Here is a 121,204-nt window from a genome sequence, read left to right as displayed (position 1 = left end):
TTAATTTTAATTCATAAACAATTGTGCATTCTTTATGTTTGTTCATAAACTTTGAAGTTTAATTGAAATTACATGAAACATTAAAAAAAACAAAAAATAAACATATAAGCCTATGTAGGAAAAAATATTAACCAAGATGGCGTCAAAGTAATGTGTAATCTTAGCTAATGCGTGCTGGTGTCAGTTTCTATTTCCTTTGAAAAATCATTTTGGGAGAAAGAAAAAAAAGTCCATTATACTGTTTTTTTTTTGCCATTTATTTTGCTTTATTATAGTCAGCACTCATTTCACAAGAAGAAAATCATTTTATTTTGCATTGCTAAAGAAGAAACAAAATACCCTGAAAATGCCCTGAGAGATAATAGTTATAGAACAGAAAGCTGAATGGTCCCATCATTCACCAATATATGCATAGTATTTAGCAATTTATCTGGAATTGTAGCAGTATAGCATACACACTGAATGGGATCTTTTATCCACTAGTCTTCTGGTTTTCACATGCTATTGGAGTGCATTTGCAGCTCTCTATGTAGACGTAGTCATGATCGATCACACGGTCATCAGAACACTTCAGCTGCACTTTTTTAACGCTGGTTTTCATCTCCCGACAGCAAGAACAGCTGTGCATCATGATGTTGGCTCCCATTGAATACCTATGTGGATTTCCAAGAAAAACACCAGTCAGTTAAGCACAAAAACAATTTCTTATATACAATTCTGTGTTAAAGTTGTAATATAGCCCTGTTTACAGCTGGAATGAACAATCATTCAATATGAGTATATGTAAGTATGAAGTATATTTCACAAGAAATCATGTCGGGGTGCTCTCACATTGATTCTGTGTCACAGTGGCCACTGCAGGAAGTCACTTCTATGGGATGGATGGACTTGCAGTCATTCAAAGTAACATCTGTGGTGTTCTTCACACGTACACAGTTCCTGAGCTCACCTGAGATATTAGAGGTAATAGGAGATAATATAAATATATATATTTTTAAAAATTGTAAATACTGGGACAAGATTATAAAAAGCAGGACCATAAAGAAGTTTTGAACAAGGAAACAATTTCTTACAAGTATTGCAACATTCATCTGCATCAAGTGTCAGTGTTCCCTGTAAAGACAAATAGGGCTTTGTTTAAATATCATATTCATAATTAAAGGGATAGTTCACTCAAAATGTCTGTTGTTCAAAACCTGTGTAATTATGATAAAGCAAAATATTATTCAAATGGTTTTGTCTGTAAAAAGGCAACAGGGTTCAAAACAACATCGAAATATCTTCTTTTGTGTTCCACAGATGAAATATTCATGCAGGTTTGGAACAACACGAGGATGAGTAAATGTTGACAGAACTTACACCACCTTATAAGTGGAATTATTTAGGCACTACAGATGGAAGAAGAAAAAAAAAACCTACATGCATATACCTTTTAGTGTGGGAAGACAGAAACAAACAGAACAAGTGCGTCATGTTTGGAACTTGAGCTAAAGATGTTAAACTCACAGGCACACACTCATCTGGATTGAACTCTGGACAGGTTGCTATGGTCTTCTCTATCATGAATGTGTCATTCATTTGTTGACAGATCACAGTCTCACACTTGTAGTTGTACGTGTCTCCAGTCTACAAAAAAATACAAATAAGTAAAATATATAGCTGAACAGATAATGTGAACTGAATGTGCGAAGAAAAGTTTGAGAACATGCACCTTGAGAATATGTGTGGTGTTGTCTGGCGCCGTATAAAAACAGCTATTTTGCTGGCATGTTTGACAGCATTCTCCTTCTTCTTGGACAGGCACAAATCCCTTGGAGTACAAAAAAAAAAAAAAATTTTATAATTTTGATGTTTAAATACTTTAGATGTTTATAAATTGAGTTGTATGAATGAATTGATGTAATGGTTCACAAGAATAAATAGTAATTATTACATCAGGGCAAGGTTCACAGGCGATAGAAGCGCACGTGACGACATGTAGTTGGGTCTTTGGGTCTTTATCCATTAGACAGTTACATTCGATGCAGGGATCTGTGGGGATTTGAACTCCAGGCTAGAAGCAAAAAGAGATTATCCAATCAGAAAATTGTCAAATACTAACACTATTTAAGAGTTTTATCTTGTGTTCCCTTTTAAATATCAGGATTTGCCCAAATTAACTTTAATAGTATAAACAAATGAACCCAGCAGCTTACCTGGTACTCAGTGTTATTGTACACACATACATCTTTGGGCACTGAAAATCATAAAAATCTGTTTTATGAGCCATAAAGCCAGTTCAATAATAATTTATGCTACTTTAGTCAATTTAAAGAAAAGGTGTAATTTGTGTAATGCAGTTCATTTTTTATGTCTGTCACATATCTTGATAAAATATAAAACTTACAATGTGTAAAGATAGAAATCATATCAGTTAGCCTTTTGAATAATTACACTTGCTATCTTTGCCATGTAAAAAATTAGACAATTTCATATTCCAGATTTTCTTCAGATTTCATTTTTATATAAATACATTAGATTTCAACATGGACTCAATAGGTACTGCCTGATAGGAATAGGACTTACAATATATATATATATATATATATATATATATATATATATATATATATATATATATATATATATATATATATATATATATATATATATATATATATATATATATATTTTTTTTTTTTTTTTTGTAGGACAGCTTATTGTTTATCAATTAAATCTACAGAATAATATGTGAGACTTACCACAGGGTGGACAGCAACTGTCTTCAGATTTATTTGCTGCCAACGTATATCCCACAGGACACTTCTTCTGAAGACACAGCTCGACATCACACACTGAATGGGTTGAGAAATGGGGATTCTTATAAATGATTTTTGAATACATTTACAGTATGTAGGGATAGTTCAATAGTGGCAGTAACTGTGAATCATTTATTTGCTTCAGATTCATTATTTTGCTTGTAATGTTCAAGCAAGTTTAGTTTTGACTCACCGCAGGTTAGGCAGCAGTTTTCAATTATTTTCTTTTGTCCTGGTCCACAGGACTTTTCAGCCGGACACCCGACAGGCACAGTTTTAATACCAAAGGTCTCATTGGAGCATGTGTATTCATGACAGTCCATGGTCCATGTATCCCCAGGCTGCAGGAGGAAAAACAAGTAGATGATGGTTAGGAATTTGTGATGATTGTAAATAGCAGATGCTAATTGAAATATTTTGAATCACACTGAATATCTTTTCTATTTTTTTTGCCTACACATACCTGTCTAGGTAATCCATCAGGGCCAATGCAATCTACATGGAGGGAATGAAAAAGAAATCAGTGGAAATAAGAAGTGCATGTGCATTTAACAGAGAAAATAAGGAAGAATGGTAAGTAAATAAAGCAACATGTCTTACCACAATAAGATGTACAGGCATCTATCGTTGAACTAACTCGATATTTGTCATCAGGACAGTAACAGCCTTCCGTAAATGTTTGATGACAGTTATTGTTTTGACAGTCTTTCTCCACAAACATATCGTTGTACCTAGTTGAGTAAGCACGTCAGATAATGAAGTATTATAGCTGCAACACTTACTAAGGACTGTTGTTTTGTAGATATGAGATGTAAGCTTACCTTGTACTGCAGGTTTTTTCAACTTTAGGACCACATCCCTTATAGACTTTGTGACTGGGGCACTTGTATTCTGTTAAAGAAGTCAATAACAATTACATATCAGGGTCCTATTGAGTACAACATACTGTATTTTAAAAAACACCCCAAAACACTCAAAAGGTAATGTTCATTTTGCTTACCACACTTTTTGGTGAGTTCATTTGATGATCTCCACTCCACACAGATACCCTGTTTGCCACATAGCAGAGCGTATGCCTCCAGACTGGTACAACCAATAGAGCCATTTCCCATATGGCACACATCATATTTGCATGCTTCATAATAACTTTCATAAGGAACGACCCCATGGCATTCCATGAACATACTGTGAAGAAACATATACTCAATTTGACTTTTGATTTCAGGCATCCTAAATAGACAGTACAGCCAAACATTTTACCATGATGTTCTTTCAAACCTGTATGACTTTGTTTATTCTATTTTTGTACCAAATAAAGAAAGTCAAACACATTTGGAACAACTTGAGGGTAAGTAAATGGTGACAGTTTACTTGCATTTACCTTTAGAAGGGAAAAACACTTTGTAATAATCAGTGCTACAAACATAAGTGATTAACATATTTTTATTTTCCTTACTCGCTCTTGATGAGATCACAAATGGTCGGATTGCAGGGAGGTGGAGATGGAGTTGGATGTGTAGGTGGAGATTGAGTTGGAGGTATTTTGCATCCTGGGGGGACCATCCAAAGCTCTGCCATGTTCACACATGATTGATCAATTTGTCCATCGGGACGTCTGCAGTCATTTGTACGGTTGTTGTCACAAACCCCTAAAAAATGTAGTTTAATTATACAGTAGTTCATCTGAATTAAGTGAGCAAGAAATGGACAATTCAAAGTACATTTTATATTAACAATCAGGTAGAGGTAGTTTTTTTTTTCACTGGTAAATGTAAAATGAAACAGTACTCTCACTGATATTCTCCAATATGTACTCACCGCACTGTCCCTCTGTATTACCATGGAAGTATGAGAATGGGAGATTGATCTCAAAGCCTTGATGATTCACAGTAATGTCAACTTTGATTTCAGTGATGTTCACAATTACTGCCATGCCAGAGGTGATGATGAAGAAGTCATTATTCATATAAGTTAGTTGTTTTAATTCATCATTAACGTAGACCTGAGGGAAACAATTTCTTTCTGTGTTATGACAATTGTGCTCTAAAGTACGATGTGTTGTTTTGCAAAGTTGCGTGATTTGAAATGAAATTTGAAGTACTTTTGTATACAATTAATTAGAATTTTGCTTGTTTTTCGGAAATCTATAAATGTTTTTGCTTTAGTCCTATTACTTACCTGGACCTCTTTAGTGTTGCTTGTCAGCTTTATTTTATAGGATTTGTAGTTTACAACCACATACTCAGGGCAAGCAAGATTATTTTTAACATCACAATAATAGTTTTTAACATGGACACTGATATTGTATTTTGGGATGATTTCTTGGAACAAAACGTAAGTGCAGTTTCCTTGGAAAGCATAGTAGGTTCCATCAAAAGTTTGGTAATGTGGGTCACCCCAGCCACTACATTTACCTGCAAAAACAATTTACAAAAAAAGTAAATATAAGGTACTGGCAAGGACAGTTGTTGTCGTTTTAATATTATTGAAACTTACTTAAATATGAATATTTCATATTAATGGAATGTCCATGAACATGAATTACACTCACATTCACACTCATACTTAGAACAGCAGCCATTGTTGTAGGGCACCTTCTTAGCTTTAATTCCATTGCTACATTTAGGTATGACATTATCAGATATGCCACATTGTAGAGGTGTTGATGTGACACTGCCGTTTTTGCATGTGTTGTTTTTGCAGTTTTCAATCCAGGATTCCAAATGCTGTATGGCACAATTGGATTGATAAGCAGAACAATCAAGAAATGAATTAAATTCATTCGTTTCAAATATCTTTTTTTCCCTTAACAATTAATACTCTAGACATCTAGTAGTTATACAATACATAATGAATGTAGTGTTATTTAACAACACATTATATCAAATAACCATTAAAAGCTATTTTTGTATTTTTTATTTTAAAAAATCATGCAGAATATTTTTTAAAACATTACAGCATAAGTGTACAGCTAATTATTAAATTACCTTTCTGTTGAATTCTTTGCAGTCTCTTGGTAATTTGCATGGCTGAGAAACTATATCTATACCACAGGAGGAGTTGCATTTGGCAGTGAAGCACCAACCTGCTTGATCTGTTTTATTGTAGATTATTGACCCTACAATTACAATAAAAGGATGTGCAAAGGAGGTAAACAACAAGAGAGATTTTTATCATGAATGCAACTTGAATGTAATGTAGGGTCAAGGGAATGTATACATGTACAATGATTTAAAAAACTGTAAAGTTGGAAAACTGTAAGGTTTGGGAAATTATTGTTAAAGTGACTCTCACCTGGTGAGTATACTGCTGTTAAATATGGGCATTGACACTGGTGTACTGTGTTATTTCTGGTGGTATTGGGAGTAACTCCTGTAACCACATGTATCCCTGTTGTAGTAGTAAAGATTCTTGTAGATGTCTTTGTTGATGTGGGTGTTGTTGTGCCAGTAGTTGTACTAGTTGTAGATGATGTTTCTGATGATGTAGGTGTCATTGTTACAGTAGATGGTGTGATAGTATTGGTTGTGTATGTTGATGTAGGTGTTGTAACAGTTGTAGGTAACGTCTCTGTTGAAGTAGGTGTCGAAGTTCCAATAGTTGTAGTAGTGGATGTGATTGTGGAGGGTGTTTCTGTTGATGTAGGTGTTGATGTGGGAGTTGTTGTTATAGCAGTAGTTGTACTAATTGTAGATGGTGTTTCTGTTGATGTAGGTGTCAATGTTCCAGTAATTGGTGTAGAAGTGGATGTGATTGTGGATGGTGTTCCTGTTGATGTAGGTGTTATTGTAACAGTTGTAGGGGATGTTTCTGTTGATGTAGGTGTTGATGTTGGAGTTGTTGTTGTAGCAGTAGTTGTACTAATTGTAGATGGTGTTTCTGTTGATGTGGGAGTTGTTGTTGTAGCGGTAGTTGTACTAATTGTAGATGGTGTTTCTGTTGATGTAGGTGTAATTGTAACAGTTGTAGGTGTTGATGTTAGTGTACTTGGAGACGTTGTAGAAGGAGTACAATAGTCTTCTGGTTTACAACATTTTACACGTATTTCATAATTATAACAAAGTGGTGGAATGCTATTTGCATTGTCTTCGTTTGAACATGACAGTCCAAATGATGTATTACAATAAACTGTTTGTCCCAAATCTTGCAGGGACTTTTGGGGATAATTTACTGCCCTGCATTCAATTTCTTCAGGGCTCTGACAGATAATCTTTTTTGACTTCCACAATGCATCTATGGGTTCAGTTTCGAATCCTTCTGCCTCTGTACTGGGTGTGTTGCCGTCAGTCCAATCTGACCATGTGCATTTAGGAGTACAGATGGGAGTTGTTTTTGTTGTAGCAGTAGTTGAGCTAATTGTAGATGGTGTTACTGTTGATATAGTTGATGTTTCTGTTGACGTAGGTGTCGATGTTCCAGTAGTTGGTGTAGTAGTGGATGTTATTGTGGATGGTGTTCCTGTGGATGTAGGTGTTATTGTAACAGTTGTCTCTGATGTTTCTGTTGATGTGGGAGATGTTGTTGTAGCAGTAGTTGTACTAATTGTAGATGGTGTTATTGTTGATGAAGGTGATGTTTCTGTTGACGTAGGTGCAGATGTTCCAATAGTTGGTGTAATAGTGGATGTGATTGTGGATGGTGTTCCTGTTGATGTAGGTGTTGATGTGGGATTTGTAGTTGTAGCAGTAGTTGTACTAATTGTAGATGGTGTTTCTGTTGATGTAGGTGTAATTGTAACAGTTGTAGGTGTTGATGTTACAGTAGTTGTTGAGGTAGTTGATGTTAGTGTACTTGGAGACGTTGTAGAAGGAGTACAATAGTCTTCTGGTTTACAACATTTTACACGTATTTCATAATTATAACAAAGTGGTGGAAGGCTATTTGCATTGTCTTCATTTGAACATGACAGTCCAAATGATGTATTACAATAAACTGTTTGTCCCAAATCTTGCAGGGACTTTTGGGGATAATTTACTGCCCTGCATTCAATTTCTTCAGGGCTCTGACACGTGATCTTTTTTGAATTCCACAATGCATCTATGGGTTCAGTTTCGAATCCTTCTGGCTCTGTACTGGGTGTGTTGCCGTCAGTCCAATCTGACCATGTGCATTTAGGAGTACAGATGGGAGTTGTTGTTGTTGTAGCAGTAGTTGTGCTGATTGTAGATGGTGTTACTGTTGATATAGTTGATGTTTCTGTTGACGAAGGTGTCGATGATCCAGTAGTTGGTGTAGTAGTGGATGTGATTGTGGATGGTGTTCCCGTTGATGTAGGTGTTATTGTAACAGTTGTGGGGGATGTTTCTGTTGATGTAGGTGTTGATGTGGGAGTTGTTGTTGTAGCAGTAGTTGTACTAACTGTAGATGGTGTTTCTGTTGATGTAGGTGTAATTGTAACAGTTGTAGGCGTTGATGTTAGTGTACTTGGAGACGTTGTAGAAGGAGTACAGTAGTCTTCTGGTTTACAACATTTTACACGTATTTCATAATTATAACAAAGTGGTGGAATGCTATTTGCATTGTCTTCATTTGAGCATGACAGTCCAAATGATGTATTACAATAAACTGTTTGTCCCAAATCTTGCAGGGACTTTTGGGGATAATTTACTGCCCTGCATTCAATTTCTTCAGGGCTCTGACAGGCGATCTTTTTTGAATTCCACAGTGCATCTATGGGTTCAGTTTCGAATCCTTCTGGCTCTGTACTGGGTGTGTTGCCGTCAGTCCAATCTGACCATGTGCATTTAGGAGTACAGATGGGAGTTGTTGTTGTTGTAGCAGTAGTTGTGCTAATTGTAGATGGTGTTACTGTTGATATAGTTGATGTTTCTGTTGACGTAGATGTCGATGATCCAGTAGTTGGTGTAGTAGTGGATGTGATTGTGGATGGTGTTCCTGTTGATGTAGGTGTTATTGTAACAGTTGTGGGGGATGTTTCTGTTGATGTAGGTGTTGATGTGGGAGTTGTTGTTGTAGCAGTAGTTGTACTAATTGTAGAGGGTGTTTCTGTTGATGTAGGTGTAATTGTAACAGTTGTCGGGGATGTTTCTGGTGATGTCGGAGTTGTTGTTGTAGCAGTAGTTGTACTAATTGTGGATGGTGTTTCTGTTGATGTAGGTGTAATAGTAACAGTTGTCGGGGATGTTTCTGTTGAAGTATGTGTTGATGTGGGAGTTGTTGTTGTAGCAGTAGTTGTACTAATTGTGGATGGTGTTTCTGTTGATGTAGGTGTAATAGTAACAGTTGTCGGGGATGTTTCTGTTGAAGTATGTGTTGATGTGGGAGTTGTTGTTGTAGCAGTAGTTGTACTAATTGTGGATGGTGTTCCTGTTGATGTAGGTGTTATTGTAACAGTTTTTGGGGATGTTTCTGTTGATGTGGGAGTTGTTGTTGTAGCAGTAGTTGTACTAATTGTGGATGGTGTTTCTGTTGATGTAGGTGTAATTGTAACAGTTGTCGGGGATGTTTCTGTTGATGTAGGTGTTGATGTAGGAGTTGTTGTTGTAACAGTCGTTGTACTAAATGTAGATGGTGTTTCTGTTGATGTAGGTGTAATTGTAACAGTTGTAGGTGTTGAAGTAACAGCAGTTGTTGAGGTAGTTGATGTTATTGTACTTGGAGATGTTGTAGAAGGAGTACAATAGTCTTCTGGTTTACAACATTTTACACGTATTTCATAATTATAACAAAGTGGTGGAATGCTATTTGCATTGTCTTCATTTGAACATGACAGTCCAAATGATGTATTACAATAAACTGTTTGTCCCAAATCTTGCAGGGACTTTTGGGGATAATTTACTGCCCTGCATTCAATTTCTTCAGGACTCTGACAGGCGATCTTTTTTGATTTCCACAATGCATCTATGGGTTCAGTTTCGAATCCTTCTGGCTCTGTACTGGGTGTGTTGCCGTCAGTCCAATCTGACCATGTGCATTTAGGAGTACAGATGGGAGTTGTTGTTGTTGTAGCAGTAGTTGTGCTAATTGTAGATGGTGTTACTGTTGATATAGTTGATGTTTCTGTTGACGTAGGTGTCGATGATCCAGTAGTTGGTGTAGTAGTGGATGTGATTGTGGATGGTGTTCCTGTTGATGTAGGTGTTATTGTAACAGTTGTGGGGGATGTTTCTGTTGATGTAGGTGTTGATGTGGGAGTTGTTGTTGTAGCAGTAGTTGTACTAATTGTAGATGGTGTTTCTGTTGATGTAGGTGTAATTGTAACAGTTGTCGGGGATGTTTCTGGTGATGTCGGAGTTGTTGTTGTAGCAGTAGTTGTACTAATTGTGGATGGTGTTTCTGTTGATGTAGGTGTAGGTGTAATTGTAACAGTTGTCGGGGATGTTTCTGTTGATGTGGGAGTTGTTGTTGTAGAAGTAGTTGTACTAACTGTAGATGGTGTTTCTGTTGATGTAGGTGTAATTGTAACAGTTGTAGGTGTTGATGTTAGTGTACTTGGAGACGTTGTAGAAGGAGTACAGTAGTCTTCTGGTTTACAACATTTTACACGTATTTCATAATTATAACAAAGTGGTGGAATGCTATTTGCATTGTCTTCATTTGAGCATGACAGTCCAAATGATGTATTACAATAAACTGTTTGTCCCAAATCTTGCAGGGACTTTTGGGGATAATTTACTGCCCTGCATTCAATTTCTTCAGGGCTCTGACAGGCGATCTTTTTTGAATTCCACAGTGCATCTATGGGTTCAGTTTCGAATCCTTCTGGCTCTGTACTGGGTGTGTTGCCGTCAGTCCAATCTGACCATGTGCATTTAGGAGTACAGATGGGAGTTGTTGTTGTTGTAGCAGTAGTTGTGCTAATTGTAGATGGTGTTACTGTTGATATAGTTGATGTTTCTGTTGACGTAGATGTCGATGATCCAGTAGTTGGTGTAGTAGTGGATGTGATTGTGGATGGTGTTCCTGTTGATGTAGGTGTTATTGTAACAGTTGTGGGGGATGTTTCTGTTGATGTAGGTGTTGATGTGGGAGTTGTTGTTGTAGCAGTAGTTGTACTAATTGTAGAGGGTGTTTCTGTTGATGTAGGTGTAATTGTAACAGTTGTCGGGGATGTTTCTGGTGATGTCGGAGTTGTTGTTGTAGCAGTAGTTGTACTAATTGTGGATGGTGTTTCTGTTGATGTAGGTGTAATAGTAACAGTTGTCGGGGATGTTTCTGTTGAAGTATGTGTTGATGTGGGAGTTGTTGTTGTAGCAGTAGTTGTACTAATTGTGGATGGTGTTTCTGTTGATGTAGGTGTAATAGTAACAGTTGTCGGGGATGTTTCTGTTGATGTAGGTGTTGATGTAGGAGTTGTTGTTGTACTAATTGTGGATGGTGTTCCTGTTGATGTAGGTGTTATTGTAACAGTTTTTGGAGATGTTTCTGTTGATGTGGGAGTTGTTGTTGTAGCAGTAGTTGTACTAATTGTGGATGGTGTTTCTGTTGATGTAGGTGTAATTGTAACAGTTGTCGGGGATGTTTCTGTTGATGTAGGTGTTGATGTAGGAGTTGTTGTTGTAACAGTCGTTGTACTAATTGTAGATGGTGTTTCTGTTGATGTAGGTGTAATTGTAACAGTTGTAGGTGTTGAAGTAACAGCAGTTGTTGAGGTAGTTGATGTTATTGTACTTGGAGATGTTGTAGAAGGAGTACAATAGTCTTCTGGTTTACAACATTTTACACGTATTTCATAATTATAACAAAGTGGTGGAATGCTATTTGCATTGTCTTCATTTGAACATGACAGTCCAAATGATGTATTACAATAAACTGTTTGTCCCAAATCTTGCAGGGACTTTTGAGGATAATTTACTGCCCTGCATTCAATTTCTTCAGGACTCTGACAGGCGATCTTTTTTGATTTCCACAATGCATCTATGGGTTCAGTTTCGAATCCTTCTGGCTCTGTACTGGGTGTGTTGCCGTCAGTCCAATCTGACCATGTGCATTTAGGAGTACAGATGGGAGTTGTTGTTGTTGTAGCAGTAGTTGTGCTAATTGTAGATGGTGTTACTGTTGATATAGTTGATGTTTCTGTTGACGTAGGTGTCGATGATCCAGTAGTTGGTGTAGTAGTGGATGTGATTGTGGATGGTGTTCCTGTTGATGTAGGTGTTATTGTAACAGTTTTTGGGGATGTTTCTGTTGATGTGGGAGTTGTTGTTGTAGCAGTAGTTGTACTAATTGTGGATGGTGTTTCTGTTGATGTAGGTGTAATTGTAACAGTTGTCGGGGATGTTTCTGTTGATGTAGGTGTTGATGTAGGAGTTGTTGTTGTAACAGTCGTTGTACTAAATGTAGATGGTGTTTCTGTTGATGTAGGTGTAATTGTAACAGTTGTAGGTGTTGAAGTAACAGCAGTTGTTGAGGTAGTTGATGTTATTGTACTTGGAGATGTTGTAGAAGGAGTACAATAGTCTTCTGGTTTACAACATTTTACACGTATTTCATAATTATAACAAAGTGGTGGAATGCTATTTGCATTGTCTTCATTTGAACATGACAGTCCAAATGATGTATTACAATAAACTGTTTGTCCCAAATCTTGCAGGGACTTTTGGGGATAATTTACTGCCCTGCATTCAATTTCTTCAGGACTCTGACAGGCGATCTTTTTTGATTTCCACAATGCATCTATGGGTTCAGTTTCGAATCCTTCTGGCTCTGTACTGGGTGTGTTGCCGTCAGTCCAATCTGACCATGTGCATTTAGGAGTACAGATGGGAGTTGTTGTTGTTGTAGCAGTAGTTGTGCTAATTGTAGATGGTGTTACTGTTGATATAGTTGATGTTTCTGTTGACGTAGGTGTCGATGATCCAGTAGTTGGTGTAGTAGTGGATGTGATTGTGGATGGTGTTCCTGTTGATGTAGGTGTTATTGTAACAGTTGTGGGGGATGTTTCTGTTGATGTAGGTGTTGATGTGGGAGTTGTTGTTGTAGCAGTAGTTGTACTAATTGTAGATGGTGTTTCTGTTGATGTAGGTGTAATTGTAACAGTTGTCGGGGATGTTTCTGGTGATGTCGGAGTTGTTGTTGTAGCAGTAGTTGTACTAATTGTGGATGGTGTTTCTGTTGATGTAGGTGTAGGTGTAATTGTAACAGTTGTCGGGGATGTTTCTGTTGATGTGGGAGTTGTTGTTGTAGAAGTAGTTGTACTAACTGTAGATGGTGTTTCTGTTGATGTAGGTGTAATTGTAACAGTTGTAGGTGTTGATGTTAGTGTACTTGGAGACGTTGTAGAAGGAGTACAGTAGTCTTCTGGTTTACAACATTTTACACGTATTTCATAATTATAACAAAGTGGTGGAATGCTATTTGCATTGTCTTCATTTGAGCATGACAGTCCAAATGATGTATTACAATAAACTGTTTGTCCCAAATCTTGCAGGGACTTTTGGGGATAATTTACTGCCCTGCATTCAATTTCTTCAGGGCTCTGACAGGCGATCTTTTTTGAATTCCACAGTGCATCTATGGGTTCAGTTTCGAATCCTTCTGGCTCTGTACTGGGTGTGTTGCCGTCAGTCCAATCTGACCATGTGCATTTAGGAGTACAGATGGGAGTTGTTGTTGTTGTAGCAGTAGTTGTGCTAATTGTAGATGGTGTTACTGTTGATATAGTTGATGTTTCTGTTGACGTAGATGTCGATGATCCAGTAGTTGGTGTAGTAGTGGATGTGATTGTGGATGGTGTTCCTGTTGATGTAGGTGTTATTGTAACAGTTGTGGGGGATGTTTCTGTTGATGTAGGTGTTGATGTGGGAGTTGTTGTTGTAGCAGTAGTTGTACTAATTGTAGAGGGTGTTTCTGTTAATGTTGGTGTAATTGTAACAGTTGTAGGTGTTGATGTTCCAGTAGTTGGTGTAGTAGTGAATGTGATTGTGGATGGTGTTTCTGTTGATGTAGGTGTAATTGTAACAGTTGTCGGGGATGTTTCTGTTGATGTAGGTGTTGATGTAGGAGTTGTTGTTGTAACAGTCGTTGTACTAATTGTAGATGGTGTTTCTGTTGATGTAGGTGTAATTGTAACAGTTGTAGGTGTTGAAGTAACAGCAGTTGTTGAGGTAGTTGATGTTATTGTACTTGGAGATGTTGTAGAAGGAGTACAATAGTCTTCTGGTTTACAACATTTTACACGTATTTCATAATTATAACAAAGTGGTGGAATGCTATTTGCATTGTCTTCATTTGAACATGACAGTCCAAATGATGTATTACAATAAACTGTTTGTCCCAAATCTTGCAGGGACTTTTGGGGATAATTTACTGCCCTGCATTCAATTTCTTCAGGACTCTGACAGGCGATCTTTTTTGATTTCCACAATGCATCTATGGGTTCAGTTTCGAATCCTTCTGGCTCTGTACTGGGTGTGTTGCCGTCAGTCCAATCTGACCATGTGCATTTAGGAGTACAGATGGGAGTTGTTGTTGTTGTAGCAGTAGTTGTGCTAATTGTAGATGGTGTTACTGTTGATATAGTTGATGTTTCTGTTGACGTAGGTGTCGATGATCCAGTAGTTGGTGTAGTAGTGAATGTGATTGTGGATGGTGTTCCTGTTGATGTAGGTGTTATTGTAACAGTTGTGGGGGATATTTCTGTTGATGTAGGTGTTGATGTGGGAGTTGTTGTTGTAGCAGTAGTTGTACTAATTGTAGATGGTGTTTCTGTTGATGTAGGTGTAATTGTAACAGTTGTTGGGGATGTTTCTGGTGATGTCGGAGTTGTTGTTGTAGCAGTAGTTGTACTAATTGTGGATGGTGTTTCTGTTGATGTAGGTGTAGGTGTAATTGTAACAGTTGTCGGGGATGTTTCTGTTGATGTGGGAGTTGTTGTTGTAGAAATAGTTGTACTAACTGTAGATGGTGTTCCTGTTGATGTAGGTGTAATTGTAACAGTTGTAGGTGTTGATGTTAGTGTACTTGGAGACGTTGTAGAAGGAGTACAGTAGTCTTCTGGTTTACAACATTTTACACGTATTTCATAATTATAACAAAGTGGTGGAATGCTATTTGCATTGTCTTCATTTGAGCATGACAGTCCAAATGATGTATTACAATAAACTGTTTGTCCCAAATCTTGCAGGGACTTTTGGGGATAATTTACTGCCCTGCATTCAATTTCTTCAGGGCTCTGACAGGTGATCTTTTTTGATTTCCACAATGCATCTATGGGTTCAGTTTCGAATCCTTCTGGCTCTGTACTGGGTGTGTTGCCGTCAGTCCAATCTGACCATGTGCATTTAGGAGTACAGATGGGAGTTGTTGTTGTTGTAGCAGTAGTTGTGCTAATTGTAGATGGTGTTACTGTTGATATAGTTGATGTTTCTGTTGATGTAGGTGTCGATGATCCAGTAGTTGGTGTAGTAGTGGATGTGATTGTGGATGGTGTTCCTCTTGATGTAGGTGTTATTGTAACAGTTGTCGGGGATGTTTCTGTTGATGTAGGTGTTGATGTAGGAGTTGTTGTTGTAGCAGTAGTTGTACTAACTGTAGATGGTGTTTCTGTTAATGTTGGTGTAATTGTAACAGTTGTAGGTGTTGATGTTCCAGTAGTTGGTGTAGTAGTGAATGTGATTGTGGATGGTGTTTCTGTTGATGTAGGTGTAATTGTAACAGTTGTCGGGGATGTTTCTGTTGATGTAGGTGTTGATGTAGGAGTTGTTGTTGTAACAGTCGTTGTACTAATTGTAGATGGTGTTTCTGTTGATGTAGGTGTAATTGTAACAGTTGTAGGTGTTGAAGTAACAGCAGTTGTTGAGGTAGTTGATGTTATTGTACTTGGAGATGTTGTAGAAGGAGTACAATAGTCTTCTGGTTTACAACATTTTACACGTATTTCATAATTATAACAAAGTGGTGGAATGCTATTTGCATTGTCTTCATTTGAACATGACAGTCCAAATGATGTATTACAATAAACTGTTTGTCCCAAATCTTGCAGGGACTTTTGGGGATAATTTACTGCCCTGCATTCTATTTCTTCAGGACTCTGACAGGCGATCTTTTTTGATTTCCACAATGCATCTATGGGTTCAGTTTCGAATCCTTCTGGCTCTGTACTGGGTGTGTTGCCGTCAGTCCAATCTGACCATGTGCATTTAGGAGTACAGATGGGAGTTGTTGTTGTTGTAGCAGTAGTTGTGCTAATTGTAGATGGTGTTACTGTTGATATAGTTGATGTTTCTGTTGACGTAGGTGTCGATGATCCAGTAGTTGGTGTAGTAGTGGATGTGATTGTGGATGGTGTTCCTGTTGATGTAGGTGTTATTGTAACAGTTGTGGGGGATGTTTCTGTTGATGTAGGTGTTGATGTGGGAGTTGTTGTTGTAGCAGTAGTTGTACTAATTGTAGATGGTGTTTCTGTTGATGTAGGTGTAATTGTAACAGTTGTCGGGGATGTTTCTGGTGATGTCGGAGTTGTTGTTGTAGCAGTAGTTGTACTAATTGTGGATGGTGTTTCTGTTGATGTAGGTGTAGGTGTAATTGTAACAGTTGTCGGGGATGTTTCTGTTGATGTGGGTGTTGTTGTTGTAGAAGTAGTTGTACTAACTGTAGATGGTGTTTCTGTTGATGTAGATGTAATTGTAACAGTTGTAGGTGTTGATGTTAGTGTACTTGGAGACGTTGTAGAAGGAGTACAGTAGTCTTCTGGTTTACAACATTTTACACGTATTTCATAATTATAACAAAGTGGTGGAATGCTATTTGCATTGTCTTCATTTGAGCATGACAGTCCAAATGATGTATTACAATAAACCGTTTGTCCCAAATCTTGCAGGGACTTTTGGGGATAATTTACTGCCCTGCATTCAATTTCTTCAGGGCTCTGACAGGTGATCTTTTTTGATTTCCACAATGCATCTATGGGTTCAGTTTCGAATCCTTCTGGCTCTGTACTGGGTGTGTTGCCGTCAGTCCAATCTGACCATGTGCATTTAGGAGTACAGATGGGAGTTGTTGTTGTTGTAGCAGTAGTTGTGCTAATTGTAGATGGTGTTACTGTTGATATAGTTGATTTTTCTGTTGACGTAGGTGTCGATGATCCAGTTGTTGGTGTAGTAGTGGATGTGATTGTGGATGGTGTTCCTCTTGATGTAGGTGTTATTGTAACAGTTGTCGGGGATGTTTCTGTTGATGTAGGTGTTGATGTAGGAGTTGTTGTTGTAGCAGTAGTTGTACTAACTGTAGATGGTGTTTCTGTTAATGTTGGTGTAATTGTAACAGTTGTAGGTGTTGATGTTCCAGTAGTTGGTGTAGTAGTGAATGTGATTGTGGATGGTGTTTCTGTTGATGTAGTTGGTATTGTAACAGTTGTAGGTGATGTTTCTATTGACGTAGGTGTCGATGTCCCAGTAGTTGTTGTGGTAGGAGTGAATGTGATTGTGGGTGTTATAGTAGTTTCAGGTGTAGTTGTGAAAGTGAAAGGTGTTGAAGTTGTAGTTCCACAGGATTCAGTAATAATTCTTTTTATTTCCCCATTGTAATCACACAGAGCAATGAAACATACACCATTTCCATCTGTAGTTTTGTAAATTTCTGATCCACGTGGAAATACCTTCCCATTATAGACACAGTCTTTACATTCTTCCTCTGTGACACACTTCATAGTCTCCTCCCTGAGATATGGCCTCTCTGAAGGGCACTGAGGAAAACATCCTAAAAGTATAAATAAAATAGTCAGATTAGACTGAAAACTGATATTGATTTTTTTTTTATTTCTTTTGTTTCTAAAGTATTTAGTAGTGTTATGCTAAAACTCTTTTTTCTTACCCTCAAGGGGAGGAATTTGATCAGAGCAAGTTCCTGATGGGTTTTTGCAGGTTTTCATGCAGGTGGATCCACAGGGTTTATAGTGCCACTCACATTCTTCTGGAGGTTTGTTGTAGTAATCACAGAATAAAGCTGCAAGGACAATCACTTGGTTACATTTCAATGGTTACATTTGACAGTTATTTCAGCTATGGGCACTTTTCTTCTTTTTGTTAAATTAATATTTATTTACTTGTATGTATGTAGTTCTATGTATAAATTTTGTTATTTCCTTGTTCCAGATACAATTCTTTTTTCTAAATCCATCATGAATTAAAAACTATGATATAAATAACTTTAAATAATGTAATAATTATCCATATTTATTGTTTGAAAATGTGGAATCCTATGAGCACATTGGTTCATAATAACCAACAATTTTGACCTTCTTGAAGTACTTGGTTGCCAAGGAGTTAAATTTGTCATCAAAGAACATATCCTATATGAAATACTGTATAAGATATGTTGAAAAAAGTAAATATAACTTACATTTCTATTTTCTCAATAAAAAAAGATCTGTATATTTGTCAAAATTATTAAATTATTACTTATAAATGGACTGCATTTATATAGCGCTTTCAACAGAACACATGGCCATCCAAAGCGCTTTACAATTTGCCTCACATTCACCCATTCACACACACATTCACACACCGACTGCGGTGTCTGCCATTCAAGGCGCCATCCAGCTCATCGGGAGCAGCTGGGGTTAGGTGTCTTGCTCAAGGACACCTCGACACTTGGTCAGGTGGAGCCGGGGATCGAACCACCAACCTTCCGGTTTGTAGACAACCTACATGAACCACTGAGCCACTGCAGCCCTGAATTTAGATACAGTGCCAGCTATGAAATGAGCCTTAGTAAAACCAAAGAGTCTGCCATTTTTTTGAGGGTCAAAGATTCCCAGTTGTGAAAAAACTAAACAAAGAAAAACATTTATAGTTGCAATTTTCTAGGCCAAATAAACAATAGAAATATTTGGACTTACGGCAAAAGTTTGGTCTTCGCCATGTCACACAAGCTCCTCTTTTACGGCATTCAGCAGCATAAGCTGCCACTGCAGTACAGAGACAATCACAGTCACCCCCACTGTCACATGCACAGGTGTCCCTTTCACAGGCATCATAGTATGGGCCAGAATCCACCTAGAGATAAGAAAATCATATTTTTGTTCTGAATTTGTGGGGAAAAAAGCTTGTTAATGTTAATGTTACTTACAAGTGAATGGCAGTCTGCAAAGACAGGGCTTGTGATGATTCTGCATTGTTTGATAGCCCAGGCACGTCGATGTGGATTTGCGTCACAAGGATGCATCACGTTTGTTACATCAGGGCAGCTGAGCTTCACCTTCCAGCTATTCCCAAAATCGTCTGGATCTGTCACAACTTCTCCATTGTGCTTCATAAAGTCATTGTTTGCATTACCATCAAAGTTTCCACACAGTCCACACACCTTGCCCTGCCACAGAGATCATGTAGATGTTTAGATGAGTAGTTGAACAAAAGATACAAAGTCCCTGTTCACGCATGAATCTTTAAGTAATGCATACCTTTAATTCATTATTGAGTTGGATCATCACACTTGTTTTTTTATCCCAGATTAAGTTCAAAAGCCCTTCGACCTCTATGACAACATATATGCCTGCAGAACTGATTTGATATCTGTACTCCGTGCCAATGCTTTCAATTACTTTCACATCTTCCTCCTCAGATAAAATCATCTCGTATTTCTGTGGGATATGAAAGGTTAGTGGCTTATAACATATGTTGTATATTGCACATTTTAGGATGCTTTACTAATGAAGCTGTTCTGACTCTGAGCTATGAAAAAACCTCACCCCAAAGAACAGATTGATGGACTTGGAGCAAATGGAGCTGGTGGTTGCGCAAGGGATGTTCTCTGTAACCAGACGGAAGGAGGGACTGGGGTTCGTGTCACAATAATCCTAAAGGCGTTACACACATCAGAAATATTCCAGATTATAATGCCCCAGATATTTAACCCCTAAATACACTTATATAAATCTGATGTTTTTCATATTATTTTATTTTAAGCCTATTTTATTGAAGGGTTTGGTGCATTTGTAAACATATTAGTGACAGGTATGTGTCAGATATTTGTATATTGACTTTTTTTCTTCTTTTTTCTTCTTTTTTTTCTTTTTCTTTCCCATTGGGACAGTCAAACATACCTGGGCTATGGTGTGTTCACAGTCTCCGTGGAAGGAATACCTTCTGCCATCAAAAGTCTTGAAATGACCTTCACCATAGATGGTACAGGTGCCGTAGCATGCCTTTTTAGTACAAGTCCACATCCCATTTGTGCATGTGCTGAAATATATATCACAAAATAAAACACTACCCTCAAATATTTTACTTGTTTCTGAAGGTTACCACTCCATGGGCCTAAACTGTCATGAAAAACCTTGCTATGTTCAGTATTACCAAATATAACTGAACATTTAACCAGATAAGATTATTGGAAATACACATCTATACTTGTAGACATGTGCCTCAAGTGCGTATACTTTTCTGACTTGTAGTGGAGATGTAAAATGATAGTACAAGGATTGCACTGTGATAACATGGTTTATAACAACTGTGATTAGCTCACCAGGTGTTACAGTCCTGTTGAACTTGCTCTCCAGGTGAATAGAGGACTCCATTATGGGTACATGGACATTCGTCCCTGTTCACACACCCACCTTTACCATCAGCCAGAAGGTCATCTGGACACATACACCCTGATATACACCCCATGCTCACCTATTACCAAGACAAAATCGGTAAGCTATTATTTTCCTGCAAACTTCTACAGTAATACAAGATTTCTAATGCATGTTATCTACACTGTATATTAGGTTTGTGTGCCATTCAGTGCCAGCATGAAAATGCTAAATTTGAAAATGAGTAAGCAAACAGGATTTCATGAAATGCATAAAAATGCTGTAACAGATCTTTTCATTAATTCAGTTATTCAAGTATTCCATTCTTCCAACTCACACAATTGTTTGGGTCTTGCTTCTCACATGTTCTCTGACACTCCGTTCCTTTTTCTCCATGATTTGAGCATTTGAAGAATGTCATTGGAGCCACACAGTCTAAAAACCCAAAAGGCATATGGATGAGGTGGAGAAAATTAACACGCATCATACCAGCGGTGATTCAAGTTTGAATTTAAATGGTAGTATTACAGAAGATCTAATTGCAGATCACCTTCTTGACTGGAGCAGTGCAGTTTTCCAAGGTCACAGGTGCTGTAATTTGAGCAAACAGTGGAAATAATTACTAAATCTACCATTAATCGTTCAATTCATGTCAATATTGTTAAATTCTTTGCCATTTGGCAGTGAAGGGCTATTGAAAACAAGAAAAAGAAAAATGTTAATGGATTCATTATGCATCAACTACCCATTTGTTAAACTGCACTTTATACCATTTAGCACCGTCTTTGTAGAACACTGCTGATGGCGCTATGACCTGGTTACCATAGTAACAAGGACATTGATCAGCATGTACACAGCTTCCGTCTTCATTGAGGTAGGTTCCCTCAGAACAGGTGCAACCATCTACAGGAGTGAAGGACCCTTGGCAGGTGTTGTCTTGTTCACTGAGAGAGCGGCAGGTGCTGCCACAGCTGGTCACGCCGTAGGAGTACTTCATGTTCCCTGAACACTCCGATATCATGTCTGTGTAGCCAGAGATAGACAGAAGAAGATTTGTAACAGAGTGCACATGCAGTATAACTATTTGTTAGTATGTGTACTTTATAAAGTTCTCACCACAGGGTTCAGAATCCATCCAGTCATGGAGAATGATTCCTCTGGCAGCACAGACGTGGGCATAGTTGGACACGGCTGCACACATACACTTCTTAATATCTGCACATTTGCAGGTATCGTAGACACACCACTGCAGAGAAAAACAGATTGAAGTCTTGAGTGAAGTGGCTATTCAAACAAGTTCAAATGTAGGGAAGGACTTGATTTTGTCCATTGCGAACTGATTGGATCATATGAAGTTCTAGTTCTATTGTTGTCATAAAGGGATGGACAATGTTAGCAACAGTACTCAGGTAAGCTGTGGCAATTAAATGATGCTCAGTTGCTACTAAGGGGCCTGAACCATTGATACAAAGCAGGTTGGATCCATGCATTCATGTAGTTTACACCAAATTCTGACCATCCAACTGTTGCAGAAGAATGGTTTTCTGCTGCTGTAGCCCATCTGCTTCAAGTTTTGCTTTAGAGATGCTCTTCTGCAAATCTCGGTTGTAACAAGTGGTTATTTGAGTTACTGTTGTCTTTTGATAAATTCAAATCAGTCTGGCCAATCTTCTATGAGCTCTGAATTTAACAAGGATCCCCCCCCCCCAAAGAACTGCCCCATACCGGATATTTTCCCTTTTCTAACCATTCTCTGTAAACCCTAGAAATGATTGTACATGAAAATCCCAGCAGACCAACAGTCTGAAATACTCAGAATTGCTGGTCTGGCACCTTAACCATGCCACGTTTACTTAAATTAAATTTCTTCCCTATTCTGATGCTTAGTTCGTAAGCTTGTCTTGACCATTTGTACATTCCTAAATGCATTGAGCTACTGTTAACAACCAGTTGAATAGGTGTACCTAATAAAGTGTCTGTTGAATGTAAAGCTGACCACACAATAGACGATTTTCAAATCTTAACAAATTTTTTAAACCATGAGAGACCCCAGACATGAAGATATTTTCAACTGATTTTTAGCCTATAATACTCTGAATGCTCACACTAGACAATTTACCTGACCTAGGCCACACACTTAATGATTGTAGAAATGATTTCACAGCGACTGTTGAGATCAAACATGAGTAGAGATTGAAAACAAATGCAAAAGAATCTGTGTTGTAGGTGACACTTGCTTGCTCTCATTGGCTATCGTGGGTATCAAGTCAGAGCCAGCCTGTTAAAGAGTCGTAAATATCTAACATGTTTTATATTCACGATTTGAGTTTAGGGATGTTCCGTCCCAATTGGGAGCAGTTAAATAATCATTATGACACCACACAATAGAGTATATAAAAAAAAAATAATAATAATAATTTGCGACCAGCCTCAAATCTGGCCCAGGGCCGTTGGCAGAAAATTCTCAATTTGGGGAATTTTGTTTTCATAGGGAGGGCACACTTTCTATGACCTCAAAAACAGACATTCACCAAAACAATAACAACCTGTATTATAACTTAAATTAATCAAGTTCTACATTACAACAGATTTGAAAAGATAGTTCAACAATAAACAATTCAGATAAATAAATAAAAAACAGGTTTCTATTTGCTAAATCATGTTTTTGCAGCATTTAGCAATGTAGCTGAAAATCTGACAACTTTTGTGCTATGTTACATTATTTGAAATGTATGTGTTTGTGTTAGAATCCAGTCAGCATTCAAATTGAGTTTTGATCTACTCGCTCATGAATCCTCCCATTATAACAAAGTGTAGACACAATTTAAATAATAGATTCACTGTGCCGTGTTGAGAGATTTGTCGATTATAACTTTACTTAACTTTGTGAGATCACAAAGATGGGTGACAGCTTTTTAATGATTTCAAAGGGAGCTGTCTTGGCCATATTTAATCCATTCAGAATTTGAATAGTTTTTCATGCTGCTAAGAGAGCCAAATGGCACGTACACACTACAAAGTTTTCAGAAAGACACCCGCAAATGAAAGATTTACTCTAGAAATTGCAATAAGTAGGCCTAATAATCATAGCAATCGATCTGATGAAAAATCACGTGGAAACGACTTAAAAAGAGATGGCTTGTTGTATTGACATGGCATTTTCACTGTCCCACAAGATGAAAATGAATATAATTAATATTATCATAATTTAAAATGCAGTCAATTGTTAATTATGTCTTTGTCCTACATGGAGCTGTTGTTAAAAAATCTTTTTTTTTTTTTCAGATTTCTTTACATTTTTGGGCAAAATCTCAAAATTGTCCTCTGGTGTGACTCTCCTAAGCATGGTTCAATAAATTTCAGATTTTATAAATAAAAGTTTATCAACTACCCAGATAAAAAAACACATTGTTCGGAACTGTAAAGGAGACACTTTTATGTGTACAATCACAATAGAAACAAAACATTGTGATTTTGTAAAATAAAGAAAACATAGGGTGGGCTTTCAGTGCATTTAGTTATGGACTATTTATTTTATTCCTTTTATAGTGACCAAAACATAGGTAACGTTGTAGAGATTGCTGGTGTTTTGAGCTAAATGTCACTGAATACCTGATTTGTACTGCAATATTCATTGACTTGATCAGTAAAATTAATGTTTTTCATTCTCAATATTTGGTTCAATCGCCTGATCATTCAGGTGGTGCAAATCTGGCTTAAAATCAGTTTTAAAATCAGCGTGTGGTCAGTTTAAGTAAATGTGGGTATCATTCTCAGATACTGACAGTGTGAACTCAACCTTTGATTAAAGATTACATGGACACATGAAAAAAAAATTGCACTTATAACTAATTTATAATAAATAATGCAATACAATACAATCTTAAAAATAAAGGTGCTTAAAAAGTTTTCTTCACAGCGATGCCATAAAAGAAATATTATTGGTTCCACAAAGAACCATTTAGTCAAAGGGTCATTAAAGAACAATCTCTTTCTTACCTTTCACGTCAAAATACCTTTTGTGAAACAGAAAGGTTCTTCTGATGTTAACACTTCTTTATGGAATGATTTAGACAAAAATGTTATTTTATGGCATTGTGAAGCCCCTTTATTTTTAAGAGTGCATGTCAAAAAAAGTAAAATAAAAAATAGTAATTGTTCATTCTGTTTCTGCAGAAAGACTTACTTGGTAGTACATCTCAGGACATATTTCTGAGTGACATGCAGCAAAGCTGCCATTTGGGTTTGTGAGACGGGAACACCAGTCTTTTGCAAGTTGCTCTATGAGGAATAACATCAGAGAAGATTTGCTTGCTTACTTTGTTTAGCGCATCAATAATTTTCTTCTGCTATGTCAAGAATGATCAAATTGTGAGCATATTAAGCACCTGTTTCTATATTCAAGCTGCAGGGGTTGTCAAATGTGATTTCAAGATCTTGGCAATTTTGTTTCCAAAAGTTGACAAAGGATGTTGGTGTGCCCTCTATGATGCCCGATGTTGTTTTAAAGTCATCTGATTGGATGTCATTATAGTTCCCACACAGACCTGAGAGAAACAAGGTAAAAAGTGGTTCAGTTGATACCCATAACACCAAAATTGTCTGAATTCATAACAATTAGCTTTGAGGCATCTATATGCTACAAATTAATATATATATATGTATATGTATATGTTCCAAACACTTAAAGTCTGCAGTCTTTCTTTTCCCAAAAGGTTTTATTTTGTTTTATTTTTTTACTCACCACTCATCTTCCCTTTCTCTTCAGTGCTGGCGACAATATACAACTGCATGACTGGAGCTAACTGAATCTCTAGACGAAGACTCTTCATATCAGCAATGATGAAAGAGGACGAGGGCTGGAAAATGCTCACTGGACCTGGGACAATAAAATCATTAAAGAAGGAATTTCAATGTTCTTTTTAGTAATGATAAAAACATTGACAACAAACCTATGGTGAAAGGAAGCATGTGTGGACTGATTTTATTCACTGTCACAGATCCTCCAGAGGAAAAGGTAATCTGTTTAATGAGTAAAACATCAACAATATGACATTACTATTAATATGATTATCATAGTAGTAGTAGCAGTAGTAGCAGCCAGTATATGTATTATTATTAGTAGTAGTAAAAAATTATAAAAGAATACAATTATTCAAACCCAGTGCTTACAGTGGTCCCTGAGATGACAAGGGTGACTGAATTTAGACATGTGTCTTTTCGGGCCGGATCACACTTTGCCAGATTTCCCACAACCGCAATGTCACTGTCATTAGAGTGCTTTAATTTTTTTTTAAAAGAAAGAAAAAGAAAACAATATTATAAGAACCTTTAAAATTCCCACAGTTTTCTGAATGTAATATAAACCATGTGAATAAACATATAAATGAAGGCTTTTATTTCTGACATCATCTTCTGTACTAACAGACCTTAGTGAGGATGTAGTCACAGTTGCCACTGAAGGTGAAGGTCTTTCCATCATAAGTGGTGACGTGAGACCCTCCAACAACGGAGCAGATTCCAGGACATTCCAGGTATGTACAAGTCCAGTGTCCAGCGGCGCACACACTGACACATTACAGAAGCAGTATTAAAATGGGGAAGGCTCATGTAAATGTGATTTTAAAATCTGTAAAAAGTTACCATTTTTTGCAAGCTTGTTTGTAAGACTCTCCTGATTGATATACTGCGCCGTTATGCTCACAAGGGCACTGGTTCACATTAACACAGCCACTCTGACCAATGTTGTCTTCCACGGTGCCTTTACAAAAAGATGATAGCATTTAATTTAGAAAAAATGACTTTAATTGAACACATTTAAATATACAAGCAATTGTCTTTGGATATTGTGTAAAAATTACCAATAGGGCAGAAACAGCCATCCACACAGTGTTCTTTACACAGTAGACTTGCGGTCGGATTTGAGCAGGTGTTCTTGCACGGACTCCCACACTCCATGTATTGCAAGTTCAGAGGACACGTCTTTGCTGCTCCACAGAACAAGACATTGCATGTCACAAATGTATCAATACTGTTGCATTGTATTTTCTTCTCAGTGGTCCTTTTAAAATAGTAAGTGATTGTTGTTTGTATGTTTTCATTTAGTTTATGGGTGAACGTATGGCAATAGCTGCGTAGTGATTCTTAAAAAAAACTGTAGAACTGTACAGCATATTGCAACATCATGGGAGTTAAAAAAGTTGGTTCATTTTTTCTTGCCATCATTACTGATACTCACGACAGAGCTGTTCTGTCCTCCATGTTCCTGGTTTTCCTCCAGCATGAGTGCACTGTCGTGAAATCTCTGTGAGTGTGTTGCAGAGACAGTCGTAATTTCCATAACACTGACACAGATCGTCTTCACAGACTTTTTCAAATGAACTCATGTCCATCACATTGTAACAGTCAGCAAACCCAGGACTGCTGAGATACTGCTGGCAAACGCTTGTCTAGAGTGGGAAAAAAAATTATAAAAAATTGGATAATTTGTTTGAAGGATTGTTTCGTTAAAACCAATGTTTCAGTCAGAGGTTAAACAATTTAATTTGCAATTCAAAAGCGCACCCACAATTAGATTTTGTCCCATACTTTACCTGGTCACACTGATCCCTGGGTGGAAGTGTAACTTCCTCACAGGTTTCAGTCAAAGGTGTGGAAACCTTCCATTTGGCCGGACCTGAGGAGGAGTCAAATAAACACATTAAACATTAAACTGTCTGCGGTAACAAAACTTACTGTATTTAAAACTTAAATCTAATCACTAATGAGTTAAAAACATTATGTTTACCGCTAACAGTGATATCGTCATGCTTGTTGCCATTAAAGTTTCCACAGAGTCCGCAGGTCAGACCTTGGTACTTCTCAGGAAGTTCAATCTGGGGAACATTATATAATAAAATAATGTCAGAGGAGAGATAGTCTCTTTTCAAAAACTCTTTTTTTTTATCTAAGTGACTTTTCACCTTTATTTTTAGATCTATCTATCTATCTATCTATCTATCTATCTGTCTGTCTGTCTGTCTGTTTAACTGACAATACAAACAAAGAATCAAAAAAAGGAAAAGGCTCATTTGCAAAACCTGTTTGTTCACTGTTACTTATTTAGGTATATTAGATGCTTGTTTTTTTAATGTGCAGCACTGATACAGTCAATTATGACCAAGACTGAGATCAAGCTGAGAGATAAAGAATCATACCGTTAGATAGTTGTCTTCTTCCCAGAAGACAGTCACTCCATGTTTGTTCGAGATCTTGAGACTTGTTGAACTTCCCTCGATTTGAATTCCATGCATATTGATTGGAACAGACACCCTGGTGGATAATTATTATATAAATATTTTTTTTTTAAATGACAACATTATTGAAAAAAGAAAATGTTCTTGTTTGTTTTGTTGTACAGTAAATATGTTTTAATACACCTAAAATAAATTTGGTTGAAAACATGAATTAGCTAAGATATTAATAATGAAATGCTAATATTAATAAGATTATTGTTTTTAAGGATTGTGGTTTTGCTGTAGTGTTGTAGTGTAGAAACTCACTTTTCGTTCCCCATGGTGATGTCGCCATTAGTGATTTTGATGATTGTCCCCTCCAGCTCTATTGTGACTGTGTTGAAAGTGATTGAACCATTCACAGTCTCTCTTTGCATTTGGATGTTAAAATCAGAAATGGGGATGTCACACATCACTGTCAGAACATAGTTGCACGTGTCTGCCACTTGAAAGAATTGACCATCAAAGGTCTTGAAGTGGAAATTTCCCCATGTGCTGCAGACCGTGGACTGATGATCAGGATTTGGTTCAACTAAACCAAGAAAGAACGTTTATACATGTGATAAGTGCTAAATACTTTCTTTGAGCAAAAATATGCAACTGAAGGTAAAGAGCATAATTTCTGCACCTCAAACACACATCATCTGGTTGTGCTAATGTTGCTCATAAATACTAATCAATGTTTCGATTCTACCACAAAACCATAGTGCTTATACTTTTTGGGGGTTTTGAATTCTTTTTTATGTTGTCTAAAAAAAAAAAAAAAAAAAACCTTACACCCTTCACCTTTAAGTCTCCTAAAGTGTAATTGTTTTGTTTCAAAATTGGTTTCAGATACTGTAACATTAAAAAAAGAAGAAGAAAAAATGTTATACCTGTAGTTACCGGTACTTTTGTCATGGAGAATGCTGAGAACAGAAAAAGATGATATTTTTGCACATACTTTAAAATGGAGAGAAAGTGCATATTTACAGATAGCTTACAATAATTCTATAATACTCTTTGTAAATCCAATTTAAAAATATTAATTTGTTACATTGTAGTGATTTGGCTGTTTAATGTTAGATCCATTTAAAAGTTCTACTTGACTTCTATTAATAATCTGTTACTTCGTGAGACCTAATCACACTGATTCACAAAGAAACTATAAAGTATATTCCATAAACACAATGACATATTCACCTGTTGTTGTTGGCCACATAACGTCCATAGTAACGTCAATTTCTCCATAATCCTTCATAAAGTCTTTAAACATAGAAAAAGAGATACAGTCAAATTGTGTAGCTGATATTGTGAGCGTTTTTTTATGTTTTTATTTTTTTTTGCAGTAACCTTTTTTTTTTTTTTTTCTAACCTGCTTGCAGTGACTGCAGCCCAACCAGTAGTATGACCCATCTCAGCATCCACATCTGGGACATCCTCACAGTCCCCACGGAGATGACCATCTTCAAGAGCTAATGTGAGCTACCTCTCAAAGCTTGCTCTTTTATACTGTACTAGGTCTTAGTTTGCTTTGGGACCATCTAATCTGTGTTTTGAAGGTGGATCCCAAGCTTATGCATTATTATGGCATGCAATTATTTCATTTATTCTAGATGTGCTTGAAGATTAAACACAGTTTATGCAAATATTGGTGGCCAAAAAAAACATAGTGTTTATCTCTGTTATAATCTCAAGGTAAACAAGGATGTGATGGTTGATTTGATTTTAACTTGAATCCTAAAACCAATTCATAGAAAAACTACATGACACGCTGTAAAATCCACACCCTAAATGTCTACGATGATTTTTTTTCTTTTTTTTTTTGCATTTACATTTAAATAATTTGAGAGATGTTACAAAGTTATCTGCTGGAAAAAAAATTTTTTTACAAGCAACATATTAAATGTTTATAATATGAATGTATATCAAATAAATAAATAAATAAATTTATTAAAAATATATATATGAAGAGTTCAGATGCAAAAGCCTCTAAGTGCCATCTGAAATTTTCATCTAAAATTAGGATTTTATCAAGCTCCTATTCTTAGGTTGAGTCATTTTACATTTTACTTTAATGGCAATGTGCAGGTCATTTTCCAGGCTGCTGATCATAAATATAGGAGTATTGGATATATGAATATATAATTAAAACCAAATGGCTTTAATGTTGTATCAACTTTCGTTTGGGGGGGGTGAAATGCTATTTAATGCATACTGAGTCTTTTACACTGTTAAAGAGTTGGATTCCCATGATAAACATGGACAAAGTTTCAAAAATTAAGTTGTACGTTTGAAGGAGTATTTTTGTTCCAAAAAAACCTCTTCCGGTTTGTCACAGGTTTCGGAAAGTATTTTTCGAGTATGGGTCTGTGTTACGTTAGATGGAGCGGAATTTCCTTATATGGGTCCTAAGGGCACTTCTCCCGGAAGAGCGCGCTCTCCCGTATAGCAGAGCACTGCAAGCAGAGACATTCACTGATCAGAGCGAGAGACCGAAATGTCACAAAAGAAGTGTGTTTTTGGTTGCCAGGGCAAGGCAACCCTACACAGATTACCAAAAAAAAAAAAAAACAGCAGTAAGGGACCAGTGGATGGAGTTTATTTTTACAGAGCATCAACGGAGTTGTGCAAGTGTTTGTGTTTGTTCCCTGCATTTCGAAGATGCTTGTTTTACAAACAAAGCCCAGTTTGACACCAGATTTGCAAATCGTTTATTTCTTAAGGATAATGTAGTCCCAACGAAAAAGGGTCACGATCGTGTGTTGGAACCGCATGCGGTGAGTTAAACTGCTTCAGATATCTCTGTGTTGTTAACTTAGCAATCGGCGCGTAAGCACATCAAGTAAACAACATGCCATGTTGTCATCAAACTGCACTTAAAAAAAGAAAAAAAAAGACGACATAAAGTGGAACTTAGTCATTTTCCAAAACCGCTAAGCAAATATATACAGTTTCAATATATACTAGGGCTGTGCAAAAAATCTAATGCGATTTTCATGCACCTCTCATCAGTAAAGATGCTCCTGTAATTAGAAGTATATCTCCAGCATGTGCGTTCAGATCAGGGTTGCCAGGTTTTCACAACAAATCCTGCCCAGTTGCTTCTCAAAACTAGCCCAATCCCGCTTCCAGAAGGTTCCCCTATAAAACATTGCTTGTATTGTATATATTGTATATATATATATATATATACATACACACATATTATGGCAAGCCGTTCAGGAAATAATTGTACTTATAATATGAAGTCTGAATATATAGAATTAAAGTCTGAATATCTAAAACGAATGTCTGAATATATATTGAATGAAAGTCTGAATATATATAGAATGAAAGTCTGAATATATAAAATTAATTTCTGAATATATATGGAATGAAAGTCTGAATATATAGAATGAAAATCTGAAAGTCTGAATACATATAGAATGAATGTCTGAATATATAGAATGAAAGTCTGAATATATATATATATATATATATATATATATATATATATATATATATATATATAAAATGAAAGTCTGAATATATGGAATGAAAGTCTGAATATATATATATATATATTCAATATTCAATATATATTCGGACTTGCAATGAGCAAGTTCGCACGAAATTTAGTAGTAGCAATTTTAAGTAACAATCATCTAATTAACACCCTGGCGAATGCGTGTACAGGCCAAAATACTGGCAACCGTACTCAGCATCGTTCTACTGATGAAGAAATGTATTCGCTATTTCAGGGGCGAAGATTGTAGTTAGCTGTGGGTGGTCCCTGTGAGGTAGAAGGCATGTTTCTTTCTGTAATATTTGCTTGATAAGCAGGAACTTCCTGGGCTGTGAAGTTCACCGCATTCACTCTTACGCGGTGAAATAGCGAATAAATTTCTTCATCTGTAGAACGATGTTGAGTACGGTTGGCAGTATTTTGGCCCGTACACACATTCTGAAATATATTCAGACTTTCATTCTATATATTCAGACTTTCATTCTATATATTCAGACTTTCATTCCATATATTCAGACATTCATTCCATATATTCAGACTTTCATTCCATATATTCAGACTTTCATTCAATATATTCAGACTTTCATTCCATATTTAGACTTTCATTCTATATATTCAGACTTTCATTCTATATATATTCAAACTTTCATTCCATATATTCAGACTTTCATTCTATATATTCAGACTTTCATTCCATATATTCAGACATTCATTCCATATATTCAGACTTTCATTCCATATATTCAGACTTTCATTCCATATTTAGACTTTCATTCTATATGTTCAGACTTTCATTCTATATATATTCAAACTTTCATTCCATATATTCAGACTTTCATTCCATATATTCAGACTTTCATTCCATATATTCAGACTTTCATTCAATATATTCAGACTTCCATTCTATATATTCAGACTTTCATTCTATATATTCAGACTTTCATTCTATATATTCAGACTTTCATTCCATATATTCAGACTTTCATTCCATATATTCAGACTTTCATTCCATATATTCAGACATTCATTCCATATATTCAGACTTTCATTCCATATATTCAGACATTCATTCCATATATTCAGACTTTCATTCCATATATTCAGACTTTCATTCTATATATTCAGACTTTCATTCTATATATTCAGACTTTCATTCAATATATTCAGACTTTCATTCCATATATTCAGACTTTCATTCCATATATTCAGACTTTCATTCCATATATTCAGACTGTCATTCCATATATTCAGACTTTCATTCTATATATTCAGACTTTCATTCCATATATTCAGACTTTCATTCTACATATTCAGACTTCATATTATAAATATAATTATTTCCTGAACGGCTTGCCATAATATATATATATATATATATATATATATATATATATATATATATATATATATATATAGGTTTAGAAAAGGAGAAGGGTGTGTTAATGAACACCACCTATAATAAGCAGAATGTTGATACTTTGAAGTTAAAAATGTATTTTTACAAACACACTGCTTTTTGATCTACAAGATGTAAATTGATGGACTGGAGTTGTTTGGATTATTGTGGATTATTGTTGTTGTTGTCTTGGATGGTCTAAGCGTGAGAAATCTTCCTGTTTCACATCACCTCACTCGCTCAAAATGTTATTCTTCTTTATAAAATTTGTATAAATGCGTTCTTAGAAGTGTGAACAGGGAAAACATTTTTTCCAGCTTTTCTTGTTGTTGTTATCTTTGATGTTAAAATTTCACGTGGTGCACAAATTGCTGACTTTAATCACTTCAAAATATAAGATATACAAAAACTTTTATAAACTTAAACCCAAACATTTATAGGATCATTATTTGATCCACTAACACAGCAGAGGTGTGTATACTAAAACCTTTGTCTTGGTCTGTTTGACAAACCTAATTCTCTGAAACCCATTAGGATTGACTGAGGATATGATCTCTGTTTGTCATCGCCTCCAGCGGAGACATTTAAATATTTAAACCTTTCCTTTCCACTGCCTTCTTGATTCTCTGTCAGCGTGTTACTTATACTTTAAGATGTAAGGGGGTTAAATATTGACACTCACTGAATGCATATATCTATTTACCTTTGCCTATTTAAAATTACATTTGAAAGACATTGTAGACCCACCTATACTGTATGTTCAAGCAAAAGGTTTTTAAAATTATTATTTAAGCCATGAAGTAGACAAAATTCATGTATGATACAAAACCTGACTGAAATTATGAATGTGTCAATAGTGACTCAATAGTGAAAAAAATGTTTTCTGCACTTCCGAGAAGAACAGTACTTCCTTCAGGAAATGAAAACCTTAAAAATGTGTTATAGAAATTCAATCATTTATTTAAGAAAGATGTTTAAACAATTGTTTGATAATCTTTGTTCGCTGTTGCGTTCTGAAGATCCTGAATTGTAATGAATTTCGTAATGACAAGCAGGTTGAGCTGAACATGTATTTATGTGTGTGCGTGTACATACACACACGTATGTATGCATTGCATATACAGCAGAATGGAAATGCATACATTTTTTTTTCATTAAGTACTACCCATCGGAGGATACAGAAGATAGTTACATGTTTCCCAGAAGACATATATATTTGTTATATTTGTTATATATATATTTGTGTGTGTTAGCTGTTAACACAAAGGAAGATATTTTTAAGAATATATGAGATTTACAGGTTAAGTAAAACAGAAAGGCTACTATATAGATAGATAGATAGATAGATAGATAGATAGATAGATAGATAGATTCCTTTTTATGTAAACATATTTTGTTTGAAATATCTTATTCAGGTCAGTACTAAATAAACAATAACATGCATTTTGTATGATATCTCTTATTTTGGTGAAATTATTAAAATTTAGCAGTTTCGGAAAGGGGGCATAAACTTATTAGACAATTTTCATTGTTTGGGTAAAATGACTCATTGTCCATACCACCAAAGTACACATTTAGAGTGTAAATTCTGGCTTAGTGCGTCACTTCGTAGTGTGTATCTTCTTCGTCACGGTTTTGTCAGAACTCACATCCTTGTTTAGTTATAGATGATATCTGTGATAGGTGTGCGTAACTGAAAGTTTTTTTCCCTTCAGGGTTTCTGTAAATCCTGTTTATTCTCAAACACCCAGAACATTGTGTTGATTAGACTGATAGATAGTAATAGTGTGTAAGCATGGTTTCAACTTCTGATCAGACTACATTGCCTCAAAGACACTATAAAAGAGAAAGTGCTCACAGATCGCTCACAATAGCTCTAGAGGATGGATGGTGTCTGAATGTCCCAGATATGGATACAAGCAGATTAGCTCTACTTTGTTCAAAACATGAATATTTACAAAGAGCTACATTATATTCTCAATTAATACATAGATGTTGAAATCAACCACATTTTATGATTCTCCATTTCTGAATTCTTCACCTCCTCAAGATGGAAAGTGTATGACCTCTGGGACAAACCAAGTCTTCTTCAAGTAGGCTAATAGAAGAAGCCCCCAGAGATGGAAATTTTGAAGTAAGTCTTACATAATGTCAAGAAAGTTCTGTTTTTATGTATTAAATAGTGAACCAAAACATTACAGTTCTGATGTTAGTATATAGCCTAGATTTAAAAAAAATATTACCAGGAAAAAAATCCAGTATTTAATTAAGTAATATACAATTTAAGGATTTTCCGGGGACAGTTCTGGTTTCTGTTGTCCTGTCCCCGACTAGAGTTGTCCTCGGAAATGTCCCCATTTACAGCACATTCAAAACAACCTGCGAATACAATGGAAAAGCCCGAACAATTTAGCTAATGGCTATCATATGAATGTGATTATTTTCACCAGCAGAGGACGCTTCCATCTTATTACTTGGTCGCAAGCCGCTACTGTAGCCATGGAAATCTTGTACAAGAGCAGAGCTCTATTATCATCAGTTATCATATTAAAACAAAGTAATACTGTTTGTGTGCAGTGTATAACAAAACATGTTGATAGCGCGATTGTTTTGCACACAATAGGTCTATTAAACATTCCTGAAACTTTGCCATCACAACTCTGAAGTCTCTGATATGAATGATATAAAAATAATAAACTAATCTATTACACATGCACAATTACATTTGCACAAAGCACATACTTTGTAGTTTATACGAGCCTAAAATGCAAAATATTAACCCTGATTATGGAGAAAAAAGATCATTTGTTGTTTTATTTAGCATATTTGATCATATTTTTATTTTTTATTTTAATGTGTTTTTGTAAAGCCATACATTTGTTATAATATCAGCCTACTGTTTTGAAATGTTTGTTATTTGCAGGGGTGTAAAATACTGGATTAATTTTACTGGATTATTGTAATTAAGTATTATTTTTGGTGTATTTGTACTTCGTTCATGCAAAATGTAAACTGATAACTTTCACTTTTACTTGATTAGATTTCAGAAGAAAAAAACAGTACTTTTTAATCCTTGCAATTTTATTTCAACTTAAGAAGTAATCTTTCATTTTGTATACATTTGTGCATTTGTATTTTATCTCATGCATATTAAATATGGTAAACCGAAACTCAAAGTGCCTATGATGTGCAAGAACTAATGAAGTTTGTTTTCACGCATCAAGCACACACATTTCAGCTTCAGTTATAACTTAACAGGTACATTTTATTTTGTCCATTTTTTTTCATAATTGTTGTTATAGCTGTAGTATAGTGGCTGAATACACAAAATGATTGAGTGCAAATACTATCAGTGACGAGAATTTAAATACACTTCATGTTTTGGTAGGGATGACATCGTTTTTAAATGAAATGCTACAAATTTCCAAAACGTGTTTAAATGAGCCTTGTGTGTTAAATTAATTATAAATCATGTTTGGTGATGTTCTTACCAAGGAGTGGACTTTTTTACACCACAGACATTTTGCAATAGTTACTATTTTTCAGTGTGATTTTTCGTGTAAAAAAAAAAAACTAACAAAAACAAAACAAAATCCCACTGCCAATTATGATATTAATGTATGTAACCCACAACAATAAAATAAAATAAAACAAAACACAAAGACATACTGTCCCTGGTTTTCATTTCAGAAATCAGAATGCTTCAGAAATGCTCAGTTTAAATGGATTTACTTGGAAATCATTTACCTTATTACTGGCTATTGGACATGAAAGTAGCATTACAAACCACACATTTCATAGAATGTCATTATTATTCACAAATATTTAACTGCTTAATCAAAATCAAGTTTTTTGTAATAATCTACACTCAAAATGTGTGGATAATTGAGTCAACAGAACGTGCAAAAATGACCCTTTATTAGGTAGATGACAGTGTTCTCTTATGGTGAGATGTAAGTACTGCAGAGGATGACACTACTGCTGATGAAGATTACAATTTTTAGTACGCAATACTAAAATGATAAAAAGAAGGAAATCTTTAACTTCACCTCAAGTAAAACCAAGCATAGTCAAAATTACTTTTTGCACACAATTTCCCAACATCACAGCAGTAATGATTTTATGAACTACTTTACTTCTAACATCGATACTATTAAAGATAAAATTGTTCATTTCAGCCGTCAGCTACAGTATCACATCAGACAGTGCACTATAGTTCCCCTGAGGAACAGTTCCACTCATTCTCTACTACAGGAGAGGAAGAACTTGTTAAATCATCTAAACCAACAACATTTATGTTAGACCCTATTCCATCTAAGCTCCTAAAAGAGGTGCTTCCAGAAGTCATAGATCCTTCTCTGACTATTATTAATTTATCATTGTCATTAGGATACCTCCCCAAAACCTTCAAACTGATTGTTATTAAGCCTCTCACCAAAAAAACACAAGTTGACCCCAAAGAACTACAAACCTGATTTTTCAAAAAGTTGGGACACCGTACAAACTGTTAGTAAAAAAGGAATGGAATAATTTACAAATGTCATAAACATATATTGTATTCACAATAGAATATAGATAACATATCACATGTTGAACTATCATCCAAAGATTCAGACAATCTGGAACAATCTCTGTGTTTAAGGGTCAAGGCCGGAAAACTGTTCTTTGGTCAGACAAATACAAATTTGAAGTTTTTTTGGAAAACTGGGACACCATTAGCCTGGGAATACTTCGCTTTGCTTCGTAGACAGAGTCTGGAATGGCATAATAGAGAAGTGTTTTCTCTCTCGCTAGGGGGCACTTGTCTGAAGTTTAAAATCATTGGTTACCCGTAGCCAATCAGATAAGTTTAGTTATGACGTATGTTATGCGCCTGTACAGCCGCATCGAAGCACAGACATCATGCATCGAACTCAAATCTATGATTGAACTTCCACTGTAAACCTGTTGTTAACACATGATGATGCGAGCTAAATACCAGAGTGAACATGGCTGTAAACGACTTTTGCAGTTTGAAAAAGAGTTGAATGTTCTCCATAACAGAGCGAATTGCATCCCGTGTCTCGTTTCCCATTTCCGCGGTCGTTTCGGTTTTCGATTTCTCTAACCTACAATGTAAAACTCAGCGCTTAGCATCTACGTCACGGCTCTCAGCCCGCCCTCTGTTCGTTGATTGGCCCGGCTGTTTCCAGACCGGTGGCAAACAGAAAGCTCTGACGCTGTATCAGACTGAGTACAGAAGCGAAATGAAATTGAGCGGAAGTAGGAAGTCTGACGTAGTCAGGCTAGGACACCATGTCCTCTGGACTAAAGAGGACAAGGACAACCCAAGTTGTTATCAGTGCTCCGTTCAGAAGCCTGTATCTCTGATGGTATGGGGTTGCATGAGTGCGTGTGGCATGGGCAGCTTACATCTGGAAAGGTACCATCAATGCTGTATATCCAAGTTCTAGAACAACATGTGCTCCCATCCAGATGTCATCTCTTTCAGGGAAGACTTTGCATTTTCCAACATGACAATGCCAGACCACATACTGCATAAATTACAACATCATGGCTGCGTAGAAGAAGGATCCAGGTACTGAAATGGCCAGCCTGCAGTCCAGATCTTTCCCCCATAGAAACATTTGGCGTATCATAAAGAGGAAGATGCGACAAAGAAGACCTAATACAGTTGAGCAACTAGAAGCCTGTATTAGACAAGAATGGCACAACATTCCTATTCCTAAACTTGAGCAACATGTCTCCTTAGTCCCCAGACGTTTGCAGACTTTTATAAAAAAAAAAAGAGGGAATGTGTTTTTTGAGATGTTGATGCCATAAAATTTAAAATCAACTTATTTTCCCTTAAAATGATTTTTAAAAAAATTCAGTTTAAACATTTGATATGTCATCTATATTGTACTCTGAATAAAATTTTGAAATTTGAAACTTACACATCATTGCATTCTGTTTTTATTCACAATTTGTACAGTGTCCCAACTTGGAATTGGGTTAGTTAATTATAGACCGAGCTTGAATCTCCCTTTTCTGTCCAAGATACTAGAAAAGGTAGTATCCTCACAATAATATTCCTTCTTAGAGTTAAATGGTATCTGTGAGGATTTCCAGTCAGGATTTAGACCATATCATAGGACTGAGACTGCTCTCCTCAGAGTTACAAATGGCCTGCTCTTATCATCTGATCGTGGTTGTATCTCTCTAGAGCCCCAGATACAGATCCCCTATAAAGACCTTGTCTCAACTGAGCCTGGTTTCTCCCAAGGTTTTTTTCTCCACTCTGTCACCGATGGAGTTTTGGTTCCTTGTCGCTTTCGCCTATGGTTTGCTTAGTTGGGGACACTTAATTTACAGCGATAGCGTTTACTTGATTGCAAATGATTGCACAGATACTATTTAAACTAAACTGAAATGATTACATCACTGAATTCAATGATGAACTGTCATTTTGCATTATTGACACACTGTTTTCCTAATTAATGTTGTTCAGTTGCTTTGACACAATATATATATATTTTTTTGTTATAAATAAAGGTGACTAAGTTAATCTTAGCTAATGCATGCTGATGCCAGTTTTCTATTTCCTGGGAAAAATCATTTTGGGAGAAAGAAAAAAAAGTCAATTATGCTGTTTTTTTTGTTGCTTTTTTTTGCTTTATTATAGTCATCACTTATTTCAGAAGGATGAAATGTAAAGAATTTTATTTTTCATTGCTAAAGAAGAAACAAAATGTTCAAAATGCCCTGAAAATGCCCTGAGAGATAATAGTTATAGAGCAGAAAGCTGAATGGTCCCATCTTTCACCAATATATGCATAGTATTTAGCAATTTAGTTGGAATTGTAGCAGTATAGCATACACACTGAATGGGATCTTTTATCCACTAGTCTTCTGGTTTTCACAAGTTATTGGAGTGCATTTGCAGCTCTCTATGTAGACGTAGTCATGATCGATCACACGGTCATCAGAACACTTCAGCTGCACTTTTTTAACGCTGGTTTTCATCTCCCGACAGCAAGAACAGCTGTGCATCATGATGTTGGCTCCCATTGAATACCTATGTGGATTTCCAAGAAAAACACCAGTCAGTTAAGCACAAAAACCATTTCTTATATACAATTCTGTGTTAAAGTTGTAATATAGCCCTGTTTACAGCTGGAATGAACAATCATTCAATATGAGTATATGTTAAGTATGAAGTATATTTCACAAGAAATCATGTCAGGGTGCTCTCACATTGATTCTGTGTCACAGTGGCCACTGCAGGAAGTCACTTCTATGGGATGGATGGACTTGCAGTCATTTAAAGTAACATCTGTGGTGTTCTTCACACGAACACAGTTCCTGAGCTCACCTGAGATATTAGAGGTAATAGGAGATAATATAAATATATATATTTTTTGAAAAAAATTTTGAACAGGAATTATTGAACAAGGAAACAATTTCTTACAAGTATTGCAACATTCATCTGCATCAAGTGTCAGTGTTCCCTGTAAAGACAAATAGGGCTTTGTTTAAACATCAGATTAAAAATTAAAGGGATAGTTCACTCAAAATGTCTGTTGTTCAAAACCTGTGTAATTATGATAAAGCAAAATATTATTCAAATGGTTTTGTCTGTAAAAAGGCAACAGATGAAATATTCATGCAGGTTTGGAACAACACGAGGATGTGTAAATGTTGAAAGAAGTTACACAACTTTTTAAGCTGAATTATTTAAACACTACAGATGGAAAAAGAAAAAAAAAAACCTACATGCATATACATTTTAGTGTGGGAAGACAGAAACAAACAGAACAAGTGCGTCATGTTTGGAACTTGAGCTAAAGATGTTAAACTCACAGGCACACACTCATCTGGATTGAACTCTGGACAGGTTGCTATGGTCTTCTCTATCATGAATGTGTCATTCATTTGTTGACAGATCACAGTCTCACACTTGTAGTTGTACGTGTCTCCAGTCTACAAAAAAATACAAATAAGTAAAAGATATAGCTGAACAGATGTGTGAAGAAAAGTTTGAGAACATGCACCTTGAGAATATGTGAGGTGTTGTCTGGCGCAGTATAAAAACAGCTATTTTGCTGGCATGTTTGACAGCATTCTCCTTTTTCTTGGACAGGCACAAATCCCTTGGAGTACAAAAAAAAAAAAAAAAAATTATAATTTAGATGTTTACATACTTATAGTTCAGAAGTTGAGTTGTATGAATGAGTTGATGTAATGGTTCACAAGAATAAATAGTAATTATTACATCAGGGCAAGGTTCACAGGCGATAGAAGCGCACGTGACGACATGTAGTTGGGTCTTTGGGTCTTTATCCATTAGACAGTTACATTCGATGCAGGGATCTGTGGGGATTTGAACTCCAGGCTAGAAAAAAAAAAGAGATTATCTAATCAGAAAATTGTCAAATACTAACACTATTTAACAGTTTTATCTTGTGTTCCCTTTTAAATATCAGGATTTGCCCAAATTAACTTTATTAGTTTAAACAAATGAACCCAGCAGCTTACCTGGTACTCAGTGTTATTGTACACACATACATCTTTGGGCACTGAAAATCATAAAAATCAGTTTTATGAGCCATAAAGCCAGTTCAATAATAATTTATGCTACTTCAGTCAATTTAAAGAAAAGTAAGTGTAAGTGTAATTTGTGTAATGCAGTTCATTTTTATGTCTGTCACATATCTTGATAAAATATAAAACTTACAATGTGTAAAGATAGAAATCATATCAGTTAGCCTTTTGAAAAATTACACTTGCTATTTTTAATATCATATTCCAGATTTTCTTCAGATTTCATTTTTATATAAATACATTAGATTTCAACATGGACTCAAAATGTACTGCCTGATAGGAATAGGATTTACAATATCTATTTTTTTTTTTGTAGGACAGCTAATTGTTTAGCAATTAAATCTACAGAATAATATGTGAGACTTACCACAGGGTGGACAGCAACTGTCTTCAGATTTATTTGCTGCCAATGTATATCCCACAGCACACTTCTTCTGAAGACACAGCTCGAGATCACACACTGAATGGGTTGAGAAATGGGGATTCTTATAAATGATTTTTGAATGCATTTATGTTGGGATAGTTCAATAGTGGCAGTAACTGTGAATCATTTATTTGCTTCAGATTCATTATTTTGCTTGTAATGTTCAAGCAAGTTTAGTCTTGACTCACCGCAGGTTAGGCAGCAGTTTTCAATTATTTTCTTTTGTTCTGGTCCACAGGACTTTTCAGCCGGACACCCCACAGGCACAGTTTTAATACCAAAGGTCTCATTGGAGCATGTGTACTCATGACAGTCCATGGTCCATGTATCGCCAGGCTGCAGGAGGAAAAACAAGTAGATGATGGTTAGGAATTTGTTATGTGATAGCAGATTATAAATTAAATGTTTTGAATAACACTGATTTTCTTTTTTTTTATCTTGTTTTTCCTATACATACTTGTCTAGGTAATCCATCAGGGCCGATGCAATCTACATGGAGGGAATGAAAAATAAATCAGTGGAAATAAGACGTGAATGTGCATTTAACAGAGAAAATAAGGAACAACAGTAAGTAAATAAAGCAACTTATCTTACCACAATAAGATGTACAGGCATCTATTGTTGAACTAACTCGATATTTGTCATCAGGACAGTAACAGCCTTCCGTAAATGTTTGATGACAGTTATTGTTTTGACAGTCTTTCTCCACAAATCTATCATTGTACCTAGTCGAGTAAGCACATCAGATAATGAAGTATTACAGTTGCAACACTTACTAAGGACTGTTGTTTTGTACAGTACATAGATATGAGATGTGAGCTTACCTTGTACTGCAGGTTTTTTCAACTTTAGGACCACATCCCTTATAGACTTTGTGACTGGGGCACTTGTATTCTGTTATAGAAGTCCATAACAATTACATATCAGGGTCTTCTTGAGTACAACATATTTTAAAAACACCCCAAAAAAGGTAATGTTCATTTTGCTTACCACACTTTTTGGTGAGTTCATTTGATGTTCTCCACTCCACACAGATACCCTCTTTGCCACATAGCAGAGCGTATGCCTCCAGACTGGTACAACCAATAGAGCTGTTTCTCATGTGGCACACATCATATTTGCATGCTTCATAATAACTTTCATAAGGAATGACCCCATGGCATTCCATGAACATACTGTGAAGAAACATATACTCAGTTTGACTTTTGATTTCAGGCATCTTAAAGGGACAGTACAGCCAAAAATGAAAATTCTGATGTATGTATGATGTACTTTCACACCTGTATGCTATTTTTTTACAGAATAAAGAAAGTCAAACACGTGTGGAACACTTAAGGGTAAGTAAATGACAGTTTACTTGCATTTACCTTTAAAAGGATAAAGGTAATAATCAGTATTACTAACAGAAGTGATTAAAACATTTTGTTTTTCCTTACTCGCTCTTGATGAGATCACAAATGGTCGAATTGCAGGGAGGTGGAGATATAGTTGAGTTTGTAGTTGTAGGTGGAGATATAGTTGGAGGTTTTATGCATCCTGGGGGGACCATCCAAAGCTCTGCCATGTTCACACATGATGGGTCGATTTGTCCATCAGGACGTCTGCAGTCATTTGCACGGTTGTTGTCACAAACCCCTAATAAATGTAGTTTTAATTATAGTTATCTGAATTTAGCAGATAATTTTAGAGCAAGTAATGGGACAATTCAAAGTAAGGCCCAATCCCAATTCTACCCCTTAGCCCTTTCCCTGTCTCGATTCTCTTTTGGTTGGAGGGGTATGGGTAAGGGGAAGGGGAAGGGCCAGATAGCCCTTCAAACAAAATATTTTTCGGGACCACACTTCAAACGAAGGGGTATGAATTATCTCGGCAACATGGCTGCTACAGCCAACAAAAAGACACATAAATATAATTTTTTTTTGGCATAAATATTGATTTTAACTAAAAGTAACCATTTGTTCCTCTTCAGGAACTCGAGCTGCGCCAAAAACCCTTTGGGGAACGCGCTTAGCATGAGCGACTCTGAATATCGTGTGTAATCAGTCCAATGGAAGAGCTTGACGTCACAGGCGGGGTGACATAAGCAACCAGGAAGCTATAAAAGCATGTGCCGCGCAGCTGGAATTAGCTTCGCGTCTTCAGCAAGTGCTCTGTGTGTAAATGTAATTTGTTTGTCTTGTGAGTCTTATTTACTGTCTGTCCAGTAGAGCTCCAAGTCATGTCTAAGAGCAAGGCGAAAACTAAGCATGTTAAGGGCGAATCCGCAAGCCGCTTAGAACAATGTAGGCTTTGGTGGGCAAAAGGTATGCGGCAGCAGGTCAGGCTGGTGCGTGTCTGCACACCATGGCGGTGTTACAGGTGTACCAAGCTGACCTGCTTAAAGAGCTAGATGAGGGAGAGGAGACCAAGTCCCATGATATATCTGAGCTGAGAAGGACCACTGATCTCAGTAAACGGTGCCCGTCTCACCTCAGCACCCTATGGGGGCCGATCTGCCAACCCTGCCAGTGTTCCAGGGCACAGCAGTCTCCAGTGAGCATCGTTCCCTGTATCTTCTGCCCGTGCGCATAGCGGTGCTGAGACGCTCGCCACCCCTACGGGGGCCTCTTACAACAGAGATCAGTCTCGAGAGACTGATTCCCTTAGTAGATTATTTAGCAGTGTGGAAAATACTGCCAAATGTATCTCAATGGGCCCTGCACACAGAAGAAAAAGGCTACCGTATTCAGTTCTGCTCTGCACAGGCTATGTTCAATGGGGTTACTCCGACAATAGTCGGCCCCAAGCAGGGTCTGGTTATGGAACAGGAAGTGAAAACCCTATTAGAGAAGAGGCCATCAAGGTGGTCCCTCCTCAAGACAGGGAATTAAGGTTTTACAGCTGGTTTTTTATAGTTCCAAAGAAGGATGGGGGGTTGCGTCCGATCATAGATCTGCGGGTCTTAAATCAGTCAGTTATGAGATTGAAGTTCAAAATGCTCACGATCAAGCATGTTGTAGCTCAGATCAGGTCCGAGGACTGGTTTGTCACAATAGATCTCAAAGAAGCATACTTCCACATATCCATCCTTCCATGACACGGGAAGTTTCTGAGGTTTGCTTTCAGGGGTGAAGCTTACCAATATTGAGTACTTCCCTTCGGCCTTGCACTCTCACCCCGCATGTTCACAAAATGTGTAGATGTGGCTTTGGTCCCCCTGCACATGCAGGGCATCCGCATTCTCAACTACATCGACGATTGGTTGATTTTAGGTCAGTAAGAGCAGGTTGCGGCTTGGCATCGAGATATCGTTTTTCGCACATATGGGGGAGCTGGGTTTGAAGACTCAACGCCAAGAAGAGTGTACTTTCTCCAGTTCAGAGAACCACCTATCTAGGTGTAGTATGGGATTCGACCGCGATGCAGGCACAATTGTCCCCTGCTCGTATCGAGTCGTTCCTCATCTCAATCGAGAGAGTCAAAGAAGGCCAGTCATTCACTGTCAAACAATTTCAGAGATTGTTGGGTCTGATGGCAGCTGCGTCCAACGTGATACCTCTTGGCCTGCTGTACATGAGACCCCTACAGTGGTGGATCAAGACCAAGGGATTTTCCCCAAGGGGCAGTCCACTTCGAACAATCAAGGTCACGCAGCGCTGCCTCCGTTCCTTAGACATGTGGAAGAAACCTTGGTTCTTGAATCAGGCCCAGTGCTGGGAGCTCCTTGTCGCCATGCAGTTTATCATGCACTGAAGCACTTCCTCCCAGACCTAAGGGGTCACCATATGTTGGTGTGCACCGACAACACATCGGTGGTCTCTTACATCAACCACCAGGTAGGTCTGCGCTTGCGGCCCTTGTACAACCTGGCGCACACCAGATCCTTGTGTGGTCCCAGAGCAAGGCTTCGTCTGTACGCCTTTCCCCCTATTGCTCTGCTCCCGGGAGTTCTGGCGAGAGTATGCCGGGACGGGGTCCGTCTGTTATCAGTAGCCCCGTTCTGGGCGGGCTGAGTATGGTTCGTAGACCTGGTCTCACTCCTCAATGGCTCTCCATGTGAGATACCGATCAGGACAGACCTACTCTCACAGGCACAGGGCACGATAATTCACCCTCGCCCAGAGTTGTGGAAGCTGTGGGTGTGGCCCCTAAAGGGGGCACAATTATTAGCATCTGGTCTCTCAACTGAGGTTGTTGAGACCCTCCTCCAATTCAGAGCTCCCTGAATGAGGAAACTGTACGCCCCGAGGTGGAAACTCTTCACCTCATGGTGAAGAAACCGCCAGCTAGACCCAGCAAACTGCCCAGTTGGTAAAGTTCTGGAGTTCCTACAGGCCAGGCTCTCTGCAGGGTTGACCCACTGCACGTTGAAGGTCTACTTGGCGGCCATTGCGGCCTACCATGCCATTCTCGATGGTCAGTCTTTGGGAAGACCCTTGGTTACACGTTTCCTCCATGGTGCGCTGAGGTCCCATATTCCCCCGTGGGACTTGTTTGTGGTGTCAAAACTTCGTTTGAGCCTATCCAAGATATTTCAGACAGACAATTGACACTTAAAACTGCCTTTCTGTTGGCCATTACCTCTGTGAGGAAAGTAGGAGATCTGCAGGCCCTCTCAGTGACCCCTACCTATCTTGATTTTGCACCTGGCATGACCAAAGCGTTCATATACCTTCGAGCAGGTTGTGTTCCCTCTGTCACACCACAACTTGTAGTGCTGCAGGCCTTTTGTCCTCCTCCCTTTCGGGAGCTTGACCAAGCGAAGCTAAATTGTATGTGTCCAGTTTGAGTGCTGGACGCATACGTCCACAGAGCTGCCCTGTGGAGAAAAACAGACCAATTGCTTGTATGCTACAGTCCCCCAAGAGGGGTTCTCCTGCTTCTAAGGAGACTATTAGTCGTTGGATAGTCAAGGCTATCAACACCACCTATGAGTCCTCTGGTCGTCCCCTGCTGTTGGGAGTCAAGGCTCACTCCACATGGGGTATGGCGGCCTCCAAGGCCTTCCTAGCAGGTGTGTCCATGCTGGACATCTGCAGTGCTGCGGGGTGGTCCACGCCTTCTACTTTCCCAAAATTCTATGGCTTAGACATGCCAGTCACCCCAGGCACTTTAGTCCTGTCATCCTAAGCTGTGCTCTTCAGATACACACTAGACAGGGGTTTGGTAGTCTGGCAGCGTTGGTACTCGTTCCCCAAAGCGTTTTCGACGCAGCTTGAGTTCCTGAAGAGGAACGTCTCTAGGTTACGTATGTAACCCTAGTTCCTCGAGGGAACAAGACGCTGTATCTCGGAGCCATACCCCCGGCACCCCTACATACGTAACCTAGAGAAGTTTTATGTTACATTCAATTGTGAGTTTATATTAACGGGCATGTTACTCAAGGAAATGTTTGCAATAAATCACTAATATTTGCTAACGTCATATCATTACAGACTGCATGATAGTGCCACAGCATATGTCTGATCAGGGTGATAACTGCTGTTTACATTGATGGGGGCTAACCCCCCCAATAATTAGAAATCACTAAACCATTTTCTCAAATATAGCCTATCCGTGTCTGTGCGTTTATCTTATTAAAGTGAGTTTCCTTAAAAACAGCAATTGTATCCTCTCGTCGCTGGAAAATATAATGTAGCGATTCAGTATTTAAACTGTATTTAATAAAAGTCATGGGGCAGCGTTGACAAGTTTATTTTCTCCTGCATGTGTGAGCTGCACGATTTCCGATATGTGTGTGTTTGTCAGTAAGCAGCTCATTAATACAGAACGATAATTAAAGTCTCTAATGCACACCAGCACAACAGTATATGTGTGTATTGTAAGAGCTAGATGACGAATGATGACGTGTGACGGCATAGTAGTGATGTCCCAATCCTGAGGGGAATATGTTCTTAGGGGAAGGGGAAGGGGTATAAAATAGTATTGGGATTGGGCCTAAATTTATTATTAACAATCAGGTAGAGTTCAGTTTTTTTTCACTGGTAAATGTAAAATGAAACTGACACATACAGTATTCTCACTGATATTTTTATATCTGTACTCACCGCACTGTCCCTCTGTATTACCATGGAAATATGAGAATGGGAGATTGATCTCAAAGCCTTGATGATTCACAGTAATGTCAACTTTGATTTCAGTGATGTTCACAATTACTGCCATGCCAGAGGTGGTGATGAAAAAGTCATTATTTATGTAAGTTAGTTGTTTCATATCACCATCAACATAGACCTGAGAAAACAATGCCTTTCTGTATTATCATGACAATTATTCTCTGGAGTAAAATATTTTTTATATTAAATCAGAAACCTGTGAACGTTTTACTGTAGTCCTAAGACTTACCTGGACCTCTTTAGTGTTGCTAGTCAGCTTGATTTTATATGATTTGTAGTTAACAACCACATACTCAGGACAGGCCAGATTATTTTTTATATCACAATAATAGTTTTTAACATGGACACTGATATTGTATTTTGGGATGATTTCTTTGAACAAAACATAAGTGCAGTTTCCCTGGAAAGCATAGTATGTTCCATCAAATGTTTTGTAATGTGGGTCACCCCAGCCACTACATTTACCTGCAAAAAAATTTACATCAAATGTAAACACAAGCCACAGGCTACGACAATTTTTTTTTCCAATATTAATGACATTTACTTAATATAAATATTTAATATGAATGAAATGTCCATGGACATTTAAACTCACATTCACACTCGTACTTATAGCAGCAGCCATTGGCATAAGACACCTTTTTAGGTTTAATTCCATTGCTACATGTAGGTATATCAGATTTGTCACACTGTAGAGGTTTTGAGGTGACATTGCCATTTATGCATGTTTTGTTTTTGCAGTCTTCAATCCATGACTCTTTATGCTGGATGACATAATCAGATTGATGAACATAGACTAATCAAAAAACAAATAATAATTTATTACAGTAAATTTCTTTTTAACAATAAGTAGTCCAGTCATCTAGTAGTTATACGATACATAATTAATTAAGTGTTGTATTAATAACAAATAACAATTATGAGCTTTCTTTGTATTGTTCAATTTTTAAATGAAAAAAATCCAAAATTTTTGCAAATAATTTTTGTAAGTAATTATACAATAGTAATTGTAAGTGTTGCAGCTTAAGTGTACTGTTACTGTACTCTTATGAAATTACCTTTCTTTTAAATTGTACACAGTCAGGTGTGGTAGGTTTGGTAGGTGGGGGTAGTGAGCATAGCTTAGACTGTTTCACTATATCACAGGTGGAGTTGCAGTAGGCAGTATAGCACCAGCCTGCTTGATCTGTTTGATTGTAGATTGTTGAATCTGTAATTATATAAAAAAAGGATGTGCAAAGGAGGTAAACAATAAGAGAGAACAAAAAAAAAAAAACTTGAATGTAATGTAGGGTCAAAATAATGTACACATAAATGATTTAAAAAACTGTAAAGTTGAAACATTTTGTCTGAGAGAGAATTGATAAAGCTGCACTTACTTGATGGGTATGTTATATTTAAATATTTACATCCACACTGTGGTGAAGGTGGATTTAAGGTGATGTTGGGAGTTGTCTCTGATTCAACAGTGAACTTTGTTGTAGTAGGCAAGGTCCTTGTAGATGCCCTTGTTGACATGGGTGTTGTGCTAGTATTTGTTCTAGTTGAAGATGACATTTCTGTTGATGTAGGTGTCATTGTTACAGTAGTTGGTGTGACAGTAGTGGTTGTAAATGTATTTGTGGATGTAGGTGTTATTGTAACAGTTGTAGTTGGTGTAGTTTCTGTTGGCATAGATGTTGATGTCCCAGTAGTTGTTGTAATGGGTGTAGTCATGGATGTGATTGTGGATGTCTCTGTTGTTGAAGTTGTTGTTGTGCCAATAGTTGTAGATGGTGTTTCTGTTGATGTAGGTTTTATCGTAACAGTTGTAGGTGTTGCTGTTTCTGTTGATGTAGGTGTTATTGTAACAGTTGTAGGTGTTGTTGTTTCTGTTGACGTAGGTGTTGTCGTTACAGTAATTGGTGTGGTAGTCATGGATGTGATTGTGGATGTCTCTGTTGTTGAAGTTGTCGTTGTGCCAGTAGTTGAAGATGGTGTGTCCGTTGACGTAGGTGTTATTGTAACAGTTGTAGGTGTTGCTGTTTCTGTTGATGTAGGTGTTATTGTTACAGTAGTTGGTGTGATTGTAGATGTCTCAGTTGATGATGATGTAGATGTAACTGTAGTTGGTGTTGCTGTACTTTGGGGCATTGTTGAGGTAATACAAATGTCTTCACAACATTTTACACTTATTTCATAATTATAACAATGTGATGGATTGGGATCTGAATTTTCTTCATTTGAACACGACAGTCCAAATGATGTATTGCAATACACTATTTGTCCCAAATCTTGCAGAGAGATTTGTGGATAATCCACTGCCCTACATTTAATCTCGTCTGGGTTCTGACAGGTTATCTTTCCAGAATTCCACAATGTATTAATGGTCTCAGTTTCGAATCCTTTTGGCTCTGTACTGGGTGTGTTGCTATTCATCCATCTTGACCACTCACAAATAATACAGGTGTAAGGTGTTGTTGTAACTCTAGTAGTACTTGTTGTAGATGGTGTTTCTGTTGATGTAGGTGTTATTGTAGATGGTGTTGTTTCTGTTGATGTAGGTGTTGTCGTTACAGTAATTGGTGTGGTAACTGTAGTAGTACTTGTTGTAGATGGTGTTTCTGTTGATGTAGGTGTTGTTGTAGATGGTGTTGTTTCTGTTGATGTAGGTGTTGTCGTTACAGTAATTGGTGTGGTAGTCATGGATGTGATTGTGGATGTCTCTGTTGTTGAAGTTGTTGTTGTGCCAGTAGTTGTAGATGGTATTTCTGTTGACGTACCTGTTATTGTAACAGTTGTAGGTTTTGTTGTTTCTGTTGATGTAGGTGTTGTCGTTACAGTAATTGGTGTGGTAACTGTAGTAGTACTTGTTGTAGATGGTGTTTCTGTTGATGTAGGTGTTATTGTAGATGGTGTTGTTTCTGTTGATGTAGGTGTTGTCGTTACAGTAATTTGTGTGGTAGTCATGGATGTGATTGTGGATGTCTCTGTTGTTGAAGTTGTTGTTGTGCCAGTAGTTGAAGATGGTGTGTCCGTTGACGTAGGTGTTATTGTAACAGTTGTAGGTGTTGCTGTTTCTGTTGATGTAGGTGTTATTGTTACAGTAGTTGGTGTGATTGTAGATGTCTCAGTTGATGATGATGTAGATGTAACTGTAGTTGGTGTTGCTGTACTTTGGGGCATTGTTGAGGTAATACAAATGTCTTCACAACATTTTACACTTATTTCATAATTATAACAATGTGATGGATTGGGATCTGAATTTTCTTCATTTGAACACGACAGTCCAAATGATGTATTGCAATACACTATTTGTCCCAAATCTTGCAGAGAGATTTGTGGATAATCCACTGCCCTACATTTAATCTCGTCTGGGTTCTGACAGGTTATCTTTCCAGAATTCCACAATGTATTAATGGTCTCAGTTTCGAATCCTTTTGGCTCTGTACTGGGTGTGTTGCTATTCATCCATCTTGACCACTCACAAATAATACAGGTGTAAGGTGTTGTTGTAACTCTAGTAGTACTTGTTGTAGATGGTGTTTCTGTTGATGTAGGTGTTATTGTAGATGGTGTTGTTTCTGTTGATGTAGGTGTTGTCGTTACAGTAATTGGTGTGGTAACTGTAGTAGTACTTGTTGTAGATGGTGTTTCTGTTGATGTAGGTGTTGTTGTAGATGGTGTTGTTTCTGTTGATGTAGGTGTTGTCGTTACAGTAATTGGTGTGGTAGTCATGGATGTGATTGTGGATGTCTCTGTTGTTGAAGTTGTTGTTGTGCCAGTAGTTGTAGATGGTATTTCTGTTGACGTACCTGTTATTGTAACAGTTGTAGGTTTTGTTGTTTCTGTTGATGTAGGTGTTGTCGTTACAGTAATTGGTGTGGTAACTGTAGTAGTACTTGTTGTAGATGGTGTTTCTGTTGATGTAGGTGTTATTGTAGATGGTGTTGTTTCTGTTGATGTAGGTGTTGTCGTTACAGTAATTTGTGTGGTAGTCATGGATGTGATTGTGGATGTCTCTGTTGTTGAAGTTGTTGTTGTGCCAGTAGTTGAAGATGGTGTGTCCGTTGACGTAGGTGTTATTGTAACAGTTGTAGGTGTTGCTGTTTCTGTTGATGTAGGTGTTATTGTTACAGTAGTTGGTGTGATTGTAGATGTCTCAGTTGATGATGATGTAGATGTAACTGTAGTTGGTGTTGCTGTACTTTGGGGCATTGTTGAGGTAATACAAATGTCTTCACAACATTTTACACTTATTTCATAATTATAACAATGTGATGGATTGGGATCTGAATTTTCTTCATTTGAACACGACAGTCCAAATGATGTATTGCAATACACTATTTGTCCCAAATCTTGCAGAGAGATTTGTGGATAATCCACTGCCCTACATTTAATCTCGTCTGGGTTCTGACAGGTTATCTTTCCAGAATTCCACAATGTATTAATGGTCTCAGTTTCGAATCCTTTTGGCTCTGTACTGGGTGTGTTGCTATTCATCCATCTTGACCACTCACAAATAATACAGGTGTAAGGTGTTGTTGTAACTCTAGTAGTACTTGTTGTAGATGGTGTTTCTGTTGATGTAGGTGTTATTGTAGATGGTGTTGTTTCTGTTGATGTAGGTGTTGTCGTTACAGTAATTGGTGTGGTAACTGTAGTAGTACTTGTTGTAGATGGTGTTTCTGTTGATGTAGGTGTTGTTGTAGATGGTGTTGTTTCTGTTGATGTAGGTGTTGTTGTTACAGTAATTGGTGTGGTAGTCATGGATGTGATTGTGGATGTCTCTGTTGTTGAAGTTGTTGTTGTGCCAGTAGTTGTAGATGGTATTTCTGTTGACGTACCTGTTATTGTAACAGTTGTAGGTTTTGTTGTTTCTGTTGATGTAGGTGTTGTCGTTACAGTAATTGGTGTGGTAACTGTAGTAGTACTTGTTGTAGATGGTGTTTCTGTTGATGTAGGTGTTATTGTAGATGGTGTTGTTTCTGTTGATGTAGGTGTTGTCGTTACAGTAATTGGTGTGGTAGTCATGGATGTGATTGTGGATGTCTCTGTTGTTGAAGTTGTTGTTGTGCCAGTAGTTGAAGATGGTGTGTCCGTTGACGTAGGTGTTATTGTAACAGTTGTAGGTGTTGCTGTTTCTGTTGATGTAGGTGTTATTGTTACAGTAGTTGGTGTGATTGTAGATGTCTCAGTTGATGATGATGTAGATGTAACTGTAGTTGGTGTTGCTGTACTTTGGGGCATTGTTGAGGTAATACAAATGTCTTCACAACATTTTACACTTATTTCATAATTATAACAATGTGATGGATTGGGATCTGAATTTTCTTCATTTGAACACGACAGTCCAAATGATGTATTGCAATACACTATTTGTCCCAAATCTTGCAGAGAGATTTGTGGATAATCCACTGCCCTACATTTAATCTCGTCTGGGTTCTGACAGGTTATCTTTCCAGAATTCCACAATGTATTAATGCTCTCAGTTTCGAATCCTTTTGGCTCTGTACTGGGTGTGTTGCTATTCATCCATCTTGACCACTCACAAATAATACAGGTGTAAGGTGTTGTTGTAACTCTAGTAGTACTTGTTGTAGATGGTGTTTCTGTTGATGTAGGTGTTATTGTAGATGGTGTTGTTTCTGTTGATGTTGGTGTTGTCGTTACAGTAATTGGTGTGGTAACTGTAGTAGTACTTGTTGTAGATGGTGTTTCTGTTGATGTAGGTGTTGTTGTAGATGGTGTTGTTTCTGTTGATGTAGGTGTTGTTGTTACAGTAATTGGTGTGGTAGTCATGGATGTGATTGTGGATGTCTCTGTTGTTGAAGTTGTTGTTGTGCCAGTAGTTGTAGATGGTATTTCTGTTGACGTACCTGTTATTGTAACAGTTGTAGGTTTTGTTGTTTCTGTTGATGTAGGTGTTGTCGTTACAGTAATTGGTGTGGTAACTGTAGTAGTACTTGTTGTAGATGGTGTTTCTGTTGATGTAGGTGTTATTGTAGATGGTGTTGTTTCTGTTGATGTAGGTGTTGTCGTTACAGTAATTGGTGTGGTAGTCATGGATGTGATTGTGGATGTCTCTGTTGTTGAAGTTGTTGTTGTGCCAGTAGTTGAAGATGGGGTTTCCGTTGACGTAGGTGTTATTGTAACAGTTGTAGGTGTTGCTGTTTCTGTTGATGTAGGTGTTAATGTTACAGTAGTTGGTGTGATTGTGGATGTCTCAGTTGATGCTGATGTAGATGTTACTGTAGTTGGTGTTGCTGTACTTTGGGGCATTGTTGAGGTAATACAAATGTCTTCACAACATTTTACACTTATTTCATAATTATAACAAAGTGATGGATTGGTATCTGAATTTTCTTCATTTGAACACGACAGTCCAAATGATGTATTGCAATACACTATTTGTCCCAAATCTTGCAGAGAGTTTTGTGGATAATCCACTGCCCTACATTTAATCTCGTCTGGGTTCTGACAGGTTATCTTTCCAGAATTCCACAATGTATTAATGGTCTCAGTTTCGAATCCTTTTGGCTCTGTACTGGGTGTGTTGCTATTCATCCATCTTGACCACTCACAAATAATACAGTTGTAAGGTGTTGTTGTAACTGTAGTAGTACTTGTTGTAGATGGTGTTTCTGTTGATGTAGGTGTTATTGTAGATGGTGTTGTTTCTGTTGATGTAGGTGTTGTCGTTACAGTAATTGGTGTGGTAACTGTAGTAGTACTTGTTGTAGATGGTGTTTCTGTTGATGTAGGTGTTGTTGTAGATGGTGTTGTTTCTGTTGATGTAGGTGTTGTTGTTACAGTAATTGGTGTGGTAGTCATGGATGTGATTGTGGATGTCTCTGTTGTCGAAGTTGTTGTTGTGCCAGTAGTTGTAGATGGTATTTCTGTTGACGTACCTGTTATTGTAACAGTTGTAGGTTTTGTTGTTTCTGTTGATGTAGGTGTTGTCGTTACAGTAATTGGTGTGGTAACTGTAGTAGTACTTGTTGTAGATGGTGTTTCTGTTGATGTAGGTGTTATTGTAGATGGTGTTGTTTCTGTTGATGTAGGTGTTGTCGTTACAGTAATTGGTGTGGTAGTCATGGATGTGATTGTGGATGTCTCTGTTGTTGAAGTTGTTGTTGTGCCAGTAGTTGAAGATGGGGTTTCCGTTGACGTAGGTGTTATTGTAACAGTTGTAGGTGTTGCTGTTTCTGTTGATGTAGGTGTTAATGTTACAGTAGTTGGTGTGATTGTGGATGTCTCAGTTGATGCTGATGTAGATGTTACTGTAGTTGGTGTTGCTGTACTTAGGGACATTGTTGAGGTAATACAAATGTCTTCACAACATTTTACACTTATTTCATAATTATAACAAAGTGATGGAATGGCATCTGCATTTTCTTCATTTGAACACGACAGTCCAAATGATGTATTGCAATACACTATTTGTCCCAAATCTTGCAGAGATTTTTGTGGATAATCCACTGCCCTACATTTAATCTCGTCTGGATTCTGACAGGTTATCTTTCCAGAATTCCACAATGTATTAATGGTTTCAGTTTCGAATCCTTCTGGCTCTTTACTGGGTGTATTGCTATTTATCCAGCTTGACCATTCACAAATAATACAGGTGTAAGGTGTTGTTGTAACTGTAGTAGTACTTGTTGTAGATGGTGTTTCTGTTGATGTAGGTGTTATTGTAGATGGTGTTGTTTCTGTTGATGTAGGTGTTGTCGTTACAGTAATTGGTGTGGTAACTGTAGTAGTACTTGTTGTAGATGGTGTTTCTGTTGATGTAGGTGTTATTGTAGATGGTGTTGTTTCTGTTGATGTGGGTGTTGTCGTTACAGTAATTGGTGTGGTAGTCATGGATGTGATTGTGGATGTCTCTGTTGTTAAAGTTGTTGTTGTGCCAGTAGTTGTCGATGGTGTTTCTGTTGACGTAGGTGTTATTGTAACAGTTGTAGGTGTTGCTGTTTCTGTTGATGTAGGTGTTATTGTTACAGTAGTTGGTGTGATTGTGGATGTCTCGGTTGATGCTGATCTAGATGTAACTGTAGTTGGTGTTGCTGTACTTGGGGACATTGTAGAGGTAATACAAATGTCTTCACAACATTTTACACTTATTTCATAATTATAACAAATTGGTGGTATGTTATCTGCATTTTCTTCATTTGAACATGACAGTCCAGATGATGTATTGCAATATACAAATTGTCCCAAATCATCCAAGGATTTTTGTGGATAATCCACTGCCCTACATTTAATCTCGTCTGGATTCTGACAGGTTATCTTTCCAGAAATCCACAATGTATTAATGGTTTCAGTTTCGAATCCTTCTGGCTCTTTACTGGGTGTATTGCTATTTATCCAGCTTGACCATTCACAAATAATACAGGTGTAAGGTGTTGTTGTAACTGTAGTAGTACTTGTTGTAGATGGTGTTTCTGTTGATGTTGGCGTTATTGTAGATGGTGTTGTTTCTGTTGATGTAGGTGTTGTCGTTACAGTAATTGGTGTGGTAACTGTAGTAGTACTTGTTGTAGATGGTGTTTCTGTTGATGTAGGTGTTATTGTAGATGGTGTTGTTTCTGATGATGAAGGTGTTGTCGTTACAGTAATTGGTGTGGTAGTCATGGATGTGATTGTGGATGTCTCTGTTGTTGAAGTTGTTGTTGTGCCAGTAGTTGTAGATGGTGTTTCTGTTGACGCAGGTGTTATTGTAACAGTTGTAGGTGTTGCTGTTTCTGTTGATGTAGGTGTTATTGTAACAGTTGTAGGTGTTGTTGTTTCTGTTGATGTAGGTGTTATTGTAACAGTTGTAGGTGTTGTTGTTCCTGTTGATGTAGGTGTTGTTCCAGTTGGTGTGCTTGTGAATGTCTCTGTTGATATTGTTGTAACTAGAGTTGTATGTGTTGATGTGACAGCAGTTGTTGAAATGGTGTAAGTTGGTGTTGATGTAGTTGGGGATGTGGTTGTTGTTTTAGGGGTTTCAGGTGTAGTTGAGAAAGTGAAAGGTGTTGTTGTTGTTGTATATATACATGATTCATTAATAATTCTTATTATTTTCCCATATGAATCACACATAGCAGTGAAACATGTACCATCCCCGTCTGTGGTTTCGTAAATGATAATATTTCGTGGAAATAATTTCCCATCATAGAAACAGTCTGTACATCTTTCCTCAGTGACACACTTCATAGTCTCTTCCCTGAAATATGGCCTCTCTGAAGGGCACTGAAGAAAACAACCTAAAATAATAAATAAAGTAGAGAACAGAAAAAATAGTTATTTTTTATATATATAATTTGTAATGTAAAATACTGTAAACATCATCTTATTCAGCATCAAAGTATATGTTCTAACACTGTACCACAGATTTTCAAATGTACTAAATGCCTAATTCTTACCCTCAAGTGGGGGGATTTGATCAGAGCAGGTTCCTGAGGGGTTTTTGCAGGTTTTCATGCAGGTTGATCCACATGGTTTATAGTGCCACTCACAGTCTCCTTGAGCATTGTAGTAGTCACAGAATAAAGCTGCAAGAACAACAACTTGAGTCAGTACAACGGTTATATTTGAGTTATTTCAGCTGAGGGTACATTTATGTCCCAAAGGTTTATTGTTATTAAAGCTAACAGATTAAACATTTGTATTTATTTTTAATATTATTTATTAATATTACTTAAAATGTATATTTTTTATGAAAGTCATGACATTTGCCAAGTATGGTTACCCATAATCAGAATTGGTGCTCTGCATTTAACCCATCCAAGTGCACACACATAGCAGTGAGAAGTGAACACACCGTGAACACACACCTATATATCAATATACCTATATATCAAGCTGCCCACTGCTCGGGTTATATATGTCACTAAATAACATGTCTGATATGAAATACAGTACAAGATGTGTTGAGAAAAATAAAAACCAAGGTAAATATCACTTACATTTCTACTGTTTCTTATTTCCAAATACGTGTCCGTATTTTTCAGACTATAAGTCGTACCTAAGTATAAGTCGCACTGGACTATAAGTCACATTTATTTTAGAACCAAGAACCAAGTTAAAACATTACCGTCTACAGTCACGAGAGGGTGCTCTATGTTTTCAGTGTAGACTACAGGAACACTGAGCAGCATAGAGCCCCCTCTCGCAGCTGTAGACTGTAATGTTTTCTCTTGGTTCATTTCTCTTGGTTCATGTCAAATTAATTTTGATAAATAAGTCACACCTGACTATAAGTCGCAGGATCAGCCAAACCATAATAAAAAGTGCAACTTATTGTCCGCAAAATACGGTACATAACATGTAGGCATACGAGCAGTGAGCACTATATTAAAATGTCTCAATTCAAAATGTACATCAATTCATTGACAGCATCAATTCACGTTTGCTCAAAAATAATAATAAATCTATCAGGTTTTTTGCCTTTAGCAGAATTGCTTCTTCCTTGATTCTGTGCAAGCTAATGTGTCAGTTGATCTCTTCTGTGTCATTGTCATCCTGAGCTCATTCTTCACTCGTTTAAAAAAAAACTTTCGATCCCTGGAACATTTTGAATTGTAGCCAAATGTCTAGCGTCCTTGTCTTTCTTTAACTTTCTTTTTGCAAAACCACTCAATTGACGTCTGTCCATTTTGATTCATTTTCTGTAGCCGTTAAAAAAATGCGTTACTGTACACATTTGCGTGTACTTGTTGTGGACCAACTCAACTCTGCGGAAGGGGGGGACTGATAGTGGTCATGTAATCTTTATTTATTTATAATTTATTATTATTATTGTTGTTAAGTTAGTGTTCATAAACAAGTTATGTATGGTCTTTCAATAATTTCAAGTTAATATAAAACAATTTACAAAAAATATTGTATCATGTGGTGCACCCCTAGTTGTTGTGAATGGTTGGTGCCCCTGGGCACTGGCCCAAGTGCCCTTATGGATAATTCAGCTCTGCGTGTACCAATCCAGTTTTGGCACCTATCACATACGGTCTATTTAAATTTCCATTCTTCAGTGTCTCTTCCATTGCATCACTGCTTGCAATTAGAGGTTGACCGATATATATTTGTCATTTTTTTATATATTGGCATCAGTAGATATCCGTGTTTAATAGCGCTGATTTAAAGTAAGGCATGTCGCAGGCAGCCACGTATTATTGGTGCGGTGGAAAGTGCTTCTGCCGCATGTGAAGGACCCCAGGCCAAAACTTTTGGAAGATTTAACAACAATCCTGGGAGATAATGATAGTCAGAGAATTTCACCCTGTAAAACACTGCAGCGTATTAAGTTGGCAACTATGTTGGTTGCAATGCAATTTCCCATTGACAACCAACAAAGTTCCTAACCGGTTAGCAACTATGGTTTTGGGAAACGCACCCCAGAACGGTGAATGACATTTGTTTGAAAAGCATGGTTTGATGCAGACAATAGCCAGGCTTCAATCCAACTCATTTGCATTTAGGGATGTCAATATTCGATAATTTCCATGATCGATCATCGTTTGAAATAATGATCAATTAATAATCTTAATGCTGCAAAATGCGTTTGCAGCTGTATTATTATATTGTGCAAAAGCCACTTGGAAAAAAGCTTTCTCACCCAAATTAAAGGGGTTTTAGTCTGAATAAAATGCTAGTAGTAGGACTGTAAAATGAATAGACGTGATTATGATCATTTGATTGAATGAAGAGAGAGCGCCATTCGTTTGAGATTATTTTAATTTGTTGACTGTTTCCCGTTGAGGAGACCGCTGAATGCGCCTCTTTAAATGGTTTCGTGGTGCTCGCTGTTGTATTTTAAAATGCAATTGCAATGTTTTCAGATGATACTTAGTATTAAAAATAAAATTATCCCAAACGTAACTGCTGCACAGTCAATGAGCCACTTTTTTCACATCAAACAGTTTATGCAAGTATTATGACCAGTACTTTTTTGTTTGGTCCTGTTTTGCAAAATATAAAATTTTTGCGTTCTGCTTGGCCTATCTGTTTTAATCCTGAATTTACTCGCTTGCATACGAGGACAAGCTAGCACGCAGGTTTGTCTAGATGTGTTTGGAGGTTATTGCTCATATCTCGTTCTGCACATATCCAAATGTTTCCATATTCGCAATGTATCTGAATGTTAACCTATCGTTAATGTGCATCTCGTCAGTAAAGTCGGTTCTCTAATCAGCGGTAAATTCCCTCAGGTGGGTGATTTCACATAGAGCAGCTGTTACTACACAGAGCCGTTGTTAACTGAGAAGATGCGCAAATAAATGCTGAAAATGAACATGGATTTGCGCAGCTTCTGAGTTAACAATGTTCATACTCATATTTGAACCTCTGGTGTTCCTTCATAAGCTCAGTCATGTGGCCAGAACACGATCACATACACACTACGGCTGTCTTTTATCGTATCACACACAGAACAAATATAGCTCTCATCAGATGATAATTATCATCATATCTCCCTAATTTCTTAATGTTAAAGCATTAAGGAAAATAACTGTAGCCTAAGACCCTCTGTAATGAAGCTCTGAAATGAATTGTATTCTGATAAAAAAAAAAAAAAAGTTTTACTGTTCACAATTTCTCACAAAGTGTTGTTAAACAATGAATCAAAGAAGCACTGCTTTATGAACACAGAAAGTGCCTGAATGAGCTATCACACAACATTTACAAATTGGTTGTATTATCAATCTGTAATAATTAATTCAAATGACAAAGGCAAATTTTGGTCAAGTTGTTATTTTCATTGAGTTAGTCACTATCACCGTGTTGTTTCCAAGCTGAAAAGCAGTAAATTGTGCTTCATTTATTACATCAGCTTTCTGCTCTGGTCATAAGATCAGATATGACCGTTCATAACACAGCAAGTGTTCTCCATTCAAATGTGTGTTAATTCTATAATTGGGATTTTAACTTCTACCTCCACTATTACACAGTCTCCACTGTAATGTCAGTGTCTACAAATCACAGAATGCACAGCGATGCCGACATCACATTCCCATTCTGATGACTATGACTATTTGATGTGATTACATAAATACAAAGTAATCGGTTTAACATGTTTACATGGCAGGATTTTAATTCAGTTCGGTTTATAGAAAGGTTATCCCACCCCTCTCAAACTGATTACCATTTCGGTCTGGGCAATTTTATTCTGACTGAGGTGTTTATTTTATTTTAGGTGTTCATTTTAATCCAGATTGGACTGTCATTCTAAGTTTCCGAAGGGTGTATGCTTCCCCTGCTGGATTACCACCCTCCATTGTACAATATAAAGCATTAATGCATATTACATGCTCCTGGTGCCGCAACATGGGGTCGTATGCTTCCCCCTTTACAATCATACATTTTAAAGGGGGGGGGGGGGGGGGGGTAATATTTTGTTTCATGTATTCAGAGTTGTTCATAGTGTTAAAGAGATGGATTTTCATGCTGAACATGGCTAAAGTTTTAAATTTGGACGAATGATGGAGAATTTTTGTCATGAAAATCTTACTACCGGGTTGGTACAAGGTGCGGCTGTTTTTTTTTTTTCCAATTGTGGATCTAATGACGTAGAGGATGGTGGAACTCCTTGTATGAGCATTTCTCTCTGAATAGCACGCCCACGCACACATTGACCAGAGGAGAGTGAGACCGTGCCCATAAATGGGCTTCATTGAGAAATTGACACAAAGCTGCATATGATTTGTTCGAGAATGTCTCCAAATAAGAGTTTTTCAACCTGAGGGAAAGTTTACCATGTTCAGCTTCTCAAAGAATCCATCGTTACATGAACAGTGGATTGAGTTTGTTTTTCCGGGGCAGCAATGGAGTGTAGCAAGTGCGTTTGTGTGTTCTGGTCATTGGAGTGACGAATATTTTATAAACAAGGCCCAGGTTGACGCTGAATTTGCACATTGTTTGCTATTAAAACATGGTAAAACAGCACATACGTGTATATATGTTAATGGAAACAACACGAAACATCAGTATTATAGCTCCGCCCACAGTACGCCTCCAGTAGCTCAGCTTTGTATTTTTCTCAAAAATGACAAACTAAAGACTTTTTGGTGATAAGAATGCAGTAATACTATATAGGTATTCAAGATTTAAATGAGATTAGGTGAAACTGTGTATGTTATGTAGGGTTGGGTATCAATTGGGTTTTATCCGATACCGGTGCCCTTTCAATACTTTTAAAATGGTACCAGTGCATGAATCGATACTTCTATAAAAATAAATAAAATAAAAAAAGTCTAAAAAGGATTACATTAAAGAACATTAAAATGATTTAAAATAAATCCATAGCATTCACATCCTCCTTGGATGCTCTCATTTCCCAAGCTTCCCTCACTCTAAGGCTAATAAATGTATTTCACGATCTGGAACAGTGTTTAACACCACACACAATGTTTCTACTGTATCTCAGTCAATCACTCTGATATTTAGTTAAAATGAGTGCTGTTTGTCACTGTCTTTAATCAGTTCTGTGAATGACTGCATGGTCATTCTTTATAAAGTAGCAACAATGTCTTTTGTAAAGTACAGTCTTAGGCACAATAGTATTTTCACCCGAAAAACAGGGTTTTAAGCCAGCTAATTATATCTTTTTAAATATCAGTTTCCAAACATTCATTTTGCCATTATTTTTAATAATAATTTAGTGAGATTGTTGAATGCATAAGCAGTCTGACAACAGACTGTCTAAGACTAAGACTTTTGCACAGTAGTGTATGTATAAAGTACATATAATTAGATGTTCATATGTGTAGGGTTAGATTTTCGCTGGAGGGAAACAGCTGCAGTGTGATGAGTGGTGAATGGAGCAAAAACTTTACAGTTGATGGGAAACCGATTGCTCACACGTGACCTTTTGTAAACTCTATTTATGACAAAGAACTGTACAGATACAGAAATGTCAGTTTATACAAGAAAAATGTATTATAGAGTTTTTAGGACTTACGGCAAAAGTTTGGTCTTCGCCATGCCACACAAGCTCCTCTTTTACGGCATTCAGCAGCGTAAGCTGCCACTGCAGTACAGAGACAATCACAGTCACCCCCACTGTCACATGCACAGGTGTCCCTTTCACAGGCTTCATAGTATGGGCCAGAATCCACCTAGAGACAGGAAAATCAGACACAGAACTGTAAGGGTTACCATGATAACTGCACTAGATATAATGCATTCAATTTTAAAATACTAAACTGTTCACATTTATTCCTTTTCAGTAATGATTGATCATTTTGTTCTCAATTTGTGGAAAAAAAGTTGCTAAATGATCATGTTACTTACAAGTGAATGGCAGTCTTCAAAGACAGAGCTTGTGATGATTCTGCATTGTTTGATAGCCCAGGCACGTCGATGTGGATTTGCGTCACAAGGATGCATCACGTTTGTTACATCAGGGCAGCTGGGCTTCACCTTCCAGCTATTCCCAAAATCTTCTGGATCTGTCACCACTTCTCCACTGTGCTTCATAAAGTCATTGTTTGCATTACCATCAAAGTTTCCACACAGTCCACACACCTTGCCCTGCCATAGAGATCATGTAGATGTTTAGGTGAGTGATGAATAAAGTTCTTGTCTATTGGTGTACCTTTAATGAATGCAAACCTTTAATTTGTGATGGAGTTGGATCATCACACTTGTTTTTTTATCCCAGATTAAGTTCAAAAGCCCTTCGACTTCTATGACAACATATATGCCTGCAGAACTGATTTGATATCTGTACTCCGTGCCGTTGTTTTCAACAACTTTCACATCTTCCTCCTCAGATAAAATCATCTCGTATTTCTGTGGGGTATAAAAGGTGGCATATCATGTGGTATATTGCACAGTTCAGCTTTACTAATGCACATGTTCTGACTCTGAGCTATGAAATAACCTCACCCCAAAGAACAGATTGATAGACTTGGAGCAAATGGAGCTGGTGGTTGCACAGGGTATGTTCTCTGTAACCAGACGGAATGAAGGACTGGGGTTCGTATCACAATAATCCTAAAGGGGTTACACACATCAGAGATATTCCAGGTTATAATGCCCCAGATAATTAACCCTTAAAACCCCTTATTTGAAATCGGATGTTTTTCATATTGTATGTGTGAGATATCTGTATTGACTTTTCTTTTTCCATTGGCAAGGTCAAACATACATGGGTGATGGTGTGTTCACAGTCTCCGTGGAAAGAATATCTTCTGCCATCAAAAGTCCTGAAATGACCTTCACCATAGATGGTACACGTGCCATAGCATGCCTTTTCAGTACAAGTCCACATCCCATTTGTGCATGTGCTGAAATATTGAGTAAATGCAAAAAATTCAAGACTACCCCCATTTTTTTACTTGTTGCTGAAGCTTTCCACTCCATGGGCCTAAACTGTCATGTAAAACTGTGCTACGATCAGTATGATAAATATAATGATTTCTGTTCTCTGTACATTTTACCGAATAAGATTATTGGAAATGCACATCTTTATGCTATACTTGTAGACCTCAAGTGTGTCTAAATTTCTGACTAGTAGTGGAGATGTTAAATGATAGTACATGATTGGCACTATAATTAGATCATTTATAACAACTGTGATTAGCTCACCAGGTGTTACAGTCCTGTTGAACTTGCTCTCCAGGTGAATAGAAGACTCCATTATGGGAACATGGACATTTTTCTCTCTTCACACACCCACCTTTTCCGTCAGCCAGAAGGTCATCTGGACACATACACCCTGATGTACACCCCATGCTCACCTATTGCCAAGACAAAATTGGTAAGCCATTCTTTCCCTGTATCACAAAATTTCTATTGCATGTAATCTACACTGTATATCAGGTTTATGTGCCATTCATAGCTGGCATGAAAATGCTACATCTGAAATTGAGTAAGCAAACTAGATTTAATGAAATGCATAAAAATGCTGTAACAGATCTTTTCATTAATTCAGTTATTCATGTATTCCATTCTTCTAACTCACACAATTGTTTGGGTCTTGCTTCTCACATGTTCTCTGACACTCCGTTCCTTTTTCTCCATGATTTGAGCATTTGAAGAATGTCATTGGAGCCACACAGTCTAAAAACCCAAAAGGCATATGGATGAGGTGGAGAAAATTTGCACACATACCAGCGGTGATTTAAGTTTGAATTTAAATGGTAGTATTGCAGAAGATCTAATTGCAGATCACCTTCTTGACTGGAGCAGTGCAGTTTGCCAAGGTCACAGGTGCTGTAATTTGAGCAAACAGTGGAAATAATTACTAAATCTACCATTAATAGCTAACGATGCATGTCAACATTGTTAAATAATTTGCCATTTGGCAGTGAAGGGCTATTGAAAACAAAATTTGTTAAAAATTATTCAGAAAAAAGATTATGGATTCATTATGCATCAACTACCCATTTGGAAAACTGCACTTTATACCATTTAGCACCATCTTTGTAGAACACTGCTGATGGCGCTATGACCTGGTTGCCATAGTAACAAGGACACTGATCAGCATTTACACAGCTTCCGTCTTCATTGAGATAGGTTCCCTCAGAACAGGTGCAACCATCTACAGGAGTGAAGGACCCTTGGCAGGTGTTGTCTTGTTCACTTAGAGAGCGGCAGGTGCTGCTACAGCTGGTCACGCCGTAGGAGTACTTCATGTTCCCTGAACACTCCGATATCATGTCTGTGTAGCCAGAGATAGATAGAAGTAGATTTGTAACAGAGTGCACATACAGTATAACTATTTGTTAGTATGTGTACTTTATAAAGTTCTCACCACAGGGTTCAGAATCCATCCAGCCATGGAGAATGATTCCTCTGGCAGCACAGACATGGGCATAGTTGGACACGGCCGCACACATACACTTCTTAATATCTGCACATTTGCAGGTATCGTAGACACACCACTGCAGAGAAAAACAGATGGAAGTCTTGAGTGAAGTGGCTATTCAAACAAGTTCAAATGTAGGGAAGGACTTGATTTTGTCCATCAGGAACTGACTGGATCAGCTGAAGTTCTAGATCTAGTCACTGTCCTCTACCTGTACTGCTCATATCAGTTGTCTATGCACAAATCAAAATTTATATCAAATAGTAGTCGCATATAGAATATAGGCTTTACTTGAGTTGCACATTCATACAGAGACTATTTGAGCTTCTATCATGAAATTGTTTCTATCTGAAATAGAAATTTCGAGACTCACAGCTATACACTCACTGGCCACTTAGAGGTTAGAAACACCTTGATAGTAACAGATTTAAAGCCTTAATTCTTTATAACATTGATTTAACAAGATGCTATTTAAATATATTCTATATTGGTCTATATTGATACAATAAAATCATGCCGTTACTACAATTTTTCAGATACACATCGATAATGCAAATCTACCGTTCCACCAAAGCCCAGAGGTGCTTAATTTGACTGAGATCTGGGGACTCTGGAGGCCATTTGAGTATAGTGAACTAACTGTCGTTATCAAGAAACTAGTTTGAGATGATTTGAGCTCTGTGGTGCATTATCTTTCTGAGGGTAGTCATCATATGGTGAGTAAATTGTGGTCATAAAGGGATGGACAATGTTACCAACAATACTCAGGTAGGCTGTGGCATTGAAGTGATGCTCAGTTGCTACTAAGGGGTCTGAACCATTGATACAAAGCAGGATGGATCCATGCGTTCATGTAGTTTACACAAAATTCTGACCATCCAAATGCTGCAGCAGTAATCGTGATTCATCAGACCAGGCTTCCTTTTTCCAGTCTACTATATATAAATTTTGGTGAACGTGTGCAAATTGTAGATTTTTTGTTTTTAGACGACAGGAGTGGCACCCTTTCCGTGAACCATAGAAATGGTTGTACACGAATATCCCAGCGGAAAAAGGAGTTTCTGAAATACTCAGAATAGCTGGTCTGCCACCAATACAGTATCCGAGAGACAAATGGAAGACTGGGGTACGCCTTCGATAGCTCAGGTATCCACACGGATGAGAGGAAGATCGAAGCCATAAACTCCTTGCCACTCCCATCAACAATAAAAAAAACTCCAACGCTTCTTAAGTTTTGCCAACTTTTATCGTCGTTTCACAAAGAGTTACAGTTTGATCACCACCACTGACCTTCTGAAAAAGAAACCTAAAACTCTGTCTTGGACCCCAGCTGCCACCGAAACCTTTACACCACTCAAACAAACCTTCACCAGAGCCCCTGTTCTTGTTCATCCTGACCCAGAGCTCCCTTTCAAGGTGGAGGTGGACGCCTCGACCACTGGAGTGGGAGCAGTATTTTCCCAGTGACAGGGGAATCCTCCCCGACTCTATCGATGCGCGTTTTTCTCCCAAGAGCTCAGCTCGGCGGAGAAGAACTATGATATTGGAAACCGGGAGCTACTGGTGATCAATTTAGCTTTGGAGGAATGGCGACACTGGCTCAAGGGAGCTGTCCATCCCTTTACAGTGTTTAGTGACCACAAGAACTTACAATACCTCCGAGATGCAAAGCATCTTCACCTCGCCTTGATGGGCCTTATTTTTCACAAGATTTCATTTCACAATCTCCTATAGACCTGGCCATCGCAACACGAAAGCTGATGCCCTTTCCCGAGTTCATGCAGCTGAAGAAGGTACAGACCAACCAGAGACTATAATCCCAACCCAAATCATAGCCAGTCCTATTCAATGGACTTCTCCGCAAGTTGCCTCTGAAATTCCTCCTCCTGCTTCGCCGGGCTGTCCCCCCCAGACTCAGGTATGGCCCTAGGCACAACGTACTCTGCTCATTCATACCTCCCTAGGCACTGGCCACCCAGGGGCTGACGCAACTCTCTCGCTGCTAAAAGATCACTTCTGGTGGCCCAATATGGCTGGAGAAGTAAGAAGATTTGTCCGGGGCCATCTCCAAAATCCCCGACATGTTCCTGCTGGCAAAATCCACCCATTACCCATTCTAAACCATCCCTGGTAACACCTAGGACCCCTTACAGGGTCTTCCCACTGCCCTAGAAACAGCCAAGCTTCTATTCAATTGGGTATTCCATCAATTTGGACTCCCAGAGGACATGGTTTCGGACCATGGACCACAATTCAAATCCCAGGTCTGGAAATCCTTTCACTCCTAGGTGTGACTGTAAGTCTCTCCTCAGGTTATCATCCACAATCCAATGGTCAGACAGAATGGAAGATACAAGAAGTAGGTTGCTTTCTCCGGACCTTTTGCCATGGCCACCAGGACTCCTGGAACCAGGAGAGTTCCATGAGCCAAGTACGCCCAAAACTCACTCCGCCAACCTTCCACAGGTCTTACTCCATTCCAGTGTGTGCTCAGTTACCAGCCCCCTCTCTTGCCTTGGTCAGGAGACCCTTCCAATGTTCCAGTGGTCAACTACTGGTTCCGGGAAAGCGAGAGATTCTGGGACGAGGCTCACCATCACCACAGAAAGACAGAAGGTCTGGCTGTCTACCAGCGACATCCGGCTGTGCCTGCCCTGCAAGAAACTAAGTCCCAGATTCGTCTGCCCCTTTACCATCCAAGAACAAATCAACCCAGTCACTTACAGACTTCAACTTCCACCTCAATACCAGATTCACCCTACCTTCCATGTCTCAAAATTGTCCTATGGTGTGACTGTCCCAAGCATTGTTCAGTAAATCACAGCTTTTATCAACTACCCAGATAAAAAAAAAAACACACACACACACACAAAAAAAACAAAAAACACATTGTTTGAAAATGTAAATGAGTCACTTTTATATGTGTACAATCACAAAAAAAAAAAAAAAAAAAAAAAACTTTATTTTGTAAAATAAAGTTTTTTTATTTGGTTTTGTTTATGTAAATTATTTAAGTTAAACATATTTAGTTTAGGACTATTTATTTTATTCCTTTTATATAGGCCAAAACATAGTTAGCGTTGTAGAGATGGCTGGTGCTTTGAGCAAAATGTCGCTGAATAAGTGATTTGTTCTGCAATATTCATTGACTTAAACAGTACATTTTATGTTTTTCATTCTCAATATTTAGTTTAATCGCCTGAGCAGGCCACACCCCCTGATCATTCGGGGGTGCAAATTTGTTTTAAAATCAGGATTAAAACCCTCTAGTGCATGTCCAGTTTATGTAATTAAGTTTGTCAATCTCAGACACTGACAGTGTGAACTTAACCTTTTATTAAAGATTTCAAGGACACATGAAAAAAATAAAATAAAAAAAGATTTGCACTGATAATTAATTTATAATAAATACTGCAATACAATACAATCTCAAAAATAAAGGTGATTCAAAAGTTTTCTTCACAGCAATGCCATAAAAGAACCATTATTGGTTCCACAAAGAACCATTTAGTCAAAGGGTCATTAAAGAACAATCTCTTTCTTACCTTTCACGAAAAAGTAACTTTTGTGAAACAGAAAGTTTCTTCAGATGTTAACAGTTCTTTATGGAATAATTTAGACAAAAAAGGTGCTTTTATGCCATCGTGAACCATGTTTGTGAAAAAAAAAAGGATTTGTTCATTCTGATTGCAATTGTCAGTTGAGTGTTTTCTGCAGAAAGACTTACTTGGTAGTACATCTCAGGACATATTTCTGAGTGACATGCAGCAAAGCTGCCATTTGGGTTTGTGAGACGGGAACACCAGTCTTTTGCAAGTTGCTCTATGAGGAATAACATCAGAGAAGATTTGCTTGTTTACTTTGTTTAGCGCATCAATAATTTTCTTCTGCTATGTCAAGAATGATCAAATTGTGAGCATATTAAGCACCTGTTTCTATATTCAAGCTGCAGGGGTTGTCAAATGTGATTTCAAGATCTTGGCAATTTTGTTTCCAAAAGTTGACAAAGGATGTTGGTGTGCCCTCTATGATGCCCGATGTTGTTTTAAAGTCATCTGATTGGATGTCATTATAGTTTCCACACAGACCTGAGAGAAGCAATGGAAAAAGTGATTCAATTGATACCCATAACACCAAAATTGTCTGAATTTGAGTCCATAACAATTAGCTTTGAGACATCTATATTCTACAAATAAATATATATATATATATTCCAAACAATTAAAGTCTGCAGTCTTTCTTTTCCAAAATTATTATTATTATTATTATTTTTTACTCACCACTCATCTTTCCTTTCTCTTCAGTGCTGGCTACAATATACAACTGCATGACTGGAGCTAACTGGATCTCCAGACGAAGACTCTTCATATCAGCAATGATGAAAGAGGAAGAGGGCTGGAAGATGCTCACTGGACCTGGGACAATATAATTATTGAAAAAGGAAATTCAATATTTTTTTAGTAATGATAAAAAAAGTAAATTACTTATATTTGACAACAAACCTGTGGTGAAAGGAGGCATGTGTAGACTGATTTTATTCACTATCACAGATCCTCCAGAGGAAAAGGTAATCTGTTTAATGAGTAAAACATCAACAATATGACATTACTATTAATATGATTATCATAGTAGTAGTAGTAGTAGTAGCAGCCAGCATATGTATTATTATTAATAAAATTATAAAAGAATACAATTATTCAAAACCAGTGCTTACCGTGGTCCCTGAGATGACAAGGGTGATTGAATTTAGACATGTGTCTTTTCGGGCCGGATCACACTTTGCCAGATTTCCCACAACCGCAATGTCACTGTCATTAGAGTGCTTTAATTTTTTTTTTTAAAGAAAGATAAAATGATTGTAAGAACATTTATAATACCCACAGTTTTCTGAATGTAATATAAACCATGTGAATAAACATATAAGTGAAGGCTTTCATTTATCTAGCCCTGACAGAAAACATCTGGATCATCTGCTGTACTAACAGACCTTAGTGAGGATGTAGTCACAGTTGCCACTGAAGGTGAAGGTCTTTCCATCATAAGTGGTGACGTGAGACCCTCCAACAACAGAGCAGATTCCAGGACATTCCAGGTATGTACAAGTCCAGTGTCCAGCGGCGCACACACTGACACAGTACAGAAGCAGTATTAGAATGGGGAAGGCTCATGTAAATGTGATTTTAAAATCTGTAAAAAGTTACCATTTTTTGCAAGTTTGTTGGTAAGACTCTCCTGATTGATATACTGCGCCATTATGCTCACAAGGGCACTGGTTCACATTAACACAGCCGCTCTGACCAATGTTGTCTTCCACGGTGCCTTTACAAAAAGAAGCATGATAGCATTTAATTTAGAAAAAAAAATGCTTTAATTAAACAGATTTAAATATGCAAGCACTTTGGCTTTGGATATTTTGTAAAAATTACCAATAGGGCAGAAACAGCCATCCACACAGTGTTCTTTACACAGTAGACTTGCGGTCGGATCTGAGCAGGTGTTCTTGCACGGACTCCCACACTCCATGTATTGCAAGTTCAGAGGACACGTCTTTGCTGCTCCACAGAACAAGACATTGCATGTCATAAATGTACAAATAATGGTACATAGTATTTTCTTCTCAGTGGTCATTTTAAAATAGAAAGTGATTGTTGTTTGTATATTTTCATTTGGTTTATGGGTGAATTTTGTAGTGTTTATTTGTCTTCTTTGGACCTTAACGTATGGCAACAGCTGTGTAGTGATTCTTAAAACTGTAGAACTGTACAGCATATTGCAACATCATGGGAGTTAAAAAAGTTGGTTCATTTTTTCTTGCCATCATTACTGATACTCACGACAGAGCTGTTCTGTCCTCCATGTTCCTGGTTTTCCTCCAGCATGAGTGCACTGTCGTGAAATCTCTGTGAGTGTGTTGCAGAGACAGTCGTAATTTCCATAACACTGACACAGGTCGTCTTCACAGGCTTTTTCAAATGAACGCATGTCCATCCAATTGTAACAGTCAGCAAACCCAGGACTGCTGAGATACTGCTGGCAAACGCTTGTCTAGAGTGGAATTAAAAAAAAAAAAAAAAAATAGATAATTTGTTTGGAGGATTGTTTCATTGGAGCCAATGTTTCAGTCAGAGGTTAAACACTTTAATTTGTATTTCCCAGTGATTTATTTCAAAGTGCACCCACAAATAGATTTTGTCCCATACTTTACCTGGTCACACTGATCCCTGGGTGGAAGTGTAACTTCCTCACAGGTTTCAGTCAAAGGTGTGGAAACCTTCCATTTGGCCGGACCTGAGGAGGAGTCAGATAAACATATTAAACTAAAGTGTTTAAAAAAGTGTTTAAAATCAGATTGTGTCTGCGGTAACAAAACTTACTGTATTTAAAACATAAGTCTAATCACTAATGAGTTAAAAACATTATGTTTACCGCTAACAGTGATATCGTCATGCTTGTTGCCATTAAAGTTTCCACAGAGTCCGCAGGTCAGACCTTGGTACTTCTCAGGAAGTTCAATCTGGGGAACATTATATAATAAAATAATGTCAGAGGAGAGAGTTTTCAAAATCTCTTTTTTATCTAAGTGACTTTTTACTTTTATTTATAGGTCTATCTATCTATCTATCTATCTATCTATCTATCTATCTATCTATCTATCTATCTATCTATCTATCTATCTATCTATCTATCTATCTATCTATCTATCTATCTATCTATCTATCTATCTATCTATCTATCTATCTATCTATTTTTATCTAAGTGACTTTTTACTTTTATTTATAGGTCTATCTATCTATCTATCTATCTATCTATCTATCTATCTATCTATCTATCTATCTATCTATCTATCTATCTTTATCTAAGTGACTTTTTACTTTTATTTATAGGTCTAGATAGATAGATAGTCTAGATATTTTATTTAATCTGTCTATCTGTCTGTCTGTCTGTCTGTCTATTTAACTGACAATACTAACAAAGAATCAAAAAAAAAAAAAAAAGAAAAAGAAAGAAAGAAAGAAAGAAAGAAAGAAAAGACTCATTGGCAAAACCTGTTTGTTCACTGTTACTTATTTAGGTATATTGCATGCTTGTTTTTTAATGTGCAGCACTGATACAGTCAATTATGACCAAGACTGAGATCAAGCTGAGAGATAAAGAATCATACCGTTAGATAGTTGTCTTCTTCCCAGAAGACAGTCACTCCATGTTTGTTCGAGATCTTGAGACTTGTTGAACTTCCCTCGATTTGAATTCCATGCATATTGATTGGAACAGACACCCTGGTGGATAATTATTATTAGATATATATATATTTTTTTTTTTTTAATTATTATTATTTAATGTCAACTTGTCAACAAAAATATAATTTACTTGTTTGTCTTGTTTTCCAGTAAAAAAAAAATGTTTTAATAAACCTTAAATAAATTTGGTTGAAAACATTTATTAGTTAAGATATATATAAGATAATATATATAAGATATAAATGTTTTAGAGAGAATATATATATTAAATTTCTAAAAAAAAATTAGATTAGTTTAGAAAAATTAGAAAGTTAGATTTGTGTTAAAATTACACACATTTTGAAAAAAAAAATGTTTTTTTGCTTTTAAAGTTAATCTTTTAAAGATTCAATCTCACACACACACACACACACACACACACATACACACACGCGAGTGTGGGAATGTAACATATCAGGACACAACTGTGTATAATGACATGGGTATGACACAGGTATTACAAAGAGAGGGTGACTCTCTATGAGGACATAACCCATGTCCCGATTTTTCAAAATGCTTATAAATCATACAGAATTAGTTTTTTTGAGGAAGTAAAAATGCACAAAGTTTCCTGTGAGGGTTAGGTTTAGGGGTAGGATTGGTGAAGGGCGATAGAAAATACAGTTTCTACAGTATAAAAACCATTAGGCCTAAGGGATGTCCCCACTTTTCACAAAAACAAACGCACACACACACATTTTATTCAAATAAATAATTGTACATTTTTAAACCTGAGAAAATTCTAATATTAAGAAGATTATTGTTTTTAAGGATTGTGGTTTTGCTGTAATGTTGTAGTGTAGTAACTCACTTTTCATTCCCCATGGTGATGTCACCATTAGTGATTTTGATGATTGTCCCCTCCAGCTCTATTGTGACTGTGTTGAAAGTGATTGAACCATTCACAGTCTCTCTTTGCATTTGGATGTTAAAATCAGAAATGGGGATGTCACACATCACTGTCAGAACATAGTTGCACGTGTCTGCCACTTGAAAGAATTGACCATCAAAGGTCTTGAAGTGGAAATTTCCCCATGTGCTGCAGACCATGGATTGATGATTAGGATTCGGTTCAACTAAACCAAGAAAGAACGTTTATACATGTGATAAGTGCTAAATACTTTCTTTGAGCAAAAATATGCAATTGAATGTATGGTGTGAAATTTTTGTTCCAAAATTGGTTTCAGATATTGTAACATTAAAGAAAAAGAACAAGAAAAAACTTCATACCTGTAGTTACCGGTACTTTTGTCACGGAGAATGCTGAGAACAGAAAAAGTGGGACTTAATGATATTTTTTGCCACATATTTTAAAATGCAGAGAAAGTGCATGTTTACAGATAACTTACAATAATTCTACAATACTCTTTGTAAATCCAATAAAAAAATTAAATAAAAATAAAAAAATAAAATAAATAATATACATATACATATCACACTGATTCACAAAGAAACTATAAAGTATATTCCATAAACACAATGACATATTCACCTGTTGTTGTTGGCCACATAACATCCATAGTAACATCCATTTCTCCATAATCCTTCATAAAGTCTTTAAACATAGAAAAAGAGATACAGTCATATTGTGTAGCTGATGTTGTGAGGGAATTTTTTATTTTATTTTTTTTTTGTGCAGTAATATTTTTTTTTTCTAACCTGCTTGCAGTGACTGCAGCCCCACAAGTAGGACGACCCATCTCAGCATCCACATCTGGGATATCCTCACAGTCCCCACGGAGATAACCATCGTCAAGAGGTAATGTGAGCTACCTCTCAAAGCTTGCTCTTTTATACTAGGTCTTAGTTTGCTTTGGGACCATCTAATCTGTGTTTTGAAGGTGGATCCCAAATTAATGCGTTATTATGGCATGCAATTATTTCATTTATTCTAGATGTGCTTGAAGATTAAACACAATTTATGCAAATATTAGTGGCAAAACATTTTTTAATAGTGTTTATCTCTGTTATAATCTCAAGGTAAACAAGGATGTGATGGTTGATTTAATCCTAACTTGGAAATACTTCATGACACGCTGTAAAATCCACACCCTAAATGTCTATGTTGATTTATATATATTTTTTTGCATTTAAAGAATTTGAGAGATGTTATAAAATTATCTGCTGGAAAAAAGTTTTTTGAATTTTGAATATTAATATTAAAAGATAATTCAGTAGAAAACATTCACATTTATTGCACCAACAAGCAACATATCATATATTTTTAATCTAATATACTTTTAAATCTAATATATATATACACACATATGTTTAGAATTGATGGATGGACATCTATGCTCAGTTAAAAGAAGAGAAGACAAGAGAAAAGAAATAAAAAAAAAACAGACATGAAGTTGGCTTGACGTTGGACGTTCAATATTTACAAATTCAGGGACCATCTCTAAAGTGACATGCTATATGGGTATACACTTTTCTAACGTCAATAGCATTTGATAAAAATGACTTACAGTCATAAAACAACTGTTATTGTTCATCTATGTTTCAACTGTAATGCACACCTTTTACATTTTTGATATTTATTAAAATAAACTGTAAATAATATGTAAATTATGCTTCTTTTTCACAACTGAATGGGCACAAATGCAAACTTAGTCATAAAAACTTTTTCATTTAGGTGTCAGCTACAATGCATACCTTAGGGGCCTTTCACATATCGCGTCTTTTGCACGCTCAAGTTCGTTATTTCCAATGTAGGCGCATGGTATGCACGCTCATAATGGAAGCGAAGCGGTTGCGACGCGCACGTGGTGCGACTAGCCCGTTTTTTCCAGGTGCGTCCGCAACGCATCGAGTTAAAAACATTTCAACTTTTCAGAATGCCGCAAGCGCACCGCGGGTCATGTGACAAGAACTAACCAATCAGCTTCATCCTGTCCCGTAACAACGTTGAAATTTCAGCCAAGATGAAGTAACACCTGATCATAGTTGTATATGGATTGTCATTTTGAAATAAATTTAGTAGCAGAGCTACTGCAAGCGATTTTAAGAGTTGCAAATCCATTTATCCTTTGCTGATATTTCCGCATCTTCATGGAGAGAGCGTATCATTGTTGCTTAGCAAAGGCAGACCCCTCAGGGGCGCTTCTGCCCGAGCGCTTTGGAAAGAAGGAGAAAGCGGCGCGCCTAGCGTTTTCCGCGCGTTTTTAGGCATGATATGTGGCCCCTTATACATGTTTTATATTTATTAAAATAAATTGTAAATCCTTTAGGTAAAATGAGGCCCGTTTCCGCCACATTCCTGTGATTTTTATTTATTTATTTATTTTGGCTGTTGATGTTAATAACGAGTTTTAATGCTTTGTTGATGTTGTTGTGAAACTAAAAACTTAAAATGCTTTATATAAAAACAATGAGGCAATAATGATTGGTTAATTACACTGTTAAAAAACATAATGTAGGCTAATACTAAATAAACAATTTATGTACATACTACAAATGCCTGCAAATGGAGCCAAAGGATAATTGCGGCTGTTACACTTACAGGACAGTTGTCCTTGTTTAGGCTATTGGCCAAACAATTAATTCAAATATTCACTTAATCTTTCATTTTTGGCCACTTTTTTTGTCAAAATGACACAACCCCTATCATTTATTCAACAAAAAAACATGTGGACATCACAACCCTTACACATAAACCATGGTTTTATCAAAACTACTTCATTTTCTTTTGGATGATTTTTGAATGCTTGCGATTAAAGAATAAATTAGAGTCATAGTAAAGTCATAGCCATAGGTAAATGTCGAGAGCTACAAATTAAATTTGTAAATAATACAATTTATTCATTTATTTACTTTTTTTTTATTTATCGATTTTATTAAAGTTCTATTTTCCCCCCTATAGTGGGTCATCATATTTGAGGAAAGGGGGCACAACAATACAATCCTGTTTAGAGCACCCATTTGGCCAGCAGCTGCCCTGAACAGAATGTTGATACTTTGTGGGACGTTAAAAATGTTTTTTTTTTTTTTTACAAACATGCTGCTTTTCGATACACAGGATGTTAATTTATGGGCTGGAGTTGTTTGGATTATTGAGTTGTTTTATCAGCTGTTTGAACTCTCATTTTGATGGCACCCATTCACTGCAAAGGATCCATTGGTGAGCAAGTGATGTATAGTAATTGTAATTTTTTTCTGTTTTATATAAAGAAACAAACACATCTACATCTCGGATGGTCTGATGGTGAGTAAATCTTCAAAATATAAGCTATACAAAAACTTGCGGAAACTTTTAAACACCCAAACATTTATAGGACCATTATTTGATCCACTAGCACATCATTGTCTCGGTCTGTTTGACATGTCTGAAACCTAATTCTTTGAAACCCATTAGGATTGAGGATATGATCTTTGTTTGTCATTGCCTCCGGCTGAGACATTAAAATAATTAAAACTTTTCTTTCCATTACCTTCTTGATTATCTGTCAGTGTGCTACATATATTTAAAGTGATGTAAGGGGATTAAATATTGATACTCAATGAATGCAAATAACCATTTACAATTGCCTATTTTAAATTACATTTAAAGTACTTTGCAGAGTTTTTTATTTTTATTTAATAAGCTACAAAATAGACAAAAGTACAATGCATGTATGACACAAAAGCCCACAAACATTATGAAAGTGTGACTAGTAACTCCTAGAAAAATGTTTTCTGCCTTCTGAGAAGGCACAGTACTTCCATCAAGAAATTAAAATCTTAAAAAAAGTGTTATCGAAATCCAATCAGTTATAAATAAAGATGTTTAAACACTCAATTGTTTGATAATCTTTGTTTGCTGTTGCATCCTGAAGATCCTAAATCGTGCGCACACACACACACACAGACAGACGCTTGTATGCATTAAGAGCAAACTTTTGAACAGAATGCAGATACGTACATATTTCCATTTAGTACTGCCCTTCAGAGGATACAGAAGATAGTTATATGTTTCCCAGAAGACAACCTCAGTTGTCCTCAGTGTGAAAACATGGATCTCAAAATCATACACTCATTGTTTAAAAGGCTTCAAATACACAAAAATGCTGGAAAACCAAAGCATTTGTAGGACCTGAAGGATTTTTCTGAGGAACAGTGCTCAGTTTAACTGTTCAGTACAAACAAGGGACTCATGAACAACTATCACGAAACAAAAATCACAGCTGTGGATCATTCAGGTAACAACACAGTATTAAGAACCAAGGGGAGGTAAACTTTTGACCAGGGTCATTTTTATAAACTATTTTCTCTTCTGGACTATACATCTTTTATGTGAAATATCTCATTCAGGTCAGTACTAAATAAACAATAACATGCATTTTGTATGATATCTCTTATTTTGGTGAAATAATTAACATTTTGCAGTTTCGGAAGGGGGGCATAAACTTATTAGACAATTTTCATTGTTTGGGTAAAATGACTCATCGTCCATACCACCAAAGTACACATTTAGAGTGTAAATTCTGGCTTAGTGCGTCACTTCTTCGTCACGGTTTTGTCAGAACTCACATCCTTGTTTAGTTATAGATGATATCTGTGATAGGTGTGCGTAACTGAAAGTTTTTTTCCCTTCAGGGTTTCTGTAAATCCTGTTTATTCTCAAACACCCAGAACATTGTGTTGATTAGACTGATAGATAGTAATAGTGTGTAAGCATGGTTTCAACTTCTGATCAGACTACATTGCCTCAAAGACACTATAAAAGAGAAAGTGCTCACAGATCGCTCACAATAGCTCTAGAGGATGGATGGTGTCTGAATGTCCCAGATGTGGATACAAGCAGATTAGCTCTACTTTGTTCAAAACATGAATATTTACAACAAGCTACAGTATATTCTCAATTAATACATAGATGTTGAAATCAACCACATTTTATGATTCTCCATTTCTGAATTCTTCACCTCCTCAAGATGGAAAGTGTATGACCTCTGGGACAAACCAAGTCTTCTTCAAGTAGGCTAATAGAAGAAGCCCCCAGAGATGGAAATTTTGAAGTAAGTCTTATATAATGTCAAGAAAGTTCAGTTTTTATTTATTCAATAGTGAACCAAAAAAATACAGTTCTAATGTTAGTATATAGTTTAAAAAAATATTACCAGTAAAAAAATGTATTTAATTAAGTAATATACAATTTAAGGATTTTCCGGGGATAGTCCCGGTTTTTGTTGTCCTGTCCCCGACTGGAGTTGTCCCCGGAAATATCCCCGTTTTACAGCACGTTCAAAACAAATTGCGAATACAATGGAAAAGCCCGAACAATTTAGCTAGCTGGCTATCATATGAATGTGATTATTTTCACCAGCAAAGGGCGCTTCCAGGTTATTACTTGGTCGCAAGCCGCTACTGTAGCCATGGAAATCTTGTACAAGAGCAGAGCTCTATTATCATCAGTTATCATATTAAAACAAAGTAATACTGTTTGTGTGCAGTGTATAACAAAACATGTTGATAGCGCGATTGTTTTGCACACAATAGGTCTATTAAACATTCCTGAAACTTTGCCATCACATAAATATATTTTATTTCTTTATTAATGTAGAATGTAAACTTATTACTTGCTATTTTACTTGATTAGATTTCTGAATTAAAAAACTGTACTTTTTACTCCTTAAATTTTAACTGAAGAAGTACTCATTAATTTTGCGTTAATATTTGTGTTTGTATTTTATCTCATGCATATTAAATATGATAAACCGAAACTCAAAAGTGCTTATGATGTGCAAGAACTAATGAGGTTTGTTTTCACACATTAAGCACACACATTTCAGCTACAGTTTTAACTTTAACTAGGTAAATTTCTGGCATCAAAAGTTAGCTTAGGAAGCATTTTGAGGTAACAAAGTTGTTGTTGTTGTTTTTTTCTCTAAAATGATTTTTATATATGTATATATATAATTATATATATATATATATATATATATATATATATATATATATATATATATATATATATATATATATATATATATATATATATATAATATTTGTTAGCTGTTACATAGTGGCTGAATACACAAAATGGCTGAGTGCAAATACTATTTAGATACTATCTATTATTCATAAATATTTAACTGCTTAATCACAATCAAGTTTTCTGTAATAATCTAAACTCAAAACGTGTGGATAATTGAGTCAACAGAACGTGCAAAAATGACTGAGGAGAACTGTACCCTTTATTAGGTAGATGACAGTGTCCTCTTATAGTGAGATGTAAGTACTGCAGAGGATGACGCTACTGCTGATGAAGATTACAGTTTTCGGTATGCAATACCAAAATGATAAATAAAAAGGAAATATTTAACTTCACCTCAAGGGAAACCAAGCATAGTCAAAATTACTTTTTGCACACAATTTGTACACCAGGGCTTTGCACTCAATGTATGCAGGTTGGCAAAAAAAAAAAAAAAAAAAAAAAATGGATACTGTAATTGATGCTTTTTATTATGCTTTATTGTGATTTTAATTAATTCTATTGGAAGAAAAAATACATAATTATATCATGCATTACTAAAGAGACTAAGTATTATTATTTTTTAATAACTAAACCGATTATGCCAACTGTAACCTTAGATCAAATCACAAAAAATAAAATAAAAATAATAATATTAATGCAATATTTGCCAAAAAAGAAAAAAAAAGAAAATAAAATCCATTAATGAACTACAACAATCAGCTTCAATCAACATCACTTTCGGTTGTATATTTTAACATTTTTGATTTCTTAGATCAACAGATCTTAATACACAGATGTTCTATGGTGTATTTTTGAAGTAAAAAAATACAAAAATTACATGTTAAAACCTGGTAATTGGTTAATGGCATGTTCCCTTACTACAGTATATATGAAAAAAAAAACTGTACTGGATCTAACAAGACATCTATAATTAACAGTGAGAAACCATAAACTGACATTCCCGCAGCTCCCTATGTGATACTTGAAATTTGATATATACTGTATAAATTGTCTAAATAATAATGTTTCTTGTCAGTTTGTTATTAATTTGGGTTTTTTATTGGTTTTTAACAGTATTTTGATCATTTCAGTGCCGTCCCTTATAACCTTTTTTCTGTAAATAGTAGTCGTCACGATCTCGTCTATGGTATCTTTCACCTAAACGTGCCCTAATTTCTTCCAACTCCTGTTCCTTAAATTGTTCAGGGGTCTTTTTTTCAGTATATTCTTCACACTTGGTTGGAGTGCATTTGCAGCTCTCAATGTAAATGTAGTCATGAGGGATCTTGCTGCTATTGGCACACTGCAGTATCACCTGCTGAAGGCTGAATTTATCCTCCTGGCAGCAAGAACAGTTGTGCATCATGGTGTTCTTTTCCATAGAATACCTGCACAGATTTCCAAGAAAACACAGATGAGTGTTACAGCTGGATGTGAGATTTGTATTTTTTAATACTGGTGCACAACAAAGGTTTAAATGCTAAGGCAAGGCACGTTTATTTCTATAGCACATTTCGTACACAATGGTAATTCAAAGAGTTTAACATGAAAGAAAGTAAAATAGTCATGAAGAAAAATAATAAAAATAAAACAAGCAATTTTAAAACTTTGGAAAAGATTTTAAAATGGACTTATTTAAAATAAATTCAAAACAGTTAAAAATAGAAAATGATTTTACATAAAATACAGTGAATACGTAAAGTACAGTGCAATCGGTTCGGACATTGCACAGTGCTCATTCAATAAATGCACAGCTAAACAGATGGGTTTTGAGTCTAGATTTAAATGTGACTAGTGTTTTAGCACATCTGATCTCTTCTGGAAGCTGATTCCAACTGCGGGCGGCATAGTAACTAAATGAGGTTTTGTGTGAACCCTTAGTATTTCTAACTGACTCGATCCTAATTATCTGAGTGCTATGTTAGTTTTATATTCAGTGAACATATCTGCAATATATTTCGGTCCTAGGTCATTGAGTGAATAATAAACTAGTAAAAGTACATTAAAATCAATCCTAAATGTAACTGGAAGCCAGTGTAAGGACCTGAGGACTGGTGTGATATGCTCAGATGTTCAGCAGCGTTCTGGATGAGCTGCAGCTGTCTAATTGTGTTTTTGGGAAGGACGGTAAGGAGCCCATTACAATTGTCCACCTTGCTGGTGATAAAGGCATGAACAAGTTTCTCCAAGTCTTGGCTGGAAACAAAACATCTAATTCTTGCAATGTTTTTTAGATGATAGTATGCTGATTTAGTTACTGCTTTGACATGGCTACTGAAACTAAGGTCTGTCTCCAGAATCACACCAAGATTCCTGACTTGATTTTTAGTTGTTTGACCCCTAGAGTCAAGGTATGCATTCACCTTGAAAACTTCATCTTTGTTTCCGAATGCATAAGTATTCTAAGGCATACTTATGATAAAAATGTAGCTGACTTTACTTTTCTACTTTTCGTTTGAAGTTGATTTGTTTTTGTGGATTTTTTAGTTGCTGTTTTAGGAGCTATGTGTCATTACTCTGTACTTCATGGTTCTTCTGAGAATTAAAAAATAAATAATAATTGTGTCATGAATAGGTGTGCAATGCTCTAACCTTGAACCGTCATCACAGTGGCCAGTGCAGGATGCAACTTCTACATCTTCGATGGAAATGCAGTCCTTGACATGCAGACGGGTGACGTTCTTCACGCGAACACAGTTGCTGGTTTCACCTGAGAGATAACAAAGGCATGTAAGCCTGTGACTTTCATGAACAATACATGCTCAACATTTTATGTAGTGCCTAACATGTTTTTTAATTTACTTAACATTATTTAAATGATCTGCATACATATAATAGTGTGGAAAAAACAATAACTTACAGATCTGGCAGCATCCATCTTTGTCAAATTGCACTGTTCCCTGTAAGAACACAAATAATAGAAAGAAGAGCATTGCTTTGAATTTTTGGTATTTTCAAATCTCTCAAAACTACGGAAGCCCATTTCCACCACAGAATAAAAAACAAAAATTTATTTTAACTTTATTTAATCTTTTTCTTTCTTTCTTTCTTTCTTTCTTTCTTTCTTTCTTTCTTTCTTTCTTTCTTTCTTTCAATTCTGTGTAAAAATGTCAGAAATGTGATATTCAAACTATTTTTTTATTTATTTTAAATTTAACATTTGCAATATTGTGTTTACATCTTGTAATTCAGATTTTTGTTTTGTCTGGCTTTTTCCCCTGAGAGTTTCTTTCTCAAGAAACTCAAAATTTCTATATAAAACTATGAATTGTGAGATAAAAATTAAGAAGTACCTTTATTTATTTTTCCTATACCGGAAACAGGCTTCGATACAAAAAAATGAACACAGCCATTTGAACAAAATGACTTTTCCTAACATATTGTACATTTTCATAAATTTACTACAATTTAAATGGTTAATTTTCTTGAAACACTACATGAAATTATATTTTCCAAGGTTAAAATGGTTAAAGTGCCTTTTTTAAGCAAGTTTTTAATGAATATGAAAGAAGCGGCATTTTGTCCCATACACAAAGAAAATGTTTTATCCTTTGAGCCCTCATCCTCTTTCATTGCTTGGAAAAGGGGTGTAAGTGCACTACTCGAGTTATAGATATTCTACTTACAGGCACACAGTCATCTGGATTAAATGGCGGGCATTGTTTATAGCTCTCCATCGTCATAAACATGCCATTTCTTTTCAGACATGTAGCATTCATGCATTTGAAATTGTACTGGTTTCCATCCTACACAAAAATAAGAAGGAAACCTGAAGACTGAAGAACAGACCAGATGATGAACTGAAATAATGAAGAATATTTGGAAATGTACCTTGAGAACATGTCTGGTTTTGTCTTGTGCATCATAAATACAGGCCACTTGTCTACATGTTCCACAGCACTCTCCCTCTTTTTTCATATATTCAAACCCCTTGAAGTGCAAAAACAAACAAGTTTATATGGTAGTTTTAATTCTAATGCACACAATGCTGCATTGAGGCTGTACAAACATCTTCAATAGTTGGACATTTTTTGAATTAAGCAACAACCAAAAACATCCAGAAGAAGTGTTCAATGCAGAGTTGAAGCTGCAGATTCTACTTACAGGCCCACAATCAAATGAACTCAAGTAAGGACATTCTGTTTTGGTCTTCTCAGTCACAAACATGCCATTCAATTTATGACAGGTAACAGTTTCACATTTGTAATTGTCAACTGCTCCATCCTAACAAAAGATAGACAAACTCCATTAGGACTGAAGAATAAAGCAAGATTTTTTTTTTTGTCTGGTGAACAAAGTCTGAATAAAAGTAAAAAAATGTACCTTGAGAATATGTCTGGTTTTGTCTGGTGTATCATAAATACAGGCAACTTGTGTACATGTTCCACAACACTCTCCAACTTTTTCCTCATATTGAAACCCCTTGGATTGAAAAATAATTGTATTCAGTGGTTTTAATAATCCAGTGGCACCATTTACTGCATTTTCAAACATTTAAGTAATATAGATGTAAAAAAAAATGTTTTAAAATATTTTAGTATGTTCATCAGAAGTAAACAATAAGAGAAGTAGTAAACAATTCCAGCAGATATTGTTTAACTCTTAAACTGTACAGTAATGATATCTGCTATCTCCTACCCATGTTTATTTTTCATTTATCAGCACTGAATTTTGTATTTCCACAACGGTCTAAATTATTTCAGAATAAAGTGAAAAAGGGACATAGCCCTTTCTCTCATACTTTTCTTGTAAATATTGTTCTTAATCTTATCCTAAACATGCTTTAGGGATGTGCACATTTTTAGAATAGATAGAAAAAATAGCAAAAATGTAAAATAAACAACAATCACCATACATCCAGGACTAGTGTTTTGTATGTGCAGTTCAGGCTAGAGATTCTACTCACAGGCCCACAGTCCTTTGAACTCAGGTAAGGACATTCTGTGATGTTCTTCTCAATTACAAACGATTTATTCATTTGACGGCAGGCGACAGTTTCACATTTGTACTTGTACTGCTCTCCATTCTACAAAAAGACATCCAGACCACATGAAGCTTGAGGAACAGAGAAGATTATTTGCCTGATGAACTGAAAAGATGTTTTCAAATGTACCTTGAGAACATGTCTGGTGTTGTCTGGTGCATCATAAATGCAGGACCCTCTTGTACATGATCCACTTGGGCACATGTCAGTAGAACAATCTACAACAGTAAGATGGGACTTAAAAACAGCACTGCAATCTTGAAGAAAAACCTATTAGAAAAAAAAAGAAACAAGCTAATCTTACGGCAAACTTGTTTGCTGCAGCATGGCTCTGAGGGATCGGTGACATTGACCAGCACAAAGCCGGGCTCAGTGCAGATCTCAGGCTTTACATCAGGACACTTCTTGGGCTTACAGAACACTGATTGGCTTGCCCTATCACAGACACAGTCCTCACATTTGTACCTAAAATGCTCATCATACTGCAACAGAAACAAAAAATAAACAGGCATGAGATTTTTTTTCAACAAGAGGTTATAAAATGAACAGTTTAAACCTTGATTTACCTCACGCAGTGTGCCAGAAGGATCCAAGCATCCTAAAAGAAAAGACCAAAATCAGAAACTTTCTAAAAAATGGTTATCACATGAATGTTGTGTTTGATGCACAGTATTAAGACCAAGGCTTCACCTCTAATAGACACACACACACACACACACACACACACACGTTGGTATATGTGGTTTATGGGGACTCTCCATAGGCGTAATGGGTTTTATTCTGTACAAACTGTATTTTCTATTGCCCTACCCCAACCCTACACCTAAACCTAACCCTCACAGGAAACTTTGTGCATTTTTGGATTTTCAAAATAACTAATTCTGTATGATTTATAAGCATTTTGAATTATGGGGACACTAAAAATGTCCTCATAAACCACCTCCTCATTGTAATACCTGTGTCATACCTATGTCATTATACAAATTTGTGTCCTCGTTAACCACATAAACAAGCTCTCTCTCTCACACACACACACACACACACACGTTTGTTTTTGTGAAAAGTGAGGACTTCCCATAGGCGTAATGGTTTTTATACTGTACAAACTGTATATTCTATTGACCTACACCAACCCTACACCTAACCCTAACCCTCACAGGAAACTTTGTGCGTTTTTATTTTTTCAAAATAAAAAAATAAAATATTCTGTATGGTTTATAAGTGTTTTGAAAAATGGGGACATGCGTTATGTCCTCATAAGTCACCCTCTCCTTGTAATACCTGTGTCATACCCATGTCATTATACAGAGTTGTGTCCTGATATGTCACAAAAACAAGAGCACACACACACACACACACACACACATACAAACACAAACTGTAATGGCCTCTCACCACATTTTGGCACACATAATCCTGACTCCTTGCTGAAGAGTATTGTGTTCTCATGGCAGAAGCAGCCTTCTGTGGGCACTGTTATGCTTTGCATAGGCCTGAAACAGCTTATTATACACAACACATTTATATCACATTAAAATGGCATCCTAGGCTATTTTAACACTGCAATCCAAAGAGGGTGTCAGTTTTAAGCCCTCATCCAAACCTTTGACTCAACTGCATGTGCAATGTGCAAAATATTTTAGTATGTTCATCAGAAGTAAACAATAAGAGAAGTAGTAAACAATTCCAGCAGATATTGTTTAACTCTTAAACTGTACAGTAATGATATCTGCTATCTTCTACCCAGGTTTATTTTTCATTTATCAGCACTGAATTTAGTATTTCCATAACGGTCTAAATTATTTCAGATTAAAGTGAAAAAGGGACATAGCCTACCCATCTCTACATGTTGGTGGTTCAGATTTAGCACAAGGCAAAAAGATTTTATCTTCTGGACATTTAATGTCTGAGGAAGAAATGTTTAAACAATTTCTTAATTCAAATCTCTACAGCACCTATACAATATTCCACTTGAAAGGAAAATTTGTCTTTAATCATAATATATTTGATCAAATTAAATACATTTATACAGATTAAATTAAATCAGTTTAATATATCGATTAACTTACTGCAATGCTTAGTGTAGTTCCTCCAGTGTATGCAGACTCCAACCTGTGAGCAAGCACTTGCATAGCTCTGAAGACTGGCACACACTATGGTGGGGTTTTTCTGATTACAGATGTCCGATTGACAAGCTAAAAAGAAGTTTTTAGGAGGCACGTGGGAATGGCATGCTTCGAACAGCCTGGGGAGGTTTAGAATGAAGAATAGATTACTGAAAGGACAAATATTACTTTGGAAGCAATCATGCAGCGTTTGTTGCACATTTTTTAATTACACCTCATAGAATGTACTCACTTGCTCTCAAGAAGGTTGCATTCAGATTGTGCCAGGCATGGTACCTGTGGCGTGGGTGGGGATATATTCAGTACTGGGGGTTTTGGAGTTGGTTGGCACATTTTCCCATTGACACCATTGGCTGGCCAGTAATCCGCCATCACTTCACAGTCATTGACCAAGATGCCTCCAGGGATCATGCAGTCATCAGCTTGGTTGTTGTTGCATGTTCCTTAGTGAGAATTATTTGGAATAATTTAGATTCATAATGCATAAAAACAAATTTCTTTATACAACAACGGCTTTCCTTTTTTATTTTACATCGCCATGCACATATTGTATTATTAAACAAATGTTACAGCTTTCACAGTTAGTGAAATATTTACAAAACATACTTTTTTATCTGTTCTTTGCTACAACTTATGATTTTATTGTTAAGTTACTTTAACCTGATATGACCTGCTTAACCTTTTAAAGTTTTTATTTTTATTTTTATATTTTGATGTGCTGACTTACCACAGTGTCCTTGTGTGTTGTTTCCAAAATGCTGAACTGGCAGATTGATGCTAAAGCCAAGTGCTCTGAATGTAATACCAACATTCAGCTCTGGAATACTCAGAAACAAGTCTAGTCCTGAGCTTATTACTCTCACACCATTGTGAGCATATGGCAGCATTAGCTTAACATTGTCCTTCAGTGCCTTATAGAAAAACAGGCAACCACAAAGAAAACCAACACATTTACAATACAGTGTAGACCAAACACAAAGTCTTTTTGCAATCCTACTGTAGGTCTTACCTCTAGATCCACACCTCCAATGTCATTCCTAAGTGTGATGACTTGATCATTGTAAGACACAGTAATGGATCTGGGACAAGATGCAAGCTCACCATTACCACAATAGTTATTGTCAATGTAGATCTTCAAGTGGTATTGAGGCCTAATTTCCTCCATTAATATGTAAGTGCAGTTTCCTTTATAACTGTAGAAGAGTCCATCAAATGTGATGTAATGTGAACCACCCCAGCCTTGACAAAAGCCTATGATTAGGAGAGGGTGAAAAATAGGAAAATGTTACGAAACATTTATTTAGTTATTAGAAAGTTATTTAGTTATTTTGGTATTCCTCAAACCCATCTGGGGTTTCACATCAAACCTTCTAGCACTAGAATTATCATACAATTTTATTGCTTAGGCTATAATGTTTATAATTTTTTGTGTGTTGTGGTCAATGCCGGATCAGGATCTTTAATTTGGTTGGATTTTGTTGCAATTTTGGTTGTAAAAGTGTATTTACGGTTCCACATCTCATCAGCAGAGTTATTTAGAGTAGGAACTAAATTAGGAATGGTAAACCACAGGACTGAGCAGACCCTTTCGAGGAGTGGTGGATACTGTATGCTTTGTGGTATAAATGGCATCCACTTCACCTTATTCAATGTGTACTTAACCTGTTGGCCATTAAGGGACTCACAGCTGAAAGTGCCCTACCTAACTTAAAATTGTAACACTTACTAATATATATATATATATATATATATATATATATATATATATATATATATATATATATATATATATATATATATATATATATATATAAAAATATTACAATAAAGATAGATTTTATATATAAGGAAATGTTATGAGATACTTAATCTGGTTTCCTGTGGGGGATCTTAATTAAATGCATTTTGCTTAAGTAAAATTATATGCCAGTGTGGTAATAAAAATATTCTTAATGCACATTGAAAACAAGATTATTCGGAGTGTCCATTACGAAGTGCAAATCTACTGTAGCTCCGCCCTCCATCGACACATAAGGTTAAATACGACATGTGAATAACGGCTTCAGTGGTGTAGGCAGTAATGTTTTGGGCACCGAAAACTAGCTTGTAACACGATTGATTGGGTTAGAGTCCGGCTTTTGCCGAGCTTGTTTTTCTCACTTTTCCCATCACATGTTACATTAGAATTTATTTTGAATAAAAATGAACAAAATGTTCTAAAAGTGGAAGTAAAGTGCCTAACGAGTGTTTAATAATGATACAACTATTTATAATTTTAATAAATAATAATTTACAAAAAAATAATTTACAATATGTTATTATTGCATCCTGTTAATGTATAACAATACTGAGGTGCACATGGGCCTAGTATGTATCTGCCCGTATAAAGTATAACTAGCATCTAATTATTATTTACACTTAGCCTGTTACAAAGAACTGCTACTTTTACATAGTAAATAGAATATATCACGATTTCACTGTACAATTTTTTTTCTGTAAATAACATCTAGAGCTTCTTGCACTTAGCCTACTGTAAATAGGATCTATTGCTAAGAAAGTATGTTATTTCTATTTAGTGTAAATAGCCACTGCCATATTTTTCTTACTCTATTGGCAGATCATTTGTAAAATATGAAAAATGCACTTAAAATTGTATGATTAATATTGTTATTTTATATATATTTTTTGCCCATGAGATACCATAAAATGATTAGCTATTAGTTAATTAATCTAACGTTCTGCCAGTTTTGACCTGTCATATTATAACACTGAGAATAATTACATTTGTATTGATTCCGAAGTATGCAGACAGCTTTTTGGCGGGAGCTGTTGCCATGGTAAATAGTAATATCGGCACTCCATTGCTAATGGCTTTTAATAGTTGTGGTGCACGCGCTTAACTCAGAGTCAGTCAATTTAGAGTTGATTAAACCAACTAATTTCAGCTTTTCTGTAACCGAAAACTCAGACTTTCCCATCTCAGGGTAAGTCAACTGAGAGTTCAAGTTTAAACTCAGAGTTGGTTGAACCTCCTTAGTGAAACGGGTCCCAGGACGCCCATGTTGGGGTGCAGGTTAAGAGGTTAAACAATGTAAAATGCTACATACACAGTGAGCAAGGAAAGATGACTATTTCAGTAACTGATGGCAACCACAAAGTTAGAATTACATTAGGAACAATTTACTTACAATCACAGGCATACTGCTGGCAGCATTGGTGCTTATCATAGATCAGAACTGCCGGCTGATGATTTTCACAGGTGATTTTCTGGAGCAGAGGACATTGCAATGGGACAATCTCAATGATCTCTCCCTTTATGCACTTTGCCATGGTGCATTTAGATATGCTAAAAATCTCGTTAGTCTGGAAATATTAAAGAAAATAGAATTAGAGACTATGAAGAAAGGCAGATTGAATGGTATTAATTTGTTGCTATTTCAAAATAGGCATGGAGAACATTCATAATGAAATATATTCTTGCAAAAACATTGCATTTTATATCTTTTACATTGAAAACAAAAATGTAAGGGTTAGATCAGACAGGAATAGTTGTTTACTGTAATACATCACAGGTTACCACTTTTTACAGTGTACTATGAAATCACACCATGATTGTGCAATCAAAAACAGTATATATATATATATATATATGTATTGTGACGAGTCAGCTGCCTCCTCCCTGATTGTCACCGGCACCCCGTCCTAAATCGCCGCCCTTCACCAGGCTCCCGACTGGAGTGGGTGTGTGAGAGGAGGGGCGCTGGACGAGTCAGGGCTGGCGGCGTGTGATGGGGCACACCTGAAGGAAGTGGAGCCTCATTACCGCCGCTGTTTAAAAGCCCAACGCGCCTCTCCTCAGGAGACCGGTCTCTTCCCTGTGCATGCACACTGGTGTCCTCGTGGGTCCAGGAAGGGTGCGTTGAGGGACTCCCGCGCCACCAAGACGTGAGCTGCCGGACCCGCGATCCGGAAGGGAACCGCACCCGTATACACGGCCGACGGGCCAGGATGCCGGGCCGTCCATCCCCTACCAGCGCCGCGGCCGACGAGAGAGATGTGGCCGCTAGATGAAGCCGCCGCCCCTCGCGCCCCGGACCAAGGAGGGGAGCGCGTGCGGCCGCCGGACTCCGCCCCTTACCTGGACCCTTCCTCGATGAACACTGCCCGACCTACACAAATCCCGCAGCACGACGAGGACACCAGATTCCCTGTTATTTTGGACACTTTCCCCCTTTGGCCACTTTTATTCCCTTTGTTTTATGATTTCTGTTAATAAAAGCCTCTCCGAGGCCTGACGCCACGCCCACTGTGTCTGTCTTGTGCTCCTCCCGTGACACTGGTGGAGAATGCGGGCAGGCGGAGCCTAGACAGCGCAGTTGGGAAACGTCTGGTGACGTCACTCCCTCTCGCTTGCAAACGTTCGTGAGAACCCAGACTGGGACGGAGGAAAACTGGGGACAGCCTCCCAGCCACACAAGGGGTAAGTGACTTTTCCATTGTCATTTTGCCCGGTGGTTGGTTGAGGCTGTCACTAAAACCCGGTTTCTCTGTCCCTGTTCTGGTGCGCTGCGAGAGGGAGGACCGCCCGGAGAGGAAGCCCCGCCCACTCCGACCGTTTGGAGCCTGGTTGAGGATGGTAGCACTCCCGTGTGGGTGGCGCCCTGGGGACGGGGATGTCGCTTGGGAGGGGGAATGTGACGAGTCAGCTGCCTCCTCCCTGATTGTCACCGGCACCCCGTCCTAAATCGCCGCCCTTCACCAGGCTCCCGACTGGAGTGGGTGTGTGAGAGGAGGGGCGCTGGACGAGTCAGGGCTGGCGGCGTGTGATGGGGCACACCTGAAGGAAGTGGAGCCTCATTACCGCCGCTGTTTAAAAGCCCAACGCGCCTCTCCTCAGGAGACCGGTCTCTTCCCTGTGCATGCACACTGGTGTCCTCGTGGGTCCAGGAAGGGTGCGTTGAGGGACTCCCGCGCCACCAAGACGTGAGCTGCCGGACCCGCGATCCGGAAGGGAACCGCACCCGTATACACGGCCGACGGGCCAGGATGCCGGGCCGTCCATCCCCTACCAGCGCCGCGGCCGACGAGAGAGATGTGGCCGCTAGATGAAGCCGCCGCCCCTCGCGCCCCGGACCAAGGAGGGGAGCGCGTGCGGCCGCCGGACTCCGCCCCTTACCTGGACCCTTCCTCGATGAACACTGCCCGACCTACACAAATCCCGCAGCACGACGAGGACACCAGATTCCCTGTTATTTTGGACACTTTCCCCCTTTGGCCACTTTTATTCCCTTTGTTTTATGATTTCTGTTAATAAAAGCCTCTCCGAGGCCTGACGCCACGCCCACTGTGTCTGTCTTGTGCTCCTCCCGTGACAGTATGTATGTATGTATGTAAGTTAAATGCATATGTATATTTTACAGTTTTGCTCCATCTAGGACAGTCATATTGTGGAGCTGGTGTAGGTGATATAGGTGAAGGACATAGCTCAGTGCTGTTCTGAATTGCACAGGTTATGGAGCAGATCATGGTGAGACAAATCCCTGAGCCAATGTGCTTCTGTTCCAATATTGACTCTCCTAAAAAAAAAGTGAAAGTTATCAAAATAGCTTTACAACACTGTTGGAACATTTAATAGAATTGAAAAAAATTTATGGTTCAATAATTAAATTTACTATTTACAGTTACTAACCAGGCCTATATTTTCTTCCTTGTAGTTCACAAAAACAGAGTGTAGTGCTCTGACTTACAGATGTAGGTGAAAACGGTGTAGAGACAGATGTTTTAACAATTTGTGGATAAATCAAAGGGGGGGTTGTGGAATGTCCATGGACAATATTTATTGGTGTGTTAGTAGAGTAGGTAGTAGTAGATGTAAATATTAAAGTAGGTGTTGTGGAACGAGTTGTACTAGTTTTAGATGGTATTTCGGTTGAGGTAGGTGGTGTATGAGTAGATGTTATAGGTGTTGTGCCAGTACTTGTACTAGTTGTAGGTGTTGTTTCTGTTGATATATGTGGTGTTGGAGTAGTAGTAGTGGAAGTAGTTGTAATAGTGGAAGTTGTAGTAAACGTTGAAGGTGTTGTGCCAGTATTTGGCCTAGTTGAAGATGGGGTTTCTGTTGACACAGATGGCATAGGAGTAGTTGTAGTAGTGGAATTGGTTGTAAATGTGAAAGGGGTTGTGCTAGTACTTGAACTAATTGAAGATGGGGTCTCTGTTGACATCGGTGGAATAGGAGTAGTTCTAGTAGTGGAAGAGGTTGTAAATGTTGAAGGTGTTGTGCCAGTACTTGTGCTAGTTACATGTGGTGTTTCTGTTGACACAGGTTCTGTGGGAGTAGTTGTAGTAGTGGAAGTGGTTGTATATGTTGTGACAGTATTTGGACTAGTTGTCGGTGGTGTTTCTGTTGAGGTAGGTGGCAAAGTTGTGGTTGAGCTAGTGGAAGAGGTTGTAAATGTTGAAGGTGTTGTGCCAGTACTTGTGGTCGTTAGATGTGGTGTTTCTGTTGACACAGGTCCTGTGGGAGTAGTTGAGCTAGTGGAAGTTGTGGTAAATGTTGAAGGTGTTGTGCCAGTACTTGGACCAGTTGAAGGTGGCGTTTTTGTTGACACAGGTGACATAGGAGTACTTGTTGTAGTGAAATTGGTTGTAAATGTTAAAGGTGTTGTCTCTGTACTTGTACTAGTTACATGTGGTGTTTCTGTTGACACAGGTTCTGTAGGAGTAGTTGTTCTAGTGGAAGTTGTGGTAAATGTTGAAGGTGTTGTGCCAGTACTTGTACTAGTTGTAGATGGTGTTTCTGTTGAGGTAGGTGGCAAAGGAGTACTTGTTGTAGTGGAAGTGGTTGTAAATGTTGAAGGTGTTGTTTCTGTACTAGTACTAGTTACATGTGGTGTTTCTGTTGACACAGGTTCTGTGGGAGTAGTTGTTGCAGTGGAAGTTGTGGTAAATGTTGAAGGTGTTGTGCCAGTAGTTGGACTAGTTGAATATGGGGTTTTTGTTGACACAGGTGACATAGGAGTACTTGTTGTAGTGGAAGAGGTTGTAAATGTTGAAGGTGTTGTCTCTGTACTTGTACTAGTTACATGTGGTGTTTCTGTTGACACAGGTTCTGTGGGAGTAGTTGTTGTAGTGGAAGTTGTGGTAAATGTTGAAGGTGTTGTGCCAGTACTTGGACTAGTTGAAGATGGGGTTTTTGTTGACAGAGGTGACATAGGAGTACTTGTTGTAGTGAAATTGGTTGTAAATGTTAAAGGTGTTGTCTCTGTACTTGTACTAGTTACATGTGGTGTTTCTGTTGACACAGGTTCTGTAGGAGTAGTTGTTCTAGTGGAAGTTGTGGTAAATGTTGAAGGTGTTGTGCCAGTACTTGTACTAGTTGTAGATGGTGTTTCTGTTGAGGTAGGTGGCAAAGGAGTACTTGTTGTAGTGGAAGTGGTTGTAAATGTTGAAGGTGTTGTTTCTGTACTAGTACTAGTTACATGTGGTGTTTCTGTTGACACAGGTTCTGTGGGAGTAGTTGTTGCAGTGGAAGTTGTGGTAAATGTTGAAGGTGTTGTGCCAGTAGTTGGACTAGTTGAATATGGGGTTTTTGTTGACACAGGTGACATAGGAGTACTTGTTGTAGTGGAAGAGGTTGTAAATGTTGAAGGTGTTGTCTCTGTACTTGTACTAGTTACATGTGGTGTTTCTGTTGACACAGGTTCTGTGGGAGTAGTGGTTGTAGTGGAAGTTGTGGTAAATGTTGAAGGTGTTGTGCCAGTACTTGGACTAGTTGAAGATGGGGTTTTTGTTGACAGAGGTGACATAGGAGTACTTGTTGTAGTGGAAGTGGTTGTAAATGGTGAAGGTGTTGTGCCTGTACTTGTACTAGTTACATGTGGTGTTTCTGTTGACACAGGTTCTGTGGGAGTAGTTGTGGTAGTGGAAGAGATTGTAAATGTTGAAGGTGTTGTGCCAGTAGTACTTATACTAGTTGTAGATTGTGTTTCTGTTGAGGTAGGTGGCAAAGGAGTACTTGTTGTAGTGGAAGTGGTTGTAAATGTTGAAGGTGTTGTCTCTGTACTAGTACTAGTTAAATGTGGTGTTTCTGTTGACACAGGTTCTGTGGGAGTAGTTGTTGCAGTGGAAGTTGCGGTAAATGTTGAAGGTGTTGTGCCAGTAGTTGGACTAGTTGAAGATGGGGTTTTTGTTGACACAGGTGACATAGGAGTACTTGTTGTAGTGAAAGTGGTTGTAAATGTTAAAGGTGTTGTCTCTGTACTTGTACTAGTTACATGTGGTGTTTCTGTTGACACAGGTCCTGTGGGAGTAGTTGTTGTAGTGGAAGTTGTGGTAAACGTTGAAGGTGTTGTGCCAGTACTTGTACTAGTTACATGTGGTGTTTCTGTTGACACAGGTTCTGTGGGAGTAGTTGTGGTAGTGGAAGAGGTTATAAATGGTGAAGGTGTTGTTCCTGTACTTGTACTAGTTACATGTGGTGTTTCTGTTGACACAGGTTCTGTGGGAGTAGTTGTTGTAGTGGAAGTTGTGGTAAATGTTGAAGGTGTTGTGCCAGTACTTGTACTAGTTGAAGATGGGGTTTTTGTTGACACAGGTGACATAGGAGTACTTGTTGTAGTGGAAGTGGTTGTAAATGTAAAAGGTGTTGTCTCTGTACTTGTACTAGTTACATGTGGTGTTTCTGTTGACACAGGTTCTGTGGGAGTAGTTGTTGTAGTGGAAGTTGTGGTAAATGTTGAAGGTGTTGTGCCAGTACTTGGACTAGTTGAAGATGGGGTTTTTGTTGACACAGGTGACATAGGAGTACTTGTTGTAGTGGAAGTGGTTGTAAATGGTGAAGGTGTTGTGCCTGTACTTGTACTAGTTACATGTGGTGTTTCTGTTGACACAGGTTCTGTGGGAGTAGTTGTGGTAGTGGAAGAGATTGTAAATGTTGAAGGTGTTGTGCCAGTACTTGTACTAGTTGTAGATTGTGTTTCTGTTGAGGTAGGTGGCAAAGGAGTACTTGTTGTAGTGGAAGTGGTTGTAAATGTTGAAGGTGTTGTCTCTGTACTAGTACTAGTTACATGTGGTGTTTCTGTTGACACGGGTTCTGTGGGAGTAGTTGTTGCAGTGGAAGTTGCGGTAAATGTTGAAGGTGTTGTGCCAGTAGTTGGACTAGTTGAAGATGGGGTTTTTGTTGACACAGGTGACATAGGAGTACTTGTTGTAGTGGAAGTGGTTGTAAATGGTGAAGGTGTTGTGCCTGTACTTGTACTAGTTACGTGTGGTGTTTCTGTTGACACAGTTTCTGCGGGAGTAGTTGTGGTAGTGGAAGAGGTTATAAATGGTGAAGGTGTTGTTCCTGTACTTGTACTAGTTACATGTGGTGTTTCTGTTGACACAGGTTCTGTGGGAATAGTTGTGGTAGTGGAAAAGGTTGTAAATGTTGAAAGTGTTGTGCCTGTACTTGTACTAGTTACATGTGGTGTTTCTGTTGACACAGGTCCTGTGGGAGTAGTTGTTGTAGTGGAAGTTGTGGTAAATGTTGAAGGTGTTGTGCCAGTACTTGGACTAGTTGAAGATGGGGTTTTTGTTGACACAGGTGACATAGGAGTACTTGTTGTAGTGGAAGTGGTTGTAAATGGTGAAGGTGATGTGCCTGTACTTGTACTAGTTACATGTGGTGTTTCTGTTGACACAGGTTCTGTGGGAGTAGTTGTGGTAGTGGAAGAGGTTGTAAACGGTGAAGGTGTTGTGCCTGTACTTGTACTAGTTACATGTGGTGTTTCTGTTGACACAGGTTCTGTGGGAGTAGTTTTGGTAGTGGAAGAGGTTGTAAATGGTGAAGGTGTTGTGGTTGTACTTGTACTTGTTACATGTGGTGTTTCTGTTGACACAGGTCCTGTGGGAGTAGTTGTTGTAGTGGAAGTTGTGGTAAATGTTGAAGGTGTTGTGCCAGTACTTGGAATAGTTGAAGATGGGGTTTCTGTTGACACAAGTGACAGAGGAGTACTTGTTGTAGTGGAAGTGGTTGTATATGATGTGGCAGTATTTGGAGTGGTAGTGGAAGAGATTGTAAATGTTGAAGGTGTTGTGCCAGTACTTGTACTAGTTGTAGATGGTGTTTCTGTTGAGGTAGGTGGCAAAGGAGTACTTGTTGTAGTGGAAGTGGTTGTAAATGTTGAAGGTGTTGTCTCTGTACTAGTACTAGTTACATGTGGTGTTTCTGTTGACACAGGTTCTGTGGGAGTAGTTGTTGCAGTGGAAGTTGTGGTAAATGTTGAAGGTGTTGTGCCAGTACTTGTACTAGTTGAAGATGGGGTTTTTGTTGACACAGGTGACATAGGAGTACTTGTTGTAGTGGAAGTGGTTGTAAATGGTGAAGGTGTTGTGCCTGTACTAGTACTAGTTACATGTGGTGTTTCTGTTGACACAGGTTCTGTGGGAGTAGTTGTTGCAGTGGAAGTTGTGGTAAATGTTGAAGGTGTTGTGCCAGTAGTTGGACTAGTTGAAGATGGGGTTTTTGTTGACACAGGTGACATAGGTGTACTTGTTGTAGTGGAAGTGGTTGTAAACGTTGAAGGTGTTGTCTCTGTACTAGTAATAGTTACATGTGGTGTTTCTGTTGACACAGGTCCTGTGGGAGTAGTTGTTGTAGTGGAAGTTGTGGTAAATGTTGAAGGTGTTGTACCAGTACTTGGAATAGTTGAAGATGGGGTTTCTGTTGACACTGGTGACGTAGGAGTACTTGTTGTAGTGGAAGTGGTTGTATATGATATGACAGTATTTGGACTAGTTGTCGGTGGTGTTTCTGTTGAGGTAGGTGGCAAAGGTGTAGTTGTGGTAGTGGAAGAGGTTGTAAATGTTGAAGGTGTTGTGCCAGTACTTTTACTAGTTGTAGATGGTGTTTCTGTTGAGGTAGGTTGCAAAGGTGTAGTTGTGGTAGTGGAAGAGATTGCAAATGTTGAAGGTGTTGTGCCAGTATTTGTACTAGTTGTAGATGGTGTTTCTGTTGAGGTAGGTGGCAAAGGAGTACTTGTTGTAGTGGAAGTGGTTGTAAATGTTGAAGGTGTTGTCTCTGTACTAGTACTAGTTACATGTGGTGTTTCTGTTGACACAGGTTCTGTGGGAGTAGTTGTTGCAGTGGAAGTTGTGGTAAATGTTGAAGGTGTTGTGCCAGTAGTTGGACTAGTTGAAGATGGGGGTTTTGTTGACACAGGTGACATAGGAGTACTTGTTGTAGTGGAAGTGGTTGTAAATGTTAAAGGTGTTGTCTCTGTACTTGTACTAGTTACATGTGGTGTTTCTGTTGACACAGGTTCTGTGGGAGTAGTTGTAGTAGTGGAAGAGGTTGTAAATGTTGTAGGTGTTGTGTCAGTACTTGTACTAGTTTTAGATAGTGTTTCTGTTGAGGTAGGTTGCAAAGGTGTAGTTATGGTAGTGGAAGAGATTGTAAATGTTGAAGGTGTTGTGCCAGTACTTGTACTAGTTGTAGATGGTGTTTCTGTTGAGGTAGGTGGCAAAGGTGTAGTTGTGGTAGTGGAAGAGGTTGTAAATGTTGAAGGTGTTGTGCCAGTACTTGTACTAGTTATAGATGGTGTTTCTGTTGAGGTAGGTGGCAAAGGTGTAGTTGTGGTAGTGGAAGAGGTTGTAAATGTTGAAGGTGTTGTGCCAGTACTTGTACTAGTTGTAGATGGTGTTTCTGTTGAGGTAGGTGGCAAAGGAGTACTTGTTGTAGTGTAAGTGGTTGTAAATGTTGAATGTGTTGTGCCAGTACTTGTACTAGTTGTAGATGGTGTTTCTGTTGAGGTAGGTGCCAAAGGAGTAGTTGTGGTAGTGGAAGAGGTTGTAAATGGTAAAGGTGTAGTGCCAGTACTTGTACTAGTTACATGTGGTGTTTGTGTTGACACAGGTGCCATAGGAGTACTTGTAGTTGTGGTAAATGTTGAAGGTGTTGTGCAGGGTTTCTCTGTTGCAATCACTGTGGCATTTATGCAAACTGCATAATAACACATTCCCATGTCATCCTTAATGTTGTAAATGGTGTCGTTATGGTCATATTGTTTTCCACCATAGTTACAGCACCCTGTAAGATTCAAAACAGTATATTTTTAGAACATTGTGAGTAAAACTTTAACTATTTGTAAGGATTGAAACTACAAAAGTTTTTCCTGTGTTTAGTGTTTCACTTACCAGGAGTTTGAAAACATTGTATATTGCCATGTTCATTACAGATACTGTCAAAGGAATGCCACATTTTAGGTAATTTGAATAAGAGTAACAGGTGGAGGAACCACCCACAGATAAATATGCTTTATATACTTTGTCAGGGTCTATATCATGTTCCATACCACTCATGACAGGACTTATCAGTTGGTATATTCTCTTCAGGCTTGTATTCGATTCCGTTGACATAGCATCTGGGAATACACTCTTTCACACAGACCTGATTTTGCTCATCAAAAATAGGTTCATCCTTTGGACATTTTGGATAACACCCTGCATAAAAAAAAAATAAATAAAATAATATATATATATATATATATATATATATATATATATATATATATATATATATATATATATATATTATATGTGTGTACATACATACATAAGAAATTGCAGGTTCATGAACATTTCTACCTTGCCCAGTATCTATGGTCCCTAAACTTAGCAATCATTAAAAAAATGTTTAGCACTACATTTAAGTCTCTGTTGTGTTCTATGTATAGTCAGTCTTCAAAAACTCACCTTCCAGGTTGGGTAAAGTGTTATTGCAGATACCAAAAGGGTTGCGACAGGTTTTGTAGCAAGGTATACCACAAGGATTATAATGCCACGTGCATCCTTCTGGTTTATTGTAGTAGTCACAGTACACAGCTGATATGGGAATATGGACATAAGTATGAAAACATACACAAATTAAAATTAAATATAGTTCAATTACAGTAAAACATGAAAATTAATGAGAGCCTGGGGCTCATTGGTAGAGCATTGCATTAGCAGCACAGAAGGTTGTGGGTTCAATTCCCAGGGAACACACAAACTGGTAAAAAAAAAAGTTGGCTAAAATTGACTGCTATATGCATAAATGTAAATAAATGTAAAATTCATATTTGGATATTACAAATTTAGGATGTGCACAAGAATTGAAAGCTGCTTACGGCAGATCTCAGGGGTTCTCCAGTCCACACAAACACCTGCCTCATTGCAGGCTTGAGCATAAGCTGCCATAGCTGTACAGAAGCACTCACAATCTCCACCTGTGTCACATGCACATGAGTCCTTCACACAGTTTTCATAATATGGGTTAGGATCCACCTATAGGAAAAAGCATTTTCATACTTTCTGCTGAATTCCTGTGTACCACATTATAGGTAACATCATTTATTGATTTAAAATGCATTCAAACTGTACCTTGTTATGGCAGTGTTTGAATGCACCTTCACTGTCTTTTATGATGCTACATTGTAGTTTTGCCCATGGCTCTCGTTCAAGGTTCTTAAAGCATGGGTCAAAGTCTGGTGCAGCATCAGGGCAGGTGCCTAACACTTTCCAGCTGTCAACAAACTCAATTATATCTGTGGTTTGTAAACTGCCTTGAGTAGTAAAGTCATCTTTTCCATTTCCATTGAAATTTCCACATAGTCCACAAACACCTCCCTGTGAAAATATAAAGTCCATATACAGTACAACAATATATAACATTGATATCTTCCGTTTATATTGGTACAGTACTTATTAATTTTTTTTTAGAAAAATTATAGTTTTTAAATATTTTGAATTAAATCTCATGCTAACAAAGGCTGCATTTATTTGATCAAGATAATGTAGAAAAAAGGGGGAAAAATATTATTACAATGTAAAATAAGTATTTTCTAATTGAATAACAATTCCTGTCATGCAAAGCTGAATTTTCAGCATCATTAAACCAGTCTTTAGTGTCACATGATCGTTTCAGAAATCGTTATAATATCCTGCTATTTTTTTTCATGTGCTTTCCATTTTCAGTATTTCTTGATGAATAGAACGGTCAAAGAACAGCATTTGTTTGAAATAGAATTTACTAGAATACTACTTCACAATAGTATTTTTTTTTTTTTTTTTTTTACAAAAATGTTGAGAATAAGAGACTTCATTAAATACATTTAAATGTTGTAACATTTCCAGACTTTCCAAGAACAACTCACCATGTGTTGAGGTTGCAAAATGATGCGAACAGTTGTCCTGCGGTCCCACAAAACTGTCAGTCCAATATCAGCATCAATAACAAGGTACATCCCAATCATTGTCTTGTTGTAACTGATCTGTGGGCCACTTTCTGTATCAAATGCTGTTACATTCCCACCATAAAGCTCTAACTTAGTTCTCTGTAAGAGTTTGCAAGATTAAAAAAAAATAATAATTATAGTAATTTCAGAATGAATTTATGGTAATGTGGAATAGATACAAAATAAATATTTTGTTTTAACAGTGACTGCAATGTGTTGTAATGTGCATGGTATTCGAGTTTGTTCATACAGGGATCATATAGAAACCTAACCTTACCCCCAAAAGGATGACAACAGCCTTTGAGCATGTTGTCCCTGTTGTTCCACAAGGAATATTCTCAGTGATTACATGAAAAGTTCCTGTCTTATTTCCACATTTATCCTTAAAAACAAGAGGACATTACATTACCAACAACAAAAATATACATTATGCCACACATCTTACTGCCTCCTGATTAAAGTGTTTCATTTGTATAAAAAAAAAGGATTATACTAAATGTTAAATGCTTAGGGCCCTATCATACACCCGGCACAATGCGATGCAAGGCGCAGCACAAGTGTTTTTGATAGTTTCAGTCCGGCGCCGTTTGCATTTTTCCATCCAGAGCCACGTTGCTTAATTAGCAAATGTATTTGTGCTCCCATGGGCGTGGTGGTCTAAAAAAGAGGTGTGTTCAGGCGCATTGCTATTTTAAAGGTCCCGCTCTTCATGATCCCATGTTTTAAACTTTAGTTACTGTGTAATGTTGAGTATAAATAATATCTGTAAAATTCTAAAGCTCAAAGTTCAATGCCAAGCGAGATATTTTATTTAACAGAATTCGCCTACAACGAACAACCCGTTTGGACTACATCCCTCTACTTCCTGCATTAATGACATCACTAAAACAGTTTTTTGACTTACCTCTGCATACATGAATACACAAATAAGGGGGCGTGGTCTCATTGCGCTCCAATGGATAAGACGAAGTGTTGCGTTTGTGTTTGTCGCCATGACGTCGAAACGCTGTTATTTTCATCTCGCAGTCCAATCATTTTTGTTTTTGCCGTCCCAGTAGAGATCAATGGTTACAATTTATGTTTAACTCGGTTTCTGAAAATTATAATCCACATGTAAAACAAAATGTGTGCAGCACATTTTGCTGAGGACATCTTCCTCAATCTCAATCAGTTTAATGCCGGATTAGCACAAAGATTATTCTTGAAAGATGGAGCAGTTCCATTTTTGTCTGGAGAAGGCGTTGTTTATGGACCACAACCGGTAAGTGTATTTTATTATTTAAGTTGGTGCATTTAAAAGTTTCTGTAACTTATCACACAAAGGGCAACGCTGTTTAGCTTTGTTAACTAGATGTTAGGGCTGTGCAAAAAATCTAATGCAATTTTCATGAGCATCTCTTCAGTAAAAATGCTCCTGTGATTATACGTACATCTCCAGCAGTTTTCAAAACAAATCCTACCCACTTGCTTCTCAAAACTACTGCAAAACTAGCCCAATCGCATTTCCAGGAGGGCAGCATGCTCTAAGCTGCTGACGAATCACAACACAGGAACTGCTGGTACAATCAGAACTTGTTACGTATTTCTGAGGGAGGGACTTTATAGAAGACATCAGCCCGTTTTTATGACAGTGAAAACAGCGGTATACAGATATGTGAATTGTGTGAAAATTACTGTTTTTTTTTACATGCGAAACATGAACGCGTTATATTGCACAATGTAAACATAATCAAAGCTTCAAAAAAGCACGAAAAACGGGACCTTTAAGGAGGTGAATATAGAGTGCACCATAGACCAACTCAAACCTGGTCTAAAGTCAATGTCACAATATTTTTTTGTTATTTAACGAGCGCGTTGTTAGAAAATGTGCCTCTGGGTCGGTCCACAGTGCTTGTTGACTTTGCTTATAACACACAGGGATTTGCATCACACAAGCATGCCAAATATATATAAAAAAAGGATTACAGTGTAACAGAATATTATTGTGAGGCTACATAAATATAAAAATGTAATGATTTAATCATTAGAAGAATAAGGACAACCAATTGCAAAAATGCACCCCTGCGCACATCCCGTTTTGCAGAAGTGGATTTGGATATGCCCTGAGTGCACCTGTGCCATGCACTTCACGTTTAGAACATTAAAATAGGGCCCTTAATGTTTCACTATGATAGCAAGTTGTAAGTCTTAGAGGCATAGTAAAGGTACACAGAAAATAAAAGTACTTGTCTTGTAGTACCTCAGCAGCTATATAACTGCACTCTCCCCTGAATCCGAATCTCTGCTGGTCAAAAGTTTTATAATGTCCGCTTCCATATATTGTGCAGATGCCTGGACAGATATTCTTTGTACATGTCCATGTTCCGTGTTGACAAGTACTGTAACAAAGTAATACAGAAAGTGGACTCAAATCTATGTGAATCCACAGTGTTTTATGTTCAAACTTTTATAGTTGATGACTTTTTTTGTGTGTGGATTACGTGCATTGATAGATGCTTTTATCCAAAATGAACTACATTAAATACATTTTATCATATTTATTTCATCATACATTCCATGGTAATCAAACCTATGACCTGTTACCATCTACTATTTGAGTATCAGGAATGCCCAGAGCCAGACACTAGGAAGGGAGGGAATGCGGCCACAGTAATAATAATAATTATAAAAAAGTGGTGGGGTCTATTTTTGGATAATACACATTTACATTTTAGAAGAATTATCCAGATATGGATTCTGTGTGGGCCTAGTATTTATGGCTATTCAATCTAACTATACAAAAAGTGCTAATTAGTCATGGAAAAGACTGTAGCTTACACACCAGTTATTGCAGTCTACGGTTATCTCAGTCCCTGGTGCATAAAACTGTCCATTGTGAGGACATGGGCAGTCATAAGGGTTAACACAGTTTCCTCTGCCATCATCAAGTAGACCTGCAGGACACTGGCAGCCAGATTCACAGTCCTGCGAGAACTGTGGGTGTGGTTGGAAGACAAAGATAACAGAGAAAGAGAGAAAAAAAATTACTGTCAGATCTAGGGGAGTAAATATTAAAAAAAAAAAACATTTTATAATCAGGATGCAAAAAAGGCTAAGTAGGACCTTCCACAAGTACAGTGGGGAAAATATTTATCTGATCCCTGCTCATCTGGTAAGTTTGCCCACTTACAAAGAAATAAAGGGTCTGTAATTGTGTAATTGGTGCAGAAACCCTTTTTGACAAGCAGAGGAAAACCTTTTTTTTTTTTTTTTTTTTTTTTTGCAGTTGATCACCAGGTTTGCACACATCTCAGGAGGGATTTTGATCCACTCCTCTTTATAGATCCTCTCTAAATCCCTAATGTTTCAATTACATAGCTGTCGTTTGGCAACTCAAAGTTTCAGCTCCCACGGATTTTCTACTTCTTAAATTAGCAGGACTAATCTGTGTCCCACATGGGCACATAATCTGTTGGAACCAGAATTCTTGCTGGTTGGTAGGTGATCATTTACTTATTTCACTCACTAAAACGCAAATCAGTTTCTAACCTTTATATTTACATTTACATCAGTCATTTATCAGACGCTTTTATCTAAAGCGACTTACAGATGAGGACAATGGAAGCAATCAAAATCAGCAAAAGAGCAATACTATACATTATACAGGTGCTATAACAAAGTCTCAGTTAGCTTAATGCTAACTGAAACATTCTTTATAGCTCATTAAAAAATGTATCTTCTTGCCGTGTTCTGGATTAATTGGAAAAGTTTAATAGAACTGGCTGGAAGACCTGCAAAGAGAGCATTGCAATAGTCCAGCCTGCACAGAACAAGAGCTTGAACAAGGAGCAGCATGTTCCAAAGAAAGGGCCTGATCTTCTGGGTGTTGAATAAAGTAAATCTGCAGGATCGGACAGTTTTAGCAACATGGTCTGAGAAAGTAAGCTGATCATCAGTCATAACTCCAAAGTTTCTGGCTGTTTTTGAAGTTGTTATGATTGATGTGCCTAACTGGATGGTGAAATTGTGATGAAACGATGGGTATACTGGAACCAAAAGCAGTTCTGTCTTGTCAAAGTTGAACTGAAGGTGATGATCCTTCATCCAGCAAGAAATGTTTGTTAGACAAGCAGAGATGTGAGCAGCTATTGTTGGATCATCAGGATGGAATGAGAGGTAGAGTTGAGTGTCATCAGCATTGCAGTGGTATGAAAAGCCATGTTTCTGCATGACCTAACGATGCCATAGACAGAGAAGAGAAGTGGTCCAAGAACTGACCCCTGAGGCACCACAGTAGTTAGATGCTGTGACTTGGACACCTCAACTCTCCAAGATACTTTGAAGGATCTATCTGATAGGCAATACTCAAACCATTTGGAGTGCGGTTCCTGAGATGCCCTTTGCCAATAGGGTTGATAGGAGGATCTGGTGATTAACCATCTCAAAAGCAGCAGACAGATCAAGCAACATAAGTATTGAAGATTTGGATTCTGCTCTTGCCAGTCTTAGGGTTTCGGCAACTCAGAACAAGGCAGTCTCAGTTGAATGTCCACTTCTGAAGCCAGATTGGTTGCAGTCAAGGAGGTTGTTCTTTGTGAGAAATGCAGAGACTTGGTTGAACACAGCTTGTTCAAGTGTTTTTGCAATGGATGGAAGAAGGGAAACAGGTCTGTAGATGAGGGTTGGTTTCTTAACTTGTGGGTTTATACAAGCCTGTCTAAATGTTGTGGTAAAAACACCAGTGTGGAGGGATATGTTAATGATGTGAACGAGGGCAGGTACAACTGGAGGAGAAATGGCTTTAAGGAGATGATATGGAATAGGATCAAGCGGACAAGTAGTAGGATGATTAGAAAGAATGAGTTTGGAGACTTCTGCCTCAGAGAGTGAAGAGACGGATATGATTGAGTGTATGTTTGCTGGTAAGATGTGCTTTACAGATTGTGGTGAGGAAAATTGTGCACTGATGTTTTTAATTTTATTAATGAAAAACATGGCAAAGTCTTCAGCTATTAGAGTTGATGAAAGAAGGGGGAGGAGGAGGACAAAGGAGGGAGGAAAATGTTTTAAAGAGCATGCAGGAGTTTTTTTTTTTTTTTTTGGTTGAGATTATGTCTGTTAAAATAAACTTACCATAAACATTATAGACCTTTTAATTCTTTGTAAGTGGGCAAACTTACAAAATCAGAAAGGGATCAAATACATTTTTCCCCACTGTATAATGAATAAATAAATATTATAGGAACATTTACAATGAGGTTCTACATTTTTGCAACCCTGTTTTAAGTTGCAAAACCAATATTTGAGACACATATAATTTTAAAAGAATGAGTCCTGTATTTTTTAATTCTATAAAAACCTAGGTCTAAAACAAGCTTTGTCAGATTAGAAACTGGGCTTACACAATCCATTTCCTTTTGCATACAAGTCTGTGCACACAACAATCCATGTTCATCTGGACGTGCTGTACTGCAGTTGAAGAAAACCTTTGGAGGAGGACACTCTGCAGAATATACCAGACAGTGAAAAAAAAAGACTCATAGGAAAGAGTTTTATATTGGTGACCATATTTGGAGACTGTGCAACCATTTGACAGGATAATTATTTTGTGTGACCATAATTGTAGTTAACTCAATATAATTAATTCAATACAAGTTAGAATCACTCGTGGCATTATTTTGATCACCACACATTCCCTTAAAGGTGCCATATGCAAAAATTGAGGTAAAAATATCCATAACATGACCTACACGCATCAAAAGAATGAGAAGAAATGAGGGCGATGATGTCATAAAAAAAATGTCAAGTTAAAGTGCTGCAGAGACATCAACCTTAATTAGCATTAGCATTACTAGCCCCGGCCCGACATGTGTCGTAATACCAGTTTCGGCCATGGGTAGGCGGTATGCGGGCAACATAACCACCAGCCAACCTGCAATACACGAATAACTCGCACGGCTTGTGGGTGTGTACTTGAACCTGATGTCAATCGTGTGGAAAGTACAGCCCCCTACTTCATTTCAGTTCAGGGAAGAGAGAGAAATGATGTCTCAAGCCCTTGGCAAGAGATCCCTACCACCACCACTCGCTACAGGGAAACAACCGCGCTCGTAATCACAAATCAAATCCGATAAGAAAAGGAGCCGAATCAGAGTAAACATCGGCACTGCTTTCAATCACTGGAGACAACTGATGGACCATAAAGGGGGGGGTGAAATGCTCGTTTTCACTCAATATCCTGTTAATCTTGAGTACCTATAGAGTAGTACTGCATCCTTCATAACTCCAAAAAGTCTTTAGTTTTATTATATTCATAAGAGAAAGATAGTCTGTACTGATTTTTCCCGGAAAAACACGAGCGCCTAGAGGCGTGACGTGTGGGCGGAGCTAAAGAATCACGAGCGCGAGTAGGATTTTGTGTTGAGCGAGTCTGAAAGCTGTGACACAGATCCAGAGGCTGAAATTTAACAAGAGCAGCATCAGCAAAGGCTTCTCTATGTGGTATGTACTGAAACTGTATATATTTGCTTAGCGGTTTTGGAAAATGACTAAGTTCCACTTTGTCGTCTTTTTTTTTTTTTTTTTTTTTAAGCTGTACATGTGGAAAGTGCAGTTTGATAACAACATCGCATGTTGTTTACTTGATGTGCTTAAGCGCTGATAGCTAAGCTAACAACACAGAGATATTTGAAGCAGTTTTACTCACCGCCTGCGGTTCCAACACACGATCGTGACCCTTTATCGTTGGGATTGCATTATCCTTAAGAAATAAACGATGTGCAAATCCAGCGTCAACCTGGGCCTTGTTTGTAAAACAAGCATCTTCGAAATGCAGGGGAACAAACACAAACACTTGCACAACTCCGTTGATGCTCTGTAAAAATAAACTCCATCCACTGGTCCCTTAATGCTGTTTCTCTTTTGGTAATCTGTGCAGGGTTGTCTTGCCCTGGCAACCAAAAACACACTCCTTTTGTGACATTTCGCGACGCTCTCGCTCTGATCAGTGATTGTCTGTGCACAGCCTCTCTCTGCTCTGCTATACGGGAGCGCGCGCTCTTCCGGCAGACGCGCCCTTAGCACCCATATAAGGAAATTCCGCTCCATCTAACGTCACACAGAGCCATACTCGGAAAAAAACTTTCCGAAACTTGTGACAAACCGGAAGGAGTATTTTTGGAACTTTTGAAACTTTGTCCATGTTTAGCATGGGAATCCAACTCTTTAACAGTGTAAAAAACTCAGTATGCATGAAATAGCATTTCACCCCCCCTATAAAGAAATGAGGCTCGACTCCGAACTTGCAACATTTCTAACAGTAAGTTAGATGCTGTTAGTATTTCGCTAGAAGTTTGTTTTATATGTTTGTGTATTTGTTTTCGGGAAGTTATAACAGCAATGTATCAAAGGCTGTTCGATAAACGTGCTAATGTTAGCGATGGCTAACCGTAGCTGCATTTGATAATTAGCTAGCTATAACTTAACGTTACCCATTTTATTATATCATAACTAACCTGCTCTGTCTAGTATGTTGGTCTCCGTGTCCTCTTTGCTTCGTGGTTTTTCTGTGCGTGAAAAAATTGATGTGTGGCGTGAAAGCGTGTGAATGCTTGAGAGTTGGCACATCAGTTCCCAAGCAGAATAAAGGACAGGTTGATTATTGCTGTTTAGCGTTTGTATTACTCTATGATGTGTCCCTGTTTGCGTACAGGGACATAAAAAATTAATTAAAAGTGATACGTGGACCAAGGTGTCTGAGATTGTTCATTTTAAGTAAAGGATCCTAATATTTCGTCCACAACAATATTTAACTTATAACTCCTTGTGGTTAGTCTGCACGAGATCAACAGGCTTGTTTGCTTTACGGCCGCTTTAAATACAAAATAAGAATTCGATCTACGTCACAAATCTTTCTGCAGCGTCGTGAGCAGAGCGGCAAGAGCGACTTTTGATGCTCTTGACGCCGGCGGTGTGAACGCACAGTTAAGCTTCGGCTATGGCTGTAGTGTTGTTGTGAAGGTAGGGGCGGAGCATAGAGACTATGCCGTTTCTCGTTTGTTACTCTAGAGTAGACCAATTCACTTCATTGAGGCATACTGCCCCCATCTGTTATGGAACGTGGAGTATGACTTGATTTTTTTTTGACAAACATTACAGATGGCACCTTTAACTGCTTTAACACCTTTTGATTAAAGTTTTGGGTGTCAAAGAGAGGTATCCAAAAGTGTTTTGTCTTACCCACAATTGGAGGTTTCCAGGACAGACAGCGGAATGTTCCATTCACACAAACACTGGAGAGGAAGTTTTAAGGTTTTAAGATCATAGTTTGTATATTATTTGTACAGTGTATATTTTAACATTTTTACAACTACTGAATAAAACGAATGTCATGCACTCACCAATGTTCATTCTTAATGTTAATAGATGTGCCAGGTTGGACTGTCACGCCATTGTTGTAACATGGGCATTTTTCCATAGGTACACACAGTCCATTCTGATCCTGGTAAAGTCCCTCTGGACATGCGCATCCGTCAACGGGCACAAAGTCAACGCTGCAGCTTTGGCGCTCAGAGGCAAGAGACAGACAGGTACGCTGACAGCCTTGCAGCTCATAGGAGTAGTTCTGGGAGGCCGGGCAATTCTCTGTGTATTTTTCTGAGGGGATCATTTTGAAAGGGGTTGTGTCTTAAAGATGCATGTTGCCCTCTGCAAAACCCAAATAGCTGAGCTCTTTCAAAATTAGAACTAAAAGAATCTAACCTAAAAAAAAAACTGTGTCTATGTGGGTGTACTGCCTGTTAATCAGTTATATCCCACTGTCCACACAATGATTGTTTCTCCTCTTTAAATATATATTTAGCTTGTAATATATGTGACCATTACAGAGCATGTAGTTTAAGTTTACCATATATTGTAAATGGTCTGATATAAAGTAAAGGACAACAGCTAACTTTAGTAAATATCTGATTGACCACTGATCAATCAGAATCAAGTATTCCAGAGCCCTATAATAAGTGATACGATTATTTATTAAATTTACAGACCCAATGGAAGAGGTATTAGGAAGGCCTGTCAAACATTTTGAACACATTTCATATATCCACATATATTTTTAATTTATCCCATCTTTTACTAGGTTGCTTGCAGCATTAACATTTTATTTGTACCAGAAACAATGTTGAAAATCTGTTTTGAACTTCTATTGAGGATGGCAAAAGCTAGTAAAATGCATTCATTACATTTTTTTCTGAATTCAACATACAGTAGTACAGTGTCACTAGACCTCTTTTGGGGGGATTATAATAGCAATTCTTATAGATGCTTTCATTAACTTTCTTTGTCACAAAACACCTTGAAATACAATAGGATGTATTAGTTTTTACCTCAATCTCACTTCCCCAAGTGATATTTGGAATATACGCTAATAGTTTGGCATTCTGTGTTTTGATATGTGAGAAATTGTGAGTTTATTTAAGGGAGGTTTTGACCTAGTTACACCTAAATCCCAAAAAAATTTCAGCTTAGATGATGCAATTACATCTTTCTGACAAAAGAATCTGCTTTCAGCCATCTTACCACACACAATTTCTCTCCAGCCTTGGAGGATTATTCCTTTGGATGCACAGGCCCGTGCATATGAGGAGAACACTGTACACAGACAGTCCTCACTCTTCTCACAGGTACAGCTGGAGTATTTGCATCTCTAAAAGCACATAGACATGTTGCGTCACTGCATGTTGTGGAAAGCAGGGGAAATGTTCATTTCAATTTGGAAAATTAGTCATACTTTGTAGTAGCTGTCTGGATTGACAGTGGTGTGACATTGGGCAAAAAGGCTCCCCTTTTCCTTCATCTGGGAACACCAATACTCAGCATAGTGCTCTAAAGGCATTGTAACATACAAGGTTACAGGTACATGCATATGATAAGCCCTCCTATAAAATTATTACACAAAGTAAATGGTACCCCATCTACAGTATGCAAAAAGTCTCTTACCGATGTCACTGCTGTAGGAACAGGGGTCGTCTAGTCTTTCAGTACGGTCGGGGCAGTTGGACTGTGTCTTCCAGGCATTTGCGAAGGAAACCGCTGTACCCTCTACCACTCCCTGAGGAGTCTCCAGATCATCTGACAGCACTTTGTTAAAATTTCCACAGATACCTGCAGAAACCAATGACATATTCAATTTTAAATATTATTACACTTTGAATAAAAAGACCCCCAGTGTTCAAGGCTATGCATGAAAGGTATATCACTGGTAATGTGATGTATTGACTACTTAATTCAAATTCAAGATTTCATGTGTTGTTGTTTTTTTAAATCTCACCACAAGTCTTGCCCTGGAAGCTTTGGTCCACAGTGATGTAGACCTGCATAAGAGGCACCAGCTGTACCTGCACCTGCAGCCCAAAGGTGGTCTGAAGCATGATGTGAAACGATGATGGCATGAACACTGTGAAGTCAGCTGAGAGAAAACCATTGAAGAGTGTGAAAAAATGCTTCAAAAAAATATCAGCCTTCACAAACAAGTTTCAACACACATTTTAAAACACACAGAGAGAAAAAACACAAAGCGCCCCTCTTTTACCTGTCGTGTAAGGAAGTGAAACTATTGCATTTTGTTGAACTGTGCCATCAGCTTTAATCACTAGACGCTAATGAAGAAAGACATAGTGTCACTGTATGTTCATATGTTGAGCAATTTATCAACTACTAAAAACTGGGATATTTCTTCCATTACAAGCAAGAAAAAAGCCAAATCAATAAGATTTGTTTTTTTATGTGAAGGAATGTACTCACATGGTTCTTGTCATTGTTAAACATCACTTCTATAGATTTCAAGCAGGTGTCAGTATTAAGGCTAACACAAGGAACAATCTGACCCAGTATGATGAACTTTGATTCCTCAAAGTCCTACAAACACACATGGAGTTTACAAAGTGCAGAATTAATTACTAAGAATTGTATTTGTTATTTGCAGTGTTTATTAAAATACCATGACATGACTGAATGCAAACAAATTATAAATTCTAATGTAAATGTCTTGGCAATTAAATAAGGTGTAGCCAGTAACTAAAACACACTTTTGAGAGCACATAGTTGCAATCTCCATGGAAAGTGAATTCTTTCCCATCAAATGTTGTAAAGTGAGATCCTTCTTCTACTGCGCACAAGCCAGGGCCAGGGATACTTGTACAGATCCAGTTTCCCTCCTTACATATGCTGAGTTATGCAAAAGAATTACAAACAGACAGTGTAAACAACTAGCTTTAGGACTATACATATACATTATATAGTAATGTAACAATGGTGTCCAGCAGGGATCCTCAAATCTGGCACACGAAATCCACTTTTCTGCAGAGTTTAGCTCTAACCCTAATCAAACACACCTGAACAAGCAAATCAATGTCTTCAGCATCATTACAAAATCACAGGTAGGTGAGTTTGGTCAGGGTTGGAGCTAAACTCTGGAGCGCATTAACCCTCCAGGGAAAGATTTAAGGAACCCTGGTATACAGCATGTTTTATTGGTTAATTAAAGACATGTTAAGAGTGAATTGTGTTTTATTACCATTCCGCGTTATGTTTGTAGAGAACCTCTCCTGTGCTGTAGATGCGGTCATGCTTACACTGACACTCTTCCACCGGGATGCAGCCCATGTTTGAGATTTCATCAAACACAGTTCCTATAACAGTTCAAATACAGTTCCTAAACAGTACTTTTAAAACTGCGTTTTGAGAAAAAGGTTATGATCTCACATATAACATATCATTTTATTTAATTCTGTATACATGATGGAACTAAAAATCAATTCAATATTATGAATTAGGGACTGACCTGGTGGGCAGAAGCAGCCATCAATGTTGTGTTGCTCACACAGTGTGTTCGTGTCTTTGTGCAAGCATGTGTCCATACAAGGGGAGCCGCTTTCAGAATGTACCATATTGTAGGGGCATTCCACAGCTGCATAGGGATGCAAGTGATACAGTCTTTACAATGGCAATTAATGAATAATTCAAAACCACAAGAAGTAAAAGCAAATAAAAAGCTCATGAGAGAAGAATCATGGGACATCCACCAGAGCTCAGTGGTAGTTATTACCGCAGAAGTCAGCTCTTCTCCAGGTCGGCGGAGTTCCCCCAGCGTGGGAACATTGACGTGAATATTCAGACAGAGTCGCACAGAGCGTGGAGTTGTCATTATCTTCAGGCTGATACAAGCACATGTCATTCATACAGGCCTCGATATACGGCTCAGGTTTCAAAATCTTGTTACAGGAGAACCAGTCTGCATCTTTCAAAAGGTCATCACAATCTTTCCGCTGTAGTGATACAGGTAAAGTGTGTTTTTAACCCTTATCCTTAGAGGTCCACTGACCAATACAGATAGCTTTTGCAACTTACATGTTTTTCAGAATGATCTACTAAATTCTGCTCATCGTCTTCTTCAGAGGGATTTTTGCAATCCACCATAGGGTTGGGAACTTTGTGCTTGTTCCCAAACTCAATGTAGCCTACCTCTCGTTCATATCCTAACTCTTAATTGAATAATATAAGACATGGATTAAACAAAGACAAGAATTACAAAAAATATGATGAAATAAGGCAGAAGTCAGTCAATTATAGTCAATCTACTCACCTGATTGAATAAACTCATTATAAATTGGAGCCCCATTGAAATCACCACACAATCCACATGTGCGATTTGAAAATTTGGAATCCAGCTCCACCTACAACAGCATCACATGGAAAGACAGCATTTCACAGCCCCAACATCATGGCATTATTGATTAGACTTAATATTATTTTAAGCTAAGGCCTACTGTATAGTTGTATCAGTATTTGCTTCCAGTTCAGTGCACATCTTATTGGCCAATATCTACACAACGTACCATCAATCCATCATAAGATACTGTATGAATTATAAATATCTACAGTTAATTTGAATAGTTTACACAAAATTTTCTATTTATAAATGCCGGGTTAACATTACTGATTTTGGTGTCATATGACTGATTAGACAAACTAATGTGTACAACAAAAAAAAAAAAGTTTTGATGGCAATCGTGGCCTAATGGATAGACGTGATGGAAGCGAGTAAGTAGGAGCTATGCAGGTTAACCTCAATACCCTGATCAATACCAAGAGACATGCTAGTGGCTGCAGTCTTTAGTCTCCTTGTAAGTGCATCTGCTTCCCGTGTCAGAGACTTGGGTTCGATACCTACAGAACAAGAACGTGGTGTGGCAATGAGTGGCAATGAGAACCTGGGAAAGAGGGGTTACATAGAGAGTCGGACTTGTAACCCAAAGGTGGCGGGTTTGAGGCTCCAGCAGGGATTGTAGGTGGGGGGGAATTAATAAACATCAATAGTACGACTGAGGTGAGACCTTTGCATTGGCTGCCCACTGGTGTGTGTTCTCGTGTGTGTGTGTGCATGTTTGTTCCCTACTCACTGGTGTTCCAAGAATGAGAGAGCATACTTGACCACACTTCCTTTCCTTTCCTTTCCTTTCCTTTCCTTTCCTTTCCTTTCCTTTCCTTTCCTTTCCTTTCCTTTCCTTTCCTTTCCTTTCCTTTCCTTTCCTTTCCTTTCCTTTCCTTTCCTTTCCTTTCCTTCCCTTCCCTTCCCTTCCCTTTCCTTCCCTTCCCTTCCCTTCCCTTCCCTTCCCTTCCCTTCCCTTCCCTTCCCTTCCCTTCCCTTCCCTTCCCTTCTAAAACTGAGAGGCAAAAATGACTCACCATGACTGCATCTTTTTTGTTCCAGATCACAGTTATGCCCATTTTTGAATGGAGTCTCATGTAAATTGTTTTCTCTTCCACAAGAATCCCTGCGACATGCACGGGCAGCAATTTACTAAAACAAAAGAAAAGTCTCAAATGAAAACTAATTTACATTTTTATCTATTTTGTATTTGCTGAGGGAGGAAGCAAGCAGCACATCAGTTCCCCTCAATCTTACTTTTCTCCATTGACGATGACCTTGTCTGCAGTGATTTCGACAGTGATGTCATTGATGTTAACCTGGACTCTGCTGATCTTTGGGCTGCTGGTGTGTTCTGTTCTCTTCACGTGAACTGAGAACTGGTGAATGAGGCTTTGGCAGTCGGAGACCAGGTTATACTCGCATGTGCCTGGGAACTGATAAAAGTCCCCATCGAAAGTTTTGAAGTGGAAGTTTCCCCACATGCTACAGATGTTGTTGACATGGTTACTGGCACGAACTGGAACAAAATAGCCTAAAAGAGAATGTTAAGACTTACTCCAGTGTTCACATATAGTATGTTATGCATTGAACATGGTTTTGCTTAAACTTTTCATCCTTTGAGATGTTATATGAAGTTTATAGAATAAAATCCAATCATGAAAATAACTCTCAGGGAGTCACGTGACCCACCGATTGCAATGGAGGTGTAGTTTGATTGCTCTCAGACTCGGTATCCTGAATTTATCTGTTCTCAGTAAACCACCAACGTTTGATTCGTTTTTGATTACTTTGCTAACAGGGCAACGAATAAGGATGCCAAAACATCAATTAACACTGGCCTCCCCGGAGAAAAAGCGAGTTAAAGACCCTAATTGTGTTCCTGAGGGGGAACTTCGCGCCATTGTTGCTGATGAGCTAAAGATGCACCTCAGCTTAATTAGAGAGCTGTTTAAAGAAGAATTTTTATTACCTAACATGCAAAAATGTCCATCTCGCCCCTATACAAGAGTCTCATTTGAAAGCAGCTGACGTGCATCGCTTTCAAAATAGGTACTTTAAAGTGATATGCTCCTCTTCGGCTGCCAACAAAACTAAAGGAGTGCTGATTGTGTCTAAGCATAATTTTGATTTCTCAATTATAAGATTGGGTGGAGATACAGAAGGCCGAGTCACTTATGCTGTTGGTTCCATAAATAATACTAAATCTGCTTTTGTGTCTGTATATGCACCCACCAAGGGTGATCCCTTATTTTTTCAAGAACTTTTACATTTAGTTGTGAGTTTAGAGGACTTGTGGTTCTAGGGGGCGATTTTAATACTGTGTTGGATCCCCAGTTAGATAGATCTCATGCCTCTAAGGCTGATTCAATAATTTCTGGGTGTTTAAATTCATTTTTGCGGCACAATAACATATGTGATGTCTGGCGTTTGCAAAATGACGGTGTTAAGGATTATACATTTTTTTCAGCTCGTCATAAGAGCTATTCAAGGATTGATTATGTACTTATGTCCCCTTCTCTTATTCCCTTTATTAGTAAAGTTAATATTCTGCCACTTCTTTTATCGGATCATTCTCCAGTAATTACATCTTTAACCGCAGTATCGTTGGACTCCAGACACAATCGCTGGAGATTCAACACCTCCTTATTACAAGACCGTACATTTGTGGATTAACTACGCAACTCCTTGAAAGAGTTTTTGCAGATCAACAAAGATTCAGCCTCTAACCCCCAGGTATTGTGGGAAACCACTAAATGTTTTATTAGGGGTAAATGTATAAGCTTTTCATCTTTTAATAAAAAGCGTAGAGAGAGCCGTAAAATTGAATTAGAAAATCAAATCAGTTTACAAGAAAAAGAACTAAAAGGTAAATTTTGCGAATCTAAAGCTAAAGAAATTAAAGTTTTTAAATCAGAATTAAAATCTATATATTTACATCGAGCAGAATTCATCATTCATCGTACAAGACATTCTTATTATTTCCATGGAGAGCGCTCTTCTAAGCTTTTGGCTTTCAGGCTGAAAGATGCTGAATCTAAGGCCAGAATATCAGCTATAAGGCATGAGGGTACAGTATATACTCAACCTAAGGGCGTAAATAGGACATTTGAATCCTATTACAAACATTTGTATACTTCCGAATCCAGCACTGACCCAACTAATTTTGATTTATTCCTTAAACATCTAAATCTTCCTAAATTAAATGACTCTCAACGCAGTGTATTAGATAGCCCATTGACAGTCGGGGAATTCAAATCGGCCCTGGATTCCATGAGCAGTAATAAGGCCCCTGGGTTAGATGGGATTGCCCCAGAGTTACTGAAGATATTATGGGATATAGTAGCACCCTTGATTCTCAACTCTCTTATAGTTTTGCTGCAGAAGAAAGGGAAGGACCCACTTGAATGCTCTAGTTATAGGCCAATTAGACTTCTGTCCACAGACTCCAAGCTGATGGCAAAAGTTTTGGATCTAAGATTGGATAGATGTGTAGGAGATTTGATAAGCCATGATCAATCAGGTTTTATAAGGGGGAGATTAGCGGCAGACAATATACGTAGGCTTCTTCATATTGTGCAACGAACAGACTCCTATAAAGCTTCTTCTGCAGTCCTTTCTCTGGATGCAGAGAAAGCTTTAGAACGAATTGAGTGGAATTTTTTGTGGTCTATCCTAGAGCATTTTGGATTTGGCTCTATTTTCTTGCGAGCTGCCAAAACAATTTATTTTAATTGTTCAGCCAGGGTACTTACTGGTTCTTCTATTTATCCTTCCTTCTGTCCTGGCAGGGGCACTCGTCAAGGATGTCCCCTGTCACCTTTGCTTTTTAATTTATCATTGGAGCCTCTGGCCCAAGCGATTAGACAATGCCCTGCAATAGCACCTATAAGCTGTATGAATACGTCTCATAATATTTCACTCTATGCTGATGACGTTTTGTTGTATGTATCAAACATCACAGATTTGGTTAATGAATGCAAAAAATTATTTGATACATTCGGTAAACTGTCCGGTTATAAAATTAACTGAAGCAAATCAGTACTTCTGCCCCTCAATCTAGCTGCCAAATCAGAGATTCAGGCCTTCCTTAATATGATTCCTGTTAGTGACCAGTTTAATTATCTTGGAATTATCTCGCATCTCCAAGTGGAAGTATCAGTCTCTCCTTGATAAGATCAAATCTTCTCTGTTGGTCTCCACTCTGCTTGGCGCTGCATGGTAGGATAACCACTATTAAGATGAACATACTTCCAAGGGTAAGTTTCTTATTTTCAGTATTACCTCAGGCACCACCTATTGATTATTTCAAAAAGCTTAATACAGCAGTAACAAAATTCTTATGGAATAATAAAAGGCCTAGGATTCCACTTAAATCTATGCACTGGCTAAAACCTCATGGTGGCTTATCCCTACCAGATCTAGCATACCAAATGAGACCGCTTAGGACTTGGATGGATGCTGACTCCCCTGTGCCATGGCGGGTTCTAGAAGCTAATATTATTTACCCATTACATCTACAAGATTTATCCTTTACTAATGTATCGAAGAAAGAGCTGGAAAAGTTTGGCCCAATTATAAGCAATTCTATTAAAATCTGGAATGCAGCAGAAAAGATTATGGGAGTTTCAAACCTCTACTGTGAATCTACCCCCATATGGCATAATAATAATCTTTGTACTGGTAACAAGCTGTTCGTTTCTAAATGCTGTGTTGAATGTGGTATTTACACTTTAAAAGATCTATACAATGATTATGGGCTCAAGTCCTTTCAGATTCTAAAATATGAATTCTCTCTCCCAGGATTCTCCCTTTTCTTGAATTTAAGATTGAGATCTGCATTGAAAGCATATGGTGTACCCTGGTTGACTAAACTATCTCCTCATCCTATGATAAACTGGATAGATTCGAGTATGGATTCTAGAGGTATTGTGAGTATAATTTATAAATTGCTTGTGGTGCGACAGTACTCAAATATTCCGATTGAGAGCTTCTGGGAGAGGGAACTTGACTCTCTGATTGACTGGGACATTGTCTAGTGAAATTGTTTTGCTACCTCAAAGAACCCAGCACATCAAATGATTCATTATAAGTTAATCTATAAGGCGTATGCCACCCCCTGTTTATTATATAAAATTAAAAGAAAGCCTGACCCCTTATGTCACCTATGCAGCAGTGCAATTCAAGGTACATATATGCATATGTTCTGGGACTGTTCTAGAATTGAGATGTTTTGGTCCTAGGTTCAGGACATATTGACTGATCTTCTAAAGACTCAGATTCAAAAGGATCCAGTGCTTTTTCTTTTGTTGGATGATTCCTCGCTATCACTGTCTGTCAATCAGATGAGGATTTTGTCTGCTGCCCTCATTGCTGCCAAAAAGGTTATCCTGAAACTTTGGTTTGAGCCATCTATACCAGCTACGTCTACTTGGATGTCCTATCTGCTGGACATTGCTCTTTTGGAGTGCATGGTGCATGGAGCCACCAGAAGGACAATACAGTTTTGGTTGGACCTTGTTGAGACTTGATCAGATCTCTTGAAATCTTGAGAGGTATTGGTTATACAGTACATCTAAACAATGATTCCCCTCTCGCTCTCTTTATTTATTTATTTATTATTTTTCTTCTTATCTCTGTATCTTATGAATGTGGGTGGATCTTGGGCTTTGTTGTAAAGTTATAAATCTAAATTGTTTAAGAAATAAAGAATAAAAATAAAAAGAACTCTACACTCTTTTTGTTTATTGTTTTTAGTTTGCTTATAAATTATTTTAGTCCTTACATTATTTATTTTTTGTGACATGTCACAATATCCTCAGCACCTTTTTTCAATAAAATGTTGCTCATTAATTTAATGTGTAGGTTGATGTTTCTTCAACAAGATAAAAAAAAAAGAAAAAGTTAATTGCATCTTTTTCTCAGAATTTAGATTTTTTTCACAATTCTGAGAAAAAGTGAGAACTCCAGATATAAACTGACTGTTGTTCTCGCAATCCTTTGTGAAAAATAAGGAACCTCATTTTTGCCATGGTATAAAATAATGATAAGGTAATTGCAACTCACATTTCAGACCAAACTTCACAAATCATCAGAATTGTGAGGAGAAAAAAGTCTAAATTGTTAAATACAAACGTACAATAGTGATAAAAACGCCTGAATTGAGAGATGCAATTACCTTTTTCATTCTTTTATCCCATGGTCAGAATATGCTTCCATACCTTAAACAAATTGGTACATCTCATAATCCTTAAATACAATATGTTTACCTGATGGTGTTGTTGGCCACATAGTCAAGTCATTAGAATCTCCCGTTACTCCATAATCCTCCATAAAACCTTTAAACATAAGACAGATACAGTCATATTGTGTTGCGAATATTGTGAGCGTTTTTTTGCAGTATCAAATCTTATTTTTGTATTATTTTTCTAACCTGCTTGTATCAGCTGTTGCCCCACCAGTAGGACGACCCATCTCAGCATCCACATCTGGGACATCCTCACAGCCCCCATGGAGAAAACAGCCATCTTCAACAGCTAATGTGAGCTACCTGTCAAGACTTATCTTTTTATAGTGAATGCTAGTTTTCTTTTTAAGGATGTAGTTTGTTATCAGAAGGAGGATCCCAGAATATACATTACCATAGAATTTTAAATAAATGTTTACTGGCTTATAGCTGTTTATGACTAAACACTGTCATGGAAAAAAATGCATTTAAACTGAAAAAACTCAAACAAAACAAGCATGTGAGACTTGATGGTGGGGAGGCAACATTTTTCTTGAGAAGTTGCACAGTAAAATGCAAAGTTAAACTAATATCTATTAAGCTTGTTCTGGGCTAGCAGGATACAGTTGCATTTATTTATTACATTTAGGCCATTATTTATTATTAAAGCATTATTATTTAATGTTATTTTGTCTATTTTTGCTCCACATGTTTTAATAATCACAAATACACAGCAAGTAACACACTGAATTAAAATATTTAAGTAGAAATATTGAAATAGTATTTTCTTTTAGGGCACTACAAAAATCTGTTAAAAATTATTTCAAATACTTACAAAAGACTACCCCGTGTACACATAAACTGGTGCAATACTTCAACTTGATGACTACAAAATGTTTAAAAAAAGTAGCCTGAATAAATATATTTTTGTGTGTTTTAGTTGATTGATTAATTTAATTCACTTAGTAGGACTCAATGTATTATACTATATGAACTGAAGAAACATGTTTCTAACAAAAGCCATTTTGTTGATCTTACTTGGATACTCAAGTATTTGTTCAAACTTGTCCAAATGTTGACCCAACTTTTTTTTTTCTTTCTTCAAATTGACTCATCTGAACAAACAGTTTTGGGCAAGTTGCCAGCATGCACTGCAGATTAAAAAAATGATTAACTTAAAATAATAACAATTGCTTCACATTTCATGTAGTGGAGAAAATAGTCGAAGTCTTGCAAAACACAAAGTCGGAGTTCCAGAAGACCAAATAAGAATTTATTGTAAGAAACAAAGCCAAGATGCCAGCTGACCATCTGAATCTGTCATCTTTAGACAGTTCAACCAGGAACACTTCCGTCAAGTATATTTAAGACAATTATATTGCATACAGTTAGTATTGGC

General features: G+C 37.4%; 5 protein-coding genes and 3 long non-coding RNA genes across 12 annotated transcripts; 2 read left to right on the top strand and 6 right to left on the bottom strand.

Annotated features, from left to right (window-relative positions):
* Positions 1-256: 256 nt before the first annotated feature.
* Positions 257-28,999, bottom strand: muc5.1 (mucin 5.1, oligomeric mucus/gel-forming). The gene is made up of 47 exons (XM_052598245.1): positions 28,903-28,999; positions 28,731-28,793; positions 28,424-28,456; positions 27,816-28,080; positions 27,471-27,585; positions 27,062-27,149; positions 26,868-26,950; positions 26,513-26,723; positions 26,136-26,261; positions 25,918-26,035; positions 25,704-25,842; positions 25,447-25,554; positions 25,227-25,296; positions 25,019-25,153; positions 24,663-24,821; positions 24,461-24,555; positions 21,391-21,520; positions 21,045-21,297; positions 20,825-20,865; positions 20,612-20,709; positions 20,223-20,374; positions 19,801-19,939; positions 19,447-19,554; positions 19,159-19,338; positions 18,828-19,067; positions 18,598-18,754; positions 17,571-17,702; positions 13,509-17,456; positions 6,093-6,578; positions 5,786-5,916; positions 5,350-5,524; positions 4,977-5,212; positions 4,617-4,800; positions 4,255-4,447; positions 3,799-3,983; positions 3,620-3,689; positions 3,399-3,529; positions 3,262-3,293; positions 2,992-3,139; positions 2,742-2,834; positions 2,196-2,236; positions 1,934-2,053; positions 1,712-1,810; positions 1,507-1,626; positions 1,074-1,113; positions 832-949; positions 257-653 (listed from the first exon to the last, which is right to left on the bottom strand). Exons 1-47 carry the CDS (start codon positions 28,991-28,993, stop codon positions 473-475), a joined length of 10,260 nt encoding a protein of 3,419 aa, XP_052454205.1. The 5' UTR covers positions 28,994-28,999; the 3' UTR covers positions 257-472.
* A 10,063-nt stretch (positions 29,000-39,062) lies between these two features.
* Positions 39,063-48,032, bottom strand: LOC128014598 (intestinal mucin-like protein). Its single transcript, XM_052598286.1, has 15 exons — positions 47,465-48,032; positions 42,875-43,073; positions 42,429-42,613; positions 42,263-42,332; positions 42,033-42,163; positions 41,896-41,927; positions 41,627-41,774; positions 41,382-41,474; positions 40,949-40,989; positions 40,686-40,805; positions 40,465-40,563; positions 40,274-40,393; positions 39,882-39,921; positions 39,668-39,785; positions 39,063-39,488 (listed from the first exon to the last, which is right to left on the bottom strand). The coding sequence occupies exons 1-15, from the start codon at positions 47,628-47,630 to the stop codon at positions 39,308-39,310; spliced, it is 1,743 nt and encodes a 580-aa protein (XP_052454246.1). The 5' UTR covers positions 47,631-48,032; the 3' UTR covers positions 39,063-39,307.
* On the top strand, positions 39,696-42,786 carry LOC128014626 (uncharacterized). Its single transcript, XR_008183596.1, has 4 exons — positions 39,696-39,799; positions 41,677-41,802; positions 41,904-42,005; positions 42,740-42,786. It is a non-coding gene; the product is annotated as an uncharacterized LOC128014626 (long non-coding RNA).
* A 605-nt stretch (positions 48,033-48,637) lies between the features above and the next one.
* Positions 48,638-74,327, bottom strand: LOC128014043 (mucin-2-like). The gene is made up of 29 exons (XM_052597283.1): positions 74,237-74,327; positions 74,070-74,132; positions 73,808-73,840; positions 73,389-73,653; positions 72,463-72,577; positions 71,727-71,814; positions 71,506-71,588; positions 71,135-71,345; positions 70,727-70,852; positions 70,502-70,619; positions 70,288-70,426; positions 70,015-70,122; positions 69,803-69,872; positions 69,581-69,715; positions 69,230-69,388; positions 69,028-69,122; positions 65,247-65,376; positions 64,901-65,153; positions 64,665-64,705; positions 64,455-64,552; positions 64,079-64,230; positions 63,639-63,777; positions 63,377-63,484; positions 63,101-63,280; positions 62,780-63,019; positions 62,448-62,604; positions 56,917-57,045; positions 56,499-56,757; positions 48,638-49,424 (listed from the first exon to the last, which is right to left on the bottom strand). Exons 1-29 carry the CDS (start codon positions 74,325-74,327, stop codon positions 48,671-48,673), a joined length of 4,539 nt encoding a protein of 1,512 aa, XP_052453243.1. The 3' UTR covers positions 48,638-48,670.
* LOC128014627 (uncharacterized) lies at positions 49,816-55,997 on the top strand. 5 transcript variants are annotated; one of them, XR_008183601.1, is made up of 3 exons: positions 49,816-49,865; positions 55,026-55,143; positions 55,912-55,997. It is a non-coding gene; the product is annotated as an uncharacterized LOC128014627 (long non-coding RNA). The 5 variants fall into 5 exon arrangements; XR_008183600.1 differs by lacking the exon at positions 49,816-49,865 and adding an exon at positions 50,848-50,897; XR_008183599.1 differs by lacking the exon at positions 49,816-49,865 and adding an exon at positions 51,880-51,929.
* A 5,808-nt stretch (positions 74,328-80,135) lies between the features above and the next one.
* LOC128014611 (intestinal mucin-like protein) lies at positions 80,136-83,578 on the bottom strand. Its single transcript, XM_052598306.1, has 5 exons — positions 83,361-83,578; positions 83,156-83,275; positions 82,390-82,429; positions 82,122-82,239; positions 80,136-80,917 (listed from the first exon to the last, which is right to left on the bottom strand). Exons 1-5 carry the CDS (start codon positions 83,445-83,447, stop codon positions 80,617-80,619), a joined length of 666 nt encoding a protein of 221 aa, XP_052454266.1. The 5' UTR covers positions 83,448-83,578; the 3' UTR covers positions 80,136-80,616.
* Positions 83,579-83,637: 59 nt separating this feature from the next.
* Positions 83,638-84,661, bottom strand: LOC128014629 (uncharacterized). The gene is made up of 3 exons (XR_008183603.1): positions 84,436-84,661; positions 83,853-83,951; positions 83,638-83,753 (listed from the first exon to the last, which is right to left on the bottom strand). It is a non-coding gene; the product is annotated as an uncharacterized LOC128014629 (long non-coding RNA).
* A 90-nt stretch (positions 84,662-84,751) lies between these two features.
* Positions 84,752-120,106, bottom strand: LOC128014042 (mucin-2). The gene is made up of 41 exons (XM_052597282.1): positions 120,013-120,106; positions 119,849-119,917; positions 114,837-115,098; positions 114,617-114,731; positions 113,514-113,604; positions 113,279-113,406; positions 112,977-113,196; positions 112,713-112,838; positions 112,446-112,560; positions 111,958-112,096; positions 111,674-111,787; positions 111,462-111,528; positions 111,201-111,338; positions 110,870-111,034; positions 110,661-110,755; positions 110,450-110,576; positions 109,273-109,528; positions 109,112-109,164; positions 106,276-106,376; positions 103,716-103,867; positions 103,134-103,272; positions 101,172-101,276; positions 100,814-100,993; positions 100,041-100,286; positions 99,788-99,944; positions 99,375-99,503; positions 98,975-99,122; positions 98,532-98,622; positions 96,394-96,731; positions 92,929-93,074; positions 92,058-92,215; positions 89,828-90,002; positions 87,649-87,890; positions 87,367-87,550; positions 86,872-87,082; positions 86,583-86,758; positions 86,350-86,419; positions 85,909-86,006; positions 85,080-85,111; positions 84,818-84,995; positions 84,752-84,783 (listed from the first exon to the last, which is right to left on the bottom strand). The coding sequence occupies exons 1-41, from the start codon at positions 120,104-120,106 to the stop codon at positions 84,752-84,754; spliced, it is 5,862 nt and encodes a 1,953-aa protein (XP_052453242.1).
* Between the last annotated feature and the right edge of the window lie 1,098 nt (positions 120,107-121,204).

The sequence above is a fragment of the Carassius gibelio genome, chromosome B25, assembly GCF_023724105.1.
Source record: "Carassius gibelio isolate Cgi1373 ecotype wild population from Czech Republic chromosome B25, carGib1.2-hapl.c, whole genome shotgun sequence".
NCBI lineage: Eukaryota > Metazoa > Chordata > Actinopteri > Cypriniformes > Cyprinidae > Carassius > Carassius gibelio.
The sequence above is the reverse complement of the archived record's forward strand: the minus strand, read 5'-3'. Positions and strand labels throughout refer to the sequence as shown.

Coding starts and splice junctions, on each gene's coding strand:
- LOC128014043 (XM_052597283.1), bottom strand. CDS start 74,327: ATGGTTATCTCCGTGGGGACTGTGAGGATATCCCAGATGTGGATGCTG. Junction 63,281..63,376: donor CTATCAATCTGTTCTTTGGG/GTGAGGTTATTT, acceptor TATACCCCACAG/AAATACGAGATGATTTTATC. Junction 57,046..62,447: donor GCGAAGACCAAACTTTTGCC/GTAAGTCCTAAA, acceptor TTGTTCTTGCAG/CTTTATTCTGTGACTACTAC.
- LOC128014598 (XM_052598286.1), bottom strand. CDS start 47,630: ATGAAACAACTAACTTACATAAATAATGACTTTTTCATCACCACCTCT. Junction 42,164..42,262: donor GAAAAAACCTGCAGTACAAG/GTAAGCTCACAT, acceptor TTACTCGACTAG/GTACAATGATAGATTTGTGG. Junction 40,394..40,464: donor ACACCTCACATATTCTCAAG/GTGCATGTTCTC, acceptor ATTTTTTTGTAG/ACTGGAGACACGTACAACTA.
- LOC128014611 (XM_052598306.1), bottom strand. CDS start 83,447: ATGAAAAAAGAGGGAGAGTGCTGTGGAACATGTAGACAAGTGGCCTGT. Junction 82,240..82,389: donor AGATGGATGCTGCCAGATCT/GTAAGTTATTGT, acceptor GTTATCTCTCAG/GTGAAACCAGCAACTGTGTT. Junction 80,918..82,121: donor CACTGTGATGACGGTTCAAG/GTTAGAGCATTG, acceptor AAATCTGTGCAG/GTATTCTATGGAAAAGAACA.
- LOC128014042 (XM_052597282.1), bottom strand. CDS start 120,106: ATGGCTGTTTTCTCCATGGGGGCTGTGAGGATGTCCCAGATGTGGATG. Junction 119,918..120,012: donor GCAACAGCTGATACAAGCAG/GTTAGAAAAATA, acceptor TTATGTTTAAAG/GTTTTATGGAGGATTATGGA. Junction 115,099..119,848: donor GTGGCCAACAACACCATCAG/GTAAACATATTG, acceptor ATTTTGTTCCAG/TTCGTGCCAGTAACCATGTC.
- muc5.1 (XM_052598245.1), bottom strand. CDS start 28,993: ATGGTCATCTCCGTGGGGACTGTGAGGATGTCCCAGATGTGGATGCTG. Junction 19,068..19,158: donor AACTCAATAATGAATTAAAG/GTATGCATTACT, acceptor TCTCTGTGGCAG/GGCAAGGTGTGTGGACTGTG. Junction 1,811..1,933: donor CCTGTGAACCTTGCCCTGAT/GTAATAATTACT, acceptor TTGTACTCCAAG/GGATTTGTGCCTGTCCAAGA.